This window comes from Ambystoma mexicanum, chromosome 11 (genome assembly GCF_040938575.1).
Source record: "Ambystoma mexicanum isolate Mex_15411 chromosome 11, UKY_AmexF1_1, whole genome shotgun sequence".
Taxonomy (NCBI): Eukaryota; Metazoa; Chordata; class Amphibia; order Caudata; family Ambystomatidae; genus Ambystoma; species Ambystoma mexicanum.
In genome coordinates this window covers 171956497-172100675 of record NC_090934.1, presented here as the reverse complement: position 1 = coordinate 172100675, position 144179 = coordinate 171956497, and the positions used below count along the sequence as shown (strand labels likewise).

The window sequence follows — 144179 nt, the reverse complement described above, 5'->3', positions numbered from 1 at the left end:
GGGCATTCAGAAGATCTAGTACATTCTGTCTCAACTGTGTAACAATATATCGCCCAGGTAATTTTGCAGATCAGTAGATAAGGACACTTTCATGGCATAAACATTCTCTTCATAGGCAAGAAAAGTGTCAACTATGCCCCCGATCCAAAACCAGAGTCCCCTCTACATTCCTTATAACTAACACTAGGCAGACCACCCTCAGGATGCATTTGAGCAGGATGCCAGCCCAGTCTTTCCTCCATGCCATATTTACGTGCTCCTCTCGGGCCAATAGAAACAATCGCCCTATCCACCACAATGTGGAACTGATCCAATTTAGTCTGTATGGTCGACAGTAGTCCAGTCTCCTCCATCCACCGCGTCCTAAGCTTGAGAGATCTGAGCTCCGACTCAAGTCTAGAAAACTTGGAACAAATTGCTTTTAGAGCACAGTTTTTAATTCCTATACAATGGCCCTGAAGGTAAACCTTAAGTGTCTCCCAGACTGTGGATATTGTGGGGACTGAGCCGACATTACCCTCAAAGAAAGTGACAATAACCTCTCTAATGTCACTTTTTGAACATGATTTCTAAAAGGGCAAGAGATTTAAGTCTCCATGGAGGGCGTATCAAGACCAAATCTCCATAGAATTGGCAAGTGATCATAGAAGGCCCGGGGCAGCATTTTGTATTCCTTTGTTCTGTGTAGTTGTCCGGGCCCCTTTAGGTTATCGTCTATGCACAAGTGCTTGTCATCGACAGAAGAGTAATATGAATACTCTCAGTTAGTGGAGTGAAACTTTCTCCACAAATCCAGGAGACCGAGATTGTCTATACCAGTATTGAATTCTCATGCCAGCAAATAGAGAGAGAAGGCGCGTCACCGGATCAATCTAGATCTGTGAGTAACATAGTACTGAAATCTCTTGCCCATACAACGGGAGTGTGTAGATATTGAATGCATTTAGTGATCAAAGACCTGTGGAAAGTGGGTTCATCGACATTGGGGGTATAGGTGTGGACAATCCCAGCATGTGAAACTTAAGAGATTTATGAATTAAAGTCAGGACTCACCGCGAGTTGGTAGAAAATTAGGTGTCAACCCAAGAGGATCCTCAGATCTTGGGGAAGGTGTCGTTGGCCACTCCAGATAAATGAGTGTCCTGAAGGAGGATCATTTTAGCCCCATGCCTCTTACAGTAAGCCAATAAGCCATATATAGATAACCGTAAGTGTAGACGTGTATGTAGCGCATCGTACTGGGTGGAGCCATAAGAGTGTCTGGTAAAATAAGTACCGATACCAAGGGTAATAAGAGTCAAGCCCCCAAATGTGTGATGTGCACCTATTTTAAAGTGTAAAACAAAACCACTGAAGAGCACCATACCCACCCACTTCCTCCCTCACCACCTTGCACCAGCATGCAGTGCAGATCCTCACCCCAACCAATCTCACCTCATAAACCATGGGCAATAGCCTGGGGGCATCACTGAGACACCCATCATACCAGCCAAACTTAAGAAAAGGAGAGCAGGCACTTCAGACCAAACAAACAAACAAAAACAAAAAAGAAAATCTAACAACGGACTGAGGTGTTACATTCTTAAATGTATATGCAGAAACAATCACTTAAGCACAACATAGTTTAGAGAACAGCAAGTGTAACCACAACAGCACACACTCATTGAGGGGGAGCATTTTGTCAATTCTCTGTTGCATTCGGTCAACTTTATAGACCAGGCTATCCAGCTTGCTATTCACCGACTCAAACCCAGATTTAATTTGTGCCAGGATGATAGACAGCTGGAATAGTATCCCTCACCCTTTAGCCACATCTCCGCCCGGTCCCCGATTCGGACCCCCTCCACCCACCGAAGACATTCTTGAGGTCGAGGTCTTCTTCCCAGAGATAGTCTGAGTGTCTTTATCAGAGGAGGGCAGCTGGGATTGACTTTTATCGAGTGTATACACCTGCTCAAGCTTATAAAGCAATGATGCACAGAAACTAAACTACATTGTATCCTACTATATACATTCATATTTGCAGTTAATATTTAACAAAGTACTGTGATAATTAGTACTTTGCTCATATTGTCAGCGAAATGTGTTACTAAAATCATGTGTAGAGTATGGGTACACAGGACAATTGTTATATATGAATTGTAGCAAATAGATGGTTCTTGATCGTAGAAGCAATTGATTGTTGAAGCAATAAAGCGTACAAACTCTGAACATATAAATATTATGCTACTGCATATATTTTGATTTGTGGTTAATATTTAGTGTGATACAACATTATTAGATAAGCAACTGAAAGTTGTACGTTTTTATTGTTTAGAAATGTTCACATCTAAATAGTTGTTCCGTTGACTGGTAAATGTTGATTTTCTAATAACTATTTTACTATCTTTACTCCATTGAAGCCTCTGAAGTAGAGATTGACATTTTGAAATGTGCTAAAATAAACTAAACAGTCAATTTTTTTCAAATACCAAATTATGCAAGTTCAACATTAAGAATACTAGTGGTGGGTTTTATTTAAATTTGTGAAAAGGGTACTTACTTTGCATGTGCACTGGTCACAGCCTTCCATCGAAGTGTTTAATATGGGTAGTAATAAGGGTGGTTGGAAAGAATGTGGCCGAATGTTTCGGGTGATTACTACAGCATACTAGAAGTAACATTACACATGCACTGTTAGTAATTGTTGGCACGTGCCTATGAGAATTCAAAACTGCTAGGTTATCTTTTTTTTTTTAAAGCAGTTGATGTTGCAGGTTCTGTAAAATGGAACAGGTAAGTAAGTGTACAAGCAAATGTGGTGTGAATAGTTATCTGTAGTTGCATACGTTTCTTATTTCTTAATTTTTGTTATGTTGTGAAAGTTTCAGTAATTATATGCATCTGCAACATTGTATTTTACATTACACATGCACTTATGTGTTTTTTGTACGCAATATATATTTCACATGCACTTTCAATTATTGTCACGTGCTTGTATAGGTGCAGCGTGATTAGTCACGTGTGTGAGAATTGGTGCAGACTCACTAGAATATACATTCACACAATGTTAGCATAGCAAATTATGCATACTTTACATTTGGAATGCATGTACGCATAGTGTTTTGCACCCAATGTACATTATGCAACGGATTGTAAAGCAAATCGTGCAGTCATTAAGTTTTGCATGCACGGATCTATAGTGTTATGTAGTTCATTCAGATTACACATGTGCTTGTAATTGTTTTCTGTGTGTATATGGCCATTAGTAAGTGCTCACATTAAAGAGGTTGCTGTTGCACTCTATATATAAAATGGAACATTTAAGTAGTCTAAAAGAGGTATGTATACATTTATGTACTTGTATGTGAAATACATTAAAGTTATTATATATGTGTTTTTTGCTTCACATTTATGGAAACTGTTGATAAGCGTAGATTCCTGGATTTGCTGACTTAACATTAAGTAACAAGAGTGCTGACTCTTCAACCCTTACAGAATTGGAATGTTAAATGGCATGGTTATTGTGGTGACAAATGGGAACAGATAGTGCAGAAACGTGTTCACTATCATGACAGTGGCAATATACCAGATGAAATTTAGTTACATGCTGGAGGAAGCAATGTAGGACACAGCAGAGGAACAGGGTTATGTCAGCAACTGAAATAAGACTTATTACGTCTAATTGGATTGTTTTCAAGAACCAAAAGTGTGCTTGTCTGCATGCAAAACGGATGTGTGGAACTGCTAAACATCAACAAATAAAATAATTGTGCTAGAATAACTGTAAATAAATGTATATATACACATTGTTTAAATATGGACTATATTGTATATTTCACCACAACATAATAATTCAAAACACAACAAGGTTTAGAGTTGAGTATATCTAACCAATGAGATGAATAGTTTATTTTTAGGCAATATTATTGAAGGCTTATGTAATATATTGCAGTGATGGGCTGGTTTACTTTTGTCTGCAGCATTGTAAACAGTACTTTTAACAATGTATTTTTTTTTTAAAACAAAATGTATTTCCTTGCTTTAGTGTATGTTGTAATGTGTATGCCACGGGGTTGTAGGTTACTGGTGTTCATGAAAAATGTGGCTGCATTTTTTGCCTTACTGTCTTGCAAGTTTCATAGATAGAACCATTACAACATACGCTGCATGCTATGTGATTTTAGCGAAAACAATTTCAAAGAAGGATTTTTTAATGAAAAAAATCAAATACATACTGAATTATTTTCTTTTTCTATTTGGGGGGTCCCTGCCCAAACCCTCCCATTTCCCTACGAGTGTAAGCCTGCCTCATCCCCTCCCCACCGTTTTATCCACTTAACCCATATATATTTATTTTATAAAGGAAAAATAGGTGTTTTTTGGGCTGTTTCGTTAAAAAAAAAAAATCGCTCTGAATTTGTTTTCAGTGAATTCACTGCATACCTGCTGTAATGTGTACGCAGTGGCAAAATGTGTGCATATGTTGTGTGTTTTTAATTTCTGCATTTTGTTGCTTTATTGTCTGTTGTACTGCAAAGCAGTTGCGGTGTGAGCCTGTGGTGGTTACGGGGCATTTTTTTATATGGCATGTGATCTTGTACTTTGTACGCAGTCAGGCTGTATGCTTATGTTGGCTGTTTTGTTGCTTCCATGTGTGTTGTGCCGGGCAGTTTGTTATATAGCATGTGTTGTTCTCATACTATGTGTTTGGTAAGATGTTCATATTTATGATAAATCTTCCTGACCCATGTCAACCCCAGAACCTTTTGCTTGGACTTGGGGATTATGGGCACGCTGATGCCCGCGGGCCTGCAGCGCCTTTCAAATAGATTAAAATTATTTCTCCTTGTCCCTTGGTGAGTGAGAAGCTTTTTCCCCTCTCACCTAGTAGATTACTCTTTTTATGGGTGACCTTTGTATGTCTCTCCATAGTGTATGGTTGGAGTTATAGTTTCCTATAACCTTTGGGCTTAGGCTGGGTTCCCCCTCTGGGCGTCCCTGTTAAATTTTCTTTAATGTACTTGGGTGAACTACTGCTTCCAAGGGGTAAATAGGCATTGTCATCCCCTTTACATTTTATATAGTGAGCCAGCACACCCCACCTTATATAGAGTGCTGCTGGGGATACAATGTATCCCCTTTCTTACCTGGTAAACATTGTTACATTTGCAAGTTTACTTGAATGGCTGGTGGCAGTGGTTTTACCTTAGTGACTTTTTAGTCTTATTAAATCAGCCTCAGTAATGCACAGAAGGGCCACCATTCTGCTAGAATTGAGTTTTCGTTTTTTCACCATTTCTTGTATGCATGTTATTTCTGAGGTCTTCCCCTGCCATTGTAGGTGGGAACGCCCTGAGTGGAAGTTTTGTCTTTGGTGGGAATTCTTTGTATTCCCCACCCAGGATCCAGAGAGCCTGAGAAGGCAGGAAGCGAGGGCGGAGTCCAAAACTCTGCAGCCCTTTGTCTTTCACCTTGCCTGAAAGAAACCCAGTCTCAATGGGGGAATGGCTGTCCTGAATGGACAGCCATACCACCCCTTTCTGTAAACTGCAGGGAGAGATGCAGAAGTTCTGCTGTAGTTCCTGATAAATACTCCAGACCTGGAACCAGCTGACAAGTCGACCACTGGAGCTTAAACCAAAGAGGAAGGTGAAGAAAGCATGTCTGTAGCAATTTCCAGCGAACACAGATCCTGCTGTGTAACCAAAGCCTGATGTAACCCTTCCTTCCAATCGACCTGGGGGTCCCAAACGCAGAAACTCCTAGCCAGAGATGGTGAGATCCACTATTCAAGAAAACCTGCATTTTGGCCATCCCATGACATGCTGCGACTTTGCTGAGCTGCAATACCCTGGGACCTCGAGCTGGAGTGCAGTGTATAATCTTCCGGAGTCCAACTACGTCCAAACCTTTGGTGGACCACTGCTGTATATCCAGGGACACGATTTAAATCTTTGAAGTCCCCTCGCCAAAGTGCAGGACCAGGTTAGTGAAGAGAATTAGACCAGCGATATCCGTTCTTTATCTGGCTGCTGTAATAAGGCGCCAAATCCACAGAATCGAGAAAATCCAGGAGGAAACCTTAGCTGGAAGCCTCCTCTGATGACTGCTGCTGCATGTTACTATCCAGTCTATAGTTATTTTGTCTGCAGACCAAGAATCCAGTGATCAGATCCTGTGCTGCTGCATCCTGAAAACATCCACTCTGAAGCGCTTCTTTTCTCCTAAGGTACTGTGAGGGCTTGGGTAGTACTTATCTCAAGCCTGGTGTGCATCCTGTGAGGCTGGGTGGGTGAAATGTGTGGTTAAGAGTTTGCCCATACCACTTACCCAGGCCTAATGCTGGAACACAGATAGGGAGCCTTCTGTGAAGTCCCTGAACACTAACTCTGAAAGTGAATACTTACTGATTTAAGATGATCTTGTATGGAACGTTCACTTTCCTGAAACTGAACCTATCTCAAGCTGCCTACAGCTGGCATCTAGACCACTAGGGTCCCTCTCTGCCTCTGAGAAAACTCATGCAATAGACTAGGCAAGGACTGAGAAGAAAAGGATTCTGCCTTGAAAGTATAACAGGTTTTAAAGTACGTACTTGCTAAAAGATGTTAGTGTGGTAACTGTATCTCTGTGAAAGAAGTTACAAAGTGTCATTAAGTTTATGCTTACCTTTGAGTTGCATTCTGCCCCTCTAAAAACTGTACACGTTGCTTTACTAACTTTGAATGGCGTTTCCCCCTTCTAAAAAGTAGTAAGTGTTGGTACTGTTTTATCAATGCTTAACTGAATGAGTGTAAAAGCTTACAATTGTGTTTACCTGCTTTGAATAACATTGTGTCATTCTTAAAGTATAACATTGGGTGTTGCTTTCCCTGGTCTGCTTTATACAAATCTGAAACAGTCTTAGGGTTTATACCTACCTTTAAGTAGCTGGAGGCTACTTTGATAAGTATATAGGTCTTACCTTGATTAGCTGCTGCTCATCTAAACCTGTAACCCTGGGTTGTGCTTCCCTGAATTGCTTTGATGCTATTCTAAAATAGTCTAATAAAGTTCTTACCTTAGAAACGGTATTATACACCAGTATACTGGGTATATCTAGCTATTCGATAAAAGATAGTTATGTGCCAATAGGTCAATTACTTACCTTGAAAAACATTGTCTTTCTTAAAGTGTAATAGGGTTTTGCTTTCCCCAGATTAGCTTAGTGCATTCATAAATAGTTGAGTGTTCATACATATCATTGAGTAGCTTGAGGCCCCTCCAGAAAGTATACTAGTTGATTTACTTGCTCTAAACTGAGTTCTAAAAAGTAATGTTGCAAGGTGTATTCCTGTAACAGGGTTGGATTGTTATGCGATTTCATAACAGTGTCACTGCATGACTGAGAGAGTCTACTAGCCTCGAAATACTGATTGTATTTGTATTCTAAAAAGGTATATCTAACCTGGCCTCATTACCCAAGAATAATAGAGACAGATAATGGCTTCATCAGGAAGCGTTAAAATGCTTGATTTTGGATTCCAAACTGATGTGATGGTTGGGTGAGTTTATCTCTGCTGCTAAAACCACTGTACAAGCTAATACAACCTCTTCCTGCCTCGAGGAAGCACAATACAAAGTTGACACATTCCCCTCTCCTTTGTCCTGACCATTGCAATAAAAAGTATCCCAGTGGGGTTGGAGGACTACAAATTGGGTTTGATATGATATGATAGGTTATTTATAACGTGCTTAATTGTCATGCCGCGAGGTGGGTGGAGCCTGTGGAGCCGCTGGTGGCGCAGATACTAGCCCGTTGCATGCTCCGCTCACCCGTCACGTTCTCCTTCAGCACCGTTCTAGTGTTTGCACGCTGACGCGACTCGGAAGCTCAAAGCCTGCCGCTTCCGGATCGCGGACCGTTGCAACGCTTCCGGTTTTGTTATCCGAGAGTGCTGTCCTCTCTGTGCTTTACGCAGCCTCCACACTCGTATATTTTCCCTGTCGGCCCCAGATCCCTATCGGGTCCTGTTCCTCCTATCTTGCTTGCTTGCTCCTCATTGCTCTGAGTTTCTTCCCCCCTGTATTTCCGTACCTCTTATCCCCCTTGCTCTCCTTCCAGTCTTCTAGCCCACCCCCGTCCCATCTTTCCTTCACTCTGTGCTCCTTACCTTTTCTCTGTTCTGTCTTCTTGTCCCCGTCTCCTCCTCTGCTTCCTGCGGTCTTCCTGCTGGATTTCCTGTGTACCGGACCCCGGCCTGTTATTTTTGGATTGTCTACTCTACCGCTTGGACACCTTCTTCTTTTGCTTCCCTGTGTACCGGATCCTGGCCTGCGATTGGACTGCCGACTTCTCCTGGTGGCCTTTCCTTGAACTGGGTTTCACCCAGTGATAACCCTTTACCACATGGACTGCCTTCCTCCGGAGCTCCTCCAGAATACCACCGCTGACCATCTCTTCTGCCCGGCCCCGTCTCAAGACTACCCATTACTCATATCCCGAGTAGCTCAGGGGTTTTTTGTGCCTTTGGGCTTTTCCCCCTTTTTGGCGCTCCCGGAGGGGGGCCCCGGGTACCCTTTTTGGGTGGCACGGTGGCTTCCTTCCATGGCCGTCCTTATCTACACAAAAAAAAGGAGCGACCAAGAAGAAAAGGAGAGAAGGGTACGGAAAGGAAAGAAGAAGGTGAGGAGCTAGGGGAGGGTGGAGAATCGGAATCAACGTTCTCTGACGAGGATATCTCTGATCCCAGTGACAGTTTGCAACGCCAAAAGTGTGAGATCACGATGGCTACGCCGCAGCAAGTACAAGAACTTGTAGCAGCAGTCCAGAGTCTAAACATGCAGAATCTAAGGGCCGCTAATGCCGCCCTACAGCAACGGATGACTGAGAGAGAACGACCCTCTACTGACTTACCACCACTTCGCCTTGTGTCGGGCAAGTTTGATGGCTCTCCAAAAAGGGTCAAAGAGTTCTTGGATGCCTGCAATTTACACTTTTCATTTCGGCCCCAAACCTTTGCCTCGGACCACGCCAAGGTGGGGTTTATGATCACTCATATGACAGGTAACGCCCTTGCATGGGCCACCCCGCTTGTGAACCAGCCCGACCCAGTCCTGCAGGACTATGACGTGTTCAAAGCTTTAATACAGCGGACCTTTCTGCATACAGAAAGCACTTTCTTGGCATCAGAAGATCTTCTTGATATCCGTCAAGGAAATTCAGATCTGCGGACTTACATTACCGTCTTTAAACAGGTGGCAGCCGAAGCCGGTTGGCAGGAGCAGGCTCAGTATGCCATTTTCCGGCGAGGTCTGAGAGAAGACTTAAAGGATGAGCTAGCCAGGATTGAAAGACCCGTATCCTTTGCTGAACTCCTGACGGCTACCCTCCGAATTGACTTCCGCATGACGGAACGACGCCTGGAAAAGAAAAGAACCAAGATAAATGTACCCCCTCTTTCAGAAACCCACCCGGCTACGTCCGTAACCTTCCCACGAACCACCAAGGAAGAGCCAATGCAAATTGGAACAACTCGAGCCCCGCTCACACCAGAGGAATGCAAACGGCGCAGGGATGGCGGCCTGTGCATGTATTGCGGGGCATCCACACATGTTACGGGACTGCCCGGATGTTCCACCCAGGAGGTCGGGAAATGCTCGCCCTCGGTAAGTGTTGGGGCTCACTACCGAGGGGCTGGTCCAAGTCCTTATGCTCCTCTGTGTCCTCGTCGGAAGTCTCAGAGGACTCCCGTTTGATGGTTCTCACAGTTACTCTCAAATTAGAGTCAACTGAAGCGACTACCTTAGCTCTACTGGATTGTGGGGCAGCCGGCAATTTCATAGATACCCACTGGGCTAAACAAAAGGGTGTCAAAAGAATTGCCAAACAAGAAGTCCAGAAGGTAGAAGGGGTGGACGGTGAACCATTGAGCTCTGCCTTGATCACCCACACCACAGAAGTACTCTCCTTGTCGATACAACAACACTCAGAAAGGATTGTTTTTGACATCATCAGAGCCGCGCACTTTCCCATCATCCTGGGAATATGCTGGCTACGCAAGCACAACCCCAATATTGACTGGTCAAGAAACATACTGAATTTTCAGTCCACCTATTGCAAATCTGAGTGTTTACCTGAGCCAAAATTTTAAACTGTCAAGACTACTAACAGCTGTGAGACCAAGACCGTCCATTGCTTCCCCCATTACCTAAAGGAGTTTACGGAGGTAGTTTCAGAGAGGAAACCCACAGTCCTGAGGATTGTAGCATTGAATTAACTCCGGGAGCTCTGGTACCATTCTGCAGAATGTTTCCATTGTCATTAGAGGAGAAACAATATCTCAGAGAATATCTGGACAACAACATGGCCAATGGGCTCATAAGGCCTTCAAAGTCTCCCGCAGGGGCCTCCATGTTTTTTATTTCCAAGAAGGAATCCAAGGTCACTGTGAAGGATCGATATCCTATGCCTTTGATAACAGAAATCTTACAAGCTGTCCACGGAGCCAAGATGTTTACCAAACTTGATTTGAGAAACGCCTACCACCTTCTCCGCATTCAGAAAGGAGACGAATGGAAGACTGCCTTCCGGACTCAGTTCGGACTCTGAGTATCAAGTGATGCCGTTCGGGTTGGTGAATGCACCTTCAGTTTTTCAACGTTTTATGGACAGACTATTTGACAATTTGTTATGTCAAACCACTCTAGTATATCTCGACGATATCCTAGTATACTCCAACAGTCCTGAAGAACACGAAGGCCATGTCAAGGAGGTTTTCCGAAGACTTAGAGATAACCATTTATCGGTCAAACTCGCTAAATGCGTGTTTTCGGCTTCGTCTATCCCCTATCTGGGGTTTATCCTGTCTAACCAGGGTATTTCAATGGATCCCAACAAAATGTCTTCTATACTAGAATGGCCTTCACCCTCTTCGGTAAAAGAAATCCAAAAGGTTCTTGGGTTTGGCTAACTTTTATCAGAAGTTCATTTCTATTTTTTCTCAGAAGATCTTACCCATCACTTCACTTCTCAAGAAGTCCTCGAACTCATTTGGATGGTCTGCTGAGGCCGAAGACAGCTTTAGAGACCTTAAGAATGCATTTTGTACAGCACCCATCTTACTACAGCCTGATCAAGACCTGCCCTTCGTCCTTGAAACCGACGCCTCATCAGCAGCCATAGGAGCTGTCCTACTCCAAGAACTTCAGGGAGTAGAGTATCCAGTCGCATACTTCTCGAAGACTCTTAACACCAGTCAAAGAAACTACTCTGTAATCGAACGTGAATTATTAGCCATGAAATCTGCTTGTGTGGAATGGCCTCATCTCCTTGAGAGATGTAGACATCCATATACCATCTGGACCGACCATAAGAACCTGTAGGTCCTGAAGCAATTCGAGTGTTATAACACCCGACGGGCCCGATGGGCTCATTTCTTCGCCCAATTTGATTTCCACATCACTTACATCCCTGGGAGATTGAATGTGCTGGCAAATTCTCTTTCACGTCGTCGTGATTATTCACCGGATTCAGACTCTCCTCCTGAACGTATGCTCCCTCAACCCAAGTGTATCGGAGTGGTTTCCACGTTTCTCAGACAGATAAAAGAAGATTCGGGAGGGCGTTTTGAGGTTGAGAGACATCCTAAAGATCTGGTGTATGAAATAAGAGATGGTCTCTACTTGGTAAAGAGCAGACTCTACTTACCCACGCCCGCCTTTCGCAAGATGGCCTTGAGCTGGTGTCATGACTCTAAACTTGCAGGTCATCGAGGCCGAACAGGCACCTTTGAGTATCTTCAATGACTCTTTACTGGCCAAGAATGAAGGAGGACGTGGATGGTTATGTCCAGTCTTGCATCGTCTGTCTTCGAAGCAAGTCTTCTCGCCAACGACCGATCGGATTACTTGAACCATGTGCAGTACCTGAAGGCCCTTGGAGCTCTGTTTCAACCGATTTCATAGTGGATCTGCCCATTTCTCAGGGATGCACGTGTATTATGGTGGTAGTAGATTCAAAATTCCAAGATGGCTCACTTTTCCCCTTTGCCCGGAGTCCCTACAGCCGCCAGAATGGCTGAAGTGTTCCTCCAAGATATCTTCAGATTGCACGGAATGCCCTCTAAAATAATCTCTGACAGGGGCAGTTAATACACATCCCACTTTTGGAAAGCCCTCTGTGAGCGGCTGGGTATTGAAAGAGCCCTCACTTTGGGTTTTCACCCCAGTCCAATTGACAAACTGAGAGGCTAAATGGAACTCTTGAACAATACCTGAGGTGCTTTGCCAACTCTCAGCAGGACAATTGGTGCTCGTTATTGGCTTTGGCTGAATTCTCCTACAATAATTCTCTACATTCTGCCCTAGGGTTCAGTCCATTTTTCTGTACCTATGGCTACCATCCTCGGTCTATTCTTCCTATCTCCTGTCTCTCTACCAACGTGCCATCTGTAGATTCCTCCCTCACTCTCCTTAGAGAAATACATAAGAAGGCAGGGGAAAGCCTTAGGGCAGCTCAAGAGCTTTACAGGTCTCAAGCCAATAAACACCGCCAACCTGTCCCTGGCTGGGAAGTGGGATCTCGAGTCATGCTTTCCACAAGATACCTCCCTCGATGGGCCCATCCATCCAAGCTTTCTCCTAAGTTCTTAGGGCCCTTCAAGATAATACAAAAGATCAACCCTGTGGCCTGTCGTCTCAAACTTCCAACCAGCCTTAACCGGGTCCCATCCGGTCTTCCATACATCACAGCTAAAACACTTTCATGTCGACACCTGGACTCGTCAAGCTGAGAGAGTCACTATGCCTTTGGCTTCCACTCAGGAGGAATATGAGGTAGCTCAGATTTGCGACTCCAGGTACCGCAGAGGCAAGTTGGAATATTTGGTACAGTGGAAAGGCTTCCCATCCTCTGAGAACTCCTGGGAACCCATCTCCCATATTACAGCCCCTTCCCTCCTGCGCAAATTTCATTTCTTTCATCCAGGTAAACCAGGGGGAGGGGCCATTAGGAGGGGGCATACTGTCATGCCGCGAGGCGGGTGGAGCCTGTGGAGCTGCTGGCGGCGCAGATACTAGCCCGTCGCACGCTCCGCTCACCCGTCATGTTCTCCTTCAGCACCGTTCTAGTGTTTGCACGCTGACGCGACTCGGAAGCTCAAAGCCTGCCGCTTCCGGATCGCGGACACGTTGCAACGCTTCCGGTTTCGTTATCCGAGAGTGCTGTCCTCTGTGCTTTACGCAGCCTTCACACTCGTATATTTTCCCTGTCGGTCCCCGATCCCTATCGGGTCCCGTTCTTCCTCTCTTGCTTGCTCCTCATTGCTCTGAGTTTCTTGCCCCTTGTATTTCCGTACCGCTTATCCCCCTTGCTCTCCTTCCAGTCTTCTAGCCCACCCCCGTCCCATCTTTCCTTCACTCTGTGCTCCTTACCTTTTCTCTGTTCTGTCTTCTTGTCCCCGTCTCCTCCTCTGCTTCCTGCGGTCTTCCTGCTGGATTCCGTGTGTACCGGACCCCGGCCTGTTATTTTCGGATTGTCTACTCTACTGCTTGGACACCTTCTGTTGCTTCCCTGTGTATCGGATCCTGGTTTCTATTGGACTGCCGACTTCTCCTGGTGCCCTTTCCTTGAACTGGGTTTCACCCAGTGATAACCCTTTACCGCATGGACTGCCTTCCTCCGGAGCTCCTCCAGAATACCAACGCTGACCATCTCTTCTGCCCGGCCCTGTCTCAAGACTACCCATTACTCATATCCTGAGTATCTCAGGGGTCGCTCAGGGGTTTTTGTGCCTTTGGGCTTTTTCCCCCCTTTTTGGTGCTCCCGGAGGGGGCCCCGGGTACCCTTTTCAGGTGGCACAGTGGCTTCCTTCCGTGGCCGTCCTTATCTACACAAAAAAAGGAGCGACCAAGAAGAAAAGGAGAGAAGGGTACGGAAAGGAAAGAAGAAGGTGAGGAGCTAGGGGAGGGTGGAGAATCGGAATCAACGTTTTCTGACGAGGTACCTCTGATCCCGGTGACATTAATACCCAGAGGTTTCTAAGCGCAGACCCGGGGACCAAACCTGTGGTGCTCCGTGTCATCTTGCTTCCAAGGCGAGCACGTTGCCCCCGAGCTATCCTCCCAAGACAATTGCAAAAGTTTAATTGCAGGGGACATATTAGATCACTTAACCATCTAGTCCTACGTGATCAAGCAAATTGCAACAGTCTGGGTAATTCTCAGGTTATTTAATTAACTCTGCACAAAACTTGGATACTCCCACTCAATTCTTGACTAAGTAAAGCAGTGAAAGATGTCCCGAAAATGCCCTTTGCAATATGTGGGAGTAAGGTACAGAACCTGGTATAATTAAAGGCAAAATTGGGCTCCATTTATGATATCAGTTACACATCTCTGTGGGAAGTTATTCCAGAATCTGCAAAGATGGCTTATTCTTTGGACTCCAGTTGAATACCCTAACAATCTACCTATTGATTGATTGAGATTATATTTCTATCGCGCTCGTACATAAGTGTTTCAGAGCCCGACAAGGCAAGGGAGAGGAACAGGGGAGAACAAAATAGCGATCTTACTAGGCCAGTGACATTGAGAACGCGCAAGTGCATGGGAGAGGGGGAGGGGGAAAGTGCGTGGAAGGGGGGAGAGGTGGAAAGTGCGAAGCAGAGGAGAAACAGATAAATAACAATAAATAAATAATAAAGGCAACAAACAGTGGTAATGCAGCCAGCAATTTGCAAGTGCTAGGTTTAAGGCAGCAGACAGGGTAGGTCTGATAAGTGCAGGAAGAAAAAGGGGGGGCTGTATGGGTACAGATACAGACCCCAGTGCAAGGGTTGGCCCGGAGGCAGTGCGGGAGGGTGGCAGGATGAGCAGGTACCTGGGCCCAAAAGACAGAGGGTGGCCAGGTGCACGGTGCCAAGAGAGAACAGATCAGCAGGGGAGAGGGGGAGCGAAGGCAGAAGAAAAGAGGAAGGTCTTGGAATGCTTCTGGAACCAGAGATGTTCTCCTCAAGTTTTAGAGTGGCAGGGAGGCTGTTCCAGAGGGAGGCCCCAGCCGAAGACAGATCTACCCCCAGCCCGTTTCTTAGAAAAACGACTGACCCTGAGTGAGTTGGAGGTAGAGGAGCGAAGAGCTCGAGAGGGGAGGTATTTGCGGAGGGATAGCTGAAGGTATTTTGGACCCAGGCCCCAGAAAGCCTTGTGGACAATGCAGAGGGTTTTGAATTTAATCCTTGCATCCACTGGGAGCCAGTGGAGAGATTTCAGAGCTGGAGAGATACGATCCCAGGGCTTGAGGCCAAGGAAAAGTCTTGCAGTCCTGTTCTGGATTAGTTGCAGAGGGCGGAGAGTAGAGGCAGGTAGTTTAGAAAGAGGCTGTTACAATAGTCCAAGCTAGAGAGAACCAGAGCTTGAGATACCATGAGGTTCTGGGGGAAGGAGAGGAAAGGCAGAGTACCTCTGAGGAGGTGCAGTCGGAAATTTGACTTTTTAGAGACCTCAGAGATGTGGGCGGAGAAGGAAAGGCTGGAGTCAAAGATGACCCCGAGGTTCTTAGCCTCGCAGGTGGGGGTAGGAGGAGAGTCAAGGGAGGCCGGCCAGAGAGTGAGGGGAAAGGATGGTGAAGGTGTGCCAATGAGGAGGATCTCCGTCTTGCTGGCATTCAGACAAAGATCATTGGCAGCACACCAATCTTGAATGGCAGTTAGGCGATGAGAGAGGGAGAGGTGTCAGAGGGCAGCTTGAAAATGAGTTGAGTGTCGTCAGCGTAGCACTGGAAATTTGAGCAGAAAATGGCAATGCAGTGGGCGAGAGTTGCCAGGTATTGGTTGAAAAGCCAGGGCATGCGGTTAGACCCCTGGGGAACACCACAGGTAGAGAGGAGGATAGATGAAAGCAAGGACCCAAGTTGGACCTGGGAGGGTCGATCTGAGAGGAAAGAGGTCAGCCAGGCCAGAGCCTGATCAGTGATACCCAGGTTTTCACAGAGACGGTTGAGCAGGATGGTATGGTTGACCGTGTCGAAGGCAGAAGAGAGATCGAGGAGGATGAGGACAGATTACAAAGCTGCCAGTACAGGTACCAAGCAGTTTTTTGCAAGATTACAAATCGAATTTTTAAAGATTCGTATTCAATGATAAACACCCCAGAATCCTCACTGAGCTCTTGTTCTCTTCCCTTCTGAGAAAGAGGCCAGGTTTATAGAGCTGGGAGCATATTGCTTTGCGGAGCAGCCTAGGATAATTTTGGATCATATGAGACAAAGGGTCCTGAGACAGTAGATTACTACACAAAATACAGCATTGAAACCAGTTGTTATGGGTAAATGGCTTTGAGTGCCAACACCAGCTGTCCTCCATTTCATTTAGGCTTTATACGAATTTGGCGGTCTGGAGAGACAATAGAAATGCAGCACACTCTCCCCTTACGTCTTAGCTGTCTCCAATGAGGTCTGTGGGTTCCCCATTGTTTCTCAGATCTTGATAATGCAATTCAACTCCAGCAATGGTTCGAGGCAGGACTGGCGTGGGTAGGCCAACTATGTAGGGGAGGTAGGTACATAGACATACTTTCATTTGAGCAAGAGGTACAAACTGGCAGGTTTAAATATTTACAATTAAAAGGTACAGTTTCCCAACAGAAAGGTAGATGAGTTGTGAAGAGAGCCGAGCAAATTTGAAAAAGTATTAGACCAACATCAGAGAAACAGGGGGCTCATTTCAGCAGTATATAGAATAAGGTTACATTGAAATGTACTGAACACCACCATATTGAAGATTACATGTGAACATGATATGGGTATCTCTATGAGCTCTGTGTTAAGATGGTTTAAAAGGCATAGACATCAACGTTATAACCTAGTAAGTTTGTGATATTGATCAACCCCATATGTCACTCCAAAGGCTTCTTTACTAAATAAAAATAAAAGAACCTCCTAAACATTGCATTTATACTCATTTATTCCTGGAGCGAGTTTATGGAAGAGCAAAATTGGAGGCTGTTGGAGGTCTACTGTTGACTTTAATGGTCTCTTCCCTTGGTTAGATGCTTAGTATGCAATGAGTTATTGTAAGCCAGCAAATAACTAAGGTTTGTAAATTAATCAAACACATATGGTGTGTGAAGCAAAAAGGAAGCTATTCTTATATTTGTTGTACATGGTATTGCTTTTGTTACTTTTTGAATAGTGTTCATATTCTGAAGTGTATTCTCCTTGTGTAAAAACTCAAATACTGAAATTTGGGAAAAGATTATATTTGACAACTGCGGAAAAAGCACAGAATGAATTTCTCGGGTCAAACACTTGCCGGAGTTGTGCAAAAGTGATAACTCGCTTTATATGGTCTTGTCAGTGGACGGAACCAAGCCATTTTGGGAAATTGCATCTCAAAGAATTATAAGGATGAGGATCACAATCACTCTTGGACCACTTCGCAGTAATCTTGGGTGCTACATGTATGCATACACTGTTAGCAGTTCATGCAGCACTCCGGCGAAGGAAGACTAGAAGGTGCAGGAACTCAGGTCTTGAGAAAATGATTGCACGTTTATGCTTCACTAGTGGAGCCATGGCAGGAAAATCTCAGTAGACTGGCCAAAATGGAGAAACTCATTTACGATAGAAAAAACACAGAACGATAATTTTTGGCCAGATTTTTCGGAATGGTAGGATGCAGTAATAATCTGGTTATATATTGCAATATATGGTCTGGTCTCCCAGAGATGTGTCTCCCCTCAGCCCTTACACTACCTCTAGCAAACCTAAACTCCCTCTCCTTCACCCAAAATAGGAAAAGGAGTCCAGATGTAGGACTAGATACAAATATTACCCAACCTCACATTTGGCTTTTTGTATTACATGGAATCCGATTAATTGCACTCATCTTACCGACCTATGTGCACCTTTTATCTCTACTTTTACGTAAAAATTAATAAACATTGTTTAATAAAAAAATAAAATTTATACCAAATTTGTATTGTTTCTGGAGGGCCAAAATTACCAAGAGTTGTGAAGAAAATGGCTGGACAGATGGATAGCAATATCGAACCAGTTCAGTTGAATAAGCTGGCCACACACAAGCAAAGTGTTGGGTCTCAGGTATGTTGTGCATGTGGAAGTAACCTTAAGGCAGCTTTTGCGTGTGGCAGGTCTGAGTTGATCAACCAGACGACTTGCGGTCTGGAATTCTCCCAAGCACTCCGTCAGAATGCCAATTTAAAATAGATCATTGCAAAGAAATACTGAAATAGGTTCATGCTTTCATTTCTCAGCTATCTTTGTATGTATACTTAATTGTTTTAAGATTATAGAACTCATTTTATTATTCTTGGTCTAACAGGATAATACACTAAAGCAGTCTTTAGCAGCAATGTTGCATCTAAACACTCAGCAAACAAAATGGACGCAGATCACATGAAGACAGTCAGCAACGAAGGGGCTTGCAGGGCAAATAAGTGCCCTTGAAATTGTCAGCTTCCTGTAGCAGTTATCCACAGCAGTATCATTGCCATTATGTAGGAGAGGCCCAATGGGCACCAAGGAAAGGTGCAATTAAAAAACACTGTCATAGTATCTACCTAATGGAGACTCCACCAATGCCATCACACCACTGTCAAACCCCTGTGCTCTACCCCAATCCAAAGCCATGCACCTTTGGCTTTCAACCCAAACTGCTTCATTTGCTACTTGTTGGCACTTGATAAAAAGGGGAACTGAAACATGGGCTTGCCGCAGATAAGGACACAGTACCTCTAGTCAGCACATAGGACTGCCTTCTGCAGAAATGAATGCCAGACTGGAACACCATTTTCCCAAACGATACACCACCTCACCACTCAAATTAAAGAAAGAACAAAATGCTCATATGTTCATGGAATTCCTGCACCAGCGCAGATCTTCTCTTGAGATTCAATCAAACCCCCATGGCCCGCCCATGAAATCTGTACCCCGTCCCCAATTGTCCAATTTTCCTCCAAGCCACCACTTTTGTAACCAACCAGAGTACAACCACAGGACTCTGCTGATTTATGAAGTAAGGTTTCTTCTTTACAAATACCTTGAATAAAATTAAGTGAAATTAACAAGTTATGATCTCCTGATATTACCTTCATCTTCAAGCCATTAGAATAGGCTTAGAATGGCAAGGGATTTGGGGCTTTGCAAGCCAGGCCAGTACAATCTGGATTAGTTTTTTGTCCCGATGATTTCAATGAGCAAACTGGCCAGACAAGAACAAGCGGAAGGCTTACAGACCCATTTTTATGTAGTCTTTTTTTAAAGTAACTTTGTATTTATTTTAAGGCCAAAAAAGAACAGCGTTGACAGGTTCAGGGTCATGATCATGATCATGTCGGAGGGGAGGCCAAAACTCCTCCCATCAAGGGCTGGAGGCTTACTAGAATGAAAGCCAGAGGCCGCCCTCTCCCAGATACAAAGATTGGGGTTGGTGGTGGCCCAGTCCCTAAACCTCAAGTGCCTTGAATGCCAATGTGGGTGCCACAGTCGTATGATGCTTGCGAGTATGTTTTCTGGCCAAAGTTCTCTTTTAGCACAGCAACTCCCAGAATGTACCTGGGCGCACCTACAAAACACCAGAACCCAGGGTAATGGCATCAAGAACAGTAGGGAGTGACTTCAGGACCCGAAGAAGATTCACCAGGTGAATCGCGTCCTTTGTTGGTGCTGCAGAAAAGGCACCAAAACCGCAGAGTGACCAGAAAAGTTGATGAAAGCCATGCCAGAGGTCCTCTCTCGAGACTGCTGCTGAGAGATCCCATACATTGTCCTGCCTTTCCTCATCAGACCAAGGAATCCGGAGGTCGGGTCCAAAGCTGCAACATCGTGGAGCATCCACCACAAATGTTTTCTTCAAACCTAAGGTACTGTGGGGAAAAAGGTGTGGCTTACCTTAATTCAGAAAGTCGATGCAGAGCGTTGGCATGCACCTAGAGGTGTCTAAGGCAACACCCTCTTACCTCAGACTTAAGCCGCTGCTTGTATCCCTTTAACATGTTCTCCAACTTTCGTTAAAACCTCTTGTATCTTCTTTCCTAGAGACTAGAAAGTATCCACAGGAACTTTTTTGACTTCCACTGCTTTTCAAGACTTTAAGCCTCTCCGAACTGCCTTTTAACGAGGGTTGTGTTTTGGCCATTAAAAGACTTGCTTTGCTGGGAAAACGCCTATAAAACCTGAAGATCTGCTAGGATAACACTAGCCTACTGTTTTCCTTCCCAAGACTAAATGCAATTACTGTACTACTTTGTGAGTGCGTGTTATTACCGATAATACGGTAGACCTGTCAAACCCCTGTAACAATCGTGCGCGTTCAGCAACTACCAACTAAGAAGTGGCCTTTTGAATGTATTGTAAAATATACCTAAGTGTGTTGGTTTATTGTGCTAAGCATTTAACAGTGACTTGTGTAAATATAATATATATTTTAATATAAATGTATTTGTTTATTTGATGTGCATTATGAACTGCGTTCAGTGTACCTACCTACAAGCTCACATCTTCCTCTTAGGATAAGCTTGACCGCTCTGCCACTCTAATAAGGTCCATGAGTAGTATAGACTGAGTTGGGGAGCTACATTCCATTGGGATAGCTTACTAAAGTATTACCTCCAAATGGTACTTTAGGAAAACTCCTCTAGCAAGGAGGGAGGTGGGAGGGCGGGGGTACGGAGGAGGGGTGTCAACCATAGAAACCGCATTATATTGGAAATGTAGTTAATCCGGATTCCTATATGTGTGGAATAAGACTCCATTTTAGAAGTCAAAAAGCCATTTTGAAAATGAGGCCTAGTGCCATAGCTATGCCAGTACGCTTAATCCCGTCCTGAGGGTTAAAAGGGTGGCGTGCTTTTTTTTTTCTTTTTCTTTTGCTCACAGCCTCGGAAGCCCTGTAGAAGGTTAACTCACTAGAGATACATAGTTCTCCATTGTGTCTTAGCATTAGTGCAAATTACCCAGAAGGAGTATGCCCTGCAATGCCAAGAGAGGGCTTGAGTTGATCTTTGAAGAGTATCACACGAGAAGGGGGTGGGGGCTTTAGACCTTCACCAGTCCAGATCTTTAGGTTATAGCGACCCCTGTGGCCAGGACACACGCATTTGAGTGTACTGACCAACCCAAGACCCCTGGCCATAAAACTGTACATTGCCCTATTGATCATGAAGATTCGAGAGCAGTGACAGGATGTCCCCACCATTGGTTCATGTGATTTATGCTGCGAGTTGCAAGGGGAGAAAGGAACACATTTAGGACTACAGGTGGGAAAGTTGTGGCAGCGCCAGCGTGTCTGGGAAAGGAGCAAGAGTTCACGTAGTTCTGAGAAGTTATCACAACCTCAAAGTATCCGCCTTGCTCATGTCCTTGGTTCCAGGTGCACTGTAGAGCTATGAAATAATGAACAGTGTAAATAAAATGCCAATTACAATCTTTGTACCCGATGATGAAATAAGAAGATCCCCACATGGAAGGGGATGGACAGAAGATGCTGGGACCAATCGCCTGGCATCCCGTATGGGGGAGCTAAATGTGTATAGGGCCACAACAACCAGCTACCTGGATGTGTAACCTATGTGATGTATGTCACTTGTGATGCTGTGTACCTTCATAACCCATTGCTTTTATTTTTGAAAGATTTTATTATAATTCTCATAATATAACAATTACAACACACTGAGCAACAAGCTCAACTTAACTGCACATTCTCTCCCACACGTTTCCTAGCACCCATTCCCCCCAACCTACCCCCCCTGCACCGATATCCGTGATCGCAATTATGTCTAACTCTTCTCCGTCCAATTCGTTCTTATTCTCTGTCTTGGTTGTAAACAGCATGATGTCATTGTTATCCACCTCTGTAAGGCTAACCCAGGCTCCTCCATTTGCGTTCTAATTGCTTTCTCCCACACCCTTGTCTCCGCTGTGCACCATTTCTCCAGATCCCTCCACCATCTGGCCACGCATGGCACTCTCGTGTCTTTCCATCCCATGGCTATACTGCGCTTGCTTGTAATATATATCAAGTCCTTCAGTTTACTCAATGGTTTGTCCTCCGCATTCATTTTGAACTGCCCCAATATGCAGCCCTCCGGTGATTTAACATTAATGTTGACACCCCCCTGAGCTACTTTCAGTACCACCTCCCCCCAAAAACCCTGAACCACCGGTAATCCCCAGAACATATGCGTGAGCCCCGCCTCCTTGCATTTGGGACATACCTGTTTCTCTGCTCCTTTAAATGTGAATATTACAGCAGGCATAAGATATGCTCTTTGCACTATATATAGTTGTATCAACTGTAACCTGCCATTTCTGGAGACTTCCTTATGGTAATCGCTTGATTCCCCCCCAATACCCCTTCTCAAATTCCCTACCCACCTCCTTCTCCCAATTGCTCTTACATTGCAGTTCGGACCTAGCAGCACAGCCCAACAGTACATCCTGTATCCTGGAAACCTTGTGTCCCCCTTCTGCCGCTGTGAGAATCAACTCTATATCTGCATTTTCTATGGCCTCCTCTCGGACTCCGGGCCACCTCTTATTGAGCAATCCCAGGACTGTAATATGTAGCAAGAACTGACCTGCCTGTATTCCAGACTCCTCTTGTAATTCCTCGAAGGTCTTCCACCTCCCCTCTCTCCTCAGATCCCCTACTGTAGCCACTCCACAAGTCTCCCAACTTGCTTCTATAATTCTCCTTTCTCCTGCTCGGTTTCCCACCACCGCTGCTATCGGTATCTGCAGGGAGAGAAGGTCCTTTACCCCGACCACTTTACAGGCTCTGCGCCAGATCTGAATTCCCAGTTTCACCAGGTATCCACCTCCCCGCTGCACTCCCCAGGGAGCCCAGAGGAGATCTCTCAGGTGTCGTCCCCTTAGCGCGGGCTGGAGCAGTGATGCCTCAATCGTAGCTTCATCTGCCATCCATTTCATCACATGCCACAGCTGGCACGTCAGGAAATACAGCTCAAAATTAGGGACCCGCAGTCCTCCCTGGTCATATGGTCTCTGCAATATGTGGAGAGCCACTATGTCTTCCTTCCCGCCACAGGAACCCCCTGCATAATTTTTCCAGTTCCCTGAAAAAAACACCCCGGAATATCGTATGGGACATTCCCAAAGCAGTGCATGAGATGCAGCAGAGCCACCATTTTCAGCAGTGCTACTCTCCCCATCTCAGACAAGGGCAGTTTGCTGGAGTACCCCATGGAAGCCACTAGACCCGCCTTAGCTCCAACCATGTTGTGCTCATGCTCCTGGGCAGGGTCCCAGGGGATGTTAATGCCCAAATACCTGAACGTGGTCCCGCTCCAAGGCAGGGGCAGTATCGGCAATTGATGAGCTTCCAGGGAAGCTGTGACCACCAAGGGGAACAGGCATGATTTCGTCTGGTTCACTTTAATCCCTGTGAACTTGCTAGAGTTATCCAGCACTTCCAACATATATGACAAGTTTGCTTCAGGGTCTTGTACATCGTCTGCATACATTGATATCACATGTCTTACCACATCCACCTCTATTCCTACATCTCCATATGCTTTCCTTAGATATGCCACCATGGATTCCGCTGCTAGTATATACAACATCTGGGACAGCTGGCATCCCTGCCTGGTGCCCCCGTACAGTTGCCAGGCTTCAGAGTACCACTTCCCTGTCTTAACCCTAGCCATTCGTATTGTATATATCAAGTGCACCCACCTAAGGTACTTTGGTCCAATCCCCATTTTCTCCATCATTGCATACAGCCAGTCCCAATGTACCAAGTCAAATGCCTTGACAGCATCAAGTGAAGCTACCGCTCCCTGTGTGGGAGTATCCGCAGTGCTATGTATCACATGGTGAAGCCGCCTCAGGTTGAGATCCCACTTCCAGGCATATGTCCAGTCTGATCCGGATGGATCAGCTTGTGGATCACTCCATGTAGCCTGCCTGCAAGGACTGCGGTCAGGATTTTGCTATCCTGGTTCAGTAGGGACAACGGTCTGTGGTTTCAGCAAGGGCACTATAAGGGCCTCTCTCATACTTGCGGGTAACAATCCAATCTCCAATGACTCATTATATACCTTCGTCAACAGTGGTGCCAAAATATCTAAATACGCCTCATAGAACTCTCCCGGAAGGCCATCAGTGCCCGGTGCTTTCCCCGTGGTCAGAGATCTAAATTACAGCCTCCACCTCCTTTGCCTTGACTGGAGCCTCCAGTAGCTCAGCCTGGGAGCCCTCCAATCTGGGCAGGTCTGTCTGTTCCAGTACGTCCTGTATCTTCTCCCCCATGCTGTCCTGTGGCGCTTCATATAATGCCTTGTAGTACTCCGAAAACACCCCATTTATCTCTTCTTGCGTCCCAACTTCCTCCATGTCCTGGTTTCTAACCATACAAATAGGGGGCCTAAGGGTCTCCCGCCTACACAGCCACACCAACATCTTGCCTTGTTTGTCCTCCTAACGCATGCTCCTCTCTACATATTTAGCATAATTAAACTTCCCCTGCCTATCGCATCCCACTGAGCGAGGCCAGTGTGCCTCAGTACTATCATCTCCTCCAGCTGCTGCTGACCCATTATGGCCTCCCCCTCTCGGTCGGTCAGTTCCTTCTCCGTCTTCTCCAATTCTCTCACCAGTACCTTTTGCACTCCACCTGATTCAGCGATCATCACCGCTCGGATGACAACTTTATATGCCTGCCAGAAAGTGCTCATTTCGCTTAAACTCCCCTCGTTAAATTCTATGTATTCTACAGTTTTCTCCCTGACCTGTTTGGCAAATGCAATATATTGCAGCGCTTCACTCCGCAGCCTCCATGTGGGGATCAGTGGTCTAGGGGCTGCCATCCTCCATCTCACAAGCAGCGGGGAGTGATCCGAGAACATTCTATCCAGGTATTCCGACTCTGCGAATTCAGGGCCACTTTCTTCCCCTGTAAACATATAATCTATCCTGGTGTACACCTTATGCAGCGCTGAGTAATGGGAATACCCTCTTATTTCACTGTGCTCTGCCCTCCATAAATCGTGCAATTTAAAATGTTCTACTAGTGAGTTCAGCACCTTTGCTGGAGGGGAGGGAACGGCCTCTAATGCTTGTAGTCAGACCTATCTAAGACCGGGTCTCTTGTACAATAGCAGTCCCCTCCCCATATCAAAGTGCCACTTCTGTGTAATTCCAACCTTGCGTGCAATGATCTAAAAAAAAAAAAGAACGGTGCCGGCATGGTTCGGTGCATACGTGTTCAGCACGCAGACCTCTTGGTTCTCCATATACCATCACCATCCTCTCCTCGTTATCTGTCTTTACTGCTAGCACGTTGAAAGGTATGTCTGGAGCTATCCAGATGAGAACTCCTCTTGCATATGTCGAGTATGTGGAGCCCACCAGCACCCCAAGCCTCACCCTTTCCAAGTTCTTTTGTTTCTGTCTGTCCAGGTGCGTCTCCTGCAATAACACTATACCCACCTTATGACATCGTATATACATGCTCATCCTTTTCTGTTTCACATAATTATTCATCCCCCTTACGTTCCAGGACGTAATTCTGATCGTGTCAGCCATAATTTCTTCTGCTGGTCTTCTGCTGGAGGACTCGTGTGGCCACCGCCCTTTGGCCAGCCTCTGGAGGAGATCGACATACCATATTATAAATCGCAACAGGCTTCCCCTTATCCATGCCCTTCCAAACTCCCTCCCCCCCCTTACACCCAACTACCACTACAGCAACCTCTACTATAACTGCAAACTTAATTAGTCCCGCTATGCATTGCATGCTGGGATAGTCCTGTTTCCGCTCCATTCCACCTGCCATATGACAAGTGTCCGGTGCCATACGGGCAGACCCTGCCATCACTGTCTTCAACTACTCTAAAACAAAAGGGGGGGGGTTACAGGTACGCCTCCACGTTCCTCAATCAGGCCAATTCAATTCCCATATTGCCCCTGCCCTGTTAACGCATCTTGACCACCCAACACATACTGTTAGCATATTGCCAACTACATCAAGGTCCACATTAGTGCACAGGATCCTCTCTCGTTGCAGCACCTCCACGACCTGTTGCTTGCACCGGCGATATCCGGGACCCTGGCCTGTCTCGGGCTCCTCTGGCAACTGTGTACAGTCCATCCATCCATGTGCTTTCTCCAGCGACTCGAAGAAAAGGGCTTTGTTATTATAGATCACTTTCAGCCTTGCAGGATAGACAAGCATATACTTTAGTCCTGCCTTCCGCAGTCTAGCCTTGACAACAATAAACTCCGCACTTTTCTGGACTTAAAACGTGTAGTCTGGGTAAACAGCTACTCGCTGAGTCTTTTTTGATCCTTCAACCTGCCCTGGAAAAGGCTAGAATCTTCTTGCGCTCTCAGTAGTTCAGCACCTTAGCTATCACAGGTGAATATTATTCCTCCGGGCCCGCCCCTTTGCCTCATATTCCAGCAGCTTCACTCACTGCATCAGTATGTCCACATCTTTCGTAGTCTGCGCCTGTATGACACTGTTCTCCTTCGCCTGCTCCTCTAAGAGTGTTGGAGGGGCAGGGAGTGTAGACTACTGGACAGTGAGGTTGGATGAAGATACAAATAGGGAGCTGCGGGAGGATGAGTGGGATCCAGTGGATGAATTAGAAGATGAAGAGGAGCCACCGGTAGTTACCCCACGAGTAGAGAGCTTGTGGGGCCCCAGTTGAGGAACAGATTTGGGCAGGCAGCAGTGACGAGGAGAAAGGCGAGTGACGGCAAGAAGGCTAGTGGGTACATAATTGCCATTATTGCACAAAGGCCCCAGGAGGACACAGTATGTACCTTGGGCCCAGAAAAAGTGTGCTTGTAGCAATTGTGGGTAATCAGGTAGGAGATGTTTGGGTTAAGGCTCGACACCCCGGAGTTAAGATAGATTATGTATATGATGGGGCACACTTTGACGAAATCAGAGCGCAGGTGTGTGCTGCACTTCGGCGGGCATATGATACACCTGATTTACAGTCCATAATGCAGTACATATTGGGGGATGAAGACCCCGCTCAATACATTTTGAAAGTACAGGAAATGTGTAGGGCAAAGACGGGAGAACTGGGGGACTGGTTGGTTCCACTGTTTTATTCTGTTATTAAAAGGGGATTGCCCAAGAAAGTACAGAAAGCGCTTGATAAGATTGTGGGTATAGAGGCGAAAGGCGGGGCTGAAATACAGACTATAATTATACATCACTAAGCGGATCAAAGAAAGAGAAGGAAACAGCACAAAGGTTGCAGACTGAGGAAGCTAAACTAGTACAGAAGAAATTTGCACAAATGGCAGTAAAGCAAACAGACTCAGCAGAGCAGGCAGCAGCGTGAATAGACACAGAAATAGCATCTTGAAAATGAAAACCCTTGAACAACCTTTGAGTCTGCACGATGGGTTAGTTGCCCAAACAAAATCTGGAATAGGTTTGCATGTATTATGGATGCATGGTATATTTTCTGATGGCATACTGAATATCACATTGCTCTCATCAAGTCTGAACAGGTTTATCAATTTTCTAGTCAACCACACCTTCTCTAGCCCGATTGATAAACTTCTTTAAAAGAAAGATTTCTCCTCCTTTGAAGTATAACTGAACACTGAACATCTTTAATAATGAAATGATTTTGTTGTTCCACCTTACACCTCTTCCTTCCTTGAAAGGACCATAGTTTCTCAGATATACAACTAAGGATCCTTCCATGTTCAAGACATCTTTGATTTACTCCTAATAAGGTACATTTGGGGACCTGGTCGGATGGTTGGAAAGGAACAAGCAACATGGTAAGCACCATACATTTATGGAGGGTAGGCACACATGCTTCAGAAATTACACTTATTTACATTTCAGTGGAAAAGTCCAAAAGTAAAAACAAGAGGGAAATAAAGACCAGAATCAACAGAGATGGAGGGGTGTCTTTGGGTAGCAGGACTTCAGGGCCTTTAAATACTGGATTTTCCATTGTAGGGCTTTAGAAGGGGGGCTCCAACTATTGGCAAGTCTGCTTTAGGTTCTCAAAAGGGCTAGTGTTTTGGATGGTTATTGTAGATGCGAGACCCAGTTCACAAATGTTTCCCCAGGAGCAAGCAAGGAGGTGCCCTTAGAACCTCACATTTAGAAAAGCTTGCAAATACAGTAGTCACAATATTGGTGTTGGATAAAACCTGTAGGCTCCCAGAGCATCTCAAGTAATGACATTTTCCATGTCTAGTAGCAGGGAAATCATACACCAACATATCATCCAAAATCCCCAATGACCATGTTGAAATTGACAGCAAAATATTGGATGTAAAACAGTAAAATAGATCACATTACTTTATGTTAATATTACTGATAAAAGCGCACGGTCACCCAGAGGCATCTTGGCACTAAGAGAGGGAGACTGGTAGAAACAAGGAACAGCAGTATCTAGAATCAATGCGTTTTTACGGCCTTCCTAAAAGCTAGATAGTAGTTCCATAGGATAGCAACAGCAGCAGTGGAGAAAGCCTGTCCTCCAACCCGAACCAATTTAAAGATCGGGACCACCAGGCAATTGGACGAAACGGACCGCAGACTACGACTGGGAAGATAACGGGTGAACTTAGCTTGGAGGTTTTCGGCACCTTGATCATGGAGGGCACGATGAACTATACATAGGGCTGTGAAATTGACCCGCTGGCCCACCGGGAGCCAATGAAGTGAACCAGGCCAGTACTCGTCCCAATATTCCCAGCTGGGCAAGGCGAGACAGCAGAATGGAGTGGTCGACCCATGTCAAATACCTTTGAAAGATCTAACAAAATCAGGGCACCCACTCCACCTATGTCAACCAGCCTGGCCACATCATCCTGGACGGCAACCAGTACACTATGTGCCCACAACAGGTCAAAAACCAGACTGGGCAGGGTCTAGAAGATGGGAATATTCAAGAAACGGGGAGATCAGAGACGATACCAGTGATTTAAGACGTTTAGATAGAAAGAGAAGAGAGATAGGGCGGAAATTGGAGACAACAGTAGAGTCCAAGAAGGGCTTCTTAAGAAGGGGGATGCCCCTAGCTGCTTTCAGTTCCTGCAGAACCAGCCCAGACTGACAAGTCATTAATGGCCACTGTAATCTCAAGAAGATCTGGAAAGATCTCTTTCATGACTCGAAGTGGAATGGCATCAGATGGTGAGCATGATTTCATTTTTTTTTTTTTTAATAACCACTAGATCTGAACCTTCATTAAACCTGGGAAAAGTAGACCAACTTTTCGTGGTACATGGTAGAATAAGGTGGCGTCACAGGACATGTAGAGTTGTTAACAGAGGGTGGAACTGCTGTGATGGAGATCGCAATGTTTTGTTGAATAGTATCAATCTTGTCAATTAAGTATTGTGACAGGGCATGACATAGCTCCTGGGTAGCAATAACCTTAGGGGTCAATTTCTCAGAAGAGGAAAGAGCCTTAACAGCTGAGAAAAGGACCCTGGGCTGACATAGTGCGGACTCAATTTTAGTGGTATGGTATAATATTTTAGCCACTTTGATGGCAGCTGAATAAGCTACGTAGCAGGCTTTGTAGTGTATTTTAGGAGTTGGGTCATATGCCATCAGCCATTTTCGTTCGGCTCGTCTCAGTTTGAGCCGGGCATCCTTCAAATGCTCAGTAAACCACGGCTCTAAAGGCAGCCTCTTGGGTTGAACCAGACGTAGAGGAGCTGCCAGATTGCAGCCTCTGAGAAGGCTTGAGAAAGGAGGGACAATGAGGCCGCTGTAGCGGTGCTGCACTTGGCAAGGATTTAGGTGACCATGCTTTGTGCATCAGCGATGCGCCATGAGCGTTGCCAGGTTTTACATATTGAATTCAAGGGTGGTCTGCCCACAGCATCAAAGGTGCAGGAAACCAAGAAATGATCAGACCATAGTACGGGTTCAAATGACTGAATAATCAAGAGGGATTCTTTAGCGAAGATAAAGTCTAACATGTTGCCTAATATATGTTGCGAATTTAGGAGTAGGACTTTTCCCATGCTGGTAGAGGTCAAGGTCTGAAAGACTGTCTGCAAATAAATTTGACAGCTGGGGTCTGGGAAGGTTAAATTTAACATTGAAATCACCCAGAACCACAAGATGAGTATATTGAAGTTGCAAATTGGCCAATATCTCAGGGAAGCGGTCAAAAAAAATACTTTGGGAGCCAGGAGGGCGATATACGAGTAACAAGTGGCAGGTAATAGTAGATGAGATAACATCTAAAAAGAAGAGCCTCCATAGGAATTTCAGGGGACAGTTCAGTTGAGTTATAGTGAATTTGGCCCTGAAAATAACTGCAATACCGCCACCACGGTGGGGTGCCTGGCGGTCAGCATGCATAATACAGTAGTCAGAAGGAATGGCCTGTACAAGGGAAGGGGCGGAGCTAGCCTGCAACCAAGTCTCAGTCAGGCATTGTAAGGCCGGATGGCAAACTTCCAGCAGGATTCGTATTTGGTCAGCATGAGCAGGGAGTGATGAAGTGTTCAGAAGCAATAATGTGAAATCATTAGAATTAGGCGGCTCACCCAATGGAGATTGAGATGGAGCTGTTTAGGCTCCGAGAGGCTACTAATCCTCCCTGGTGGAAATAAAGTAATTGGCGGGGCAAGAGCAGTTAAATCTGTCTTAGAGTAACAGATTCCTCGAGCTTCCACGGCCGCGACTCAAACATTGTATCCATAACAAATCATGTTCAGATCTGCTACTTCTAGTGAAGATAGTTAAAAAGGCAATGTAATCTATCAGAGTCCATGTTAACACTGTGGGAGGGGTGGGGGCTTATCTTGTTTGGGACAACTTTCAAGAGGGAAGCTATTTGGATTTTTAGGCTTGCAAGTAAGAGAGGTGAACGGATATACATATACCCAAATATGACACCAGATTACACAACTGGGAATAAAGGAAAATGGTGGCCAGGAAGATAACACCTTTTAAGAAATACAAGACTGCACGATTCAAATTCATGGGTATAGGAAGGCACTGAATCGAATCTCCACTGACAGATTACCCTCCATCTCTAAATGGGAAGAGGAACTGGGGTACATAATCCACAGACAGCATTGGCTCGAATTTGTGAGAAAGCCAATCCATCATCTTACTGCATTCAATTAAGGCAAAACACTACAAGATTTTTCGTTAGTGGGACAGAGTGCCCACACTCATGCTGGAGTGACTGCGGCACCCTTTGAATCAGGGATATGCCCATTTTGGAAAAAGATCTCTAGTGTGGAAGGTTTTATAAGTACCGCAACCCTGGGATCCTGCAGTGGTCCCATTGCGGGGGGTAGTTGATGAGGAATGGTACTCTCTTTGAACATCAATCAGATTCTGCTGGCATCCAGGGTTTCAATGGCATATAGGGGGACAATTCTGAACCCCCCTCCCCCTAACACTTTTTCAGATGCTCTGGCATCAATTGCATCTGCACACCCTCCGCACCTGAAGGATCGCACTTACACCTCCAGCGGCCCCATTCCGTGTAGCACTCAACATTCCTGGCACTTCATTGGTGGCTCACCCATGAGCTCAGTCTTCTAAGCACTTACCCCCCCCCTCTTCCCTCTTCCTTGCTGCACTTCCACTCTCAATACTTATACAAGGCATAGTAGGTTTGTCCACTCTAAATCCCCCCCCCCCACTGCTCTAAAATATTGTGTTTTTAATGTTTTTTTCCCACCCTTGCTCCCTCCATGCCCTGTGGGCGTTTTTTTTTAACCAGTATTTTCTTATTGTATAAGCGCCTAACAAGCAAATAATAAAATAATTATGGATAAGCCAACATATTGCCTAAAAGACCAATGTAATAAACATTGTAATCTGCATGTCGCTTTTACACACACTAACGAAGATACTACTCAAACACCATAATTCTACCCTTATTGAATCTCACATGGTCAAAGCTTTACATGGGTTTACTCAGTAGCTAATGGAGTGTGGAGAAGTGAGAGCAAGATTAATTTTGCAGTAGAGACTGCCTAGAAAGATTATTGATCAGTGAGAATGTGGACCAACTAAACATCAGTTTTCGTTTCCTTTAGGTGATCATTCATGTAGTAAGAAGCCACTTTATATGCACTTGATACAAATCGGATGGGACATGTTCGCTTACTTTGGTCAAAGATTGCTCCTCTCTTTTTAAAAGGCCTGCAGTAACATACTTCTAGAGTTTATGTTCTTTTCTGGTTTTTACATTTATCTATTATGCAGGCATTTTAAAAATAAATAATTTTTTTTAAAAATGGATAGACTTTTCATTAAGAAATCTTTATTCGGGCAACCAAGATTCTAACAATAGCAAGGAGAAAATGGAACATGATCTAGGAGCAATGTTTGTGGTACACCTTCAAGCATGGTTTGAAATACAAATAAAATATTGGTCAGATGTGGGTAAATTAAAATGGAATGAAGTCATGGCATTATAAGAAACTCAAACATGTCAAATAAGTGGTTTTATACTTTTATGGCTGGGCATTTTGGAACAAAAAGCTCTAAAATGCAGTTTCAAGTGTGCTCAAATAATGCCCAGCAGTTGCAAAGCAGATGCTATTGTCAGAAGAATGACGCCAAAGAAACCTATGTAGCCATAGGCACCCCGCATTCTTTTCTGTGGATCTATAAAACAAAGGGGGAAAAACAAAATAAAAAGGTTAACTGACGCAATGTTTTTACAATATAGAAATATGAAACAATACATACGAAAGAGCACAATGCGGTTAGATCTTTAAATGAAACCTACTAATATGAAATAATTCTACATTAGCATGCATTACATTTAATATGTTCTCGAACATATTCTTTCAGGATACCTAGAACACAGACTATACTTTAAAACGTCACTGGGTCAGCAAACCAAGTCCTGTGATTAAGCCTTTGTCGATGCTAAAGAAAAGCAAAGGCAACATAATAGAGGATGCTAAATATTTGCAGCATGTTTTGAGGTCTTGCAAAGCAATGTCAAAGGCATTCCCTCTGGAGCATATAACAGGTTCTCTCTGTAGCTAGAAAAAAAGATTATATACAAATACATGTGTTTAAATATTAAGCTCTGGGGTGAAGAAACATACCTTGGATGTGTACGGCAAACTGCTTGCAACCATCACCATTGGTTCCTTCTGAAAATCCCCTACATGCAGGGGATCACCTCAGAAGGACTGCTGCATTAATCAGTGGCCACACTATTGTCAACAAGCCCTCACCATCTGGGGGCTGAATGGGATAAAAAGTGGGGCAGTGTCAGGGAAGGTCATCATATAGCCACCAGAAGGAAAGTGGCGGTAAGCGAAACATCTGGACAGCGATGGATCAATTCTTTGAATATATGCCGTGTATTTGAACACTATTGGCATTCTCATTCTTTTTACAAAGGGGTACCTGTCATGTGCTTACGTCGACACCCCAACTTGCTCTGCCTGCTGCGACAGCGCTCCCTTCAGTTGCCTGGAGCGCTGGGCTTCCGTTCGGTCCCGTGGAATGACTGGAGGTTGCAATGGCGGATTGGGGAAGCCAAAACAAAGAGGTGATGGCTGGAAGGTTTAGAATGAATCTTAACCTCTGGCATTGCTCTGGGCAACCCTCCAGACCATCGTTCTTCGCCTACCAAGCCTTTAAAGAAGTGGAAAGACCAAATGCAAATCAGGCTTGGTCCTACCCCAAAAGGGGCAGTCCAGCCCGAACTGCTAGGTCACATCCCTTCTGCACGAGACCACAAGCATCCCCAAACATGTTTCAGCCTTGTTGGGCCTCATCAGTGAGGAGTAGCTTGGGTCTCTAGGCCCAGCAGGCACGGGACCCACATCTGGGAATACTGTCCCACTCAGGGTGACAAAGCAAAAACAAAGAGGTGATGGCTGGAAGGTTTAGAATGAATCTTAACCTCTGGCACTGCTCTCGGCAACCCTCCAGATTGGGTAAGCCGCATTACGCAGGCAGGTGCGCCGACCACGACGGAGTAGCAAGGTGGTCATGTGATACTGGCAGATCACGTGATGCAGCAAACCTGGAAGCTACCTACTGTGAGCAGTATATAAGAAGCCAGCAAAGTTGCAAAAGTGCTTCTCAGCTGCTGTACGAGTGGCGTTTGTTCTTGTTTGGCTCTTTTTGGGTTTCCCCTTGAAACTCTGGCAAACTGGCTTTTCATCTGCATTTTTGGGACTTGGACTGTGACTTCCTGGAACCTCTTTTTGATTTTCCCCTTTGGTTTTGAGACATTCTGGATCACTTGACATTTTCTACTTATCAGAACTGGTGGAACCCTATAGCAACTTCTGACTTCCTTGCCTTTTCCTTTAGTTGCGCCCTTGTGCAGTTCGGGACAGATTGCCCCGTTTTCATCAGGCTGCGGATCAAAACCCATTGTAATCCACCATCTTCCGAACTATGTGCGTCTCCTATGCAGCGGGCACCATAAAGGGTACAGGTTGTATGTTGTATATAATTGATCTGTGGCTTTCTTTTCAGCTGCCAAGTGCCTGGCGTAGCCTTTTCACGTTTCACCTTTGGTCCCAATTGCTGGCTAGGGAGTGCGTTTAGTTCCACCCGACTGGTACTTTGGGGGAGCTCAGGGAAGAGGTACAAGTTCACCTGGGACTTTCAGTCACAACCCTCCCCCTCCATCTAAAGCCGCACACTGTACTTACTTCCTAAGGGGTGCTGAATACTGCCGACAGACTCAGCCGCTGATCAACAGCACTTCCCAAGACGGGCACCTACACACCAGTACAGAAAATATGTATATCTAGCATTGGCAATGCCAACAGTTTTGTTTTTTGTGTAGGCATGGGAAAGGCATTTGCCAGGCACTGCAGTAGTGGTATTAACTGGCCATTAATGGCAACAGCTGCAAAATGGTGGAGTACCTGGGCATATAACAGAAGTGCCCAGTAAATTCCTAATACTAAGCCAAAACGGTAGGCTTGTTTTTAAAAAGGATCTTAGTGCCTCTAAATTGAGTGACTGAAGACAGATCTGGCTAAGAAATGTATTATTACACCAGTAGCGTGTTTACAGCTCCAATTAAGTAACGTCCAGAAGACTGCTTTGAAAAAACAATGGCAGGCACAGCGGACAAAAGGTTGCATGGTATGGCTTGATAAAGCTAGCTCAAAGAGATACCAGGAGGATGTGTTTTGGGGGGGCGGAAAGTGGGTGGGAATTGTCATAAGGATTAGCATGGCTATGGGAATAAATGGGTGGGTAAAAAACCAAACTACACCTACAAGCTTTGTGTCCCTCATACGTCATTTCTTCCTAGTGGTACTGCAGTGCAATAATTTTGCCTTACAAGTGGCACTTTAGCACCACCGAATAGCCCAGTACTCAAAATAAACAGGGCGGTCCAGTAGGGTTCAGAGATTGATCAAAAACAAATCCACGTGTGAGGCTGCCTCTTCATCACTTCAAATAAGTTTTGAACCAAACCCTAACCTTCAAAAAGGGGTCAGCTGTGCTGTAATCCAGTCAGAGGACACTTCTAAACCATACAAATATACCCCTAGAGATATCAAGGGGAGCAGAGCAAACTTCAGCTTTTCAGAATGAACAGAGATGGTTATTTTGTTTGAGTAAGCAGACTTCCAGCCTTACCCAGATGTGTAAAAGTCACTCCTTTGTGGTGTTGGGGATCAGGACTATACAAGGCAATGGGTATATCAAGAGCTCCTTCCTGCACATTTTTGCCAGGCTACGAACATTATAATAAATAACTGGTCATAGCTACAAAAACAAAGTACCAACTCCAGAGAGGACCAACTCCAGAGTGCACAAAACTGAGGGCACAAGCCAAAGGAGGCAGCAGACAAATGTTGGGCTACAACGGCTTTCTTCTAGGACGATCCACCATAAAAGAAAAAGGTTTTTTAATCCCTCTGAAAATTCTTGCCTTCTGGGTAATAGTGAATTCACAGCTGGCAAATGATTAATTTTAAAATCACCAGAAGAAAAAATAAGCGATAGGAAGAGAAGAGGATGAGAAAGCAAGAAATACGTGCTACGATCCGAGGTCTTCAAACAGGGGTATAGAATGTCACCCCGAAAGTGATGTAAACAGGCAGAGTGAGCCCAATACCCCTAGGGAGAGGGGCAGAGGAGACCGGGGGGGGGGGGGGGGGAGTGGGGTGGATTTAGGTGATGGTAGTACTGGACTATTGTAATGCCACCTTGTTTGCACAACCCAAAACCTTTATCCACCACCTTCAGGTGGTTCAAAACACAGCCGACTGCTTAGTTATGGGGTTACCTACATTTGCCCGAATCTCTGCTGTACTTCGAAAGCTTCATTGGCTTCCGATTGACTGCTGTGTCAAATTTAAAAGTCTGTGTTTGGTGCATAAGGCATAATATAGATCGGGAGCCATCAATCTTCGTCACAAAATCACTAAACATTGCCCCTCTCGGAACCTCTGCTCATCAAATCAGCTCTTGCTACAAGTTCCCGTTTTCGTAAATCTACCGTGGACGGCAAAGCTTTCTCTACTGCTGCCCACGTTTTATGGCATTCCCTCCATATTCACCTTTGATCCATTGCTGCATATTTTAATCAGTAACTTATCTTCTTGCCTTTGATCCATTGCTGCATATTTTAATCAGTAACTTATCTTCTTGCCTCCTTATCTGACCCTAGCACCAGGATACCTTTGGGTCTCAGTAGCGCTTTATAAGTGTTGAGGAGATTAACCTATCGCCACCCCACCAGGCGCTTTACTTTAGAGTACGCAAATCCCATGAATACAGTGAGCGATGTGCCAAGGGGGCGTGCTAAGAGGTCCTACATGGACAATACTATGCAAAATGTAAAGTAACGAAGTGAGAATTGGCAGAAAAAGTCTAAATGTCCACAGCGCTTGTACAAAAGATACCAAAGGGAATGAGGCTGCGGGTGTCTGGGGGATGTGGGTGTACTACCAATACACTACCACGTTGCTGAAGAAATGAACATAAGGGTCCCAGAAACACTGCACCAAAAATGCAATTATTGAATACAGAAATGTATTTTATTTTGTATGGTTGGTCAGCCCGACACGTGTTTCGAGCCTAACTGGCTCTTCATCCGAGGCTTGAAGTTGAAGTGGGATTTTCAAGTCGAAAGGGCATAAATTGCCAGTACTTGCTCTTACGCTTCGCAGATGCGTTAGAGGCTGAAGTCTAGGACGGAAGGCAACAAAAACATGGCTCAAGCGGCTTGATACATTATAGTCCAAAGCAAAGGTAGAAGCCTTGGGTGTGGATGGTGCGATACAGAATGAAGTGAAGATTGTGGGTCAGCCTGTTCTCAAGACTCCCCCCCCCCTGTGCCGGTCCCCGAGCCTCCCAGGTGCATGGCATAGTAATAAAGCAGCATTGCCATACATAGTAACTCGACTGTTTCCCTGGAGATGAGCCCAGCAGACACCATGTGATGGGAGGACGGACAGGGCTGGAGCCAATGGCCTGGAATCGCCTATAAAGCAGGCTGACCACGTAAAAGGTCTCACCAACCAGCCATGCAGGTTTTTACTGTATTTGTTTACGTCACTGATGACTATTCTTTTCCTTATAACATTCTGCTTGTACCATTTTTCATCAGAACGTTCTTGAGCAGCAGAGTTCTTTGCTGGCATAACTATTTTTGTGCAATTAAAACGTGTTACCCTTGCAAGAATCTCTTGGCCTTTTTAACCCAGCGGGTTGTATTTTTACTGGAGTCGTGCATTTGTGGGCGTGCCTACGTTAATCATGAGAAGAGACATTTGGAAAACAATTTGGGTGACTGGTGCATCATTTCGTTTTTACAAGCTTTCTTTATTTGTTTTTCAGCAACGCATGACATGCATTTCCTTCTATTTGCTCTTTTAACCTGGTTCATAGACCAGACGCAAGTTATGTAGCATGCTACAACCTACAATTACCAACTTAAACTAAACCACCAACACCTAGGTTTCAAAGAAAGGTATCCTATACATCCTCCCCACCATCTATTATTCGTTTGAATGTTGCCCAATCACCCGCCCCTCACCATATAACAAGATTCTGCAGTAGTCCAGGTTTGTAATAGTATTGTTCTCTCTCGTTTACATGTTCCTGAAATGGGCGTCATACTTGCATGGACCTCTGGAATCCTCCATTAGCCAGAGCTGTGATCTTCTCAATTGTAAGGACCCCTTGTATTTGTATCCACCATTTTGCCATTAATGGGCCGTCCTCCAAGCTCCAAAACTGGGCCAGAGTTAGTAGAGTCACATTCAACAGATGTGTCAGTAGTGTAGCCATTTCTCCTATCATCGGATGGGACCCTTCTACAACATTACCCAGTACCAATACCAGCAGGTCCAAAGGCAGCTGGATTTCTGTTATATCTTTAACATGCACTAGGATTTCCTACATGGTGCACCACAAATAGCTGAAGTCCCCCACTTCCTGACATTCCCTCCAACATAATGGTGAAGAAGCTGCAGCGATATCAGTCTCTGGGGAGTGAGAGACCACCTATAGCACATTTTTACACATGGTCTGCCTAATGTTACTGCATTTAGACGCTCCATATGCCCTTTCCTAGATGTGACCCCAGTCCTTCTGTGTAATAGTCAATCCCAGCTCCGATTCACAGCATGACATTTATACACAAGTGTTTCAAGGCGCGATGAGGCAAGGCAGGGGGAACAGAAGGAAGACATACAACGATCTTACTAGATCGCACAAGTGCAGGGGAGGGTGGAAGGGGAAAGTGCAGTGGGAAGGGGGGGGGGGGGGAGTCAGTGCAGTAAATAGGATAAACAGTAAAATAAATAAATGGTGCAGCCAGCTGGTGGCAAGCGCTCGTAAGGGGCTGTAGGGATACAGAGACAGTCCCAGCGTGCAAGGGTTGTCAGGGGTGGGCCGGGGGGGGGGGGCAGTGCTGGTGTGCAACTGGCGGGGAGAGGACCTGGGCCCGAGATCAGAGTGTAACCAGGTAATCAGTGCAGTTTCAGTCAGGGGAGAGGAAGAGAGAAAGCAGAAGCAAAGAGGAAGGTCTTGAGGTGCTTCCGGAACCAGAGATGGTCCCCTCAAGTTTCAGAGAGGCAGGGAGGCTGTTCCACAGAGAGGCCCAAGCAGAAGAAAGATCTATCACCAACTCGTTGCTTGGAGAAGCGACTGACCCGGAGGGAGTTGGAGGATGAGCGAAGAGCTCGAGAAGGAAGATTTTTAGGAAGAGATAGTTGAAGGTATTGAGGCATCAGGCCTCAGAAGTCCGAGTGTTTTGAACTTAATCCTCGCCAACACTGGGAACCAGTGCAAAGATTTCATTCCTGGAGAGAGATGATCCCTGGGCTTGAGGCCAAGGACAAGTCGCAGTCCTGTTTTGGATGAGTTGCAGAGGGCGGAGAGTAGAGGCAGGCAGATTTAGGAAGAGGCTGTTGCAGTAGTCCAGCCTAGAGAACCAGCGCTCTGGAGACAGAGCTTCTGAGGGAAGGAGAGAAAAGGAAGAATACTCATGGAGGTAGTGCAGCTGGTAGTGTGACTTCTTAGAGACGTCAGAGATGTGAGGAGAGAAGGATAGTGTGGAGTCGAAGAGGACCCCGAGGTTTTTAGCCTCGCGTCCAACAATTTAGAGATCCGCCCCTGTTCAATTCACTCCCTTAGATATAACTAGATACCTTTCCGGATCAGACTTCCCTGTGACACGCACCACTCTGTTCACAATCTAATGTCTAATCTAGGTATATTCGTATCTCTCCTGATCCCTAATATTAAATTTACTTTGACAGTATGACAGGGGACTTCCATCTTTATAGAGATCATGCAGCTGGAGAGTCCCATGTTCTTCCTATTTCTCTAGATTCCCTTTAGACATTCCTGGAGAAATCTTTGGGATGTGGCCAACCAAAGATAATAGCCCCCAAACCAGAAGGCACTCCCCCGGCTCTTCAGGGCTCTGTACCAGTACTTAATCGAGCAGTCCTTTGTATCCAAAAGTCGACCCCAATAAATCCCCCTACCCCATCCAAGAAGGGGTGATCACTCAGCGGTACAGTTGTAGCCTTGTGCTATCTCTCCATCGCTTTGTTCCCTGCTGGCTGGACCATTGCAGCATAGGGGTAATCTGGGCCGCTAATAAGTAGATTCCTATGTCTGGGATTCCCAATCCTCCCAACAGAGAGGCCTTAGTCGAAACTGTTCTGGAGATTCTGGGACGTCTCCTGTTCAAAATGAACTCTAACTATTTTCCCCTGAAGGCGTTTAATCATTGTCGTCGGGAAAGAGATCGGAAGGGCACGGAACACGAACAGAACTCTTTGCAAAAGTATCATTTTCACTGCCGCCATCTCGGAAAACCCAAGAAAGATCCTGGCAATCCCACCTCCTCGATTAAGGAATTGGTGACTTTCAGAGATCTGAAACATTAGCGTTATACAGGTCAGTATAATTCATTTCATTCCCAAACACTCCACCTGTCCCCAACCCATCAGAGCAGGAATTTATTTTAACAACTGCTCACCTCCTCAGGGTTCGCAGTAACATGAAGGTCTTAGATTTCTCATAATTAATTGTGAAGCCCGAGACTCTACCAGAGACAGCGCCCGACCCGTATTTCCCATAAACCGGACGGCACCATTTGCATATAAAGCTACCTTATGTTGCAGTCTTATAATTGATATAACCTGGATCCCCCTCCTCCTTCCCCACGGATATTAACCCTCATTGATGGGTACTCGAAGTTCACTAGGATCATACCCCTAAACCCAGGACCCAGCCAAAACGCCTCCAGTGCAGTAAGTCTAGTCTATACTATCGAACGCCCGTCTGGTGTCCAGCATCACTGCAGGTAACTTCTATCCCAATCTCCTCCCCCCAGTCCATGAGATTGACAGCCTTCCATTTGTTATCATAAGTGGACCTCTCCAAGATAAAGCCAGTCTGAACCGGGTGTATTATTCCTGGGAGGACCATCATTAAGCACTTTGCTAGCATTTTGGAAATGGAAGGGTGGCCGTATACTAACAGAAGCTAGGGGGAATACAGTTCTATTATAGAGGGTGTCCTGCCTTGGTAAGTTCAACATGCATCAATCCTGCATGGTTACAAGTCTGATAGTTTAGAGGTATTTAAATCCCTGATAATCTTCCGAAATCAAAAATCTTTTTTTTTTTAAAGGAGTACATCACAATTGAGGTCCTGGTTATGGACATTTTCAATTGGCCTATTTCTTTTTAAATACATATGTTTAGCATCCCCTTACAAAATGCTTGGGGGGCTCTTTTTCAGATACATGATAAAGTGGGTAAACAACGTGTGCATAAACATAGAAAAATAGCATTCGTGGAAAACATTAAAGACAATTCCGAGTAACATAACCAGTGATAATTATTGTTTGTTTTGTCAATTCATTATTCATCATATCAAGAGCATATAATGACCAATCCTGGGTCAATGTCACTAGTAATTGTATGGAACGTAGTTGGATGTTAAAGGTGTTGTAGTTTTTTCTAGACTATAGACGTTTCGGCTGATGTCAGCGACTTCATCTGGGCCTTGGATTGGTTGGCTCTTAGCGGCCTTCCTGCTCCTTTGGCTAGGCTCTGTTCAGAGGAGAGGAGTGCCGGCTTTACTCCTAAGGCGTTTTCAAGTCGCCTGCTTTAAAGTATAAGTGTTGGTGTGTGGGGCTTCTGACTGGTTAGAAATGGTGGGGGACTGATGGTTTGTGGTCCTACTTTTGTCGTTTTTTAATCCGAGCACCTATCTTGATTGGTGTGACCATTTTTGTTAATATCATATGGATCCTGGAGAGCAGGGTCCGGCCGTGGTTTCTGTGTTTTGTTGGCCATAGCCTCGGCAACCCATTCTATAGTCTAGGAAATAGACAGCACCTTTAACAACAAACCATGTTCCATACAATTAATAGTGACGTTGACCCAGGATTGGTCACGATATGCTCTCAATTAGAATGAACTGACAAAATTAACAATGAATTATCACTTGTTATGTTACTCGGAATGGTCTTTAATGTTGTCCACTAATGCGGTTTTTCACTATATTTATGCACAAATGTTGAGTTACCCACTGTATCAGGCCTCAGAAAAAAAGCACCCTGAGCATTTTTCTATTTAAAAACAAATAAAATAGGCCAATAGAAAGTGGCCATATTAAGGCCCTCAATTGTTATGTACTCCTTTACAAAAAAATAGATTGTGATCTAGGAAGGTTACCAGGGATTTAAATACCTCTAAACTACCAGACTTGTAACCATGCAGGATTGATGCTTGTTGAATTTACCAAGGCAGGACACCCTCTATAATTTAACAGACAGTATTTTGGCATATATTTTTGCGTCGCAATTCAGGAGCGAGATGGGTCCTATCCTGGTTTAAGCACCAGACCAGTGGTCGATTGCACCATATCTCCTGAGCCTGAGACTTTTACTACAATGGTGTTAAATAAGAGTGTGAGTGGCACAATCAAGAACCATTTAAACTTCTTGTAACAGGCGGGACTTCATTGCTTCTCCAACCTCCCCAATATTCCCTTAACTGGAGTGTAATGTTACACGTCCATTGCATCTCTCTCCAGATCTGCATCAGCAATTTTCTTTGGGATGCCTCGTATCCATACATTATTTTGTCCCATTCGGTTTTCCGCATCCTCCTGCTGTTTAACAACAAATTCCATCTGTTGTTCGGAGCCCTTTATTCTTTACGCCATCTCTGCTTGCTCATGCGCTTTGTTACACAGCGTGGCTTCAACCTCCTCCCTCTTCTCTGCCACTCGCACGTGCTTATCGAGGTCAGCTAGAGATTTAGCTAGGCCTGACACCCTTTTATGTCCTTTAGCTACGTTAGCAATAGCCGCCAGTCCATTTTGGTAGCAGGGATATCCTCTGTGGGCAAATGCGCCAGCGGAGGGTGAACCTATACCGCTATCTGTTGGCGATTCCTTCTGGTACTTTCCTGCGCCTGCATTAGGCTTTTGATATCGCCATATTTCAGCCCCCTCGGTTTGGTAGGCGCTGTTGCCATTGCAGTGCCAACTACTGATGCCTGCAGCAGTCAGGACCTCTGGCTCTTTAGCACCCTGTCTCACGGACCTAGTCTTACAAGGCAGATGACCACCTTTTCTCCACCACTGCTCCTCCAAACTGTTACTGCCCCCCCACCCATGTTGTTTAACTCAGGAGAACTTCCTCCAACTCTCATTCTATCGGATTGCTGCTACCTCCTGGTTTGATGTACGCTTGCAGCTCAATCCTCCGGGACAGCACCCCTCACTGAGTCAAGAGCATGGTGATGAAGCGCTCCTGTATGACTCAGAGGACAGGAGAACCTAAATTGCTCAGGCCGACTCCTTGCATAGATGGTTTTTTAGGACATGCCTTCCCATTCAGGTCTCTCTGATCCGGTCTTAGCTGGAAGCTCTCTGCTCCCTGCTTCCTATTCAGGCCCCTGCCATTTTCCCCGATCCATGCTCGGCATTAGTGCGTTTCACACGATGAGCCTTGCCAGGATGGCTGCTCTTCTCTGAGCTCCATTGTTCCCAGCAATATCCTGAATAAATTCGGAGTGTCAGGAGAGCTTGTGCCCTGGTTAGTGCAGTGGAATGGCTTGGCTGCCAAGACCCTTCCTGCTGGCGTTGAGTGACTGGGCGGCGGCCTACGTGGTAACCCCTATAGTCGTCGGGCTGTGTGTCACTCATCCCATGCTCAGTGCCACAGGATCGATGGCACAATCTGTGTGCTGTAGTAATTGGATGGCCCCCGGAGCAGACATCTGCTGCGGAGTGCTGGATCCTTGGCCCACGGAGCAGCTACAGTAGTCCTCTTTTGGGCTGGTTGAGACAGGCATTGTGGTATGGAGCAACGCCTGCCCGTAGTGGAAGGGATCCTAAGGAAGCAGATAAGGGTTCACTGTGACAACTATAGTGCTGGGGCTCTGGTCCCTAGGGTGGGTGGTGAAATCAGCTGCGGAAACATGTGCAAACCTGACAAGCATTAGCAAAAACTCTTGTTCTCTGCAAGTAGTGGAGCTGCCAAGAATAAAAATGAAAATACAAAACTGCTGCAACAATGGATTTAGAGTCAGTGAGCCTGTATTGCTAATGGGTAAGATTCTGATAAAATCTTGAAATAAAACCGAATGTTGCTCCAGTTTATGGCTGGGATTAGCAGCTGCGATGCAAAAACAGACTCCCTCCACCGCAAGACAGACCACGTGAAGGCCAGAATGGATAAACATGGCGCACATCTGGACACTGAATAAGATAGAAGATCTACGGTGGAGAGTGGTATGTCTACTGTGCCTTTGGATATTAGAAACACGTAAGCACTTCTGAAAACTGCTTTAGCTATGAACGATGAACAATATCCGGATCACAGGGGTTGGAGAAACAAGCAGTCAGGGCTCTATGGAACTCTTTGTTGAACAACTACTTCCAGATACCTTCGACTAAGGCTGGTCCCAGGTGCTCACTTCGCCAATAATCACTCAGCCATTGAACCTTAGAGACCAGTACACCATCCTGAAGCTAGCAGAATGTTACAAAGAGGACACAATTCACATTTTATCCAGACCCTTCCGAGATGGTGCAGGCCTCCAGAAGATGCTGGCAAGCTGACAAGGTGGGGTGGGCACGTGGACTCAAAATGTTCATGCGGTTGCCAGCTAACCTTAGGGTGGTGTATAATGGCAACATAAAACCGTCCTCAGCACGCACACCGGAATCAAGCCCTCGGACGCTGCGGCCTGTTAGATCCCAGAAGTAGTAGAGCGACCCCTGTGAGTAAAGTCATCCAAGACTGTGCTGGGGACTGCCAGCTGGCTGAAGTGGAGCCTGGTGTTAGTACAAGAAGGTGATGCAGTGTCGGATACTGGTGATAGGATTGGCTATAGAACTAAAGATACATCTGAAACAGGTTTCAGCAGCCTTGGGAGCAATATTGGATGAGGAAGAACTGTATTTCACACTTCCACTGGAGGAACATTCTAGAAGCTCGTTATGAATTAGATAGGCTACTGGATACTGTACGAATCCAATGCAAGTAGGATGCTGGATGACAGCATTCATATATGCTTAGGTTTTTGTAAAACATTCTATTTGCTGGGCACATGTGTTTGGGGAAAGTATTTCATTGTGGGTTATTACCACGGGGGTGGAGGGAGTTTACAATGTCTGCCTTATTCAACTAGTGTAGTGGATTCAAATGTACAAGTTGACACGTTTTCTTATTCTGTAGCAGAATATAAAGGAGTAGCAAAGGATAAACATGAGTAACAACTAGCAGAATAGGACGTCCACAACTATGCAATTTTGTTTATGGCGCATGAGGCCATGTGTGATTTCGCCATAAGCCGCAGTAACAATATGGAGAAGCACACCGTGGCTTCGTGGCAGACATTTCCAAGGTCTACAGAACAGTGAAGCAAGATAAGGAACTAGCAGGTTCCTTGGGGAAGTAGGGTACCCTTTCCTTCCCAATCATCAAAAGCCTTGAGTCCACAACGGCACCAATATACAATCATTTCACAACAGTACCTTTAATTCAGTCTTTTAAGTGACAACCTACTATTCTTAACTTGGAGTCTCCATAGAAGATAATGCAGTTCACAAATGCAATTACCGGCCCAATATTGTCAAAGTCAAAGAGTTTAAATTAAAAAGGGCATTACATGCAGGCTAACAATCCCACTTTTAATTATAAAAGAATTAGGACCCAAAAACAATTGGAATAAAACAATCATTTTAAGCCAACACGACGTCCTTGCAGGTTGAATATCAGTAACAAGAATGGTAAGACATTTGAAAGAACTGAAAATCAACAAATAATGCCTAGTTTACAAGAACGGTCCCATTTCAACAATAAAGGTTAGATTCGGATTTGTAGCGTCAAGTCTTATGCAGAACTAGAAGTATACAGAAAATAGCAAACATAAAAATCCCAAACGTCATGAATTACAGAGAGCACAGATGAGAAATACCATCGACATTTTCAGTAAGAACAAAGTGAACTGTTCTGGAAGGATTTGGGCCACAGTATGTATTCAACCCCCACAGAAAGGAATACTAGCATTGCTAAATTAATTTGTTGCATACAATAACAAATCGGTCTAGAAGTTGAGGAAGTCCATATTTATTTAGTAGCACATGCTCAGTACACAGCCTATACGAAAGTCGATTCTAAAAAAAAAAAAAGTATACCAGATAGGACCATCACAAGAAATACAATGTTCTTTTAAATATGTTACTTCTCCATTAACAAAGTTATTTTATTTTGCGTTTCTTTCTCTCTGATCAAAGTGGCCAAATCATGGTATTCTCCTACAAACTCGACCATCGTGATGTGGTGACATCTAAACAAGTATTTTAGGCCCAGAGGAAGCTCGTGAATCGACGGTGGTACAATCAGGCCTACACCCGTTTCAAATATTCACTTGCAACGGAAGTGAACAACTAACACTGCTTTGTATATTTCTTTCAAACCAATTTATAACACTAAACATATTTTTAAGTAGTCTAAACTCCTGTCTTTTTTTGCATTCTTCTTCCAATTAATAATATGGTTAAATAAGAACTGAGGTTGTTCCTAAATTACAGAGAAGATTAGACAGAACTGTAAGCGCAGTACATCACAAAACAACTACATTGAGAACATAGGCAATGCATCTTTCCATTGTTTCCCAAGCAACCTGCAGTGTTGACAGTACTCCATGGTGCACACAAGGGATTGGCAGACTCGTTTCAATGCTACACACAAAGCTAATAACGTGCTGCACGAGTCAGCTGAGCTGGTGATAGGAGCGTGGGGAAAAGGCAACTGGGGAGGGGATTGCGGAGGATGAACTGACCTACGTGTGCACGTAGACCAAACAAATTTCACGCAATGCAAGGTTCCAACATTCATTTCAAGTTTCTGCACCAGATTGATCACTCCCCAAAAAGCTCCATAAATATTACCCAGCTGTTCCCCATGCCTGTGATCACTGCCAGGCAGCTCATGAATATTGCATGCACTTGGCGAGGCAATGTGGTGACGTTGCGAAATGGGGGGAGGGGGCATCCGCATCACAGACAAGGCTAAATAAACCCTCAGGTAATGCCAGTCGCTGAAACCTACGTACAAACACTGCCAATTAGATCAAGGACATCTGATATATGGCTTCCATACTCTTATGTGCGGCGCTACTACAGCAATAAATGGATATGTGAGAGGTGTGGCTATCACTATGATGCATAGTTAGACATGAATATGTATTAAATTATTACAGAATTATTATTGACGTCAGAAAACTGGGTGTCCCTCTACAAGAAAAGTAATGTATGAAATTAATGAATATTCGCCCGATATCCATCACCCCTTTCCTGGGAAAACTCCTGGAGAAGCTGGCCATCACCCAACTAACCCGCCAACTGAATCTATTGGTTGTCTATATGACCATCAGTCTGGCTTTACAGCGTCCAAAGGCACAGAAACTGCTCTCTGAACACCCGTGAAGACCTGCTCTCAAATGACTCGAAATCTTCCGTCTGTCCTCATTATTCTTAACCTCTCTTCTGGTTTCGATACGGTAAACCAAAACATCCTGATCACCGCTTCTGTGATACCTTGCGTATACCTTGCGTATACCTTGCGTATCACAGATCAGGCCCTGGCTTGGCTCGCCTCCTTCCTCTATGACCAGCTCTCCCAGGTGGAACTTGGGTCCTTTCTCTCCTCCATCACTCTCTCTACTTGTGGTCTCCCCCAGGTATCTAACTTTTCCCCCTGGTTCTTCAGTATCTACATGGCCCACAGGATCTCTACCTTTACCTCTAACTTTCAGTGTTACACGGACGACATGCAGCTCTCCTTTAGGCTACCCTCAACTTTCTTCTCAGCCTCCTCCTCCCCCACTCGCTCATCCCCGACTGTCTAGCCACAATTCAGTAGTGGTGTGCTGCTAACGATCCCTGCCTGAACGCCAGTAAAACAAGTTGTCCTCATTGGGACCCCTGCTCCCACTTTCACACTGGCTAGCCTCCCTTGGCCCTGCACCCTCGCCTACCAATGAGGCAAAACATCTTGAGTCATCTTCGACTCCACTCTCCTTCTCTACGCAAATCTCAGACATCTCCAAAAAAGTCCCACTACCATCTGCACCTCAGAGGTGTTCTACCATTCCTCATTTTCCCTTAGAGGCTCACCACCTCGAGAGCCCTGGTTCTCTCCAGGCTGGACTATAACAACCTCTTTCTCAATCTTCCTATTTCTACTCTCCATCCCCTACAACTCATCCAGAACAGAACTGCAAGATTCATACTTAGCCTCAAGCACAGCGACTGCATCTCTCCGGCGCTTAAATCCCTCCACTGGCTCCCTGTGGCTGCAAGGTTCAAGTTCAAGACCCTCTGCATAATCCACAAGGCTTTCTGGGTCCGGGTCCCTGCACTATCTACAACGCTCGCTTCATAAATACTCTCCCTCTAGAGTCCTCTGCTCATTCTCAACTCTCTGCGGGTGAACCGCTTCCACAAACAGATTTCGGGGTAGATCTTTATCCTCTGCAGGTGCCATCCTCTGAACAGCCTCCCTGCCTCTCTGTCTTGAGCCGGAGCACCTTATGTTCTGGAAACTCCTCAAAACCATCCTCTCCTCTTCCTCCTCTCTCCTTCTAGCCTGCTAACCTCCCCTCTTTTTCTCCACCCTCCTCCTCCCTTACTCAATTTTTTTGCTGACTGGTTGCCTGGTTCACCTCCAGAACCTTACAGGTCCAGGCCTCCCGCCAGTCTTAGTGCAGTGGCATGGAGACAAGCACAATGTTTAGCATAAATAAACAATTGCAATATTCTGTTCATTATTGTTTAAAAAAAAGGTTTAAATAATACCCCACCTCACTTGTCCTAGCCAATGCATTAGGCACCCATGATCAACCATAGGGTGACATCATTGACATAATTAAACCATACACTGCACTGTGCAGCACAGACACAAGCGCTGGGGCACACTAAAGTTTACCCATGGAACCGTACATTTGACCAGCACAGTGTATAGTTTTAGAGAACCAAAAACAGACCTGGCTAAAAGATGTTGCCGCCTTAAGATGCCACCTCCCGTCATATTTTAATCAGGGGACACTGGATATTACTTTGGGCTCCTCCATCGACTGTAGATTTGGTTCACTTAAAAACCTAAACAATATTGTGTAATCCCTTGTGCGGCTCCAAAATCACTTTGAAAACCTGATCAACCAACAAGCTCACCTTTCTTCCATTTATTTCACATCTTGCTCCAGGTTGGTGCACTAGGCAAATGTCTAAACTACTAAGAACTTGCCGTAAAAGCAGCGCAGAAACCCTTCAGTGGTCAAGATAGCTGTGTAATTTATGCCAATGCAGGAATGCGTAAGGGCAGTGTACAAGGCTAAAATTTTACATTCTGAAGACCACTTCAAAATCATTTTTCTAAAGGCTTTTTGTACAGCCAGTTAAGACAAGCAATTTGTTCATGGTCAAACCTCTGGAATGGTTTCGACACGAAATGCTATTACACCCAAGAACGGAATCGCAAGAACCCTTATTTTGTCCTGTGCTTCTGATCTGGGCACGTTAAATGCGCATTGAATGGAAGACTCAAATCTGGAACATGACATTTCGCCTGCCCTATTTAAGGGGCTGGTAATGTACACAATTTAGTTTTCTACTGTGTAGGGTCGTTTATATGGAATTGGAAACATAGCAAGTAGTGGGAAGTGATCGGTTGAGTTTTCACTTCATCGTTGCACCTTTGCTCGTGGGAAAACCAATGGTTATCAAGGGCTTTCCCTGTTTGCTCACCTGGAACTTAAACTTGCAGCCCAAGTACATAATGAATTACATGGGCCACTTGACCATTTGAGAGTTCACAGAGCCTGAAGAGGGACACAACATTTTAATTCTGCTGAGTCATCTTCTTAATTATGCAAAACCTTCATCCAACTCAAATTATCACAATTACGGCAACTTCTCTATTGGTTAGAGTTCTTTTTTTTTTAATGGTTATGTGGGATCTTAAGTGTGACCGGTCCAGTCTCAATCCTCCTACTATGCAGGCCTCAAGAAGCGAGACCTGCCCTACTAAATTCGGGTCTGTTAAGAGTGGCATATTTACCCACCATCATAGCTCGGGTCAGTGCAGTTCAAAACTGGAAAAGGCTGTGCCTTCTGTAAAGCCTGGGCAGATCACGGATTGCAGAGAAATTATTGATGCTCCCCCAATAATAGCACTTTAATGTTTGGATGCTTGGAACCTGCACCTTGCGGTCTACAGTGTGGATGAGGAGAGAGAATCCCACAGGAATGACCAGAACACTCCTCTTTTCTATAAAACCTCTCACACAAAGGGGAGGATAATCCAGTACCGCAACCTTAAACACACAGGCAGCTCAGTAGACAACTGTTCATGCATTAAAAGCAGCGCCACTGTCGACACTGCTTGGTTAGTTCCTGTAATCGTGTTAAACTTCAACCCTATGCATTTATTAAAGAACACCAAACACATAGTTGTGGATAACCTCTCAGTTTCCAAATTCGCATGCATTAGATGTAATACCACATGATGCAGCTTCCAAAAGGCCAGGACACCATTGAAGCCCTTCACAGACCGCACCCACTATTATAAATCACACACCCACCAACACAAATGTACACTGACATCAAGAGCCCTGCGATTCGGACGTTGCATGCAAACCTACATTGGTACAAGGTCATAGCAATGGAACTTGGTCACTAAACCATAACATTTCAACTAGTGCATATATTTTTGAAAGCATATCGTTTTTGATTTCTGCAGTTTACTTTCACTGTTATAGTAGCCTTCCTGAAGACACAGTAAGCCAATAACTCCTGTTATTGCCCCTTACCTGACGCATGGGACGCTGTTCTGGGAGACTGGCACATAGGGCAGGGAAAAGCACTAATGTGATGGCCAAGGTCATGAAAGACAATGGTAGCTGAAAGTCCAGGGCCTTCACCCCCTTCATCACTTTGGTTCTTTCCCAGTCAGTTGCTTATCTAGACAGCTTCAGATGGACGCCTGCACTGGTAGGTAAAGACTGCTTTCTGAACAAACTGACCAGTGGCCTTACTCTCAACGTTTGGATGCAGGCGTGATGATGACACTGTGGCTGAAAAGTGTACCATTGGTTAATACCGGCTCCTGCTCATACTAGAAGCGCAGTATCGCAATTATATTTAATGTGGGCGATGGAGTCGTTACCAGCAGGGTCCACCCGCCGCCTCGGTTAATATCGCCATTAGTACCCGTGTAGTTCCCTACACAGGTGCTAATGGTGTCTTTCTCTCAATTGAAATTAAAAAGAAACTTACCTTTCCAGCGCAGCCCGGCGCCACGCAGTGCTGCTGTGCTCCACGTCCAGGTTCAATGTTGACGACAGACACCATCAGCATTAAAAACGGACTTTGAAGAGATCAGAACTGCACGGATCCAGGACGCACCGCAAAGTACATTTATTTATTTTAAATAGCCCATTAGCACTCTTGTACAAGTTGCAGGGAAGGGAAGGGGCTGCTGGCTAACCAAGGCGCTCGAGACACTCAAAATCTTGATTGGGCAGCAGCCTATTGCAGGGTGCTAATGGACGTTACACACCACAACCACATGCAGTATTTTAGAACCTGAATTACATGCAGTGCTGCAGATGTACTTGGCAAACAGTGCTACTGTGCAGTCATCTGTAGGATGTCATACCTCCAGTATAGTATCCCCACGCGTAAGAGAACCGACTTGTTACCCAAATGGCTCCAAGGACAGAGGCAGGAATCTGCAGAAGAAATAAATAAAACATGCAACAGTATTAAGATGCAACAGTAACCCAGTTCAGTTTGCCATTTTGAACAAGTGATGTACTCCTTAGGCTTACCAGATATCCGGTTATTTTCATTGCAGAAGTGCCAAGACCCCACCCTTAGGACTTACAAAACCGGTACAAAATATCTAAAATCGCAGCGTAAAAACAATGTTCTAAATTGTGGACCACAGGCATCTCCACTAACGTTTTGCTTTTGTCCTGCTGGTTTAGCATTTTATCTATGACGAGTATTGTTGGTGCCCTCAAGGCATCTCAAGTACGCACGGGTAGTGGTCACCTATGCGTATGGTTTTCGGTAGGCTAGTTGCCTTGCATCAGTGGCTTTGTGGGCTTCACTGGTTGGTGGTGTCCTTGTATCAATTCCAGACAGCTCAGAATTGGCTGTACTATAGGGTTGAGTGTACAGACCATCCCCATGTCAGACCCCGGTGCAGGGTGTCGCAGTCGGACATTGTACCCACATGCAGGGGCAACAAGCGATGTAGACATGGAAATATTTGCACATGGCTCTCCCAGCAGGCCTCTCAAGCTGCAGTGACCACGAGAAAATAACACACGTTGACTTGAAATGTCTGGATTAAAGGCGTAATCCACATTTAAGAGTTAAAAAACGTGCAATGTGCGAATGTGGCGCCATCCGATTGTGAAAGGTTTGAATGAAAGCAACCCTGCGACTAAACTACAGGCAACCACATTTCTACCATGCATGGTTCCCAGAGTTACAGGGAAATGCAGGATTTTACCCATGAATACATTACAGATCAGGGAACAAAAACAGATTTAACGAGCATGTGCTGGCAGCAGCTCGTGGGTATAGGACATAGCTCCATAATGAGGAGCTACTGCCTGGGGAGGGGGTTTGGGGGAGGGAGACAAGCGGGCACTGCGTACATAGCCATGCACCCAACTGCAACATGAGATACAAACTAGAACCTTGTTGTCCATTACACCCGACATTCTGCTTTAAAGAGCTCCCAGGGCTGCCCCAATGCCCCCCAAAACACAGAGTTAACGTTGGGCAGGTACTTCTAACGGAAACAGCTGGCGCTGCCACTCAAAAAAGGTCGCTGCGGATAGGTTTTGGTGTGAAGCTAACCAGGCTCTACGAGCTTCTACGAGAAGGCGCGAGAGAGCTCGCAGAGATGGCCATCTCCGTATAAACATTTGATGCAAGAGTTGTGCAATATCGGACTTTCACAAATACACCCACATAATCTGCAGTTTTGTTACGCAGTTCACTGAGACGCCACAATAAAGTATCGCTTAGAATCACGGGGCGAGTCACTATTCCACAGATTTCAGAATTCTAGTGAAGGAAAGAAAATACATCAACCTGCCTGCGCACTGTGATCGTGTGAAGGAGCAAAGTGCTCATTGACGGGATCACCAGGGAGTGGTTACAATAGGGTAATGAACAAAGGTAGAAGGAAAGAGAAGAAGTAGGGATAGTGGGGTGGGCGTTCCATGGAGAGATGTAGGGGAGAAAGGTAGGAGCAGGCAGTGTGTTAAATGTTAAAAGGTATTTGTACCGCGCACCGTCACCAACGGAATTGGTCCCCAGGCGCTCTGGCGGATCGGTAAACGATAAGGTGGGATGGGTTAGTAAGGTGAAGAGGGAGTAGGATAGTGAGAGGAGTGGTGTTCTGTTGGCAGCTTCAACTCGGTATACACCGGGTGCTGAGCTTTGGTGCGGGTATTGGATCGGTGTCAGTCTGCGTGTGCTGTTGCTCCGGCTTATGTGTTGTTGCAGTGCTGTGAAGTGCATGCGGCTTGTTGTGCAAGAGATGGTTGTGTGAGTTTGAGTGAGATAAGCATGCAGAGTTTGAGCTTATATTGGTTAGTAAGTTACCTGACCTTTAATATGCTAACATTCACAATTTTGTCTAAGTGTGACACTTCACAATCCTATCTAGATGCAGCGCAGGCCAATGTTTAGAATTCCATCCAGGCGTGGGCATGCCAACATTCACAATCCATCTAGATGCGGCGCAGGCTAGTGTTTAGAAATCCGTCTAGATGTGGGCATGCTAACATTCACAATTTTATCTGGGTGCTACGCAGGCTGGTGATCACAATTCTAAGTGTGGCATATGCTAGTCTTCAGGTTTCGCATAGGTGCGGGCATGCTAACACTCAAAGTCCCATCTAGATGCGACGCTGGCTAATATCCACAATTCTATCCAAGTGTGGACATGCTAACATTCACAGTCCTATCTAGATGCGATGCAGGCTAATATTCACAATTCTATCCAAGTGTGGCCATGCTAATATTCACAATTCTATCCAAGTGTGGCCATGCTAATATTCACAATTCTATCTAAGTGCGTCTTCCGGTCTGGATATGGTTCGTCTGGTACGTACGAGTGAACGAGTCACTTGAGGGCTTTCGTCTGGGTCTAAGTATGTGATCAGTCTCTGGAGCCTTCCTTTAGTGGCTTTTCCCATGATATCTTATGCTCTGTCGAGTGGTTGGCTCTTTGGGTTGAGTGTTTGTCCAATTTGAGGGTGGCCGAGGTTGGAGTTATTTTCATCGTTGTTTTAATGTTTGGGCATTCTAGTGCCTCTCTGTTGTGGTTACGCTGTGAAGAGCCATGATTTGAGGAGTTTCCTGAATGGTAGGTGGTTTGTTGCGTTCCGTATATTCTTAGGTAGGTCATTCCAGGTTTTGGGTGCCTGGTAGAGAAAGAGGATCCTCTGAGTTTCTTTCTGTTGTAGGGTTTTGGTTCCAGGCGGATGGCGGTGCTTGATCTTAGTGTTCCAGTCAGTTGATGTAGGCATAGTTTGTCGCTTAGGAATTCTGCGCCTTGTTTGTGTATTGCTCTGTGCGTGATGCACATGGACTTGAACTTTATTCGCCGTTTTAGTAGAGCCAGTAGCCAGTGTAGTATTTTTAGCACGGGTGTGATGTGTTCTCTTCTGGGTAGCTTGAGGAGGAGTCTGGCTGTTGCATTTTGTATGCGTTGCAATTTTTTTTTTAGAAGTCGTTCGGGCATGCCCAGGTATAGGCTAATGGCATAGTCTACTCTGGACATGATCAGAGAGATGATGGTAAGTGTTTTGTTGGCGAATGACATGAACGGTAGGATCCTTTTTGTTGCTCGCAGGAGGAAGAAACATTTCTTGATTACCGGGTTTACTTGTGGCTCCAGAGTGAGGTTGTTATCCATCAGGACCCCTAGGTGTTTTTTTTTAATTTATTTTTTTTACAGCTGATGATGGTTCTGGTGTGATGCCGAGCTCTCTTGGCCAGGGGATGTAGTTGATGTCTCTGTCATGATGCCTACCCCCGGGCACCCGGACCCAGCCCAGCAGCCTCGGGTGCAGGCATCCAGACATTTATTGAGACCTCAGCAGCCCCGACTGGGGGCTATCTGGGTTCAGTCCTGGCGCCTTAGGCACCAGGCTCATAAACATTACTTACCTCCTGCAGACCATGCTGCAAATGAATAAAAGCCAACGTGAGGCCTGGATGGGACTATTTTATTACAGGGACTATTTTTCACTCGGGTGTGGTTCTGGGAACTTATTACCTGGGACTACTTTGCAGGCTATTTAAACCACGCCCGAACAGCAGCCCATGCTTCGCGTTATTCTGCACTTCTGCAGCGTGACGCTCACCGTGCCTACAGCATCCAGTCTTCTGCCACGCCCGCCTCGAGCCTGGACATCATCCTAGAAGAAAGGAAGATAAGAACAAGAACTTACCTTTTAATCTTCATCTGTTCCTGAATTTGCCGCACTTCCGAACTGGGAAAAAAGACTTTAGAAATAAAAGCATTGCATCGCTAGCAGTAGCGCCACGCCATACTTCCCAGTTGGCATCTCCACGGTCCAGCACTGCTGCCATCATTTCGTCACTGCATCCGTGCCACCTGGAAGGGACAAAGAGAACAAGGTGAGCCGGGGGCCAAAGACAATCAAAACAACCATAATATACTCACCAGAGTTACCGCTCCTTGACATCTTTCATCGGCATTCCATACCTTGAACGCCGCACCTGTGGGAGGAAAGGACACTGGTTAAAGACATTTACTTGCTTTTATCGGACAACGCTGGGTAATACAGACTCTTACCTACGCGCAACCTGCAGCACTTCAGGTGAACTCTTCCCGGATCAAGCTGCAAAACAAAGGGGAAAAAAAAACAAGTGAATAACAGACAGTTGAACCCTATAGACATTATACTTACGGCTCCTTGCCATTTACCACGGAGTCCAACATGTCTGGAACTCGCCCAAAATCTTCAAACCAGTGAAGCAACTGGGATTCTACGCGCCCCTGCGCTCGGTGCAGGATGGAGAGCTCATCATTACAAACAATAAGGTGAGACAACAAAAGGGGAATATTGGAGGTGTTTAGAGGGAACAAATTAAATGAGTGTTTCCTTACATCCACTGGGTGGCTAATTCCCTCCTCCTGCTTTTAGGAAACTACTTTTACGAATCAAGCAGACGAAGCTAAGAGAGCCGGTCCAGTCAGCCGTCTCTGCACTACGAATAACGTTGGTGGAGACCTTAGCAGTCCAGTTCCGATAGACCCCCCCATGGGAACCAAGTGAGCGTAACAGTGTCCTCCCTTTTTTGAGACAATCATGATCTCTGTTTTGCCTGAGGTGAGGTTCATATGTCACAAAGGCAATTCTCTAGTTTTCTTCTCGGGTGTCTTGTATGTTGAAAATTATTTGAGTATTGTCGGCGTAGTTATAGCATGTGAGGCTGTGTTTTTAAATAAGTTTAATAAGTACATGTAGATGTTGAATAGAAGCGGGGAGAAGGATGATCCTTGTGGTACTCCGCTTGTGGAGTCTCTAGGTTTGGATTTAAAAGGTTTCATCCATACTGTTTCTGTTCTGTTTGTTAGGAAGGATTTGATCCATAGTAGGGCAGTGTCCGTTATCCCTAGACCTTCAAGTCTCTTTATGAGGATGGCGTGGTTGAGTGTCGAAAGCTGCAGACAGATCAAGGAGAATCAGGGCGGTACTGTTGTACGAGTCTGCGTTTGCTTTTAGGTCGTCCCATATTGAGAGGAGAGCTGATTCTGTTCCTCTCATAGGTCTGAAACCAACTTGTGCCTGGTCTAGTAGGCAATGCTCTTCTATGAATTCTTGGGTTATTTGGTAGACGTACGTTTCTAGCAGTTTGGCTATGTAGGGTATGTTGGAGATGGGTCTATAGTTGGATAACTCCTCTACGTTTCCTGTTGTGTCTTTGAGTAGCGGCTTGATGTAAACTGATTTGAAGGCCTGTGGTACTTTGCCTGTTGAGATTGAGAGGTTGAGGAGGTTCCTATGGTACTTGTATACGTCCGGGGGGGTGGGGGGGGGGGCAAGGGTCTTCAGGTGAGCCTGATTTGTTGCTTTGGTTTACCAGTTTGACGAAAGCCTCAACTGATATTTCTGGGAAGTTTCGTAGCTTGTTTGCGTGTTCCTCGTCGGCGTCTGTGGGGTTTGAGCTGTGATCGCTTGATCTGTTTTGTATGGTGTGTTGGATGGAGGTTATTTTGTTTTTGAAGTGGTCTCCAAGGTCTTCGCAAAGTTTAATCGATGGAATTGGCGTGTTGTTGCAGCCCGGTGGGTTTTTTATTTTGTTTATGATTTTGAGTGAACTAATTTATAGAGTGTGCTTACACCAATAGGCAACATGGCGCCAAAAAAACAAAAAGGATTACTTTTATCTGGGAGCAGCAAAGAGACCCAACTACAGGAAAGTGGCGGCGAAAAGGCAAATGACCGGTCATTTTGCGATTGTCAAGCGGGAGTTAATTCCAGAAAAGGCTTGGCCTCCGATTCTTGCTCGATAAACTCTGTGGATCGGAGCTTCAGGGTGGGGGCATTGCGAGAGAACTTTTCCTGACTCCCCCAGAGCCTCCGAATCCGTTACAGTGATAAGGAGAGGACTTATTCACCCGACCACACATACAACATAGGATCTTCTTGTTATATCCACTGCAAAGCAGGTGTGGAAGAACGGAGAAACCAAAGGGGACTGTGCTCAAAAGTAGTGCCTTTATGCGACCATGATAAACAGGTGTGTACCGAAAAAATGCTGCCTATTGGCTGTAGATCGATTATTTACCCCCGTTTCGCTTTTAATCATGGAAATGTTTATTTTGCTATTGTGACACGTATTTATATGCAAAAGGTATTTAAATAACACAATGCAGCGACGGTTAAAAAGCTTGTTCCCACAACATGAACTTTATGTTGGTAAGTGTATCCCTAGGGTCGCCTCAGCACTGGTGGAATACACAAACCAGACTGGAGCACGAACAATGTCATGCTGTGACAATGCTTTACTAACTGCGCATGCGCCCTTCACAGATGTTTCCAGGAAAGGACCAGGAGTTACCTTTAAAGAGCTCTGGTGTTCACCCTGCACTTCATGGGAAGGGCCGAGATTGGGATATGGCCAGGGACACGGCACAAACATTTATTTAATCTCTGGGAACTACATTGAACCATCATTTTGATATCTAAGGTCAAGGAAACTATTAGCAGATTTTAAAAATAAATCGCCATTTTTAGTTTGACACATTAGGACATTTGCAAAGAGACTGCTCGTATGAGAACAATATGCATGGCAGAGTTTTACAATACACCATGCATCTTATATAAATTGCTGATAAAAAAAAGGCCCTGCCGTTCATCTGTAGTGCCAATCAAATACAAGTGGTTACTGGCTAAAGATACTTCAGATTTTTAAATATTCTTAGAAAAAGGAAGAAAGAAAATTCAAAATTGTGGCAATGAAAAGGTTGCATTCATATTTTTTTTTAATCTACGTTCTGCCACAAACTTTACAACCCACCATACTTGGCTTAAGAAAACGAAGATATTGAAGGCAATTCAAATGTTAAGCGGATGTCTGATTCATGAAACGGGAAAGGCCACAAGGCGAGGTTAGGGAGATGGGTACCAAGTATACTGCACAATATGGAGTGGTCCACCTTAAGTTGCATACCGTTATATAATGCTGTTATGGCGTCATTGACCCACAAACAACTGGGGGTTGGGGGGGAGTCACATGCAGCAGGCAACAGTCAGCAAAGTAGTGCATCTAGACAAGGGTCTGCTACAACAAAAGAGCATCACGTGCCAGACCTACTATAGGGCTGAAGGCTCCAAGTACAAAGTTGGGTTGATGGTTAATAATACATGGAAAATAAAGAGAATATGGGAGTGAAGAGACAAACCAAACATGAAACGGCGCTAGCATGAGCCCTTTCGTGCTTATTATAATACCGAAGGATGAATGTTGATAAATGGTTTCCCAATCATAGCTTTATTAACTTACTGGAAAAGCTAGGCCAGATATCAGCTGAAAAATGATCCAGGATGGGAAGACCTCCAAGGTGTTCTGGTGGGCTCGTTGGATGCAGTTGAAGATTTGATCCTTGTCCGAGTACATTTTAGGGTACTGTAATTCATAAAAAGAAAACAAATTCAAATATCTGCGTTTCACAATATTAACACAATAGTTTCTCAGAATGTCTTCTCCAACCCTATGTGTTGCACTATGCTTTGCGAAAAGGGGAAAGTGACTGGTAATCCAACTTCAAAACGTATGAGGTGCATTGCATTATGCCAAATGCATTACGGTTTTAAAGAGCCTTAGTTTTGACTTGAAAAAGGGGATGTTCCAATGCCACATTAAAACACATCGCGCTCAATAACAGAAAAAAAACCTTCCAACAAAACACAAAATTGTAGTTCATGGAGTATTTCACAATTAACGAGTGACACTATGTATGATGCTTTTGACACCCATCTTACAGTGACAGACGTCTAACCAGTGTTCCATAGGTTTTTGGAGGGCGATTATTTTACGCCCCATTTTTTGAATTCTAGTGCAAGTCCATTTTCAACAGAATAAAAATGAGTTTTCTCCTTCACAAGTGGTATCAGGCATCCATACAATTTGTGCATAAAATTAATACGGTTGGAAAAATATTAGAGCCAAAATAGCAGAATGTCAAAGTTATCTGGCCTCCAACACTATATGCCACTGAAACTCGCAGATACCAGCTACTTACGCCCCTCATTCTGCTGGCATCACTTCTCTGACTCGCTCCTATTGTTGCTGCCTGGCACTACCCGCTTGACATCCCATTTATGTTATTGCTCTCCCTCTCCTTGGCTACTCAGATTCCTGTCTCTCACTTTATGATGCTCTGCCTCTCATCATCAAGTGTGCCGTCTGCTGCTCTGCTCGGTCACTCCGCCTCTCCAGTCCCGGCACCTATTATTGCCGTTTCCCGCCTATGTCTTGCTACCTCAGTTGCTCCAACGTCTTGTTTCTCATTTCAGTACTGTGTTCTCATTTTCTCTGTAGTGGACGCTACTCCTTTGAATTAGCGTTCTTCCACTGCCTCTTATGTGCCTGCCTTTCTCCTGACTTGCCCATTCTATTTCTATCCTTCCCACTGCTGTTGATCTGTGTTTCCTTACTGTACTGCTTCTCAATTTGTCTTTTGCACCAATTCTACCGCTCACTCCTTTGCTAGTGTTGGTAAGATTTAGCCAGGTTTCCTTACTCACTTTCTTGGTTGTTCTTCCTCCTTTTGCTGCTTGGTGTCTCCATTTCTGTTCTTGTAATAGAGTGCTATCTGTTGTTGGTATCCTGTGGTTTTTCCAACGGTAATTACTTCGAAAGCACTTTGAATTATAAAAGGGATTGTGGGAAGGGGTGGTTTGGAGCCCACCCAATTGCTGCAAAATGACATGGAACCCTGTTCTGTCTGTCCGACCTTCATCCACCTTGTTTCACCCTTTTGCTTACGCTCAGAGTTGCTCTTCCAGTCCTGTTCATATGTGTTTTTAACATAACCATGGTTACAAATTTTAAGTTGCAAGCTACTAAGCAGGCATAAAAAGGCACTTGCCCCCGCTATTCTCCACATACACACACACACTTTCTTACTCGCCAAAAAAACAATCTACTGGCAGGTGTACATTTTGAGGCACGTACCAATAATATAACAAAGCTGAAAATACATTTTCATCTACATATCTAGTTCAGCTTTAAAATCGGGTGGTCATTTTTAAATATGTGCAAACCTGTTTTGGGGAGCAAAGCTGGGAATGTAAGAATTAGAGGTTTGTCTCAGCAGATGCAACACTTGCTTCAATGCAGATGTTTTACAAGCACGGTATGCCACTACAGGTTCATGAGTTCCGATGTGGTGTTGGTTCTGTAACTTTGAACTTTTAGCAGTCCTTCTGAGAAGTCAAAAGGTAAGACAGCTCTGTTACAACTCAAACCTGTTATATAAACCTTGAACACATACCTCTGATGCAGATGCATTAGCTCGCATTAGCTCACCTATCAAAAGGATTGGAACTAGCAAGTTACACAGCGATCTCTGTAGCAGGGTTATCCCACCCCCACGCTAAATTTCCTAACAGGGTGGTCACACTGAAAGGCCCATAAGGTTGGGGCAGAGACAGTTCCATGAAAGGCGTCCCTGCCACGACTGGCTCATCAACAAGCTCCAAATCCGTTTGGACGATGCTATAGTAATTTATAACAGATTACTCAACATTAATCACAAAGAATAAAAAAGAAATTCCTCCAGAACATTGCAAAGTGATGGATATAGGTCTCCAAATTACCACACAAATTTGTATTCATATGCATTTGGTTAAACACAAACCTTTGCAAAAATAAAAGACTAAAAACATTGTTTGAAACGTGGTTACATTACAATTCATATTAAATCATTGAACACACAAATCATCAGATATTACATACCAAAAGTATAAAAGAAGAATATAAAAACCTCTCATTTAGTTTCACACAATACAATTTCCAACCATTTAAAATATTGATATATCCAATGATAACTCAACTAATTCAAATCTTAGCCCCAAACCACTCTGTGTTAATCAAGTCTACATCCATCTATATGTTTTTTATACTGCGCCACAAGCCCTGGAACAAAGCGCTGAAAAATACTTGAGACGGGTTTCAATCAAAGCCAAACATTCTAACAGAAGATGGCGACTTGCTTCAATATGTAGAGAGCAGTGCCTACATACCTTGTATTGAACCCGTGACTTCCTAGTAGGAATTACGTTTAATTTGAAACGTAACATTTCACAGCGATGCTTCCGTGATCGATGTTTGGATGTAGAAAGCCATATCATTGCGTGCTCTTATTTCATATCTAAAGTTGTAAAATAAATGATACCCCAATGCTAACTCTCTATTCCTAATCCAATCAAGTTCGAAAAAAATATTCTTTTTGTTAGCATACACCGCTACCAGTTTATCAAGGTTAAGATCATATTCGGCCAATAGTTTTGTGCATGCTTGAAACAAATCTGTCAAAACTCTAGAGGAGTTACAAAATAACACTGCACAGCTCTGCGAATACACAATTAGGTTGTGGAAGTAAAAAAGATCTTAATAGTTGCAGCAGCTTCAAAATCAACCCGTGCTTTTAACGAAGCCAAACCTGCCTCATGTCTGATAAGACATCAGCGTCCCCTTTGGAAGGAGGAGTAACCTTTTCCACACCAATGACTCCACTCTGCCTCAGATACTTGGCAGTAAACCTGATTCCACACAATACAAACAGGCATGGAACTATTTTTTTATATTTGATCATGGGAATAGTTGAGAACCTGCCAAACCTATCAAATACTAAACCTTCAGGGGAGTTCAATCTAGTGTTTTTAATCCTCCGATCACAGTCATTTTGTTTCGATCTCTTTGAACTAATGTCAATCCCCTAGTATTTAAAAGTTTGGACAACTTCCAATGGTTCCTTTGTTAAAGATCACTTAAACTTATTTAGCACTATAATTATTTTTGCACTAGAAGGCTTGATTTTTTTTACCATTCAGTTGCAAATTCAGTGCTGCAAAGTATTCCGTTGGTCGCCGTTAACGCCCTTTGAAGGCCAATGGGTATCAGATCGATTAAAATTATATCGATATATGCCAGTTAATTTATTGGCAGCTTCCCTAGCCTTGGGGGAAAAATGTTTTAATTTGTTTAAAGATCTCTTCCAGATCCTAAGTATATAAACTGTATAGGAATGGAGAAAGCACACAGCCTTGACGCAGCCCAAAGCAACTATACACCCACCTTGTGTAGTTTCGTTTTTGGTCCAAGCACACCCTTACCTTGGTGTCGGTGTGCACCTCAATCGGAATGTCTACCAAAGCCATTTGGGCATTCCATCCCCCTTTTTCACAGGCGTCGCCGGTTTACCCGGTCAAATGCCGGTCAGATGTCCAAAAAACCGCAATAGAGCACCCTTTTTCCTGTTTAACTTGCATTTGCAGGAGATTGATTACAAAGCAGTTATGCATAGTGGTCAATACCGGTCAGAAACGAGATTGAAATTTATCAATAACGTTATTCCTATTTGCCACACCTGCAGTTGGTCCAAAATAACGACCCCAAAGATTTTACTGGAAGCATCAAGGTGGGAGAGAGCGATAGTTTGAGGGAATGGCCCCGTCTGCCTTCTTGTAGATTACGAGTTAAGCTTTCTTCTAGGAAGATGGGAGGGTTTTGTCTTTACAATTTCACAAAATAGGATGTACAAAAGGGCTGCCCAAAGGTTTGTGTTCGACTTAAGTGTGGCGTTTTCCAAACCATCCGGCCCCGGAGCATTTGAAGCTTTACTTTTCTTAATAGCCGCTCTCATCTCTCGCACATCAATCTTAACCTACTCAGTTGCTATTAAGAGCAGACATAACGTTCAAACCCTCGTTTACGCGATAAAGAGCATAGAGATGAGTCTCCCACACGCTCGACGGAACAGGCTGGCTTTGCAGTGAGCATTGGTGTAATGGTTCTTTAATCAATTTCCAAAAGGAAGCATTGCTTCTGCATCATTGATAAAAAGCAAAAACCGATGACCCTTTACACAATTTTTATACTCAAATCTTAATATTCTAGCTTTTTCCTCGTAATCAGAGGAAGGTTTTCTTAGCTGTCTCAGCCCTTTAAGTTCTCTTTTTCAGCAAGCAGAATATTGTACTTATGCCTTGAGCCTTGGTTCTTTTTTTGCGTTACCACCACTTCCCCCATTTAGCTGCTATAGACTACCCAGGGCCCTTTGAATTGCCCTATCGTAAGTGGCTGGGTTAGAGAAATCACCTTCATTTGAGCCCATGTAAAAGATACAATTGTTAAAACGATGCGATAGTTCTGGCTTCCAAACTAATGCGCGATTCCCTAGGTTTGCCAGTACCACCACTCAGCAATTTGTGTTTTGGGTATCAATACTTTGCTTCATGGTCAAACCAAGCTTGTGATGATCACTAGATTTTAATGGTTTCAATATCACATTTCAAAAACAGGGATTTGGATAAAAATACATAGTTTAGTTCTAGAGAGGCCGTTTACCCAAGTGAATTCAGAGGGGTTGTCTTCCCTTAGAGTTCCATTGGCTGATTAGGCCCCAGCTTTTCAATTCTGCCCTTATTTGGCTCCCTCCTTTCCTAGCCATCAAGGATGCCCCCAAGCCTGTTCTTTTCCTAGTATCATTTGGGATCCAAACATTCACTATTTAAGTCGCCAAATATAATCATCTCAGCATCCTCTTTAAAGGGATGGTCTAGTAAAAAATTTTATTTAAAAAATAGATAGGCCACATAAAAAAAAATACTAGCATCCTCCGTTTTAAAACTTCCTATGTAAAATTTTGAGCTATTCAAGCTCAAAATTCGAAAAAGCAAGCACAGGGGCGCAGCCATTTTGTGAAATGGAGGCCCTCCTGTGCTGGCTTTTGCGGCACTAATGAAGGAAAAGCCAGCCAGCTGTAGTAAACAAAGTCTACCGCTGGGTGGCTTTCCCTTCATTAGTGCCGGGACTCGGAGGACGCAGACCGGAGACCAGAGCAGGAAAGCTGCAGCTGAATCTCGGTAAGTGCTAGCTATGTTTTTTTTTCTAAGTTTTCCGGGCTGGAGGAGCCCGGAAAACTTAGAAATAAAACCGCAGCTTTTACAACGTTATTGTGTTGGAAAACGCTGCGGTTTTTCTTTCCAAGTTTCTCAGGCTCCTCCGGCTCAGAGGAGCCTGAGAAACTTGGAAAGAAAAACCGCAGCATTTTCCAACACAACCGCGTGTGTTTCTGCCTGCTGTGGCTATCACTTTGGGTCTCCGGTGCTCCCACCGGAGACCCAAAGTGAAAGCCACAGCAGGCAGAAACACACGCGGTTATGTTTACATGCCGCGTAGTGTTTCTACCTGCAGCCGATTTCCCCTTTGGGGCTCTCGGGCTCCCCATGGGGAGCCCGAGAGCCCCAAATGGGAAATGCTAAATGCTGCGTTGTCTGCCTGAATCTGCTTTCCCATTTGGGGCTCTCCCGAGAGCCCCAAATGGGAAAGCAGATTCAGGCAGACAACGCGGTTGTTTTCCGCAATGCCACGTTGTGTCTGCCTGAATCTGCTTTTCCATTTGGGGCTCTCGGGCTCCCCGGGAGCCCGAGAGCCCCAAATGGTAAAGCAGATTCAGGCAGACAACGCGGTTGTGTTGGAAAACGCTGCGGTTTTTCTTTCCAAGTTTCTCAGGCTCCTCCGAGCCGGAGGAGCCTGAGGAACTTGGAAAGAAAAACCGCAGCGTTTTCCAACACAATAACGTTGTATTTATGTTTGCGGTCGCTTCAAAAGCGACCACAAACATAAATACGTTTTTAAAGCTGCGGTTTTATTTCTAAGTTTTCCGGGCTCCTCCAGCCCGGAAAACTTAGACGGTAGACTTTGTTTACTACAGCTGGCTGGCTTTTCCTTCATTAGTGCCGCAAAAGCAAAAGCCAGCACAGGAGGGCCTCCATTTCACAAAATAGCTGCGCCCCTGTGCTTGCTTTTTTCGAATTTTGAGCTTGAATAGCTCAAAATTTTACATAGGAAGTTTTAAAACGGAGGATGCTAGTATTTTTTTTTTTATGTGGCCTATCTATTTTTTTAAATAAACATTTTTACTAGACCATCCCTTTAAGAGACTTGCCACAAGAGCAGAGAGCGCTTTCAACATTTTTTCAATCTCCACAGATTTCGGATTAAAGTACGTTGCAGGCATAATAGCAAAAACTAGACAAAGTTCTGCAATCACCCTCCAGCCTTACTACTTGGATATCCCTCCTGTCTGTTTCAATGTTAGACCTCTTTGGTCAACACCATTTTTCACAGCGCACAGGAGACCCCCCCCACCTCACCCGCACTGGGCGACCCCGTGCTCCCTGAATAGCATCCACAGTTAAAACCACATAACCACCTATTATTGGAAGTGCCGTTAACCATGATTCCTGCAAGCATGACAGAGCATTGAGGCATAGGTTCTGGTTTTGAGCTTTAGGCCCGCTTCCAAGGTAAGAGTCTTTCTATAGACTCTTCTCTACTGCAAAACGTGTAGAATCCTGCCACAGTAATCCCACTTGCAGCACTCCATCACACAAACATTTGACATGAATCCTCTACATCTGTCCAATCCTGTAAGTCCACAGCTCCAAATGCACTCACCTTAAGGGGCAGCTGAGCTTCACAGGCCATCAGGAGATGTTTAGCTGTTTTAACACACTCCTCCCCACACAATCAGCAGTGCTGGTGATCTCTTGGTATATTAACCCAAGCCCCAGCTATTTCATTTATCCTTACAGTTTAACTGGACTTTTAGGTAGTCCCATACAGTGGAATTTCCATAAGAAAACTAGAAATATATCTCTGCGCCTTTTTTGTGTAAGTAGCATTTCATAAAAATGTGCTGCATGGTTCTGTGTAGCAAGGACCACCATTAATTGCTCATTGCACTGTGTGAGGACAATGGCCTCCATATGTTTTTTTTATATTTCTTGATGGGCCAATCCAATGCTTCACTTGGTGCCAAAATGAGCCATCTGCTTGCTACGAGCCAGATTTTAGTTAAGCAGCGACTGGTCATAAAATTATATTTTAGATTTCAAAGCGGCATACAAAATGGCCAGCATTGAATCCGCCGGAGCATTATGTGCCTTCCGGATCAGGAGCAAACTCCTCAATTTTAACTTCACATGTGTCATATTGAACTCCAAGTAAGGCATTTTAATGGACGTCCGAGTGGGCAGTCTTAGCAGTCTCTTAATTATCATGGATTCTAAATTGGTGATTTCTTTAACCTGTGCCAAAGCACATGTTTCTGCCCCATAAGAAAAAAAACAGGCGATCTTCGCCCGGTAAAGGTGTAGGATTGCGCTTATTTAGTAGCCACCACCGCTTCAGACGAAGGCACTTATAGCATCGGCAACTGTCACAGACTTCAGTTTGATATTATCAAGGTGCTTGGACCCACTCAGTCCTTCCTCCAAGTGGAAAGGGAGGTATTTAAAAACTGTAACAGCTTTGACTGAAGCCCCATCCAGCATCCATTTAAAGCCGCTCGCCTTTCCACCCTTTGGACGAAAGACCATCATTTTTATTACCAAAGAGTTGAAGTTAGCAAAATCGGCTAGTTTATTCAAGGATGCCTGAAAGCCACCAGGAGTAGAATCCAAAAGAACCAAGTCATCAGTGTGACCCAACCAAGACACAGCTCTATCGCCCAGTCTTGATGGGTTCTCTTACTGGCCAAGAAGTGAACCGCCCAAATCTGATAAAGATTAAATAAAATGGGTGCCAATGTGCACCCCTGTTTGAGGCCTTTTGTGGTTGCGATCCAACCAGTTGTCCTACCAGCTTGGTCCATACAGACCTTTACTCGAGTGTAGCCATGTAGACAAATTATTTTTAAAAGACCCATCGGTATTCCGCCTACGAGAAGTTTGTTCCAAAGTTTCGCCCTGTCAACAGTGTCAAACGCTGCGTACACCGTTGACTTGGGAATAAGCCATGCCTGTTGGATGATGGTATTCAAAGTTAAACAGTTAAAGGTGTTATTGGAGCCTTTACAAAAGCCAGTCTTGTAAAAGGAATGATTTGTACTTAGTGGACCATTCTCCAAGTTCCTGCAGTAATATGCGGGAAATAAAGTCTTAGATGGAATATCTAGCATCGCCAAAAGGCAATAATTTCTTGGGCCTAGATCATTTCCTTTCTTTAGTACTGGCACAATTATCCCTTCGTGCCATGAGCCCGGGGTGGTTTGCGTCTTGCTGATCCGACCAAGAAGAGCCTCAGCCGAAAGGGCCGGATCCTTCTTGATGAGGGAACTACATATGTCAGCCGGGCCGGGAGCTCGAACATTTGCCTGTGGTTATGATTCTATTTATGTATATCACTGATATTTTTCCCATAAACTCATCTATGTTGGTTTAATGACGCAAGAGTATCACACAGATCTCAACTCCCTCCCCTCCCCCCCGCCCCAGAGATGTTGTGACACATACAATTCGCAATATGACCCGGAAGATCAGTTTATATCCCTAGCTCTTCCTGAATGGCCATAAATGATCTTCCAGGATCTTCCAGGACAGAGCTGAATTGTACGTTTGAGAGGAATATACAAAGAGGCGCCACGTTGACCATTGCCTGGCAAGTTTGCGTTTCCTAACCCATTTTGAATAAGCCCTTTTTAAAGGCCTTTGCCTGTAAGAAATGTGAAAATGGCTCCCGGGATAGTGCACCCACAATGCTCGACATAGGACACTTTTTCTCTCCTTAATTTCCTTGTCAAACCTATGTGCATGTTTTTTGTGTTGTAGGATACCCAACCTGTTCGTTTTACACTTTACCACAGAGCAGGACCTACTACTTTCTATACATGAATTAAAGGGGCTTATGGCTATGAACCCATACGAGCCCCCAAGAAAGGCCAGAATGGTGCCCCAGAAGCCCAAATATCGATTTAGAGTATCACCGGCAACAACAGATGCCCTCTCCAAGATCCCCTCGTGCCAGGAGATCCGGATCAGTGCACAATGACCATGTACTTGCCTGGGATGTCTAGGGTCAGGGGTTACATCCAGCAGGTTTAAGGTGACCACTAAAGGAAAGTGTTCACTTCGTCCCTATGTAATACATACATGTCTTTGACCAGATCACATCGGTTAGACACAAAGACAGTCCATTATGCTGCTTGTTACATTTCCAATGCGTGTGTAGCTTGGTGGTGTATCAGATGGGTAGGATCCATTAACCATGGTGAAATTATGGGAATACAGAAAATCAGCCCAACTTGACAAGTTCACCATACTACACAGGGGAAGAAGTAGCAGCCAGTTCTCCCATAGGTGGCCAGACAGCTTTTGGTATTCTTTTGTTGAAATCCCTGCAAATAAGAGCTGTGGTGCAGGTTACCAAGAGACCTATTCACTGCCTTTAATGTCACTGTCTTAGAAGGGGGATCATATAAAACGACAACAGGACTTTCTTAGGTGAGGAATCCGTAACCTGAGTAAAGTAAACTCGACCAACAAGCACATTCTCATATTCAACAAAAAAGCTTCCAAAATCACCGGCTTCTTAACGCCCAATACCAACCCACCTTTCCGGCGACCTTACGGGCACTGGGTGTCTGGACAGGAAAGTGTTCCAACTGTCAATCACTATATGAGACACGAGCCAGGTTTCCTGTAAGGCTACGATAGTGAAGTTATCAATAAAATCCAATAAACCACCCTCTTCAAAAATCTGTAAATTTCCTCGTGTGTTTAAAAGCAAAGAATGACAGTTACGGTCTGAGCTAGGGCCGTGCCCTTCCGTGCTGGTCAACCATATTAGCCAACCATGCCCAATGAGATTGTTCAACCGGATTAACAGCAACTAGCTTTACTCTGGTGATTTGCCAAAGAAACAGTTATTGACTTGTGTTGGTGATTGGCGCAGGTTAATGGGACCCAAGCAGTCCCCATTGCTACCATACTTCGACACCAGCCTCCAGTCTACAGCCGGATCTACATCAATTAAAGTACAGTCGTAGCCCAGCTTATATAGGGTGGGTCGATGGTCCAGAAATATGTCATTGTGGACTCTGCATGAAAGAAAATGTTAGACATTGCCCTCTTGTCACTCTGGTGATCTTCAGAAACGTACACAATGCCAATATCGTTGCTGGTGATGAATCAAAGTGGGAGCACAGAATGAAAAAGCTCTAGCACGCAGGATCTATTGATACAAGTTCTTTTGGGGGTGCCAAAAATGCCCTGGATTTGTACGGCCTTAGTTTTGGTAGATTGTGGAAATGTACCCATAATGGTCATCGATAAAATGTCCCGATTAGACTTGGTTTGAGTGGTAGCTGTGTTAGTGCTCCAACCAATCACTACCATACGACTCCGAGATGGAGCCAAAAATAGGCCTAACTCAGTGGGCCTTATTACAAGTCTGGCGGTAGCCTTGGTGGTAAAACCGGCAAGCTGCCGCCATACGATTTTATCCGGCACTCGCAAATTGGCAATTACCGGGTCATTACAGCCCCACCGGACCCAGTAATTGCACAATCGCAGGTGCTGGAAGAAAATGCTCCACATTCCCATTTGAGCCCCATAGGGCTCGAATGGGGAGGTCGGATGCACCGGCACCATTCAGAATGGTGCCAGTGCATCCGACATGCACTGCTCGCAGGTGCCAGTACGCCCGCCAGGCCAGTCCGTGCGGGAAGGCACCCGCGAGCAGAAGGAGTTTGCCGGACCGGTAACAACGGTACCGGCAAGCTTACTGGTACCATTGTTACCGGACCGGCAAACTTATGAGGCCCAGTGTTAGTAAAGGCTTATATTTTATCCTTCTGTTGGCAGGCAGTGTTCCGGCCTAGAGTTGTTGGTCTTTCTCCAAGCCTGATCCCCTTGCTGTTTTGTTTTGAGTTAGCACCCTTTGTTGATATTTCGTGGAAGTTTTAAATGGGCAATGTCAGCACTGGGGTTATCCACAGGTAAACATTAAATTGCTGTTGCGATTTTCATGGCACAGTTAGTCAGACATGGGCGGGCCACTAGAGCCTCTGAAACCCCTTTTTCTTTGTTGCAAGATCTTCGTACATTATAGCCTGTTTAGGAACGTTGTTCTTTCTGCGTTGATACCTCCCCCCCTCCAAGTAGGTGTTGCGGCCCTACAAGGGGATGGTTACACAATGATTCTTTGTCTTTGTCAGTTTGTGTCTGTCGTAGCATTTGTAATAGCTGTAGAAAGCCACTCAACCTCAGCACTAGGGTGGACGATGCCCAAAACCGGGCTTACTAGAAGAGGACCAACGTATGCCATGCACTGGCGAGCTAGCTACTGCTACTACAATTGTTACTACAATAGAGGCATTATTGTCGTGATCAACGTTAGGAGTAATTAATGCAGTCACAACCGTTTTAGACTCCAAACAGGGTACGATGTTCATTAGTAAACATTTTCAGTATTGGGAACTTTGGTTACCCCTCTGTCCACAGCTGTATTTATAGGAATGGCAGAGCATGATGCTCGATAATCAATAGCAGGATAAAAGTCTGAAATCTTTAAAAAAAAAAAAAAAAAAAACTGGTGTATTGTCGCCATGGCATTTTGAGACCACAGACGGCTGAGAACAGTAAACGTGCGAGCAGAACATTGCACGTCAACCACAATTGAGCTACTCAATCGGTGCGGGGTCTAAAACGCACTGAAATGCACCTGGACACTTGGTAATGCTTTGCGTCAGCCCAGGTGTTAGGGAGCACTTTCACAAATGTGCAAATTCCCTTCTACCTTAGAGACCCAAAGTGCTTTTTGCTGGACTTTAGCACTTTTTAATAATTATCCTGGAGCGAGCAAGACCTTTTTCCCCCCACTCCCGCATGTATTTTTCTTTAATATGAACACTTTCTTTTGGTTTTAGAGCCTGACAGACTCCATAGGCATCATCTTTTTACATTGTTGCTTTATGCTCATCTTTTGTTGCTTTTCTTATTTATTCTGTTCTCATTTTGCACCGCACTTTCCACTTCTCCCCATTCCTTGCACTTTCCCCCACCCCCCTATCCCACGCACTTGAGGGTTCTCAATGTCACTGGGCCTAGTAAGATCGTTGTTTTGTACTCCCCGTTAGTATTGTACAGTCACTTGACCAAGTCTATCAATAATAACACTGTTGGAACCAGAAGATCCCCTACCTGGTGCCAGACTGGTTGCAGGTTTGGTGCGGATTTAAGTAGATTATAGAAATCCCCCTGTAAACCCCTCCGTGGCCCTGCGCGTTGGTGTGGCCAAGGAGAGGAAGGAGAGGCCCGCAGGGAAACCCTCAAGGGGGAGAAAACCCTGTGGAGCGCTGCTTGTGTGCGTTGGCTCCGGAGTCTTCTGAGTGAATGGTGCAGCGCTGGGTGCTGTGCTGACAGATGTCAATGCCACAGGGACCTGTCACTCTGAAATCACGGGGAGAGATGTTAGGAACCTGGAGTTACCCCCCCGTAGTGATGGAGAGTTTTTAATCTCCCAATAAGGATTGGAATTGGGGGGGAAACTAACTCGCCAATATATTCTTAGATGTAGCTTAAGTCCGTGGAGTCACCTATAGAGGGAAGAGACTAGTATGTGGGGCTATCAAGGAAATGACAACAAAGAGTGAACAGGTATCCAGCATCAGAAAAGAGTCGCACTCGTAAATGAAATATCCGCATATCCGTACCAGCAGGAACTGCAGCTGAGAGGTTGCAGGGAAGCGAGGACGTCTGGGAGATGTAGTTCCCCGGGAACAGATCAGCTGAACTTCAGGTGGCCTGCGAGTCACCAGCAGATCAAAGAGGGGTACGTTAGCATAGATTAACCCCCCTCCCCGAAGACCGTGTCCCCCCAATCCCGATCTGAACGGACCTACTGGAGGTGTAAAAGCAGGAAAAGAGCCGCGGCCGTGGAGAAGCACAGAGAATTGAGGTAGGCGCGTCCCGATCCCGATGATGGCAGAATCAGAGGAGCTCTTGAAGAAAAGGTAAGATAAGATTAAGAATAGCAAGAACAGCAGGGGCTCTCTAAACACAAACTAGGGAAATGAAAAAGAAGATAAAGCGCAGGACCAACTTACGGAGCATATGGGTGCTCGATAGAGAGTAGCAATGCGAGGAGCTGTAGGTACGCAGCGAGTATAAGCCTTTGCAGGGATTGTGGGTGTGGCCAATCCCAGAAGAAACCGTGAGCCAGAAACTAGTCCATTACTATGATCATGACGGGCAGCCATGCTGGCAGAGGAACCCCTTCAGTAACTGCCAGGGGCTGTGCATGCAGACAAGGCGGCGAGTGACAGAAGCTTTCATCACACTCCCCTGTTCCCTCCCTTACCTTGCTGCGCTCTAAAACACTCGTGTACGAGCGTGATCGTAAAATATCAATTCAATTGTGACACACAGCACCTTCAGTGCAGTGGCACAGAGAAGTCTTCAAATTTCCCAAAGGTTTAAATACCTTCTCTTTGTTAAACTACTGTTTCCAAGAGCAGTAAAGTGAAATTGACTTTACTTAGAAAAACCACTGCACGACCAACCAGAACAGCCAACTCTTTCTGCCTCCAAACCCCTAGATTCTGACAAAAAAAGAAATTGACTTTACTTAGAAAAACCACTGCACGACCAACCAGAACAGCCAACTCTTTCTGCCTCCAAACCCCTAGATTCCGACAAAAAAAAAAAAAACAGGAGGTAATAGCTTCCCTGTGCAAGCAGCCCAGTACTGGAACCCCCTACCAGTTGAACTAAGAAGGGACCAGCCCTACAACAGCTTCAGGCACCATACCCGCACCTGGCTTCGACGCAATGACCTCTGAAACCGGTGACCCTGAGCATTGTGACCTGATGACACACATACCCCTCCATTCTTACATGTAAAATGTACATAATGTATTTACTGTATATACTTTGTTACCTTTCCACCCTTACATGTAAAGAATGTACATAATGTAATTACTGTATACAATTTATGTTACCAACAAACTGTAATATGCAACCTGTAACCAAGTTCTAAGCATTCTTGTTATTCTGTGCGCCCAGCTACCCAAGGGTTTTCGGGCGCCCTACAAACAAACTTACCTTTTTGTAACTTTGTAGACCCAGCACACACCATCTTACATAGCGTGCTGGAGGCGTTACTTAGTATCCCCTTTTGTCTACTTTCTCATGTAACATTTTTATGTTACCTTTTCTACAAGTAATGGCTGGTGGTAGCGGTTTACTTTTTACTACCATTGTGTGTTTCTAGCGCGGGATGCAATTACAGCTGCAGTAAAGCACCCATGGGTGCCCATTTTCAGCCATTTCTTGTTGGAAAGGTCTTTCTTCAGAATTACTCTGTGCAACAAACCACGTTTGGTCCCTTTGTTTGTTTTGTCTTTGGTGGGGTTCACTGCTGAAGCCCGCTTCTGGCTCCAGCGTGTCTGGCCGGGCAGGAAGCAATGGAGGTGCCCAAAACCTCCTGTGCTTAGTCTACTTGGCTACAGGAATACACCCAAAGGCGATTGGCTGTCTGGCTTTGGTGGATAGCCACCCTGCTGTGTGAGTGACAGCTAGGATGCGAATGAATGGGAGAAACCCGCATAAAAGGCGAGGTCTTTTAGACAGAAGGCAGAGTCAACCACTGGACGAAGGAATCCAAAGAAGAACATGGAAGAGACGCTTGCTGCAACTTCTGGACCGTTTGTTTGCCCGAAGAAGCCCGGCTGCAGTGCTGAAGCTCCGAATTCACCACGACTAGAGAAGCCCTGCAAAGGACGACGTCCTCCTTTGGGTTGGTGGGACCAAATCGACCCCAAGACAAACTCATCTGGAAATCCTTTCGAGCTGGCTGTACTTCCCATTGCTGCTGCAGGAACCGATTGCCAGGGAGAGGAACACCACAATCGAGTGCACCGTTTTTAAGTCGGACCCGAGCTCTAGGAAGATCCTACGGACTCCCTCGAAGCAGGACTAACCAAGCCTGAGCCGCCTCAGAGTGCTGGACCCCACATGCGAGGAAAGCCCATAAGGTATCCAAGAACCATGGTGGCGCTATTCGTGAGAAGCTGAAACCACAAAGTGCCGCTGATTTGACATTTGGCCATTGCTGCCGACGACCTTCGAATCGTAGTGCAGGAGTGCCCAGACGTCCTTCCTCTTGTCCCCACGACTGAGGCTCAGGAACAACAGGATCCGCCATACTACAACAGGAACAGAAGCCAGCTGGAACCAATTTCTTCAGACCAAAAGGTACTGTAAACTAAGTTGTGTAGCATGGCTAGCTCTCAGTTGAGGCTGGTCTTTGTTACCTTTTGCAGAGTTGCTTGCAGCTTTGCCCATCACAAGCCTCCCAACAGTGATTTCATTTTCCACACAAATCTCTATAACATTGTGCAAGACTTTTTACTTACCTTCAAGAAGAACTCCAGCGCCCCTAGACTTTGCTGGCTCGTTGAAGACTCTAACCTCCGACTTTGTGTTTTGAGCTGTCCCTCCAAAAAGTCACAAATTCTATAACTTGTGTAGCTGGGAAAGGGTTAATCTAAATTGCATGGGGGGCAGGGGGTTAAAAGTGCATACCTGTTTGAGAAACTTGTTAACCATAGTTTTCTCCCTTAACCTTTTCCTTTTGACACCAAACACAGTATTGCTCTAAATGCACCAGTGTCCTAGTTATTTAAGTCACCTCAGGGTGTAGGAAGTGTCTGTGTACCATCCCGAATGGGCATCTACCGATTTATTGAAACTGAGTCTCTATTGTTTTGAAGTATATTTAAGTGTTAAATATTTGTTCCCTTCTAAAGAAGGCTTTTTCAAACTGTTAATCTTTTTTTTTTAAATCAAGAAACCTTGATTACAATTGGATACTTGTCACTGTGAAACTATGTTGCAACCCTACAGCTCACATTGACCCATCTTGAGAAAAACCTTGCTGCTCAGTCTCTCTACCAACTTGTGTAGTACATGCTTATACCAAAGGTTGGGTTAACTATTGCCAAGAGGACAAGGCTGGTGCAGTCTCCCACAGGGTACTGAATACAATCTTGCCTAACACCAGGATTTTTTAATCAAAATCCTTAAAGTGGTATGAACCTGATTTTTCCAACTGCTGGAGAAAGAGTAGATGCTGCTCGTAGCTCATCCAGTGCCAAAGTGGAACACGCTGAAACACTTCGGCCTCAGAGTGGTTTTCGTGAGTGAGGTTTCCCCACAGGTTCTGGGGGGAGGGGGGAGGGGGAATTGACCCTGGGGGCAGAGGGAGGAGGATGCTTAGAAGTGGTGGAGGCAGCGTAATGCCATTACATTAGAGGCGCTGAATGCCCAGAGGAGTTTATCCTGGGGGATTCCAGATACCAGAGCAGAGAAGGGGTGCAATGGCGTCCAGGCCTAGGAGAGCCCTGAGGTGCGGGCAGTGATCAGAGGCGAGAGGGTCCCATACCCATAAGAGTTGGCACAGCACGTGGCCCCGGAGCAGGTCAGAAGGTGGAAACTACTGTGGTTCTAGGATTGTGGTTGGGTGCTGCAAACTGATCTGTGGAGGTAGGGTCCCCAATACTCGTTCGGATCTGGCCCTTCTCACACGGGGTGTGTATCCTTGATTATTCCAGTGGGCAGGACCCTTCAGATAGGGGCTACAAGATCCTTCAGGCAGCGGGGCACCCACCATCCTTACCATGACATGGGACAAACCACAGAAACAGCCTCAAGAGCAAGATGAAGGCTTACATGTCCTCGCAGGGGCCAACACATTGGGAGGTAGGGCCTGACGGGACCCAGGATTCTTATGGGACTCCTTCCATGCAAGATATCATGAAGGCCATAGGAGAATTCAGATAGTCGATCGAGGGTAAGATGGATTCATTGGGAATCCGACAGGACCTCCATAAAAGATCAGGTGAAATGGGTGAAATGGAAACAAACGTCTCGGACACGAAAGATGGCCGGACTTCTGTCTGCAATCAGTTGGTGGATTTTGTGCAGCACATCAAAAGTCTGGAAGACAAATCAATGATGCAGAGGGGAGGTCTCGGAGGAGCAAAGTTTGTGTAGTAGGCCATCCAGAGAGGAGAGAAGGTCCCTCAGCTGAATTCTTCTTGGAGGCCTGGTTCAAGTCCCTAGTGGGACCCAGCTGCCTATTCAATTTTTTCTCCATTGTACAGGCGCACAGAGTGCCGGCTAAGCCCCCGCCACCAAGGACCGGGATGCGATCCTACCTTCAGAAGGAAGCGCAGCTTGGAAAGACAGGGCACCAGGGTCGCAATCAGATTTTACCTGTGCAGCGCAAAAGCATAGACAATCTTTTGATCCTATGGTGAACTTGAAGGTGTACCATGAGGGCAAAGCATTATTTTTTACTGACCCTGGTCAGGCAGGTGAGTGGCTGGAATTGCAACAGGAACGTGGACCGGATCTCCATTGTTTTATTTTTTTCTTTACAAAACTATAAAATTACATACATTACAATACACTCCATAAGACATTTAAAGTACTTGAAACCATCAAAACAATTTTTTTTTAAAACAACTAATTACATTGAAGCATATAACCACACATAGCCCCCAGCCTAATTCACCACATCCCCAGTCACATCACCCCAGCCCCTATTTACATAAGTACAACACCAAGCCTAGTATAGCTGAAGAAATGTACCCCAAATTTTCTCAAATAAAACCAATTTCCCTTCCCTTCCCTTCTGTAAAGTGTCCTCTCCATTGTTGAACTGGTGGCCGAAGCTCAAATATCCTTGCTTGCTGGCAGGAAGGGGTGCGGGGGGGGGGGGGGGGACTTGGTTTATATGGTGACAAACCCACTGATCGTGGGTGCCTGGTGTTGCTAAGAGGTGGATATGCCGAGCAGTCATGATTGGGATTGTTGGGATGTTTAGGGTTGTAAGCTACTGTCAGCACATGCAGAAATGTCATTGTCGGACACAGTGATCCCTATGACACAAATAAGAGCAGAACGACCCGATGAGTGTGGGTAATGATCGTACGTTTGCTGCATGTTCTGAGATGTTAATGGGCTCTATGACAAAGTTAAGCAGGGTACCGTACTTCAACACATCAATAGGCACATACCTGCGTTTGTTTTCATAAAGGAAACCCATCTGACTGGGAAACGTGAGAACTCATGGTGACAGCAGTAAAGACAGACAAGTGATCACAGTTCAAGGGCGTTATTAAACTATATGCAGGTTGGAAAAACATGGAACCTAAATCTAAGATGGGAGAAAGCGTCGACCATCAAATGAAAAATAAGGCAGTCCTAGTGATGTTGTGTCAAAAGGGCCTACACTAAGAAACCCATTGCCAAACCTTACACTAATACAAGAAGGGTGTAGGATAGCTTTCAAGAAAAAAAAGAAGTGTTCTGAAATTATAAGTCAGGATGTGATTGTGATGAGTCTCCCTTCCCCACGTTTTCAGCACGGGACAAGGTGGGTCTCCTGAGCACTGTGCACACTGGAGCTTTCCCCAGCATGAGCCAACAGTTCTGCTCCAGCTATCAGGTTCTCTGGTGTGTAAAAAGTCTCTTTCCACTAAAAAGTTGCTTGCCCTCAAGGGCCCGATAGTTACAAACGAGCACTTAGTTCTGTTCGACAAATGTTTTTGGTGATGGCTTCACCCCCTTTGGTCCCCCTCTTCTGGGCACTGACCCCCAAATAACAATCGGGATTCACTCCCCTTGCTTCGTTACTGTGCCGGATTCACTCCCCTTGTGGGTCCCCCATCTTCTGGGCGCTGACCCCTCTTTACTTTCACAATGTTCTTATATACAGTTCAATACTTTATATTCCCTTGCTTTGCAACAATTTTTTAGATCAAAGACTTTCGATTGTACAGGAATTCAGCTGGACCTCCAGTATGACCAATCTTGGCTGTTCTCCAACAGGCTTCTGGTTTCTGCAGTTTTGCCCAAATGGGGACGGACCATAGTCTCGAGTTAGCACCCACGTGGTGCCTTTTACCCTCTGCAGCTGGTGGCTCCCGACACTATTTACAGTTCTTTAACAGTTCATTGAAACTTGGTTCAAACTTGCCATTTTGCGATTCTCATTCAACACATCCTACCAGCAAACACACACAGCCCCCATTATCTCGCCAAAAGCTTCTGCTTTCTGGGGCACTGAAGTCTCGGAGGCCAGGAAGAAAGCTAAAGAACAAGATGGCAAAAGAACAGGCGAAAAATCTTGTGGCACACCGATGTTTGACCAGTAGACACAGTTAGTAGTCAAACGTGGTGAAAGCGCTAAAGCTAAATGAAATTTCCCAAAAAGTGGGGAAACGTCATTGCTGCCACCAGCCTATCCTTTTAGCACACCTAAAGTACCAAAAAGCCTCAGAGTGTTAGTCTAGGGCAAAAGAAAAATGCACCCCATTTTAGTGAAGTGTAAGCTGCATTGCACAATGATAAAAGGTACCACAAGTGATACAAAAGTAACCAAAGTAGTATCATAGTAACTCGACTAAGGGAAACAAGGTTTCCCAGTACCGATAGCCTGAAGGACAGTTCAGTTTCCCCATAACATATGAGCAAAGGCTAGTGCAGTGAAGCTTAAGGGTTCACTGTACTGCAAAAAGTACACATCAGAAATAAAACTAAAAGCAACAAGTTTTGGGGTTCCATAAAGATCGAAGGAAAGGTGCAGCAAAGAGAAATCTTTCCTTACATTGAGTACTCTTGTGAACCTGGATCTGGTTGGATTGGAGCAATACTTCATATCGAACCACTCCCTGGTGACACAGAGCTACTGTTACAAGCAAGAGACAAGTACCATAACTGTGCGACAGAGAAGTTGAGACGGGGGTTCCTGGCGTCTAGGGTCATGGTGTATGAGACTGGGGACAAAGCTGGGAAATTGCTAGCATGGCTAGAAAAGATAAGCCTCGACGGAACATGTAGGTAGAATTGCCTAGGTTGTAGGCGAGGTGGTGGAGGAAGATACAGAAATATGCAAAGCCTTTGCAGACTTTTATTCTCTGTACGGGGTACACCTGAATCGCATTGATCAAATACATACTGATCTATTGGACAGGCTCCCGTCTCACATGATTATGGAGGAGCAGCGGGACGTCTTTGAATCAAGAGATTATCGAAGGTTAAGTGTCAGCAACTATTGCGTCTCTTCAGTCGGGTAAATCCCCGGAACCTAATGGATTCTCAGTGTAATCGTAAAAACAAAATATTCACGCATCTGCCATCTATGCTCCTGGGATGTCAGGAAAGGGGTGCACTGCCCTCGGACTTACGCCAGGCTCATATTGTGGTCCTCCCCAAGTTGGCTAAGCCACCGGAGGACTGTGCCTCCAATAGACATGTTTCTCTTATCAACATAAAAACAGAAGATATTGGCCAAACTCCCAGCACTGAAGATTTTGCCAGCATTGATGCATCGAGAACATCTCTTTTTTTTTTAATTTTTAAACCAGATCTGGCTACCTGAATGAATATAAGAAGACTACATATTGCCATTGACCAAGAAGAACATACCCCGGATCCCCTTTGCAGTGGTGCCAATTGATTTTGAAAAGACGTTGGACTCTCTTCACTGAATGTTTCTCTGGGCCATGCTGATGAAAGTAGGCATAGGACCTGTGTTTTTACAATGGATGAAATGTATGCACGCGCGATGGCGGCAATCCGGGTTAACAGGCAGACTTCCCATTATGTCCTGTTGGGGAGAGGCACAACAGGACAAGGAGGCCCTCTCTCCCCATTACTTATTACTCTGGCCATGGAATCATTGCCAATCTGGCTGTTGGGGGGGGTGGGGGGGGGGGAGAATCCCATGTGGAAAGGGTTGGAGTGGCCGCCCAGAAGGGAGGCCTGGGTGTCACTATATGCAGACAACTTGCTTGTGTATTTAGCAGAGCTGCATAGGTCGTGGCCAAGGGTTTTGGAGATATTAAATATTTTTTTGGTGTTAGAGGTCTCTGGGTCAAGTTGGATGACATTGTTCCAATCCAAGGAGGCCTGGAGGCAATCCCGGGGGATGGTATATTCCTCGTGGCCTCTGTACCTGGGTATTATGATGAATCAAGGGTATTCGTCCCTTCTCCCCAAAGGGGTATCCTCCCCTTTTGAGGCTAGGGAGGTGAGGTCACTCCATAAGACCCTGCCTAGTGGTCTCAGCAAGTAGGACCTCACTGGGAGAAACTCCTAGCTAGGGCAAAGAATAAACTCACCCTATTGATGTTGTATAAAAAAAAACATTTTTAATAAAGTATCAGATATCATCTTCAAACAAGTCACTTCAACTTCAAATTTGTTGGGCAACATCTACATATTTTCTCCCAAGTTACCTCCTGCTAACTGGGCAAAGCCTGACACCCAGAAGCTTTCAGCTCCTACTCATCAAACTTTAATTGGATCCCAGTTAGTTTACATGCAGTATGAAAAGAGATCACACATTAACATAGTTTATCTGTAGGGGAAATCAAGGGGGCACTCAAACCATGACAATTTCAATTCTATGACAAGACAGGAGGCTCACATTATGCTTTTCTTTCTTTAATACTGCCATAATAGCATTTCAAAAAACATGACTTTTTAAACTTTAGCATTTGTGCTTTTCTGTCACAACAAAGAAATAGCCAAACTGAGGTTTTAAAAGTCCAACTATAGTGTCCATTTCTTCAAGATGACCATAAAACTAAAACTCCCATGAAACCTATGGGGTGTTGTAGTCCTGACCCTAACTCCTGCTCCAATCAGCTCTTCGGTCAGTCTATAAGAACCTTGCTCCCCAGGTCCTTTCCTCTTTCTTTTTTGCTGCCAAAGATAAGTACCTCATGTTATCTCTCTTTAGAATAATTGTGTGCGTATGTTCATAATCCCCAGCGCAGCGTATATAAAACGTTTATATATACAAATGTGTCCTTCATTGACATTAAAGTGTATATGTAATATTTATAATTGAAGAAAAATATAGAGGTAATCCGCGTCGCTCTGACGTACCGAATATTATTCTACTCGTCGTCGCTCTGCGGCGTTGCATTGTTTTTATGTTCCGAGGAGGCGGGGCCGGCGCTGCGAGCGAACGCGCTCGCCTCAGGCACCCGACCCCGCTCCTCGAGTGACGAAGCCGCGCCGGCGAATAAGTTGGGCAGTAGGACCCAGGGGAAGCGGGAGGTAGAACAGTCTCCCGGCATTCCCTGGGGCTTTCCTCGCTCGCACGCAATTGATTTCATTGCATTCGCAGCGAGCAGTGAGGAAACAACGACCCAATACCGGCTATAAGCATAAAAAAAAATAATAAACTCTTATTTCACCGGAGCGCTATTTAGGGGACAGCTATAGCAAGAAGTTCCGATACTTCTGTTTATGCTTTGCTGAAGCAGCTCTGCACAAACCCCGCAATACACATTTCTGTGGAACAAGGGCCTAGCTGCATTTGTTCCCTGCTGACAGCCCAGAAGTTGGTATTACCAACATTAGAGATGGCACAATCCAACAGCCCCGGTGCTACACCTTCCACCTCTCCAGAGTGGTCTGAGGAAGAGTGGGGAGAGAGCCCGTACCAACAGGACGCTGATCTCTCAGAGTTTTAAGATGGTATTGGGGGATTCATTATCAAAAGCGGTATTGCAAGGTGTGCAGCCTATTGCGCAGAGGCTTGAAGTACTAGAAGCCATGATTCAAGAACAGCAAGCTCAGCTTGCCAATAAGAGGAAAGCAGAAGAATCAGTTGATCAGCTGTCAGCTAGACATCCCTCTGAAGGGATTGAACATAAGGGGCGGAAAGCAGCTCGGAAAACTAAACATATTTTGACCCCCCCGAGCAATTTGATATGGAGGATGCTGCTCCCCAGCTCCCCAAACACCAGACGACCCTGTCGCTAGGCTGAAAAGAGCCTTCCTGGAAAAGAAAAAGCAAAGCCAGGACAGACCCCCTACCCCAGGGGTGAACAATCCAGGGGACAATGATGAAGGCTATATGCCAGATGACGAAGGCGGAGACGACGTGGACTCCACGCAACATGCAGAGGAGGATATTGATCCACAAGAGATGGACAGTACCACCGATATGTTTGACCCAGAAGCGATCAGACAACCAAAATCTTCAGATTGGGTCCTGTCACCCAGAGTAGCAGCCTATATGGCGCAGCATATTAGGAAACCTCTGGACAGGGAGGTACAGTCCAGGATGCGGTCAGAATGCCCTAGACCAGAGTTGCCATTCAAACTGGCGGAGACACCAGAGCTTGACTCCAAAATGGTCACTTTCGTGACGAAAACAGCGTGAGATATCCGAAAAGGAATCGACCGGGCCTGGCGAGGATGCCAAGATAAGCTTCTTGACATTGCAGGTCCCTTTAGCGAAAATAATGGACCTGGCGGAAAAAGCCAAGGACACGGGAACACCAGTAGACGCTTCGGCTCTGGCTAACTGGGCGCAAAGGGCTGTCTGTCTCTTGGGCAACGCTAACTGCGCTATGTCCTCGGAACGTAGGAGAGGCGTTCTTCTGAAAATTGTTAATAAACTAAGTGACTTGGCCTCGTATGAGGCTGGTGAAGGAGCCAGAGGTCTATTGCTTGGCGAAGCCTTTGCAAAGGAAATGTCGCAATTTGTAGGCACGTATTCAGCGCTGGAAAGGGCGCAAAGCGCAATCAAGAAGATCTTCCCTGGACAAGTTTTTTCCGGGACCGGACGTTACAGGGGTCGTACATCCGGTCGCTTCAATTATTCGCGTAGACCCCAAGGGCCGCGCGCCCAATACTGGGAAGGGAAGCAACAAGACACCTTCTTCCCGTCCAGAGCCAGGTTCCCCAGAGGTCGTAGAGGAAGAGGCTCCTAAGGACAACCCAATGCCTCAGGAGGTGAGTGTAATAAGCGTGAAAGTAGGAGGGAGAACCCTTCAATTTCTGAACGCATGGCAGGCATTATCGCGCGATGCATGGGTATTACAGGCAGTAGCAGGATTACAGCTAGAATTCATACAGAATCCCATACAGAGCTCAGAACCCCGTCCCATCCAGGTGTCCCGGGGAGAAGAAGCGTTGTTACACAGAGAATTGCTCAGCCTAGTAGACAAGAATGCGATAGAAAAAGATACGCAGGGAGGACCAGGATTCCTCAGCAATATGTTTCTTGTTCACCGAGGGGACAAAATACGTCCGGTGATAAATTTAAAAAGTTTGAACGAATGGGTTGTTTACAATCATTTCAAGATGGAGGGCATCCATTTACTTCGAGACCTCCTCCGAACAGGAGACTGGTTAGCGAGATTAGATCTCAAAGACGCTTACCTCACGATTCCGATAGCCCAGAAGTATCAGAGATATCTACGGTTCCGCTGGTGCGGGGAAATCTGGCGTTTCACATGTCTCCCGTTCGGCCTAGCATCAGCGCCTTGGGCCTTCACCAAAATCATGAGGCCCGTAGCAGCGGCTATTCGGGAAAGAGGAATTCGCATTATCGTCTACCTGGACGACATTCTAGTCCTAGGTACAGACAAAACCACGCTATCCAAGAACGTGCAATGGATATTCGCGCTCTTGTCATCTCTGGGCTTCTTAGTAAACTTGGACAAATCCCAGCTGGTACCTGTACAAAATATAGAGTTCCTAGGGTTCAATATAGACACAATCAAAGCTACACTCGAGCTTCCGCACCACAGAGTAAGAGCGATAAAGAAAGAGATAAGAGTACTGATAGCAAAGGAGATGATCTCTCTTCGAGCTCTAGCGAGAGTAGTAGGCCTCCTAGCAGCCTCGATTCAAGCAATTTTTCTGGCCCCACTACATTATTGAGCGTTACAGAGGCTCAAAATAAAGCATCTACAGGGAGGACTCGGTTATCACCAGCTGATAACCCTGAATCAAGAAGCGCTTTCGGAGCTTCAGTGGTGGCTTCTCAACATGGAAGCCTGGAATGGCAGAGCAATTTTTGGAGACATTCCAGACATCATTATAGAATAAGACGCAAGCAGATCCGGATGGGGGGCGAGATGCGAAAATGTAGAGACAGGAGGAAAATGGTCAGAACAAGAGTTACAACTACACATAAACTGTCTCGAACTACTAGCGGGATCGTTCGCAGTACGTGCCTTTACGAAAGACAAAGTACAATGCTGCGTGCTGCTGAAGATGGACAACATCTCAGCAGTGCGTTACATAAACAAACTGGGAGGCACGAGATCCCGGATGCTAGCAGAGTTAGCAAAAGATTTCTGCCATTATTGCCTGCAGAATCAGATAACAGTTACAGCAGAATACCTACCAGGGAATCTGAATGAAGTAGCGGACTGGAACTCACGATATCTGGTGGATTCCAGCGATTGGAGACTGCATCCCAGGGTGTTCAGAACGTTAACAGACCTTTGGGGTCCAGTACACATAGATCTGTTTGCGTCCAGACTGAACGCTCAGACACAGACATATTTCAGTTGGAGGATAGACCCGGGTGCAGCTGGCACAGACGCGTTTCTCCAATCATGGAAAGGAGCGCTTCATTATGCCTTCCCTCCGTTTCTTATGATCATGAGGACTCTAGCGAAGGTTCGCAGAGAGCAACCAGACCTAATAGTGGTGCTCCCCATCTGGAAATCTCAGCCGTGGTTTCCAGTAGTGATGGAACTTTCTACGGATTTTCCGAGGATAGTTCCGCAGCAGCCGGACCTTCTACTCGACCCGACCGGGAGAGTGCATCCGCTGATCTTAGCGGGCACTCTACGACTGATGGCCTGCAGGGTTTCAGGAGAAAATGGGAGTTGCCTGGCATTTCGCAACTCGCTGCAGACTGCATCAGAGATTCATGGGCGCCTTCCACCATTAAGAGCTATAACGCCGCATGGAATGGTTGGGTGCACTGGTGTGCAGAACAGAGTGTGGATCCCGTTTCTGCCCCTGTAGTGCAATTGCTGAACTTGTTTGCAATGAGATTTCAGGAAGGCAACGCCTTTAGAACAATAGGAGTATTACGGTCCGCGATATCAGCAGGGCATGATCAGGTAGAGGGTAACACCATTGGCGAACACCCCACGGTGCTGCGACGCCTGAGAGGTATGAAGTTGAAAGCCTCCAGAACCGAAATACACAACCCTGTGGGATGTTAAAGAGGTCTTCCGACTTTTCCTGGAATGGCCAGAGAACGGTAGTCTATCCCGATCCCAGCTGTCATGCAAGCTTGCAATGTTATTGTGTCTTACAGCATGCCGAAGAGTATCGGACGTTAAGGCATTAGAAATAGATAGGAAAATATTCTATCCCAAAGGAGTAGCCTTTACAATAACTAAGCGAACAAAATCAGATTCACGCGATCTCATAACCCCATTTTACTGGAAACAAAAAGTTGTGTGGCGCAGTGTATCAAAGATTACGAGACCGCCACAGCGCAGTACAGACCGCTAGGTGTTACACAGCTGCTAATAGCGCGTAGGAAGCCTTATCATGCAGTTGCGACAGCGACAATAGCTAGATGGGTGCGCAAGGTCATGCAGTGGGCAGGAATTGACTTATGCCAGTTTGGTGCACATTCTGCGAGGGGCGCGATGGCTTCTAGAGCTTTCTCCGCCGGAGTGCCACTACAAGATATAATGAAAGCAGCAGATTGGTCATCTGAATCGACCTTTAAGACATTTTATTTTAAACCTGTATCTGATATACCTAATAGAGTGGTGGCGTGCTTCGAATAAGCATAATGCAAGCCTCCTGTCTTGTCATAGAATAAAGATTGCCCACGCTAACAGCTCAGGAAGTGTTCATTCTATTAAAGACAAGGAGGCGAGCATTATATCCCACCCGAAGTGTAGACAACTGTTGAACTGATGTGAGATTTATTTAAGATGTTCAACTTGTCGTGATACCCACCCTCATGATTGGTTCTCCGTTTTCCCCTAGGAGATGACCAGAAAGCAGCCTGATCACGAGCACTGAGTCATCAGAGCGGAGTCAAGTTATATTCGCCCAAGAATTCCAAGCAGTTACAGTTCATGGACACTGGGCAGTTAGATTGAAGATCCTGAGTTGATAGTTCATAAGACTATTGGGTTCGTTACCGGAGAGTTGGATCGCAAAAGAAAGAGGAAAGGACCTGGGGAGCAAGGTTCTTATAGACTGACCTAAGAGCTGATTGGAGCAGGAGTTAGGGTCAGGACTACAACACCCCATAGGTTTCATGGGAGTTTTAGTTTTATGGTCATCTTGAAGAAATGGACACTATAGTTGGACTTTTAAAACCTCAGTTTGGCCATTTCTTTGTTGTGACAGAAAAGCACAAATGCTAAAGTTTAAAAAGTCATGTTTTTTTAAATGCTATTATGGCAGTATTAAAGAAAGAAAAGCATAATGCTCGCCTCCTTGTCTTTAATAGAATGAAGACTTCCTGAGCTGTTAGCGTGGGCAATCTTTATTGTTATCCCCCACAAATTCTGTTGAATTTATCACCAATTGGTCTCGGTTCTGCTAGTCTCCGAAGAGCGGCTTGGTTGCTCTTTCTGATCCATGAATTCACCTCCACCGAGGGCTCATTTAAAAAGTATTGTTTATGTATACAGTTCATAAGAACTTTTACATACAATATCTCAGATGAGTTACCTTAAAAATCATTTCACCATGTTAAACATATCATCTAATAAGATAAATATTCAAATATCACATATATTCAAATTTTGCAAAGTCAATAGATAAAATAAAATATACTAGAATTGCCCAAAAACTGATATTTCACAAGGATACCCGTATATCCAATTTCCCTGTAGCCCTTAAACCCATCAAAAGCTGATGAAGTGCGATGTGCAGTTTTTTGTCTGTATTTAGACAGTAGTGCCACAAAATTCACTTTTTATGCCAATAGAAGGATCTAAAAATCTGCGGTAAAGGGGGCCATGCACTCTCATTCAGTGAGAACGTGACATGCTAATTCCATCATCCCCACAATACCACATAAGCGACAGATCCCATGTCCCTTGGGGATCTTCAATTAGGACCAATAGATGCCAAGACTGGTAATTTATTCACCCTAATAAGAGTAATAAATTGACGCAATGTGGCCGATGGGCATATTCTCTGGTAGTTTTGTGGGCTTTCGTATTTATGTACAAGATTCACCATGATGGAACTAGAACTACCCAGTGTTGCCAAGTGACTGTAGTTTGTTATCCAATCCCATCTCTCCATTACTAAAAAAAAAAAAAAAAAAAAAAAAAAAAAAAAAAAAAAAACACACAACATTCTGTGAAGTAATCTTCATTCCAATCAGGCCACCAATCTATTTCCTCAAAAATATGGTTTACTATGGTAGAACATTTACTGCAAATGTTTGTACCAGTTTATATTGCCAACAAGTTTAGTAATGGGCAAAGTGAGGCAGTTCTAGATTTAATGTACAACAAACACTGCCTTTTCAAGACCATAGCAGTTAATGAAGCTAGACCCATTTCCAGCCTAATTATTTCAATCGCACACAGGGTCCCAATTCGAGCATTCCCCGCCAGAATTTCCCCTCAATTATTTCTAACCAGGTTAGGTCATGTATACACAATAGCAACGATTACGGCCAACTAGTTGCCTCTGGTTGTTCAATTCATAGCCCAAATACAAAAGTGGTCAACATTACTCGAAATGGCCATCTCCATCCTAGGGCTGGGGCTAGGTTTGTTAACAAAATGCATTAATTTGGTCTGGTCAAAGTTTATTTTCAGCCCATAAGCCTTTGCATAGTTCTGCAATGTGTTCAATGATATTTTTAGTCCAGAGACGGTATGGTCACTTAATCGGCATAAATCGTCAGCAATGCTCGGATGGCAAGGATTAACATCTCTCAGGCAAGTAAATATTAAAAAGTAGGGGAGCCAGGCCACAGCCCTGTCACACCTCTCCCAAGTACCTATTGGACAGGTGATAGCTCCCCTGTGGTCCATCCTGACCTGGACAGTTGTTCTCTCATATAATCACTGAACAACAGCCAATAGATCTTTAGGGCAGCCAAAACGTTCCATCTTAGTCCACAATTTCTGTCGATGGTATCAAAATGCAGCCCGAAAATCTATCATGTCTATGTAGAACGGTGGCTTATCGTTTTTGCCCATCTTAATAAGAGTGTCCATTAACCACATACAGTGAACCGTACCCAAACCCTTCCTAAATCCCCATCTGAAATGTACCAAGCAAGTCTGTTGAACATACCCACATTTCCAATGCATCCAAAATTAGAGAAGCAAAGATTTTGCCCGAGCCTGAAGTTCTTGGGAAAATATCTCTTGCCCTTCTTGCAGATGGAAACTAACAGGGGATAACCCCCTTTACAGATGGTATAAAGCAAGTACAACAATTCTGGCCAAAAATCAGGGGCACCTTTCAGGTCAGCATTTGAGAGACCATTCAGGTCCGGGGGATCTAGATTCCTTGAAACTATCCTGGTCAAAAACTATACTGTATCTCATTTTAGGATATTTTCCTTCAACCTCCAGATCCTTCAGGCTTTAAATGGTCCACCAATGTAGTTTACCCACACAGATTCCCCTATTCCACATATTACTTGCTTAGCTTTAGGGGAATTGAATGTCCTCAGTAGGGTCCACATTTTCCTGAGGTCTCTAGTTTTGGCCACCAAAAGCAAATACTGCCACTGTGCATTTTTGTGTGAGAGCAGAGAAGAACCAGCCATTCACCCATCTCCTATACCCGTTTTTCACTAGCATTGTTGCCTGCCACACATCTTGCGATGTGTGTGCCGTCTTCTTGATGCTGCAAAGTTCACCTCTCAGATCTCTTTTCTTATCATGTATTGTTTTATCATAGGGATGTTTGGCACTCGGTTTGGATGAGAGAGCATAATAGCCCTGAATAGTCCGTTTGGACATATTTTCCCTTATCCAAACCTCTATTCCATCCGCATTTAAACAAGCAATTTAATCTGAAATCAGAACCAACTATCTTCTCTAGATTTATTTCCGTCCTAGCAATTCCGTTCCCACTGGGGTTGACTGCAATCTAATGCATCCCTTGGGAGTCAGCCAGTCAACATAAGGGCGACAATAGCATGGTCACTAAATACATTTTCGATCATCTCTAGTTTCCTCACAAAAGGTGCCAGTGGTGTATTACAAAAAAGGTAAATCAAGTCTAGCAGCTTTGGCCCTGCTTTTCCAAGTGTTTCTGCCAGGCCTGTCACCAAGCACACGACCATTAAGCATAAAACAATTCCAATCTGACAAAGATTCAGCCCATAAATTGCCCTTCTGTGTGGCAGTATTAGTGTCCAGTTTTGGAATACTATTTACAAAATCAGTATTTCAGGTTTACAACAACAACGTCCGTTTAGATCTCCACCCACTATAAGTAATTTGAGTGTCGCAAATAATTTCCACTACAGATTCTAAGAGGTTTGAACCTGAGAGGCCTGGTAGATCATAAATATTCACGATAGTTATATTCAAGTTACTATTCGGGAGGCATACTCACAGCCAACATAGATCTCTCTTCGAGGTGTAATTCCGATGGCTTTTATAGTTTAACGCAATGCTAAGCCCACCATGAGGGAGCCTTCTACGCCCCTTTTCAGCAATACCTTGGAATATTCGATAGACATCTATGCTGAGCTCCGAGAGTAGCCAACAGTGCTGTAAAAGAAATAGGTCGTTCTGAAGCAGCTCGTGTGTAATTTGCGGTTTCAATTGACGAGCCGTGGACTCTACTCTGGGAGTTTGTCTTGATGAAAATCAAAAGCCTTCGTATCCAGGATTCTTAGAGGCAGAATTTTGCATGTCAAATTTTAAAAGTCTGATCTGTTGATGTGGGGCTTTGTTCTAGATACACCTTGTGTGATACGTTCAATTGTAAATGCAGGATCATTACAACTTGCCCTTCCATCACCAAAACAGATCTGGGCATTTGACAGTGTAGGCTCTAGTTTGCAACAGCCCTCCACTTATGGTTCCATCAAAGGCACCTGTTCAGCGCCGACCGATAAAACAGGGTCAGGGAGATTACTTTTGGCAACTGGATGATTGTCTGCGGTCATATTTAGGCTTCGATCACTGACCAGCCAGCTCGTTAGGATACCTTTGGATCTTGCATCCTTTTTCTTCCTTTCATTTAACTCATGGTTATTTTTCTTGCATGGGCCAGATTCCACTACATTTACTTTCTTCTGTGCAACCAATGTTTCAGCCTCGGGTGCAACAATGTATGTCTGACCGTTCAGGCTTTTCTTTAGTTTACGTCGTTTCCTGGTTAGGAATATAGTAGATGTTTTGCTAGCTACATCATCTTGTTCAATTTGTACCAAGCTTGCTGAGCTAACCTCATTTTTTGCAGTTGATGTTAAAAAATGTCCCCGTTGTTGCACTGGGCTATGTGCTTGCAATCCTGTAGCAGCAATGAGCTCGTCAAAATCCTTGTCTCCATCAGAATTTAAATTCGTTTTAATTTTAGCTACCTGCAAAACCTCTTGCAGTATTCTCCCACTCAAGCGCAGCAATACTTTGATTGCGAATTGGACCACAGAAAGCTGAGCTTGAACTTCACCATGTGTTCGTTCCACAGTAGGCACCAAAGTACGCGTACTACTATCCTCATCCGCTGGGCACAGATTAGGCTTTGCAGATAATCTTTGTGTACTGCTAATATTCATGTGGGGAACGAGTGCAGCATATAGAATTCCTTTGCGCTTTGCGCAATGGTTATTACTTCCTCGTGCACGTTATTACCCGGTTACTTTCCTGTTGCGAGGTTATCGTGCAGGGTATAGCATAAGGCCCGTAATGAGTTCTTGTTGTCGACGGCCGCAAGTGAGGGAATCAGAAATATTAACTATTATTCTCACCACCTTCTTTCTGTAGTAAGCCCGTGCAACGATCTTGGGAAACTGCTATATGCTGGGTTATAGGTTCTGCAGCAAAATAAGCAATTATGGTGCCTATGCCCCCATCTGCAACTTTACGCAGGGAGCTGGTGACCTGGGCATTTCAATTACGACCCTTTGAGCCAGCGTGGGTGACGGAAAATGTTTGGTCTTTTTTGTATGGAGTGTTTTTTCGCAGGTAATTGTTCGCTTTAGTGCATAATTTACCAGGCATAGTTAAAAGGAAAGACTTTATGTTGCATGCAAATATGTGGAATCGTGTCTGCTGGTCCTGATAATTCTTAAATTGCACACACACACAAAAAAAAAAAAAAATTTACAAAAAATCGCCAAGTAGTAGTCACTCCCAACAACAAATTCTCAACAGTCAATAGCCAGCGTTAATAGCTCCTACAGCCCAACCACATTCATGCGCAGAAGGGATCCACCGCAAAACAAATGGCATCAGTGATGGTATCAGATCGGAGCTGCAGAAACCTTGGTCATTCAGCAAGGAGGGATGCCAATTAATCAATGTCGGAGTTGGGAAACGCAGAGGGGGTGGGGGTGGGTGTGTGTTCTATATCCTATGAAAGGGCTGTTCTGTGAAGCAGAGGGAGCCAACGCCCCATAATCTCAGCTTGCCTGGATATTTCAGCTCTTGGTCATCCATTCTCTTGCAAAGATGGTAGAAACCCCATATACCCTTAAACTACTACATCATCACAGCCATGCTCAAAACGTCACTAAGGCAGACGATTTCAAACAACTGTAGGCCCATTACTAGTTACCCTAGATCCTTGGGAAAACTTTGCAACACAAAATGTGGGCAGTGTAGCTACTATGCATGCAGCAATTAGTCATCACTTAGGGTGAACATTTGAACAAAGTAAGTGATGCATGGTTCTTCATCCTCATTCAGCCGAGCTCCTGTTTATACAATGCAGCTCACCACAATGAAGTCTGAGACATTTAAAAGATTTTTTTTTTTCATATTCACTTTTCTTTAATGAGTGAATAGCTGGGTACATAGCATCCTCTGTGCTCCTGCCACCAAGGCACGGTTATAACCTGATAAGCAAGTTTACAAAGTTTACAATGAAGGACTAACGAAAAGAGTGCTAGCTCTTAATATATAGTTTAACAAGCAAGGATTTCTTAAACAAATAAAAGACAGCTTCTTAGAGATGTCTATTTATTGGCTAGCCCAGTGCAAGTCTCCATTTTACTAAGGGGTGTGTCAGCATTATAGGGGAAGTCTCCATTTTATGAAGGATGTCTGCAATGCAAACCAGAACACAGGCTGCTGATTTTCAGATTTTCGCTTCACCTCTTTTGCACACCAATTCTTACGTTTACCAATTTGCTCAACTGATTTTAGGATTACATTCCTCTAATAAGTCAATTTTTGCGTTTTGAATTTAAAAACCGCAGAAAGTGGCATGTAGGAACTTGCTTCGACGCGCAGGACAAGTATACGCAAGCGAGGATGTTTCCATCTGTCGCAATGTTGCAAGCATGCTCTTATTACCGGTTAAGCAGGTCGGCTGGAAACTGCACAGTCATTGTTACTTGGGAACAAACCAGCTAGGCGATGCGACCTTCACCCTACAAGACTTTAAGCCACGATAAAAAACGAAGATAAATAAACGGGACCAGTTAGGCAATCTATGGTTTTAAAAATGCACCACTCCCAAATGTTCCACTGTAACAAACTAACGATCCGCAGATGAAAATGATCAGATGCAGCGCCTGTATCTTACAGTGTTCTAGGATTTGTGATCTTACATAGCGCTTCATGACGGATTCCTCCTGTAGCTAAGCGCTGTAAGGTTATTGTTACCCATTTTAATAGTACTCTATTAATCGACCTCACAGGGATGAAGGGCTGCGTCAGCCCTGCAACAGGAGTCGAATGTTCAAAGTGCAGGGTGCCCCATATCAGAAGCTCCCTTTTAACATATAACCTGGCCAACCCAGGAGATAATATTGGGTGGGGGTAGGGGCAGAGGTCAAAATGGGCGGGAGCGGTGCTCCTATACTTCTTATTTTTAAGTTTCACTGTTCCTATACTTGTATTTTAAAAAGAAACCGTTCTGGAATGGTTTTGTTTTAAAATGAAAGTGTAGGAAGAAGTTGAAGCTTGCACTTCAGTGCACTGCACTGAACGTTCCCTTAAATAGCAGGTGTGTTTGAGGGTTTGGACTGCCTGTGGTGATGGGGTTTCTGGGGAGCAGGGGGCAGGCCGAGAGGGAGCATAGTTCCACTACTTCTTACTGTACACTTCGACCACTGGGTAGGGATCAGAAGGCGGGGAGGTGAGAGTTCATCGTGCTTGCTCGAAAATAAATTACCTCACGTCCCTCTTCCTTGTCCCAGTACTCACCTATGGGGCTCTGCCTCCCATAGAGAAACTTGTTTTCTTATTCTTGGAGGTATAAACCTACTTACCCACAATCCACAGGTCTTTTTCTCCTGCCTTCGACAGGTACTGGATCTCACGGGACCGGGACTCTGGCGAGCAACGTTGCAGTCTTCCGGATGGCGTCTCCAGCAGGGCAGCAGTGTGCTCCTGGTAAGATGGTGGCTCCCGAGCTCCCTGTAGGGCTTGCGGTCGAGTTGAACGTGGAGGCATGCTCCGGATACCCACGCCGGCAGGCTTGTGAGTCTTCCTGCTTTGCTGCCCAGATGGGGAAACGATCAGGATAAAACGGAAGAATGTGGACTCTCCTGGGGACTGTGCCAGTCCTGACCTGGAATTTTCTTTGTCCAAGAGGGAAATTAAAGATCTCATGAAGAAGGCCATTTGAGGAGCAAGAAGGTGCCAGGCGGAAACACAGAACTTGGTGGTGGTGGTGGTCCTCCTCCGACTCAGAATCCAACGAGGAGGCTGAAGGGAAGTACCTGTCCAGAAATGAAGAGGATGCCGTCATTTCCCAGGTTTGGGACGCCATGGGCTTTTTTCGATCCTTGTGGAGGGGGTTTGCTCTTCTGAAATTAAAATCCGGCAGTACAAGCACACCCCGATACTGGGCCTTCCCCCGATCTATCCAGGCAAAGGTTCTGCAGGAGTGGAAGGACCCAGAGTGCATCTCCATGCCTTGTTTGAAGGGGGTGGGAGCGGAGAACTTCCTTCCTGAGGCAGTGACTGTGGACGATATCTTGGCCAGTTCTGTGGGGCGTTCGTTCGTGGATCCAGAGGATGCGGCTCTTCGGGACCCAGTGGACCGTAGGGCGAATGCCGCACTGAAGGCGGCTCATGTAGGATCCCATCTGGCACTGCAGGCTAATGTCTATGGCTATTATAGGGCAGAGGTGGTTTCAAGCTTCTCCGTAAGGCAATGGAACATGGCGCTGATTGTGCCCCAGTGCTTGCAGACATGCAGCGTCAGGTTCAGCTCGTTCCTGAACTTTCCTTTGATGGCGTCAGAGGCACTGCCGTGGCCATGGGGGATTGCATTTCTGCTCAATGTCATCTTCATTTACGGGACTGGAAATCAGACGGCTCCCAGAAGGCTGCCTCTCAAACTTCCTTTTGTGGGAAGCAAACTTTTCCGAGACTCACTGGAAGAAAGGACTGCGTCCCATGGTAGACGGTCTTCAGGGGCTGTGCCTTGCAGCCAGGCTCTGGTAGCTGGTCAGGTCGCTCCTGGGGGTTTCGTCCCTGTACTAAGCATTCAAAGACGACAGTCACCCATCAGAAGCCCTGACAATTGAGGGTGGTGGGGACGGATCGACTTCAGCAGTTTTTGCCAATGTGTGAAAAGTGGTCCTCAAATGCTTGGGCTCTGCAGACTTCCGGGACCGATCGATTTTCTGGTCCCTCCTCCTCAGTCCTCTTTGACCAGGACTGCTCTGCCCAGAGACCCATTCAAGAAGGCTGCCATGTCATCTCCCATAGCCGAGCTCCTGCTGAAAGGGGCCATAGTGCGCATGCCCAGAGCCCAGTGGGGCCTGGGGGTCCTACTCAGGGGTCTTCTTGGTTCCAAAGCCCCAGGGAAAGTTCTTCCGGATTTTGGACTTGAAGGACTGCAATACGTTTGTCAGGGGGGCGGGGGGTTTGGTTCTGGGTGGAGACGCTGCAAAAGTTAATTTCCCAGGTCCAGCGGGGGGACTGGCTGGTCTCTTTCAATCTCCAGGACGCCCATTATGTTCCCGTTCACCAGTCCCATCTCCAGAGTTCCTTCGGTTCTCTGTAGAGGGTGGTGGGGGGCTGGGTCCATGATCAGTTCTTAGTCCTTCCCTTTGGATTGAAATCTGCACGGAGTTTTTACAAAGCTGGCGGTGCCATTGAGGGCTCATTTGAATCTGCTGGGGATGCAGCTTTTCCCCTGCCTGATCAAGTCGGAACTCTGCTGTACTGTTCAAGCTCATCTTTTCCGGGTCTGTCAGTCGCTCCAGGAGTGGGACTTCCTGATCAACTGGGGGAAATCTCATCTAATCCAGGATCTGGTGTTTATAGGGGCGCAGTTCTGCACCAGGATTGGGAGATTCCTTCTCCCCTAGGCCAGGGCGTTTCATCTCCAGGCGGTGCTTTCCAAGGCCCTTCGAAGTCCCTCGGTGGTGCAGGGGCACATTGCTTCTTCTGTTTTTCCGGTTGCCTGCACCCCCTGGTGCTACATCTCCTGAGGCACTGGTCCCCCTCTTCCCAGTCCCTTGAGTACCGGGTCCCGATTTCACGTTATTTGCGGGAGACTCTCGGTTGGTGGTTGCCCAGGTCCTCCGTTCGGAGGAGGGTGAAGTTGAATCGTCCCCCCCAGGTCATTCTTACCACTGATGCCAGTTGCACAGGTTGGGGGGGGCCTCTGTCAGGCAGGGGGCGGTGGGACCTGGAGGGGCTCCATCGGTCATCGAATTGGAGGCAGGTGGTGGCCATTCATCGGGCTCTCCTGTGCTTTGCTTCAGTCCTGCAGGGGTAGTGGCGTTGGGCCAGGTCAACAATCAGGGGCGTGGGGGGTTTGTGGGTCGAGGGCCATGAATTCTCTGGCGGGGTGTATCGGGACCTGGGCAAAGCAGCACTTGCTGTCCCTAGAGGTGGTTCACATTCAGGACAACGTGGTGGTGGATCCTCTTCGCAAGGCGTTTCCTGATTCCCAGGAGTTGGCGTTATCCGATTAGGTATCTCCAGGGATTTGTCGCTGGTTCGGTACTCACAGTGCTGGATCTATTTGCGCCGCCTTCCTCAGCAAAGGTACGCCAGTTTTGCTCTCGGTTTCCATCGGTGTGGGGGGCGGGGAGGGGTGGATGGCTCAAAATGTCAAGTTGTTTCGGGGTTCCCTCCTATCGCACCCATTCCCAGGGTGGTTAAGAAGATGCACCAGAGCTCTTCCCTGGTGATCTTGGTGGTTCCTTTTTAGCCTCGCAGGGGGTAGTTCCCATCGCTACTGGGTCTCCGGTACAGGAGGCTTGGAAGATTCCCAGTTGGCCTTGCTCTCTTTGGGCGGGTCTGGGGTTGGGTTTTCCTGTGATCCAGTGGTCTGATTGGCTCCCGAGAGGCAAAGGTTGTTGGCCTTGGGCTTCTCGGCACCAGTGGTGGAGACCATTCTACTTTCCAGGCGGTCTAGTAGCCGGAGGGCCTATGATAAGCGCTGGGCCCATTTTCTCTGCTGGTGTGAGGCTACCGGGCTCCCCCCTCTGGGTTGTGGTGTTCTGGATGTTTTACAGTTTTTGCAGGATGGGCTTGATAAAGGGCTGGCGGTTACCACTTTGAGCCCAGTGAGTGATATTGAAGGCTCTATTGGAGGGTTCCGGGGTTCTTCTGCTAGATTTGGGCCCGGTAAGCCTGTTCCTTAAGAGCCTGGCTTATTCTCTGCCTGCTTTGTGTTCGTTATCCACCCCACCCCCCTTGGGATCTACCCCTGGTCTTGCGGTTTCTTCAGTCAGACCCCTTTGAGCCAATTGACCTCATTGATGTTAAGCACCTTACAGTCAAGACGGCATTCCTGATTGCAATCACCTCTGTGCGACGGTTGGGAGTGATCGAAGCTCATCTTTGTCATCCCACCTTTCTTCACATCCTGCCCGATTTGTCACAGGTGGTCCTTTTTTCCAGACCCCCTGTCCCCGGAAGAAGTGGCTTGGCATGCTCTAGATGTCAAGACAGTCTATCCTGGCCGATCTTGCCAGGAGGGAATTGTTGCAGCGGTTGGACAGTCGTGGGGAGAATGCGCAGTTTGTTTCCATCGCTGGATTAGGACAGTTAACTCCATGGCATACGTGGCCTGTGGGCTTTTGGTCCCTTTGGGGGGTGCAGGGTCGTTCCACAAGGAGTATGGCTGTTTTCTGGGCGGACGCTCAGGGTGTTCCTTTACATGAAATTTGCAGGGCCGCTACTTGGACCCCAATACCTTTATTACACTCTACAAGCTAAATGTGGGCAACCCTAGGGATGGTTCCTTTAGTGTAGGGGTGCTGTCCACGGCCAAACCTTAGTGCTCTGTGGTTCTGTTGTTCCATAGCACAATTTGGGCGTTTCTGCATTGGTTCCTTGGTTGCCTTCTTTCAAAAAATAAACAATACATATAAAAACAGTCATACATTCACAATCCATTCTTGAAGCTAAAATATAAAATCAATTTACAGTAATCATCATACATCAATTCTAAACAGATCAGATAAAATCAGATTAAAATGAAAGATCTTTAGCATCTTAACTAGAGGAGAGGTAGCTTGCAGCCTCTCAAAGTCACGTACAAAGAAAAAACAAGCATTGGCAAAGACCAACAGTTTGGGCTTTTGTGGGCATCTAATAACCGTGCCTGCGAAATACCAAATACTTTATACACATGGTCAATCAATGGGTTGGCAAATAACCAAATACCTACAAGTGTTGTGTCGTCTCCAACATATGGTACTCAAACAATCCGAAGAGATGCAACAAAATGCACCAAATCAGAAGCGCCCGCAACTTCAAGTAATCAGTTCTGGGCTCTGCTTTGCTGCAAGATAAGCTAGCAACCAAAAGAGCGTTTGCTACTGCGCATGCAAGAAAATACATATGCTTCACCTCTGCGCTACTAAAAACAAACAAAATATCCCAAAACATGATTGACCAAAATTCAGACAATCACAGATAGATGAAATCCTGATTCCACCAAAATGGGATTAAAACATAGGACGTATAGATTGCATTCTGTGCTCAGTCACCAGCATTCGCTCAACCCAGCCATCTATCCTAGGTAGCAAAGCTAACTTCCCCCTCAACCCCCCGTCCCCTCGCCTCTAACTCGCCTCTGTCCCTCAGTTCCTCAGCCTCCCCTCTAGCACTTCATCCTTCATGGTCACATCCTAAGCGCAGCTGGCCGTACTGCCGACCTACACTTACAAAAGTCCAAGGTTGGTTTTTCTTAATCTATGCGTGTCCAATTAGTGGGGTTCAGCCTTGGAGCCGCAGCAAAGGCACAGAGATAGCATGGGGCATTGCTGTCCTGGTGTTTAGTGGGTTAGACAGGAGCCTAAAATGCTGGCAAGCCTCCAGATTGGCCAGCGATGCCTGCAGATTGGAAAAAAAAGCAGCCCCCGAGATCCTGAGTTTTCTCCTGCCAAGGAGAAAACAAGATGCTTGTAGAGCCTGCTCTAAGAGTGTCCCTTGCAGGAAAGCGCTACACCAGAGACCACTGCTGCACAAGCAAGCCAATAAGATTGGAAGTGCAGGGTTCCGTGTCTTCAGGTGAAGACACAACAAGAGTTCAACCTCATGTCTTCGTCGGGTCACAGTCAACTGGTGGGTGAGGGAAGACACCTTGCTCACGCAGTGGCGAGGGGAAGATGGAACATTTAAGCTCTATGTTTCAATCGAGGAGATGGCTAATCAATGATACAAAAAATCAAGTGTAACTTTCAAACTTGTCCCAGGGCTTTCCTGCCCTAACTGCAATACTCACCAGCCGCACCTTGCATCTCTGTTATGCGGTCTTTGCACTTCAGAACACATGAAAACCCCGCCCTAGCTTGCTGAGAAAAGGGGGCCTCTGAGCCAGGTCAAAATTGCCCTAAACCAACATAAATGCTTGCTTACTATTCCTCAAGCAGGTGGAATGTTTAAATGACAGTTCCCAAGCGGTAAGAAGGCACTTCTACAAGCAGTTAATTTATTCTGGAAGCATGGACATTGATTTTAGCATTGTCACACAGTTTTGTTTTTGTGTGTCTTTATGACTTGTTTGTGTGGCGAAGAGTGTTTTGTGTGGATTACCAGAGAGTCTGCCCTTCTTTCCTTCCTCAAAAAGCCATAACCGGACATGGAGTGTGGCGAGGAATGTTCATTCGTGCTCCCGTGTGTGGGATCTTTATTAGCAGTATCGCTGATTTGGTGGGCCACTGTAGCAGCTCTGTGACTGCCCTCGGAGCATCAGTACAGGATAACGAAATAAGGCAATATGTTTTCCATTCTTTCCTGCTGTGGTGGGGGAATAGTCTTCTCTTTCTTAGAAATGCTGGTAAAAGTTCCTTTCAAAACCAAAAACTATAACCTCCAAAAAGCAAAGCCGTATGGTAAAACAAACTGTTACCGTACAGCCGGGAATCGTGAGATGCGGGAGCCGAGCCAGTGTGAAAGTGGCATGTGGAGAGTGAAACTCCTAGTTTGTCAACGCAGGTGAACTGGATTGTGGCTGTCAAATAACCGAATACTTCAAACCTGCCAAAACCATTTCAGGAAAGGCAACCAAGGCGTTCAGCCCGATGGGACGCCTGTGGCTGACCCAACTACTGGCTTAAATCGATCATTTGAAGACATCAATGCTAAATCCCTGTTGAAATTAAGTCTGTCATTATGCAATGCAGCCCACCCTCAAAATGAAAAACGATCCCGGTGAATTTATCCCAAAGCCCTTGCCTGTGAAGGAGGAAACGGAGGGCTTGGCGACCACAATTACTAGTATACCATCTGAGAAGACATCCACCCAAAGCCCGTCAGTGTCTCCCAAGATATTTTCTTCTTTGCCATCGCCTCAATTGGGAGATGAATGGGATAATTTTGAGTATTCTTCTGAAGGTGGCAGTGAGGAGTTGGCAAGCAAATCCAACTTGAGCAACAGGGATCAGTACGGCCACTTGGTTTACTAAAGTGGTGTGGCCGCGTCCACGAAGATGTAAAGAAGCAGGGAATTCATATGTATGAACTTGAATCCCATTTCAGGGGCAGTCGAGTGCCTCTGGGTCCGATGGGGGTAATACTAGTGGCCAACCATTGCAGCCATGTTATATTACACCAATGGTCATCTTGGACCACGATAATGAGGAGCAGAATGGTCAAGATGAGGAAACAGCCCAATCACCCCTAAATTACCTGACCCACAAGCAAAGAATGCTAGCCTAAAGAAATGTTTGGCTACCAAATGTCTACTTGTACCAGTATCTAGCAACGCTTCATTCTCCCACTAAATTCTACGATTTTTACTGCTAAAAACCAAAAACAGAAGAGCCGAAAAGAAAAAGGAAGTCTGAAAGTAAAAAGACAGCAATAATCCGTGGGGATGCTGACCAGTTGGCTTCTGAAGGACAATGATGCTTGCGAGTCAGATTTGGACACCTTCGAAGTCAGTAAAAATGTATTTGTTAATGTTGTCACACATGACTGTAGGAGGACTAAGAAGCAAATAGGGGACCCGAGGGTACCTATGGGGTCGAGTGGAATTGACTGCTTGGCTCCCTCTACAACAAAACACGAGGGCACCCCTGGTTCAGGGTATTTGTATAGTAACAATTTGAAACACGTGTTCCTCACGCCCTAAAGGGCATGTTAACAGATCTGAACATTTGAGAACCTTTGCCAAAATTCCCTCATTGCGCATTCTAAATTCCTGTGATTTCGAGGTCATAGAACCCGTGAAGTTTGCATCAGGTGATATGACAGGAGTACATTGTTATCTACCTATGACTGCTTCGCTTATTACAGCCGAAACTGTACCGCTGGAATTTTTGGGGTACGAATTGGATAGGGTGCCTGATAAGGTCGAAGTGGGGCCTTTTTGTGCCCACTGCAGACATTCCTAGACAACTCCTTTACATGGTACATCTAAATAGGTAGCCGCCCCAACTGCACTTGATAATGTGGCTGGATGGCGGTGGTTGAAGAGCATGCTGCCTGTCTCTGAGGGTGTGAGAAAGTGAAAATGCACTATGGCCTCTTGGAATACTAGAGACCATTCTCACTTCCCAGAGAAAGGCCCTTGTTTAAACTTCCTACTCAACTACACCGGGTTCATGTTACAGGAAACAGGGTCGACTGCACTCTTTTTGGTGGATGGTTTTGTTAAACATCAGTCTTTGGCCAAGAAGGGGATCAAAGTATACCCTTTCGGTGGGCTAATCATTGGGGTGAAACAGGAATTTAATTCTTCGCTTATCACCCCAATAGGCTCAGAAGGGCATATTAAGTGTAACCACTTATTGGTAATGAATGTATATGACCCTTCCAGCGGATATGCATCTGAGGACATTTTTGTATACATTGATTCTTTGATTGGGTGAAGGACCCTTTCTATAATCTTATCATATTGGGCGGCAACTTAAATGCCAGATGCAGGGACTACTGTTCAGCCAATATATATAAGACCATAGCGGTGGACAGTTCAATGGAACTAAAGGAAGTAAACATGAGGGGGTGGGTCATAGGTGGTTGGGTTTCTTGAGGGAATGGAAATTCTGAATGGGAGAACGACTGGCGAAATTCTGGGCCGGCACACCTGGTCGCTGGGACAAAAATCGAGGTACTCTTGACCATCTTTGTGGTAATATGTCCTTGTTAGAAAGAGTGGTCTGTCTAAACGTCTGTAAAAGGGGCTTACAGTGATCACGCAGCGCTCAGCTTTGTATGGAATGTAGAAAACCCAAATTGTAGGAGGAGAGGCCCGGGTGGATTCAAAAGGAACCATGGCAGATACAGACTGGCGTGGTCTGATCATAACATACAAAAAGACTGCACTGTGTTGCAATTGCAGTCCCAGCAGGGGGTCCATTCTATTTTGATTGATTCCACACCCGGCGAATTTGAGACATGGTTGGCCCGATTTGCTAATAGTACCGGTAGGGTAGACCAAATGGGCTATCTGCAGCCGTGCTGATCGGGTTTACTGTGTAGTCTGTTCCGTAATGTATGTGTGGACTGTAAGATCGCTGGTTCTTGGAAGATGTCGATACTAGTCCCAGTATTGCATTTACAATCATGGGTCACTGAAAACAACATACTACATCCCTTTCAAACAGGTTTCCGCACGGGGTCAAGTACAGTGCATAACATCCGACTTCTGGACACTAATCACACAGGTGAATGCACCCTCTGTTTATAGAACGTTTGTTGACCTCAGGTCGGCTTTCGACCAAGTTATCGTAAAATTCGATGGAATAAATCGAGAAGGTGGGGATTGCCCTAGTTGGGTACAGGAGATAGTGGTGAGACAACAGCCCAGATTCACCTGGACTACAGCCGGGCACTGTATAGACCACTGCGAATCAATAAGGGTGCATGCTTGCACCCTTGCTCTTTAACATGTATATCTTTGATTTGTTAGCCCGCTTGGCAAAAAGTGCTAAATGTCAGCCGAAAATAACACTGTACTGTCTGCAATGCTTTACGCAGACGATTTGGTGGTATTTGACCATTTGCTGAGTGCCATCAAATCTGTAATGAATGAACTGTGCTGTCACTTTCTTGAGCAAGGACTGTCTGTAAATCCAAGTAAAACAAAAACTATGCTGGTGTCACGAAAGAAGGTGAACAGACAAATACTAAACACGGGTCTGGGGAACATCGAATACACGGATACCTATAAATATCTAGGCCTGGAAATGTCGGTAGTGGTAAATACAATGCTATAATTGAATCCAAGAACAGAAGAGCCAAGCAAATACTCACCTGATTGTAAACACCAGAGTAAACATACAGGATTTTCTGTGAGGGGCACGGTTTTATATAAACCGTGGTTTTGTCCCTCGATTTTGTCTAGGCTAAAGACCTTAACCCTTACGGATGTGAAGTGAAATGGATATAGTTAAAGGGTATTTTTGGCAATGTGTTCTGGGCTTAGCCCAGACCACTTCTATCGAGTATATTCGCCTGGAGTTCGGTTTGGTCCAATTAAAATCTCTGCTCTTAAAATGCAGGAGTGAATTATTTCTGAGGACAAGAATTTCTCCCTGAAGCCCCTCATTGGCGAAAATTGCTAACTGGTATGCCGTAGTGAAGGTCCCAACCAGGATTAACCCATTTGTGGGGTTATTTGAGGATCTGTGTTCCATGATAAATTGGTATCCGGATTTTGAGAGACGTGCCACTTTTACGTATTAAAAAGGCGCTTTGGGACACAAAGTGATGAAATGGTAATGGCTTAATTACAAGCATTTATCACAACTTCGTTTTGTATCCAGTGGTGGCTCAGGTAATTCATAAGTATCTGAAACCTCAGCGGTACCTATTACTTTGTCCGGGCCCCGCTGTTCGTAGTTTTTCGCCTGCAGATGCGCATCAACCAGCTTCCAGTCTGAGCTACACATGGGGCTAGGTGGAAGATGCCACATGAAGCAAGATTCTGCAGAATTTGTATTCAGACAAATCAGGAAATCGCTTAAACATCTGTTGACTGAATGCCCGTGTTTAGGGACGTTATACATGACCACACTGAGAAAATGTGTATAGAAGCAAGGCCATTAAATCTACTGAGTTCTGGGCCTATTGCCTGAACACTGAATCGTGGCAATGCCCTTAGCACTTTATAGGGTCTGGAAGGAAGTGCAGAAACGCTTCCAGACCTGTTAAATTTCATTGATCGAACACAGGTACCACATGAAATTAAATGAATTGATGACATATTTTATACTTGTATAAGAATGAATGTTTTATGTTTAAATGTACTGTATGTCTATGAATATTTAATATACCAATTGCTTTTAAATGCTATATTAATCAAGTGAATTTGTAGGATTATAAAGTTCTTGATAAATCTAAATACAATAAATACAGATGTCATTTCATTTGACAAAACACACATAGGACAGTGCTCAAAATCTGTGAGTACTGTCCTTAAGTACTGTCCTCTGCGTGTTCGCAGGACTTTGCTTTTCGAGCTACCCGCTGATGGAATGCTGGCAGCGGCGAGCTAGAAATCCGAAGTGCAAGCAAAGTCCTGCGAACACACAGGACATCGACTGTCCTCTGTGCATTCGAAGGACGCAGGATTTTGCTTGCAATTCTGATTTTGAGCTCCCCGCTGTCAACAACACGGCATGGAGCTACAATCCTAAATACAAGTGAATCCTGCAAACACACAGAAGGAGAGCGCTCAAGACGGGGAGGATTACAGGGCTAAAGGCCCAAGATCCTCTCCGATGTGAGCATTGTGGAGTTTCAGGTCTTACTGCAGGTTTCTTATTTGAACACTTTATAGTTGGCTAAAAAGCAGAGGTGAAGGAAAACAATGGAAAAGGAATGCATTGACGGACAAAAAATAGAGGTGGAGCGACAATTTATGTGTTAAATCGAGCACAACCCGTCAGATTGCAGGGCAAGCATCTGCATGACCCTCCTCAGCTAGCAGAGGCATTCATTGAGCCAATAAGAGTGTGAACACTTCATGACATGTATCACAACACTGCTGATTTTGTATTTTAAGACATGGATACATATCAAAACTGATTTAATAAGGACGAGGAACAGTAAATTAAAGTAAGTTACTTTAGCTATTTTAAAAATAGATTATACTCACATGATCTTTATTTGGAAGATGCATGGTATCTTTCCTATTCAAAGATGGCCACTATTTTCGGCTCATTTCCAGAGAGCTTCCTTAGAGACTGTCATCCAAGATGGCTGCCTCCATGGAAGAGATCAAGAGGTTTTGAGATAGGCAGGAATGGGTGACATTAGCCGTGGGGATTAGCATGACTAGGGGAAGGGAATGGCAGGGAATCAATACCCTAACAACTGTGTATCCCTCTTCCAATGTCAGCTCCATTGGAAAAGCATTACAGACCCTCATTCAAAGGCCACATTTGAAGCACCTATGTTAATAGCAATAGTTTCAACTTAAAGATAGTGCTTTCAGCGCCACCTAATAGCCCAAACTAAAAAGCAGTCTATTCAACATACTTTTCTTTCTTTCTTTCTTTGGGCACTTCCCAATGAGGCATACCCAAGCCAGAAAAAAGTGGGAGTACTGGGATGAGGAAGAGGGGAAATGTTCATTAAACCTAGTCCTACTCTTCCTAGTCACAGTGCTGCTGACCCTCCGCACCCTCCTGTGGTGTGGACGGGCCCATGCCCGGTCTGCTCTTGCTATGAACTGAGGATTGTGGAGAAGTAGGAAAAAGGTTTCTGTATGGGAGGCAGAGCCTCATTAGGGGAGTACTGAGACAAGGAGTAATGAAGATTACCAATAAGTAATCCGAGCAGTACCAATGAGATAGCTCAAAGCTCTGTGCTCACCCCAGATAGCTGTGAGAAACTTGCAGTCACAGTTGCAAATCTTGCTAGACCCAATTCAGCCTTTCCTCATTCAGAGATGAAACATGCTTGAAAAAGAATCATGAGCAACCGGACAAGAAGCCCTTTATAAAATTGTGTCATTACTAATAGAAATTTGACAATAAAAGAGTACTTGCGCCAAAATGAGTGTCAGTGAAATAAAGGACTACAATACCAATATTCTAGTGTGCAGCTTCCATTTTGCATAGTGGTAATGGGCATAGTATTAAAGAACACCAAAAACAGATTGCCGTTAGATGCTAAAATGGGACGGGTTAGTTTGAGTAGTACCTTTCTCCCCATCTAGTTGCCATGCTCCCCTCATCATTATAGGTTTCGTTCAGGGGTAGGTTGCCAAAATGTTTGAAGGAGAAAGCAAAGATTGCAAAAATCAGCCACCATCTTCCAACAAAGTACCTCTGTACCCAGATTTTACATCCCAAAAAAATATACCAGCGTTATAGTGGTTGCTTACATGGCGCCTTTCCGGTTCTAAATATGTGTCCTGGAGAAGGGCAATAGATCCTAAAAGGTTATCAAGAAAACAATTGTTCCACAGGTATGTATCCACCTCAGCTCGTCTCGGATATTCTCCATGCAATCACCATCTAGATTGGGATCCCAGCATTAACAAAATGGAGAAGGTTGGTACAGCTATCCTTAACCAAATCTATTTTGAACCACAATCCAACATCAGAAGCAACCCCAGCATTGATTAATTGGCTAAATCATATCAAACAGTGCTTTTGTAATATTAATGTGCCTTCTTATTTCTTTGAGCCAAAATATTATTAGTTGTAATCCCAATGGGAGGATGAAACATGCCTTAAAAACTAGCAGGAAACGCATGACAATCGTAACCGGTAAAATTCCTGGGTACCTACTTTGGTCACACCAAACTGTGGAGCCGTTACCTAATCCCTGTAACGAAAACCATTACGTTTTAATAAATGCAAACCTGCCATTGACTATTGATTACGGGCGGACACCCCTACAATTGTGAGGTCATTGTGTAACATTACTAAAACACGCGTTAAAAAACAGAAGCAATTTGTAGAAATAATCCTACTTTCAATGGTTTATCTGCTGTTAAGGAATGGTTGGCACACTAAGTATTGATCACTTTCAATGTATAGTTTTATAATGTCTTATTTGTAACTTAACAAGTTTGTTTCTTTTCTTTTCTTTTGCGGTTTGGTTCTCTGTTTTATGTAATACTTCTGCACTTCCACTGAGGTATTCTTTTCTCAATTTCCCCCAGAAGCTCACCGTCTCCAGAGGCCTGGTTCGCTCTAGGCTGGACTACTGCAACAGCCTCTTTCTAAATCTGCCTGCCTCTACTCATTACCCTCTGCAACTAATCCAGAAAAGGACTGCAAGACTCGTCCTTGGCCTCAAGTCAAGGGATGCATCTCTCCAGTCCTCAAATCTCTCCATTGGCTCCCGATGGCTGCAAGGATCAAGTTCAAGACCCTCTGCATTGTCCACAAGACTTTCTGGGGCCTGGGACCACACTACATTGAACTTTCTCTTCCTAAACACTTTCCTTCTCAAGCCCTCCGTTCAACCACCTCCAACACTCAGGGTCAGAGGCTTCTCCAGGCTGAGAGTGGGGGGGTGAGGGGGGCAGTTCCAACTCTCTCCTCGGCTGGTGCCTCCCTGCCTCTCTCTCAAACTTTATCAGGACCACCTCGGGTTCCGGAAGCAATCTCGCAATCTCGCAATCTCGCAATCTCGCAATCTCGCAATCTCGCAATCTCGCAATCTCGCAATCTCGCAATCTCGCAATCTCTCTCTCTCTCTCTCTCTCTCTCTCTCTCTCTCTCTCTCTCTCTCTCTCTCTCTCTCTCTCTCTCTCTCTTCTCTCTCTCTCTCTCTCTCTCTCTCTCTCTCTCTCTCTCTCTCTCTCTCTCTCTCTCTCTCTCTCTCTCTCTCTCTCTCTCTCTCTCTCTCTCTCTCTCTCTCTCTCTCTCTCTCTCTCTCTCTTCTCTCTCTCTCTCTCTCTCTCTCTCTCTCTCTCTCTCTCTCTCTCTCTCTCTCTCTCTCTCTCTCTCTCTCTCTCTCTCTCTCTCTCTCTCTCTCTCTCTCTCTCTCTCTCTCTCTCTCTCTCTCTCTCTCTCTCTCTCTCTCTCTCTCTCTCTCTCTCTCTCTCTCTCTCTCTCTCTCTCTCTCTCTCTCTCTCTCTCTCTCTCTCTCTCTCTCTCTCTCTCTCTCTCTCTCTCTCTCTCTCCTCTGCTGATATTCTTGTCTGCTGCACTAAACTGGTTACCTGGCCTTCCTCTGAACCTTATGGGGACCAGGCTCCTTCACGACCAGTAGCCCCTACCACTGCCTCTGGGCCTACTGTGCACAAGGGACTATAACTGCAACCCTACAGTACCCTGCCTCCTAGCACTTACTTAGAACCAGCCACTTACTTGATCTTTGCTTCTCCTCACCCTTCCCCTTGCACAATCTGAACAACACAAGGCCTAGTAAGATCGTGGTTTTGTTTCCAATTGTCTTCCCCCTTTCTTGTCTTGTCGCGCCTAGAAAAACTTGTGTACAGGCACTTTATAAATGACTATCAAAGTAACTTTTCCGAAATAAAATGTAATTGGCTACAATACTAATATTCTAGTGTGCATCTTATATATTCCAAATATAATTTCTTAGGGACGAGAACCAAGATTGCCGTTACCAGTTCCAGGAGAGTAAGCTACCCCTTTTGTCCCCACCCAGTAACCATAGACCCCTCCTCATTATTGGTATTTTCGTTGAACTCGGCGCAATAGTAGGGTCCCAAAACCTTAATATAAATAGATCAAAAAGGCAAAAGATTCACAGAGTATCACTGCACCCAGATTTTACACCAAAAGGAGCAGATTGTACGTTAGTTATAGTGGTCGCTTGCATGACGGGTTTCCTGTCCTAAAAAATGCTTCAAAATTCTGGAGAGGGGACAATCGACCTGAAAACCAAGGAGGCGCGGGTTTCAATCATGAGAGTACTGAGAAAGCAGAACTGTTCCACTGGGATGTAGCCAGTCACCCCCGTGAGTTAGAGATATTCTCCAAGAAATCACCCTCATGAAAGGAATGCCGCGCAATACCAAAAAGGAGGAAGTTTGTGAACCCAAACTATTCACTGGGAAATGAGGTTCTGCAATTTAGCAAGGGACAAACGGGGCTTCATTGCGAGAGGAACCGTGTCAAGAAAATAGTCTATGAAGAAAGCGTGTAGAGAGAGCGGTGCTGGTCAGCACATTGCATATCTCTATAATGGGCACATAATCCAATGATGGAACTTTAAATGCTTTGCAATTATAGAAATAAGCTCAAATATGTTGGAATGTGCAAAGCTACAACTTCTAACCTTCAAGCTGGCCAGATGGTGCACAACTCTGGTCCAATAACCTAGTCCGGCATTCTGCAGAAGCACCGAATATTCAAATGATTACCCATTGCATGCAAATTTACCTCATGAATATTCTAGTTGGATATCCTGAAATGTGACGTATTTCCAGCCCTCAGCGGCCAGAGTTGTGCACCACTGCCCTATAATAATGGTAGAAGTGCCCAAGTCTAGCCACTGCAGCCGGGAAATCCGAAACATTGACTGCACCCTTACTGTGATCCTGGTATCTAAAGATGCAAAGCCATCCAAGTGGATCGACCCGAGGGAATTCAATTTGCATAGGAGGGTCAAGAAAATAGTTAAAGACGATAGAATCTTGCTTCCATTACCAACTTCCAGCAAAGGCCATCTCTGTTCTCCGGATCCCGGTGCAGGCCAGTAACAAACATGAATTAAAGGGGAGTTCTGGTAATGCAAAAAAGCGCATGCACTAATCTCAGATGTGACATATGTTCTACCACACACTGCTGCCATTTTCATGGTCTCTGGCAGATCAGGAACCCCTCTTCTTTTTCAGATCGAGAGGGAGAGCGCTAGAGAGCTTTGATGTGCTATTGGTAATTTCAGGTTGGAAAAACCGGTCTCTCTGTGCTGGGTTTGTTTTTTGGTTGGGGAATTTTAGGTACGACGCTATATGGGGTGGTTTCAGAGGTCAAAGTGGACGGGAATTAAAAAAGGTATGGCAGACCCTTTTTCAGGGCCAACCATCATGGTACCCTTACTTTGTGTGTCCCGGAGTGCCGTTCCAGGGTGCATCTTCTGTTCTTGGTGGGTTTTAAACTCCTGCCCTAGTCGGGATTCGAAGCCGAGCCATGCTGATAACATGCTAGTATAAAAAATCACTGTTCCATCTTGCAGGTGCTGGATGTGTGTTTATTTCTATAGGCTGCTTGGGACATGAAACCGGTGCAAATGGTGCGTGATTGGAAGGGGAGGCTGCATAAAGCTGCATGCTGTGGGGACAATGACACACTAATGTGGGCACTAATGTAGGCATTTCAGAATTCCAGTAATTTGACCGAAGGGGAAATTATCGAGGCTGAAATATCCAAAAACGAAATGTTCGAATTACCAAAAGTTCGAACACTTTGTTTTGGACATTTCAGCCCCGATAATTTGCCAACACACACATTCTCACACAACACACACACACACACAACACACCCATAACACCCCCCACCCACACCCTCAGCACACACAAACCCCACTTAACTTCACCTTCATGCTGGTTCCTGCAGCGCCAGTTCCCTTTCACTTCTGTGATTGGGAACTTCTTCTTCTTCTTAATTACTGAAAGCGTGGGCGGACCCACGCAGGCGATTCCCCATCCAAAAGGATGATGTGCACCAACCCACCAATCAACACATAGCCCACATAAACTCACAACGCCTCCCACCGCCCCGTCTGCCTCACAAAATCCAACAACACACTCCTCTTCCTGCATCTCACCCCGTCACCTCCAAGCAAAGCCTTCCCACTCATCTCAGTCACACCCAGCGCAGACAAGCGAATCCTCATCAATTCTCTCTCTACAACATGTCTCTCGCACCCAAGCAAAAAATGCCCCACAGTCTCAGGCACCCCACACACTGCACAGTCCCTCGACTCACGCTTCCCCACTCGATACAGACAGTCATTCAGCCCCACATGTCCTATTCTCAACCGATTCAGCATCACCTCCTCCATTCGAGACTCCCCGCATCCACCTTCACTGACACTTTCCCACAGACATCAAACATCCACCTGCCCTTCACCCCACTCACCCACCTCTCCTGCCACTCATTCATGACCCGTCTCACCACCACAGCCTTCACCTCATCCACACTCAAAGGCAACCTCACATCAACCGCTCCCTTCCTCATACCCTCACCCGCGCCAGATCCACCAACTCATTACCCAGAATGCCACTGACTGGGGACCCACGCCAACTCCAAATCCATTCCCCCACGCACACACCGATCAATCTTCCTCCTGATGGCCAAAATCACATCCTTCCGATCACCATTCCCTGCCACAATCGCCTGCAACCCACTCAATGAATCTGAGAACACCACCACTTTCACATACCCCAACTCGCACACCCTATCAATCGCCAATGCAATCGCCACCAACTCAGCTGTACAAATAGACACTTCATTCGTCAGTCACCCCACTTTATACTCCCCAGTGCTTTCCACATATGTTATACCCAGTCTCCCAGACACAGGATCTTTCTAACCATCCATGAACACCTTACATCCTTCCTTCCCTGCCACATACGCCTGACCCAAAGCCTTGTACTCACCCCGCTTCTTCGACACCACACTCGCCAATCCAAACACACCTTTGGAGACCCCATCATCCACATCGGCCATCTCATCAAATCCGTGCCCGTCACATCCAACAACTCGCCCACACCCCACTGCACCCCCTTCTCCCACATGTGAAACCCCAAAGTGCCCCCCTTCCTCCTCCACCGGTCCCTATAGTAGTCAAACCTCCAATTATAATTCAAACATTCACGCACCGGATGAGCCACACTCTTCGCACTGCAGTTCACCCACCACCTCATATTCAACGCATCCCTCCTCAACCCCAACGGCATCTCCCCCACAAGCACCTGCACTGCATTCACTAGAGAGGACCTCATCACACCCGAACACACCCTCAATGCCCTCGCCTGCACCCTATCCAACCGCAACTTCTGACTCGCTGTGAAACCCACTGCCACCTGACATCCAAAATCCAGCACACTCAAAATCAACCCCATATACAACATTCGTAAACACTTCTGCTGCGCACCCCATTCTTTCCCAGACACCGCCCGCAACAAATTCAACCTACGTTTACAATTATCCACCACACCATCCACCTGCAAATTCCAGTTCAACTTCCTATCCAAAATCACCCCCAAGTACCGAAACTCTTCTACGCTCTTCACCCTCACACCTTTCAAAACCAATTCCAACTCCTGCTGCACCCTTTTCCTCGAGAAAACCATACTCGCACGTTTATCCACAGACACCGAAAAGCCCCATTTCCCACATCACTCCTCCATACGCACTATCGCAGCTTGCAGCCGACTCTGCACCAACAACAAACTCCGCCCTCTTACCCATACCACACTATCATCTGCGAAGAAATCCACCTGACATCCGATTCCTGCCAAAGCCCGAATCAACCCATCCACCATCACATTAAACAGCATTGCACTAATCATACTCCCCTGCGGCATCCCATTCTCCATCTTCCAAACCTCAGACAGCACCCCCCTCACTCTCACCTGAAAGGTCCCATCAGCCAAAAACGCCCTAATCCACCGGAACATCCTCCCTTTCACACCCATCTCCAACAGTCTCACCAACAACCCATTCTTCCACACCATATCATACGCCTTCTCCAAATTCAAAAAGAACGCTCCCACCAACTCCCCATCACACAACGCCTGCTCCACACCAGTCACCAACCTCACTAACGGGTCAGCCACCGACCGATTCCTCCTGAACCCACTCTGAAAATCAAAACACCCATTCGACTCCAAATAAAACCCCAATCGCTCAACCACCATCCGTTCCATAACCTTACACAGCACAACAGTCAACGCAATCGGCCTATACGACTTAGGAACCTTGCCACCCTTCAAAATCGCCACCACAATCGCTCTCTTCCACAACTTCGGCAAAACTCCACTCTTCCAGATCGCATTAAATAGTGCCAATACCTCCAACTTACATTCTACTGGCAACTTCTCCAAAAATACATACATGACCACATCCACCCCTGGGCTAGACCACTTCCCCTTACGAATTGCCCCATCCAACTCTACCATAGAAAACGGAACCTCATACCGCTCCTCCCAAGGCCCAACATCCGCCAACAATTCCTGCATCTCCTCCTCAAACACACCCATACCTAGCCTCACCGCTTCTGGGAAGTTCCCTGAACTGTGCACTCCCGCAAAATATTCCCCCAACAAATTCACCTTCTCCCCATCCTCACTGACCACCTCTTCCCCTTTCAACAACACTGACATACCACCCTGCTGCCTCATCAATCCGGACATCCGCTTGAACTGTTTCCAAACCTCACCCACACCAGAATCACTCCGCTGGGATCCAAAGTAGCCCCTCCAATACCCACGCTTCCTTTCCCTAATCACCCTCTGCACCACCGCCTTAGCCTTCTTATATGCCACCAAATCCACCAACATTCACGATCTCACCGCCCTGGCCCTAGCCTTCTTACGCGCCACCACAGCCCTCGAACATTCCACCGACCACCAAGGATCCTCGACCTTCCCACCCTTCCCCTTCTCAATCTCCGGAACTGCCGCCACAGACGCTGCTCTCATTCCCTGCACCAGATGCTCATTCCATTCATCCACCCCCCTCCATCCCTACCCCGAGGAACAATCAATTCCCGACACACTCCCCTATACACCTCCCAATCAGCCTTCCTAAAATTCAACCGACTCCCAGACATCCGTGGCCTGATCCCTACCTCTCCCCTCACAGTCACCAAAATACCAGAGTGGTTGCTCCCCATATCCCCATCCTCACGCACCTCCCAATCACATTCACCCGCAATCGCAGCAGACACCCAGGTTAAATCCAAACACGACAACTTCCCAGTCCTCACATCCAACCGTGTACCTGAACCATCATTCAGCAAAAACAGAATCAATTTATCCGCCATGTCCTCCAACAGTTCTCCATTCGCATCTGTCCGGTCACTACCCCACAACGTATTAGCACTATTAAAATCGCCACGCAAAACACAAGGTCCCACATGTCCCCTAATCACTCCAGACAACACGCCCCCCTCCACCACCTCACACGGATTATAATAATTCAATACCAATACTTCCGACCCTCCTACCCGAATCCCCGCCCCGATTGCTTCTACTTCTCCATCCACCACAATCTCCCTCGCAATCAACCCCTTCCGAACTGCCAAAGCCACACACCCCCTATCCCCACCAGCCTATCCTTCCGAAACAACTCAAAACCCGGAATCACAAACCTCAGATCATCCCTCAGCCATGTCTCCTGAAAACAAACCACATCAACACTCAATTCTCCACACAACACCGCTTTCAACTCCTGCCCATTCCTCAACAAACTCCTCACGTTCCACTGCAAAATCCTCAAGCCGACATCCCACTCTGCTTCCGCATTTTAGCAACCATCTTGAACACATCCTCTTCCTTCACATCCACAACATTCAAAAACCTTCTCCCTGCTTCCACCACTCCTTTTGTAAGATCTGACATATTGACAGAAAAATTCCCCTGAACCATCTCCAGCACACTCACCATAAAACACAAACTCAGTTTTCGGGACAACCACCATTTCCATGCCTTTCACTGCCCCCATCACACTTTTCTTTTCCACCGCCTCACCCACCACCGGATCACTCCTACACACCTCACTCACCAACCCGCACTGATTTCACCTTTGCCACAGCTTCTGCACAAGACAATCCTTCCGCCGCTCTCACCTGCACCACCTCTCTTGCCACCCTGTGACTCTCACACCCCCTAAATGCAGCAGGATGCCCCTCTCCACAATTCACACACTTCTCCGGGGTCTCTACCTTGCATTCTTTGATGTCATGATCCCCACCACACCTCCCACAGTGCCTCTCATTCCTGCACACTCTCGCCACATGCCCAAACTGTTGACACTTATAACATCTCAAAGGCAACGCCACATAAACTTTCACACGAAACCTCTGATAACCCATCACCACCACCTCCGGACACTCTGCCCTTGCAAACTGCACCGCCACAGTTGTAGACACCTTCCCATGTTCGTCCCCTCCTCCCCAACCTCCATGCCTCCACCACCCCCAAGTTCGCCTAGACAATGCACCTCCAGAATCTTAGCCTTACTGCCAGCATCCGTTCCCTCCACCAACAACCCCGGCCCCCAGCCACCACTTGCACCCGAGTGACATCCCCCACAGCCGCCTTCACCCACCCAGCAATCACCAACAGATTCTCCCCCTGAAACGTCTTTTCATGACTAACCGATTTCAACACCACCTTCCACACACTGTCACACTGCATCTTCTCCTCCCCAGGCACACTGCTCCCTGAGGCCTCCAGCCCCTTCAAAGCGCACTTTTCCTGGACCCCTGACCCAGATTTGCCCCGATCCAGCCCCCCTTCATCATCCCTCTGTGGAGACCTGCTGCGATGCTGCCCCTCACTTCCCTCCTCCCCCCCTCCACAGATACAGATTTCACAATCAGCGTCCTCTCCCTCTTCGCCCCCTCCTCCTCCACCCCCTCTTCGTTCCAACCTTCCTTTTCCCCTTACCCATCCTTACCACCTCCTCCAAACACACTCAGCCCTTGCACCCGCCTCGAGAGTCCACTCCGCCTCCTCGAGTCCAGCACCCTCCACCCAGAGACCGCTCCACCCTGCCTGAGTCCGCCTCACCAACAACATTCCCTGTGCGCCACCCAAACAGGATGAACGAGTGCACCGGCAACTCCTCCCAGCCAGCACTAGTTCCTGTGATTGGGAACTGACCTGCAGGGTCCTTTTTATTTTTTTATTTTTAAAAACGGACGGCTGCGGAGGTGTCCCCCGCAGCCCCCGCTCTATATACCATAAAGTATAGTGAGCGGGGCAATGCGGGGGACACCCCCGCAGCCCCCTTTTTTTTTTTCTTCCACGGACGGCTGCAGGGGTGTCCCCCGCAGCCCCCGCTCACTATACCATAAAGTACTGGAACTGCTGGTGACCCGCTGGAAGGTTGGGCACCCTGGGCCCCGCTGTTGTCCCGCTTGACCCCTCTGCATCTGATCTCACCAGGTGGTGTGCAAAGGCGCTTCGACCCATTTGAATAGTTGGCCCAACTATTCATGGCACCTTCATCTTAACGTGCTCCTGGGGCAACCAGTGAAACACCTTGCGCAGGACATTTGCTCTGAAACTGCCGCCATTTCGAGTGGACACTTGAAACTTGGTAGATCGTAAGCTCTGTGTTCATGGCACTCTCAACAAATTTTCCTACACTTGGCATTCCCAGGTCTGGAATAAATAGAGAGCGCCCAAACCCCAAGTGAACACGGTCACGGTGTCGCCCAGCCAGGGTGACAAACTTTGCAGGTGCCTTGCTGCTGTGCCCCTCTTTGCTCTGAATCCTGATGCAGTGAAACTGGCCCGATTCCTTCACCAGGAGCGGCAAAATACCCACCGTCGTGCCACAGAATGATCGCTGCATCTCAGCCACTGAAAGCTGCAGAGCCACACAATTGCCACATTTGAACCTGCAACCGAAGTCAACTCGACTGCCAAAGTTTGGTCCGGAGTGCGCCAGGGGTCAGTGAGTACTTGCAACACTTACCGGTGGCCCCTAGCGCATCCATCCATTTTTCTTTCCTGCACAAGTGTCCCCTGAGGGCCACTCACCGTTCCACAGGTAGCCTGAGCTACCGCCCTATTCCCAACTCCTTGAACCTGTTCTGGCCTTTTGGGGAGAGCCTCCTGGAATAGTGGGAACCTATTCATCATCGCCTCTCCCACCTTCCCGAGCTGCTACAGCCCCTGCAAGAGACCCCGTTTTCGCTCCTCTGCACCATCACGTGCATTAGCACCTGAAATTACTTTTGGGCATTAGGCTCCACTCTTCGTAGGGACTGACTGCCTCTTAGTTAAGGATTGATGAATAACTGCCTAAAGACTATTTGCACTGCTTGCTCCCTTTCCTCCTCGGTTGTGGACCCATTCTGTGCACTAGCTCTTTGGGCCACTTGGTATTGTATATACATATGTACAGTAGTGTTGTATTGGTCTGAAGTATTACTGTTGATAATAGCTTTGTGTTGGATTTCAAAGGCCTTGAATAAATGTTTATGTATTTTTAATATATACACGCCTGACTGGGAGCGATTTTTAGTGTCCTTTACTGTGTGTGCTAATTGTGGTCTTTCAGTCACCCTCGCCCCTGCCGAGACCTAGTCTTGACTTCCGCAAATGCTACCTTGATTGGTCTGGCTTGTCTAGACGGTTACCCTGTTCCAGGAAACCGGCTGGCCTTCTGAACCTCTGCCCACCAGGTCAGAGTTCAGAAATCCATCTCAACACCCCCTACCCCTTATATGCACTTTCCCACAACCCCCCTATATTATTTGCTCTTCCTGGAGCAGCACCAGCCACACACGTTCTCCCCGTTTTCCAGGGGTTGTTGGCATGCTGCCAGCCTTAGGGGGCGCACAAGCACTTGTGTGAGCAGCAACCCTCATTCCTGTTCCCACCACCGCCGCATCTGGGCACTGGTTGCAGAGTGTTATCACAGAGAACGTCCACCGGACAGAGAGAGTACTACTACATCCCACCAATCTTTCTTTTCTCCCATCTTCACCAGATGTTTGAGTGGAAGTGGAGGACAATGGGAGTCAAAAGGCATCGGCGGTCGCAAACCATTGCGTAGTTTCTGCATAGTTTCCAGGGACAGAGTGCTCCTCCTTGATGTATGACGGAACTTGAGGATGTGCGCACTCCTCTTCAGAGCAGCATGTTTGAATGCTCATGTGCAGTGGCACAGCCGGATCAATTCCTCTTGGCTGGGTCTCCTGCTCTTGTCCCTGTCCCCGGAATTGGAGTAATATTTACCCTTGTGGACACAGAATGGCAGGCAACGTATGCTCTCCGTTCAGGCGGTACATGGGGCATTGCATGCATACAGAAGATGTAGGGACTACTAGGATCGGTAGCCTGCCGTTTCCCTTTGTGTCCTGCCCTTTGTGTCCTGCCCTTTTTCCTTGGTAGTACAAAGCTTGCTTCGCTGTTGCGGCCAGGGCAAAGAGGGTAGAAGGCTATATGCATCGTTTTTAATTGTCCGACCTGAAGCGCTATTGCTATTCACCACCCAGTGTCACTTAGACTTCTGCTCAGGGCTCAGCACCCTGTGGTTGTCCTGTGTTCTGGTGTGAAATGTGTCTCCCTGCTGCTCTGAAGTGGCCGCCACTTTCTGTTTGGGATCTGTACTTACAGATACATGGAGGTCACAGTTTGCCCCAAAGAATTTTCATTCACCATTTTCACGATGGAGATCTCTTTTCTTCTATGTTAACAGCTCCCATGCTGAGGACAATCAACAGTTCCTGAGTGCCAGGTTCCCTGGTCAGCTGGAGAACACCGTTTTATTTTATTTTTTTTACTCACTCAGCACCTGGAGACAATGAACTAGACAATAGTGGGGATGCTGTAGCGCAGCTCTCCTTCAGTCAGGGGCTTCAGGCTAGGCAGCTTGACAGCAGCATGAACTGTCCTTCGTGCTCAGAGGTTTTCCGTTTGTCGCACGCACACAAAGCATAGGTAGCTACGCAACTTCTCTTCCCTTCCCTTCCTGCTTTTGTTCAAGCCACCTCACCACTGATGGGCCCGTGTTCCATCAGAGCCATTTACATTTTATTTTCCTTTAGTGCGCCAGCATGGAGCACATCATTTCTGTCACCGTTGGTTGGCCCAGGCTCTTCAGGGGGCCATGGAAAATTCTATCTTCACAACGCTATCATGGAGCGATTCAACTATTCACACCAGCGGGTCCAGGATTGATGTTTGAAGAGCAGGACCTCTCCTCCCTGAGCTTCAACACCAGAAAGTACTTTACTTCTACTTGCTCCAACTGCAACTCAATATTCGCATTCTCTTCCACGGCAGACACCGCCACTCTTCTGCACTCGACTGACAGCCCCTAACAATAACGTCTCCTCGTCGCTATTGTTATGGGGCCCCACTATTGGCATCAGGCCGGACCCTTAGGTGCTATGGACAGGAGCACCTTGGTTGGAGGCCCACTTGGTTGGAGGCCCAGTGCCTCAGGCGGCTGCCAACATGTCGGGGAACATCCGGCCTTAGGTAGGGGCAGGGCAGACCGTACCATCTCGCGCGGACCCTGGCTACCGTACTGGCAAGAGGGCACCATGGCCTGCAGGCCCATGCTTACAAGGTGTGGGCCTGCAGGCCTAAATGAGACACAGACTCGGTCATTCCCTTATGGAGTCTGCAGCAGGTGCCTGCAGTTGCTCCTTCGTGGCCCATCTTAAAAGGGCAATGCACTTGGGAGGGCCACACACCATAGTGAATGGATTCCCTACTATTTTTCCAAGAGAGGATACTTCCTCTATAGGTTAAACATGGGAGAGGACTCGCCCATAAAAGAAATACAGTTGCAGCTGGGGTATTCATAAATTGCTTACTTTTAAACAACCATCAATGAACCATTAAAGTTTCCTTTCTGACAGGGACAGTGAGAAAATGGCAGCGAGCACGAGATTGCGCTGCGGTCACATTTCACAAGCTGAACGGAGCGGTAGAACGTGAGGAGAAGTTCGAGGGGCGGAGGCGTCGAAGGAACGCGACACCTCGAGTATGCAATGCTTTCACCATATAGAATAGGAACTGCATCCAGCCAGGACAAGTTGGGCCGGAGGGCAGCAAGGGTGGAGGCAGAGGGTTGAAGAAAGGGAGGAGCGGGGCAAAAACCTGCTGGTAAGCATAGGCGCGTGTCCCTCACAAAAGGATTTTATTTCAGAAGGGTATTAAAAAAGGTAAAGGTTTATAAACAGAAGCCAAAAGGGCCCCGTTTTGACGGCTAAATTTTTTCCCCCACATTAAAAGCGGATCTCATTGAGCTACCAAAGGCAAACATTCAGTAATGTTATCAGAACACATTTCTGCATGATGAAATTCAGATGAGTATGTGCATGTTTGTTGTGAAACCGGACTGATTTTTGGTATTCAGTGGGTTGACAAACTGGTACTAAAGTCCAGAGATTGCCACGGGCAGACGACAAAAGGCAGCCACGGGAGGTTGAAGAAAAAACAAATAGAAGGTACAGATTTTATAACAGCAAGAAATTCCAACAACTGGTGCAAGAAGCAAAAGGACAGAGAAATGAAAATCAAATAGACCCATAAAGATAAGGGATGGAATGGCCCAAGTCCTAGGCCTCAGTGCAAAGGTCTCTGCCTTGCGGAAAAAGATTGTCTGAAGGGGCTAGGGTTGAGGGTGAAAGCAACACACTAGGCTTGCCGTCCACAGAAGCTTGCACGCCATACACTGCAACCCCGCACTGAATATAGCGAGATGCAGCAAGAGGGTTGGTTTACTCATGGGGGGATGGGCACTGTGTCCCATCATGGCCGTTCCTACTTGACTCTTTCTCCTGGTAGGTCCAGCACCCTTTAATGTGTACCATCTCTCTGCCAGTTCCTGGCCTACTCATGAGCACATGCAGCCCACTCCCGGTCAAAAGTGACAAGTCAAAGCAGCAACTCATTAATACAGGCAGCATATTTTAATGAGCTAGGATAAAGCACCTAGTACTGCGAGAGCTGATGAAAAATAAAGAAATGCACTTTACTTTCATTTAAAGTAAAGATATAACTTCTTTAAATACCACTGGGGGTGACACTAATGAATGCACCAACAATATACAATCCTTGGCCCAATTCGGGCCCGCATAAATTGTTTGGAGGGGTGGGGGGTTACATCCAAGAAACACTGATAGGAACATTTAAAAAGAGTGTCAAATACAAAGTGTATTCATACTACATGTGTAGCGTTTATTGTGCCATTATATATACTTACCTTTATTCTCACAGCATTTATTCTGACAGCAGACTGTCACGCAAACAGGGAACTTTTAGAATGTTGGTACAAGGCAGGGTTGGAAATTGAAGGGAGCTGGGAGCTATTGATCTCTGGCTTGTAGCCAAGAAGAACCTGGTTAGTTTATAGCTACTTTTGTGTCCCCTGGCCAACTGATGTCGAACAAATACACCTATGCAATTTTAAGTCTGTGCATTGGGAGCAATCCATAAACAAACATTAGGACATCTATACAACATTGAATGCATAAGATATCATATATAATGGACACAATGATAAGTCTGCCTCTTACACAGAAGTTAAGATGTGCGGACCTCTATGTACTGGCTCCTCGTTCCTCAGTGGTAGCTCCTAGTCCCGATTAATGCTGGATACCGAGGAGCTGCTTTTAGCTTCATCTTAATTTCAATCCATTAGGGGCAAACAGACTGGTCACCAGTGACCAGGGACAGTGGAGTGGCCGCATGTCAGAAGCAGCAGGGACAGAGAAGAAAACTATTAAGGCAGTTGAAGAAATACAGAACTAAGTAAGGAGAAAGCAGTATGCGCTATCCTAGGTTGCTGTGGCCTCATAAGCCACCCCAGGACTAGGTAGGCTGCCGGAGCAGAGCATGTGCAGAAGAAGCCTCAAGGTCCAGACCGTAACGTCAGGGCTGCCCAGTGAGATCCGAAAAGTCCAGGCTGCGTGGGCTAAGGAAACTGGATGTAGATAAGTAGAAGGGGGTGGGATGGCAAGAGCGGACGAGCGGTGCCTAGAGCCAGTGCAAAGAAGTGCACCCACCCATGAGAAATCAGGACACGCGCAGTAGCCCACCCACCCCCCGGCGGTGTGGATGTAGCAAAGATAGGGCTTAGGGAAGAAGCCACCGAGCATCAAGATAAGGGAACAAGTGCTTTGCGCTGCCCAAATAGGCAAGTGGCTGGGCAATTGTGGCAGGGTATCAGCGAGCACACCCAAAGACGAGAAGCTGTGGAGCAGCCGACACGGAGAAACATTGCCATGCGGTCTGGTGGGCGCAGGTGTTGCACAGCTGGAAGGAAGGAATCAACCAGCCATGGGGCCAGACAGGGCAGGTTTGGAGCATTGGCATGCCCCACTCAAGAGAGGCAACATCCACACAGAGTTCTCCTATCGCAGGCCAGCCCAATGACAGTGCCATTCGGACACATTGTGTCGAGCTGAGGCAGGTCCACCACTCTGAGCGCCCACCTCATTATGAATCAGAGCCACAGAGGAAACTGGGTAGACTACGACAGAGGATATTGGCCTTCAGGCAGCACCCCCAAGCACTAACGATTTGTGTTTAGGAAGACCGTAAAAGCCACCCACATCAGAGCGGGGCAAGAGAGCCATTACTGAGACAAACAATGACAGTGGTAAGAATTGGAAGGGCAGAGACTTCTGCATCTCAGGGGCACATGAATGCTTATTGTTGACTTACAATCTAAGTTTTGTTTGGCTGTCACTCGGGGGCCCAAGGTATAATGGCCCATTTCAACTGATAAGATTGGCATTACCACATTTCTATTGATTCAGTGTAGTATTTTCCTTTAATACTGAATAATAGAGTCTTTGCACTGCGTGATATTATGTACCATCAAGTAACTTTTTTTGTACCGTAGAAGACATTTTCCGAGAAGCTAAACCAGACACACCCATAAACAGAGGTACTGAGTGACTTGCAAATTTGAAACATTGGCATCACCAACTACTGCTCCTATACATAACAGCAGGGTTTGAAATTGCTGGGAGCTATTTGGATCCTGATAAGGAGAGCCTAGTTAGCTTAAATACCGACGGTTACCAAGAGCTACTTTTGACTCCATAGGCAAACTAGTGCCTTACAAACATGAATTTGTGACATTAACATTGAGCATTTTAGAACGTTAAAAAAATAATCATAGCCACGTGTAATCTGTTGATGTTGTTATCAGCCATCTGGTCACTCTAGTTATGCGCCTTTGCACCCCACCCCCACCCAGCTTTTTCTATAAACAGAGTTCCTTTGTGCATGTTTTCTGATGGAGATGCTCACTAAATTAATCCATGGTTTGAAATAAAGATTCAATTAGTAAAAGCTAAAACCAGCTCCTGGGTGTCAACCATCACCCAGCAGGCAAAAATGACTGCTGGGGAGCCAGGAGCGAGTACACTGCAAATATAACTTCAACATGAGATGCACACTTTAACTTTTTGCACATTCTGCATGATCATATGTGTCCTAATTATTGCCCAAACATCAAAGATTTCTAAATCTATAATTCACTAGAATGGCGTCATACCAGTGACCTATGGAAAAGAGTAAACAGGCTTAGATCCATGAATTATGGATTTTCCACCAATGAGAAGTGAAAGATGATATATATATATATATTTTTTTTTTTAAATCAGAGTACATATATTTGTATGGTCCTAAAATACAACCCTAAAAAGTTCTAGCAACATTTTCATTTAGGGCCGGGGGATAGGCAAGCGGCAACATTCTTGTTTTGGAAGCAAAACAACACAGAGAAGCATGGGCTCCAAACCTGGTCACATGGACTCCAGCATGAAGCACCAAATAATGGTTAACATGTTTTTTAGCATAATTCACTGGTTAGCATCACATCACGAGAACCTACATAAGGGGAAACATAACAAATCTAGCCGCACTTCTAAGTAAATCCACAGTAGACGTAATACGCCACATACATCTTCAAAAACGCCCTATGCCCGAGTGAAGACTTGCAACTAAATGTCACAACATTATTTACTAATTAGTTTTGGTACTTCTTATCCTTCCGTACACATAGTACTAACAAAAAATTGAATTATTGTGCATTTGTAAAAAAAAAAAAAAAGGGGGGGAATAAAGCACACCTAGAACAGCGATCCACATTTTTGAAAAAACCGCCTATTGTCATAGAGCCTCATCCAGTGCCACCACGTTGTAAAGATCCCTTAAGCAAAGTGTCTGTTTTAGCTTTGCAATGCATACAGAAATACAAAGGGTGATAATAGGAATGGTAAAACATTGTAAACAAATTAAATAACACTAACATGATACTGGGACTAAAACAAACGTGGTAAAGAAAAAAATGTGCCCTAAAAAAAAAAGCGTGGGATTTAACAAATCTATGACAAAAATACTGTACCTTGACATCATATTTCTTTCTCCCCTGCCCGACCTTATACGTCAGGTAGAACACCATAAACTGGCTATAACAAAACGTAAAGATAACATAAGCAAAATTATCGGGCACTATGTCTCGGATTGACATCTTGTCGACACAGCTTCTCCAGCTCTGCAGGTACCTGCAACTGAGTTCAAGCAAGCACACACTGACACACCCCTTCTTCGCGCAGGAGAGGAGAGGGCGTACCACTGAAACAGACGTGGGACTACATAAACCGGGTCGGGCGGTTAAGATTGGCCTTCTGCCATCTTTTGCTGGAATGTTTCCTACCAGAGAGTACAATGCATGTAAACCTGTGTGGAAAAAAAGGTAGACATTTTAAATATAATTTAAACTAGAGAATCATACATATACACTTGAAAGTGTTCATAAGGTGTATATGAAAATGGTTCCTAAAGAGTACCCAAGTAAATACTTTTCAATCACAAGGACTGTTTTTAATATGGTACAGATAATTGAATAGAAATGTGTTGCTAGTGTATATTATTTAGTGACAAAGCACCTTATTCTCTTTTTCGCTGCTATCTGGTTAACTGCAAATGCTGCGTTCCAAGATGGCGGCGAACTTAATCTACACAAAGGCAATGACTTATGAAACGCTTCTCTTTAGGTTTGTAAAATGATAGGGGAGCGACAGAGTAGTTGCACAACCCTCCAGGGAGCATGGATGGAATCGGATAGTAAGCAAAACACGCAGCTGTAAAGCAAATAGGTCTGGTTTAGTAATTGTTTGTGTTGTGTAATGTAAACACGTTTATTTCTTGTGGCCACAAACAGTGCCAAATAAATGTAGTTGTAGAGCCATCATTGTGTGTACTCTTTATTGTAACATCAGCAATGAGCCACAGGGCTCGTGCTGAGTCACATGTTTGGGGTCATGCGTGAGCATGTGACACACACTAATGAAGGTGAATTCTGGTCGGCAGTTGGAGCAGCAACCTGTATCTGCGTGTCCATTGCCACCAAGCGTTGTGTATTAACTAGGTGTCTACCAGGCTGCCCTGCCCGACAAAGCATCCTCACACGGTGGGGCGGAGACACAGGGCATCTAACATCTGGTGACGATGTGGGTTCGCTGCGCACTGCTGCCGGCCTCCTGGCTCCCGCCTCGGGAAGCCCGGTCCCGCACGGGCAGCCTCAGCAGGACATTAATAAAAATGCTCCATCCTGGGGGAACGCAGCGGTGCGTAGAGGACGCTGCCTCGTGGCTGCACATCTTCCGCCTGGGGGAGAAGAGCGGCGTGGCCTTCGCCGCCGCAGAGTAAGATTAGTCTCTTGCCTGGGGTAGAGACGGGCAGGTTTTTCAGCATCATGGAAAATATCTCCCGGCTTGGGGAGAGACATCGGCCCGTACACCGCCATTATATTGAAAATATCTTCCTCCTGCTGAGCCAGGCAGAGCCCAAGCCGGTCCAGGAACGCCCATGGATGGCTGAACCAGACGCGTGGAGGCACCGGCAGTGGACGGAAGCGAGGCGCAGCAGACAGGGAAGCATAAATGCCAACCCTCCCGATTTAGGCGGGAGACTCCCGATTTTGAGGTGAAAAATATTGCTATTTTTCACAGTCTCCCGCCTAAAATAACTGTAGCTCCAATGCATTCCTATGGGGAAATATGTGTTTCCTGATTTCCCTGTGGAAATCTCCCTCCCAGGTGTGTCTGAATGTTGGCATGTATGGGGAAGGCCAAAGACTGGACAGAGGAAGTCCCCGCTCCAGAGGCAGAGGAAAAGGGAAGAAAAAGCCTAGAGGGAAGAAGGGCAATTAAAAGAAGGAAGTGGAGAGGAGCATGAGCAGTGACAGACTAGGACGCAACACCCCAGCCATGCCACCAAAGGAAGAGAACGGGACGCAGAACAGAGGGCGGCTCTCCCGGGCTACAAGGAAAAGGCCCATGCAGGGGAAGGAGGAGTTCTGCTCTAACAAGAAGGTGATGTGCAAGGAACAGGAAGACGCTGAGGTGGCAGTCATCGAGGATGAGGAAGGCGATGAGGACACAGCAGTCCAGGAGGAGTTGGCGAGACTTCACCAAGAGCTAACCCTCTTCGACCAGGCACAGATACCCAGAGGTGGACCCATCGTAGAGTGGCAGATGGAGGAGGTTGACCAGACCACGGAAGAGCAAGCAGAAGCCAGCGGCACCGATGATGACGAGATGGGAGCACCTGAAGGGTGGAAGCTGTCCTGAAAAGGGGTATTTCTTCCCAGGGACCAGCCCTTACTAGCATAAATTACCCAATTCAGCCCAAATTACAGGTCCTATCGTGCCAAGCAATGAACTCATGCTAGTGAAATGACACCTTCAGTATAAATGTAGCATTTATTAGACATATAGCATAATATCACAGAACAGTAAATTTAGCAGCAATGTGGAGTTCAAGTTAGAGAAGATTACAAAGCCGATTAGAGAGATCACAAAACTTAGAGAGACACAGTCTTATGCCTCTTTGATGGTATAATTAATCAACGCTGGAGACCCTGGTCATCTCAAGCTAACTGCTGCCAGCCCCGCTCAGATAATAGCACTACAAGGTGCCGCAAAGAGCCTGTTCCGGGCACACACTCGGTCTGTGGATGAATCTCCCGCCCAGTTCTAGGGGCCCGCACCTTTTGTGCTCTCGTGCCGTCAATCAACATGACGCACAGTTCCAGAACCTTTGTTGTGCAAAAAATAGGTTTGCCCATTGAAAAACCCATCTCAGTAAATTTCCAATGTGCTCCCTTCTCTGTCCCCTCACTACTTGGAGCCCATCTGCAAAAGCACAGGAATGTCTTATCAGTGTGTGTGCAAGGCCGTACCAGGCCTTCTCAGAGAAAGAGGATTTGTTTACGAAGCCATGCAGAGCTACAGTTGCAAAGACAGAATATTCTAAGAGAAGCTGAAATCAATTTAACCCCTAGTGAGCAAGCGTTACCAGGCCTGCACTCTACTAGCTGTGTCTATAGTGCTTCAAAGATTGGCTATCTAAGCGCTATATAGGTGCTATAATGCTCCAAACACTCCAATACAAGTCTCTATTAGCTACTAAACTGGGGCCTCCGCCCTGCCTGTCTATGCACAAGGCATAATGTAACCTTCCACCCCTACTAGACCTGCATATTCCTTGTAGCTCACTAATGCGTAATGGAGGCGCTACCACCTTACTTTCAGCATTTAGCACATACTTTGAATAAGCTACTGGTTTTAGCACTTAATGCAGCCATATAAGGCCCTAATATGGAAATATGGCACGTTGTATCTCATGACAGAAGCCTGGGTAACGTATTAACTGGGACCCAGAGTAAAACCCCACTTGATCCACAGATCATAGCAGAAACATTGCAAGCATGGCGATATCACTGTTCACCTTGAATGTCAAAAGCCTGAAAGACAGGAACAGACAGGCCAGCACAATGAGCTTTCTGACAGCCCAGAACTGCGATGTGTGCGTCGCTCAGGAGTGCGGAATATCGTATGACCGGTCGTACAAACAACTCGATGCAGAGTGGAGTCACGAGCCATCTTTTTGTTCTGGGGGGAATGACTGCAAGTCCTCGGGTGTGGCCATTCTTGTGAAAGGAAGGCAGCTCATGGTTGAATCAGTGCTCAAGCAGGTGAACGGCAGCGTGCTGACCGTCGATGGCTCATAGGCAGGCAAACCGATCAGACTGATCAACGTGTATGCCCCTGAGCAAGAATGAACGGTTGGAAGTTCTTGTGAACCTGAGGCTGCTGCTCGCCACCTCCAGGACCATCCTGATGGGGGGTGACTTTAACTGCACCTTAGTGGAGGATGTACGTACAGGCCCCATCTCTGCAAGAATGGATGCAATGTCCAGGCTGCTCGGGGAGATGGTTGGGGAGTCTTCCCTGAGAGATGTCAATGGGGGTATAGGGGTGGACCCCAGAAACTCCTCCTGGAGCCACCCTGATGGCTCTGTGCGCTCCAGGATTGACTTCATCTTCACCTCGCCGACGATAAGCCCAGTTCAGAGCTCCATTGTTGTTGTCCACTTCACAGACCACAGAGCAATCAGCTTCAAGCGGGAGCTTTCAGGAATGTTCCCAGCTGCTCTAGGTTCCCGGAAACTGAATTGCACGCTGTTGGAAAGTGAGGAGATGAAGGCAAAGCTCAGAGGGGCATACGCAGGGCAGAGGAGCATGAGGGACTGCTTTCAATCCACGGGGGTTTGGTGGGACTGGGTCAAGACCCAGATCCGGAGCTTCTTCCAGGATGTAAGCAGAGCTGCTGCATGGGAAAAGAAGAGGACATTCATGGAACTGCAAAGCAGATCGCAGGGACTGTTTGAACTCGAGCTCCGAGGCTGGGACTTGAAGGACGACCTGGAGAAAACCAGGAAAGGGTTGGCAGAACACTTTCAGACAGAATCCAGGAAAGTTATGTTACGTTCTAGGGTCGAGCGACTTGAAAGGGATGAGAAGTGCAACTCGTTCTTCTTCAAGAAGCTACACTCCACTGCCACACCCTTAGGGGAACTCCGCGACCCCGAGGGAAACCTCCAAGGTGGGAAAGAGGAAGTCATGAAGGTCGACACTGACTTCTACGGCAGTCTCTACTCGCCTAAGGTGTCGGAGAGAGACCAGGAAGATGCGTTCCTCGCTGGGATCTCAAAGACTCTGAGCCCGGAGTTGAGAGTGTGCCTCAACGCTCCCTTCACCTGAGCGGAGCTGCACCAGGCGGCCATGTCCTTCAAGCAGGGCAAGACCCGGGGCTGTGATGGGCTCCCAATGGAACTGTATGTCGAACTGTGGGACCTGATCGAACCGGACCTGCTCATGCTGTACGAAGAGATGGCTGAAAGGGGAAGCATGCAGCAGTCCCTGATAGAGGGCACTATCGCACTCTTGTACAAGCAGAAAGGAGACCGGGAGGACCTGAAGAACTGGAGGCCCATCTCGCTCCTGAACGCGGACTACAAGATCCTGGTGAAGTGATGGTGAACTGGCTGAAGAAGGTGATCGGGAAGAGAGTCCACCCGGACCAGTCCTGCAGGATACCCGGTCACCAGATCGCAGACAGCCTGGTCCTGATCAGGGACACGATTGAATACGTCAAGGACCGGAGGGTCTGAGCGGCTCTGGCCAGCCTGGATCGGGACAAGGCGTTTGACCGGGTCTCCAATAGGTTCATGGACTGAGTCTTTGCGGCACTGGGACTGGGGGACATCTTCTCTGACAAGGTAATGTACAGAGACATCTTCAGCAGCGCCATGGTCAACGGTTGGAAGACCACCTCCTTCCCAGTGGAGTCAGGGGTCCGACAAGGTTGCCCACTATCACCCCTTCTGTTTGTTTGAGTCATAGAACTCCTGGTGGAACACATCAGTTGGAATGAGGACATCAGAGGGGCCTAGGTGCCAGGAAATGACGGCAAGGGAGAGGTGAAGTGCTCCCTCTACATGGACGACATCTCTGTCTTCTGCACTGATGGAGGCTCTGTGAAGGACCTGGTGAGGATGTGTGAGGACTTCGACACGGCTTTAGGAGCCAAGATCAACTGCACAAAGTCAGAGGCCATGCTCTTCAGAGACTGGAACCCTGCACACGACCAGCTGCCCTTCCCCATCAGACCGGTCCACATGAAGATCCTGGGAGTGTGGCTAGGCTACGAAGGTGCTCCAGCGAAGACTAGGGACGAGCGTGTGACGAAGGCCAAGCAGAATCTGGGACTCTGGAGCCTGTGAAAGCTAACCATCGAGGGGAAGAGGCTGGCCTTGAGGAACAACATGCTACCGGTGCTGCAATATGTGGCGCAAGTGTGACCCATGCAGAAGAGGATGGCAAGGACCATCACCTGGATGGTGTTCTACTTCATCTGGAACTCCAAGATGGACAGATGGTAATGCTTACCTGATCTCTGCATGAGCGCTCCAAACTTCTACCCTCTGTAATCCCGAAATGATCTCTTCCCACTGCAGCAGATGAGGGTACTGTAGAAAATGGAGACTCCGATTAGTTTGTGATTAGTCTTCAATTCCTTATTCCGCCCCCTTAACCTTCTACACAACAGTACTAGAGCCTTGTGCATGAAGTTTTCTGTGCTCACCTGTGGCTTATATTAAATGAGCTCTCCATCCTGCAGATTGGCAGGGATGCATGTCCTGAAGAGTGCTCCTGTGCTGTTGCAAAATTGAATGTCCTAGACAGGTCCTTAGGAAGCATGTAAAAACTGGTCCAAAGGGAAAAGGAAAAACCCCACTATGATGCGTCTCAAGAGGGTATTTTAGGAAACCCCAGGAGGGATTAACTGGTGAAGAAGGCTGGCAGTTGCACTAAGGTTGGGATATTTGTTGCGTGGACTTTAACCTGGTCTTTACTGTCTCTCTTTGTGGTTTTTTGCAGGTGAAGATACGTGGAACGTTTGTGGCTAATGCAGGAGTTTGTGAGGAGCCACATACTTCAAGGTAAGTTAAATGTTAATGCAGAAAATGGGAAGAAAACAATGTGTGCGGATGCGAGGAGAGTGTCCACAACAGTGATTAGCTCAGGGATGATTTACGGCTCGTAGAAGCAGTGAGTTCCCCTGGAATGGTAATCATGTGTAACAATGATGCTGCCACACGTGAAACATGAATGCGTAGCAGTTTTAAAAGTCTTTGTAAAACTTCTACGACCCTTCAACTAAATGAAGCAAACAGTAAGTAACCCAGTGCCACGTAACATCATTCAATGAAAGTTTTTACGAAACAGAGTTGCGGCACGTAACAAACAATTCTCCTTTGTATGCTTATTCGTACGAACTTGGTAAACAATGAATCTTCGTACCTTCTTCTTCTTGCTTCTCAGGATTGAAGGAAAAATGGAGATCTGCAGCGGAGATCAGGTCAATAGAACGTGGAAGAGCAATGGAATTCAAATCGGGAACAGAGACTCAGCTGCGCAGTGAAAAGGCAGCATGGGAAGCAGGTAAGAACCTCTGAAAGACTGTTCTTCTGTTAATTGAAAAAATACTGTTCATCAGAACGAGCAGAGGGAAACAGAGCTCTGACTTGTGCTTGGGGTATAAACACGGTATAAGGAATATTTCCGATGGACAAAAAATAAGATTCTGGAACGTAAAGCCGCAGTAAGCGTTGCACTGCATTGAGCAGAAAACAACGCAAAGCGCAGGCTTTCCATTGGGCGTGGTTTATAAGGGCAGCCACGCTCAATGCCTAGCAAGACACCATCAGAAAGTCAGCAGCCAGCTGCACGGCCATCTTAAGGTACCAAGAAGCCATAGCAAACCATTAGGGCGATACTGTGGAATGTCTTAACCTCTGTGCCCACCAGGAATGCCAGGCTAGTGACCAAGCAGCACCTAAACTGGGAACTTTAATTCCCCTGATACAACGGTGAGAGGCATTATTAGGCTTTCTTGTCGTTGTGATCATGACACAGATTTAAGAGGGACACGATGTACAAGGAGCATGTGAAAGGAGGTATGGGAGGTATGGGAGTGCCGGACATCCCCACAATCCTGAGAGGCTTCTTCACCTGCAACTGCGTGAGGATCACGCTGAAGAGCAGCGACGAGAGTCACGTGGGATTCCTGATGACCCGCTTCTTCCTCTTCCTGGTGTGACGAAGACTGGGGTGGGCACAGTGGAACACCAGGATCCCATACAACTGGACGGCACCTTGGTACTTACCAGAAGCAGAGAGGTTTGTGAGGGACTTCCAGCTGGAGGCGGAAGTGCCAGACCAGTGGAAGACAGGGGCCATCTACGCACGCCCCCATCCATGAGAGAGACGTATGCAAGCAGATCGGTGCCCTACCCGCAGCGACTGCAGAGCGTGTGTGAGAGCACATCCCATCGAAGATGCTGACAAACAAGCACAAAGACATCGCCTGCATGGCCTTTTGGGGTGTCTGCCAGTGCAAGCCTTCATGTACGCCAGAGAACTGAACCTCTTCAGAAACTGCCTAAAGTGATGCACAGCAGACAAGCCAGAGTACCACCTCTTCTGGGACTGCGCCAGAGACCTGATGAGGGACCTGTCCACAGAGCTGGGTGACCTGACCCCTACAACAAACTTTGCTGCTGAGTCAGTGTTGTACAGTTTGTTCCCAGGGACCCACGCACAGCGAGTTATCCAGGCCTGCTGGAGAATCCTGTGCTGCCTTAAAGATGTGCTCCTCTTTTCTAGGAACCGCTTGGTGGTGGGGAAGAAGGAAAGTTCGACTGAATCCTGCCAATGGATGACCCACAGCCTCCTGAAGGAGTACGAGATCATCGACGGGCCGGACGACGACAGCGACGACTGCGACGACGACGAGTGAGAAATGTGCACTTACATTACATGTTTTTATGCTTTTTCTTCCAGAAACTACACTGGCGTCAGCAAAGGAGGAAAGCCTGACCGGAGCCTGCCAGCAGATGTTCCACAACATCCCGAAGGGCCCAGCAGTGGAGCCGAAGGTGACAGGGTCACGGAGGGGTGAGTAATGTACACTTTCACAACGGTCTGTGTGCCTTCTCTTCAAGACCCCACCGAAAGGTAGCGAAGAAAGAAACATTGACCGCAATTGCGGCAGTAAAATGAGGATGCGTAAGTAATGTACACCTAACCTAACATGACCTTTTTCCTTTTCAGAGGCAAAAGATTAACGGAGTAATGCTTGTACACATGTTGTCAAGACTATTCTTGAAGACTGATGAATAAAGTGGGCAATTCTGAAAGTGACGATTTACCATATCTGAACGGAATGATGACCGCAGGCAAAAAAATTATTAACAATGGGTCTACCAGGCCACCCTCCCGACAAGGCATCTTCACATGGTGGGGGCCGGAGACCCAGGCCCCTTGACATCTGGCGACAAGGTGGGATCGCCACGCACTCCTGCTGGGGGAGCCCGGTCCCACGTGACAATGTTCCCGCCTGGAGGAACGCAGCGGTGTGGAGAGGCCTGCTGCCTCATGGCTGCACATCTCCCTCCTGGGGGAGAAGAGCAGTGTTACCTTCGCCGCCGCAGAGTAAGATTAGTCTCCCGCCTGGGGGAGAGACACAGGCACGTTCTCCACCAGAATATAGAAAATATCTCCTGCCTGGGGGGAGAGACATCGGCAAGTATGCCACCCTCATATGGAAAACATCTCCTGCTAGTGTGTGGGGGGGTGAAAGCATTGCATTCATCGAAATCGAAAAAAATAACTTACCACAATCCGAGCTCCCTCAGAAGGAGCAAAGAAGCAGCCCGCGCCGCTCTACGAAATGTAGCACGTGCCACAGCAAATGAAAATAGCTCTCCCGGGTGGGGTGTCTTGAAAAGGGGTGTTTCTTCCCAGGGACCAGCCCTTGAGAGCATAAATTACCCAATTCAGCCCAAATTACAGGTCCTATCGTGCCAAGCAGTGAACTCATGCTAGTGAAATGACACAGTCAGTATAAATGTAGCATTTATTAGACAAAAAGCATAATACCACAGAACAGTAAATTTAGCAGCAATGTGGTAGAAGAGTACAAAACTCATTAGAGGAATCACAAAACTCAGAGAAACACAAAACTTAGAGAAACACAGTTTTACGCCCCTTGAGATGGTATCATTAATCAGCGCTGGAGACCCTGGTCATCTTAAGCTAACTGCTGCCAGCCCCGCTCAGATGACAACGCTGCAAGGTGCCGCAGAGCCTGTTCCGGACACTCGCTCTTGCTTGAGTCCACGGATCGATCTCCCGCCCAGTTCTGGGTGCGCCCACCTTTTGTGCTCTTGTGCAGTCAATCAACATGACGCACAGTTCCAGAACCTTCATCGTGCAAAAAATAGGTTTGCCCATGGAAAAACCCAACTCTCTGAGATGCTCCCTGCTCCTAGCCCTTCCTACTTGGAGCCCATCTGCGAAAGCACAGGACTTTCTTATCAGTGTGTGTGCAAGGCCGTACCAGGCCTTCTCAGGGAAAGAGGATTTGTTTATGAAGCCATGCAGAGCTACAGTTGCAAAGGCAGAATATTCTAAGAGAAGCTGAAATCAATTAACCCCTAGTGAACAAGCTCTACCAGGCCTGCACTCATAGCTTAGTGTCCATAGCGCTTCAAAGATTGGCTATCTAAGCGCTAAATAGGTGCCATAATGCTCCAAACACTCCAATACAAGTTTCTATTAGCTACTACACTGGGGCCTCCGCCCTGCCTGTCTATGCACAATGCATAATGTGATCTACCACCCCTACTAGGCCTGCATATTCCTTGTAGCTCACTAATGCGTAATGGAGGCTCTACCACACATCACTTTCAGCATTTAGCACATACTTTGAATAAAGTATTGGGTTCAGCTGCTAATGCAGTCATCTAAAGCCCTAATTGGCAAATTTGGCACTTTGTATTTCATGACATTCCACCCCTTTTCAAAGTGTGGGTGACAATGCTGGCCAATATCCATCAACTTTGTATGTAGTGCAGTGATAAATGAGGTAGTTAAAAACCTTGGGGTTTTGCAAGAGGTTTAAGCAAACTATCTTCTAGCAGTTAATAAAAACCCTACCTAAACAAAAATGTATACAAAGTAAACAGGGATGTTTACCCTAGCCAAAACCTGCCTACACAAAAATACCTAATAAATTACCCTATAACTGATCATCAGTAAATAAGCAGCATGTGGTTAAAATATCAAAGCAATCTGGTGTAGTCTAATTTATAATGCACTATTATGTATGGTTACCAACTCTAAACCTGGCATCCTTCCACTCTAAGGGTCTACCCACCCCCCTGATCCCAGGGCATACAAACGTGACTATGGGCTGTGTGATTAGACGCTTCCCCCATGTTAGTGGAACCCAACCAAAAAGCATCTAATTTCATGAGCAAGATGAACACATGGCCACCAGGTCTTCCAAATAAAAACAACTCTACTGATTTGCATCAAAACTCAATATTGCACTAGCAATCAGAAGAACAACTTTAATGAATTACTCTAAATATCTACAATCAAATGTAACTCTTTGCATCAGTGTGCTGGAGACAGCCATCCCCACAGAAACATGAAACTTGTTGGTTTGCAAAAACCGTGTCAGAAAGTGTGTCATAAGTCAGTCATTGTATAATTTACCCACCTTAAGGCTGTAAAAGTAATCTCGTGTTTCAAATGTTATCATCTCAAATTAGAGCTCATATACTTGGCAGCATTTCTTCGAATCAAGAACCTTAACATACGCACAGCTAACTTTGATGTGCGCACTCATTTTATCTCAAAATATAGTACTCTCCTGCTCGCATAACCCTGCTTCCCCCACAATTCATAAACACTCTCTCAGCTACGTACAACGTAGTAATTTTCTAAAAAAAAAACTCTGCTTTAGCATTTCAGTTGGAAGAGCAAAACATTTTGTTTTTCACAGATTCATCTTAAAATGCATTTAAAAACCATTTTTCCCCCCACCATATTGGTATTCAAGTGCTGTTTCCCACAGCGGTTTATGGTGCATGATGTCACAGTCCAAAACCCATTATGGTTGCTTTGTCCACAGTCCTTTATACAAGAAAGGTAAAACATATCAACCAGGTTAAAACCATCAACTGAATCATTTGAATGTGCAGCATCAAGTGTCTGATAAAATGCCAAGTCTGCACTGTGACAGTTCTGTAAAAGTTATTACTCTGTTGAGCACTTCTCGCAGGTTGTAGTACACACGTCAGTTGCATTGAGTGCGGTGCAGGAAGTGTTCAGTGTTTACCAGGCACCCTGCAGTGACCCGTTTTCTCTGAGAATGCGTCTGCTTGACTGATCAGTAGTACCCGAAAATTGCACACATCTACCCCACTCATGGCACGCTACTGTCTTGGTTTTATTGCCTAGGCAAAATACAAACAGAAATGTTAAGATTTCATCAAAAGTACAATATCAGTGTTATCCACCCCTTCCCTTAACACTTCCCCCGCCTTCAGAAGTCTCATCAGGTAACTACACACTTTATCACTTGTCACCCTTCTGCGTGTTACTGGGGGCTTATTTGCTTTCAAACATGCGGGGTGTAACTGCCTAATCACAAACTCATTTGTGCAATGCGAACATAGTTGGTTAATGGTACCTCAGACTGATCTGTGATTTTACAAAAGCAATATAATAAGTACCCAGATCGCACTTCTCAATAGATCAGTGCTTTTCTCTGTCACCAAAGCGATCACGAATGCCAGGCGCCAACCGCCAACTTGCTGCCAGTGTTTTATGATCTTGATTTAGGTTGCCCTGCTGGCATCACTCCATTTTCAGAGGTAAAGTCTTTTAGTCCAATACCGCCTGCAGTTGCACAGGCAGTTTTGTTTATTTATTTCCAGTACTCCATACAGCCAGTGTCTTTAAAGCCTCTGGTTTTCCACTTGTCAGTTTCCCAAAGGGTGTCTGCTAATTTCTTGGGCCACCCCTTGAGAGCGATAGTCTGAGTCATTTTCTTTATTTGCTTCAACACATCATTCATTCATGCACTAAGCCGTGAGGCTTCTGGATCATGGCTAATGTGCAGTGTTCATGTTACACTCCAGAGCACCATTCTGCATGTTGTCTCTTGCAAAATGGCTACCTTTGTCAGTTTTGCTTCCACCTGGAACGCCATAATGTCTTTGTCAGTTTCTCCAGCCCTGGCAATGTAGCTTGCATTTTGCTGGCTGTGTTTTTTTTTCTTCACTTTTCACTTCTCAAAGCGCCTAGAGGTTTCTTCTCCAGTGCACAGCGCTTTACTTCACTTCACATGGGGCACTGGGATGCAGCTTGCATGGCAATGTCTCTTGAAATGGGCATCTGTCTTTTCTTAGCCCATTCACAGGTTCACAGTTTCCCCAAATGTTCAGATGCGCGATGCGCCCAGCCTGCCAATTACATGCAGCATTTTCTTTTTTTCTCCAGTGTCACTGGGCGAATCCTTTGCCATCCGATCAGCTCTGTTAATGCATGCCAGTGTCAGAAAGCATGAGTGCATCGGCCTGCGCCAGGTAAATTGTGTTCTTTTTGACCTTCTCACTCACGGCAATTACTGCTCACCGTTCAGTTTCAGCATTCTGGCTTGCACCCCCACCTCTTTCTTTGCTCATTGACAGTGTCTCTCACAGGGGATGGAATGCAGGAATGCAACTGCCAGCCATTAAATTATCTTTCCTCGTGCATGGCAGCGCCGTGCGCAAATCAAGCCTGTTTCTTCGCTCTGGTGCGACTTTAAATGGAGGCCCTCGTTTCAGACAGTTCATCCAAATTTACTGCCAGCTTCTGTGCGCTGTTGAAAACACCACTTTACTGGACAGGAGCGGAATATTGTGCTTTTCCGCCTTCCTCACACAGTCATTTCACGCAGCCAGCCCATGACAGGAATGTCTGTGCAAGTTATCTTCAAGCCGCAAGCTCTGCACAGCAAGCCGACACGAACTCTCATTTTCAAAAGAGCCACTTTTTTTTGTCATCAGATTCAACTCAATGTAATTCTGCCAAGTGTTTTCAGCCTGACAAGACGCGACCAGAGTAGTGGGTTGCCACGCCCCGACCGCCGGGAGGAGAAGAAACATAAGCCTCCCGGTTGCAGCCCTGTTGCAAACCACTAGACCGCTGAAGCGGTACAAAAGGACGCTGTGATGGAACATTCAATGGCAGCGAAAGCGACATTGATTCCAAAGGCACCAGCAAGGTCGGCGCTTTACACCAGGATGGTGAGGAGGTCCCGTGGGATTAGACGCAGTATTTGTCCTTCAAAAGGGAGAACCTTTTAAAGTTGCCAGAGCAGGTAATGGCTTATTGTCATATAAAATCATATAAGATCTCTGGCTCTGGGCACAAACGCCATAAAACCTGAACAAGCCTAACAACTGAAAGACCATTCAAGGTATTTCAGGATAAAAGTCCTACATAATCCCATAGGTATAATGGAATGAAATGTAGAAATATTGCCTTAAGTACACTGTCTTCTTCTGTAACCACCAATTCTAAGGGTTCATCCTTAATTGACTCTAAGGGAAATCAATCTACCCTTAAAACTAAGTACTTACTAAAAAGAACAAACTTTGTTGTTGGGGACTACAAGACCCATAATCCCATAGGTACTGGGACGAGGAAGAGAGCTGAAGAGTCATGCCGTAGTAGCAGTTAGGCAATTAAGTCTAATGGCCACACCATAATCCAAAAGTTGTCCGCCTCGCATTGCTGACCCATCACACCTGGATGTACCCATTGCCTGGTGGCAGCAGTGTTGCTAGCCGCAGTGTCTCTGACCACAGGAGTTGTGTGTCCATTGATATACACATGTTCTAAGAACAGTTGAGTATTGTTGGCAAGTGGAACCTCTTCTGGAGATCTGGTACCGTTCCCACTCAATGTAACCAGTCCACATTCAGCCACACCTTGGCCTAGTGGGAAATCCTCCTCTAGGAGGCCCATACTAATGATGGCCTCTTCCATGAGTTCAACATTCACTATGGCTTACTTGGGTAAGCCCTTGCATGCAGGATCCCCTTTCCTATAGCCCAGCTCCTTACACATGAAACAACCTTTTGGTTGTGAGAACGCAGGTGTCCCACTGTTTAGAGGTGCCTGCGCGCTGCTTTTCTGAGTGCACTGCTGAACTAGAGTTGTGGGATTTCCCTTAGTGCTTTTGGGGACCGGACTTAGAAGAGGAGTGGGTGCGACCTTTGTCCTTCCAATTCTTGTTACTTATCGTTTCTAAGGATTTCTCATCTGGTGTGGGTGTGATCGCCTGAGTCTTTTTCTGAACTCGGGTACTTACAAACCTGTCGGCAGCCTTTGCAAGCACTTTGGAGTCTGTAATAGTCTTGGTCACAAGATGCTGGTTTAGGTCGGCCTCACAATTCTTCAAGACATGCGCACACACAATCAGATTGTACATCGCTTTAAATGTATAAACTTTGTTGCCAGACACCCACCCACTCAGATATTTCAACAAGTGTGTGAACGCTTCAAATGTCTGGCCACCTTTCTTTACGAGCTCTCTGAAGCTCTTGAGATACTGTTCTGGGGTCTTACAGAACTTCCTGAAGAGGGCCGCCTTCATGCTCTCATAAACAGGCCTTTCTTCAGGCGTTAACTGAAGAATTGCATCAGTCCGCTATGACAGTAAGAGACTCATTAGGGCTGCACCGAACAGTACCTCATACACTTCCTGTTGCTGAAAAGCAAGCTTGAGTGCTTCAAACCGATCAAAAATATCCTTCCCCACTTCATGAGCCTGTACTAAATCTTGGGTGATATGGCTTATCCCGGGTACCTTGGTTTGAGCAACTACTGCTGCTTTTGCCAGAGGTGGATCTGGTGGCCTCCTTCTTCTCTACGAGGACCACCTTGCACAGCTCTATGGTGACCTTGTTCCACTCATTTTGTTCCTCCAGCGCTAGTGTTCTCTCCTCCAACAGAAGTTTTCTAGCCACTACATTGTTTACCACTGGAACAATTACTGGGGCACTTAGAGGCTGTGCCGAGCTATGGTACCTACGGGATGCCTCACTAGCCCCTGGCCTACCTCACACTCTGGAATGTTGGGAAACCACACTTGCCCCCCTGAGGGATGGTTGATGCAAAATCACTACTCGTGCTGTCTTCCTCGCTATCTTCAACCACTCCTTCTGGAAGGCCTTCTTCAGTCGGGTACACAGGGCCTAGCCTGTCCCCTGGGGTCTCTTCCCCAGCCGCTGTTGCTTCTACCCAAGCCTCGGGGCTGGTCAGCAACTCAGGTTTATTAATCCTGGTGCTGTGGGGAAGTCCCCTCTATTGACATAGGATGCAGGACATCCCTGTTCATGCCTTTCACAGTCTCTATGCCAAGATCCATGATTACTAACAACTACCAAGCAGCGTTCTAAATGTGAACTGTGTCCACACTTTTATCATTGGGTAACTAAGCTGTGTGCAAGACTCTATATCCGACTGTCTGCCACCAATGTGACGGATCAACTTCCAGTGGTCCAGTGGTGAATATCGATTTCTAAACCATCAATTTGCCCCACAACTCTAATACACCAGAAGGGATCCAAACAGATCGAAATAACAAGAACATTATAATAACCCTCCTTGTCCAACTTTGGTAACATAGACAGAATGGCAGGCTTATCTCTGAAAGGTTGTGGATCATTGGTTAGTTTCAACACAGCAAAAATACAATTATTACCCAATGATGAAAGGAGTGTCCAGTCAAGTTTGTATTAAAAATATCTACTTTATTAATCACAACAGACAGTCTAACAACATAACAAAATACAACCCAACCTGTAAAGGAATGCCGAGGACAGACTATTTCAAATGAGGAAAAAGGGTGCACTCTGGATACTGACAGGATAGTAGTTGGTATGGTTCATAACCACAACAGTTTAAGGTTTTTTGGCTTCACCACAAAAGGAGCAATGGGTCTAAACATGTCTCTAGGGGTCTTCTAGTAAGGACCAGGGGGACAGAACCACAATGTACCTTGTGCTGTAGGTGTTCTTGGTGCTCAACAGGGTCGAGTCAGCTTCAGGGCACTTTGCATGCTTCTGTGACAGAGTTCGAGATGGGAGTCAGCTGCAGCTATCAGGTAGCAAGACGGTTCAGCAATCGAAGCTGGACGAATGGCTGCAAGCTGGCCTACATGGCCACTCTTGGCCAGGAATCGTTATCTCAGTGCTGACTGGTGGTTCTGAAGAACTGGAACTGGTCGAGACGTCTCAGAGGTCTTTAAGCGACTGCGGCTTGACAACATTCAGCATTGCCATCGGTTGCGGATCGAGGAACTCGACTGACTTGAAAGTATCCTTTTAGGCAGACGTCAGTAGATGCTCGTCGAGGCACTTCTCCCAGCTTTTTCAATGGGCTTGTGTCGTCCTTAAGGTGAACAACCCAAACCTGGGGAGTGTGTTGCAGGCAGATGCCTTGTCCCTGGTTGTAAGTTCAGAGACCTTCTGGCACTTCCTCTCCAGGAAGCCTGCTGCAGAGCCTAGCAGGGCATGCTGTGTGCTGGCTGGGTGCTTGTTCTGGAGCGGCTGAAGGGTCCTCTGAGTTCTGTATCCACCTTGGTTCCCTGGGAGATGTTTAAGGGAGGGATCTTACTTCCTTCTTTGGATTACCTGGACTTCCTTCACTAGAGGAAATGTAAGGTAGACTGTACCTTCATCCAGGGTCCAAGTTTGAGTCCTTCTTTGTTACTTCTGCTGAAGTTGTCAGATGATCTGCCAAGTGGGCCACAGTGATTGGTGTAGGCTAAGCCTACCTTAGTGAACCAATCCGGGGGTTCGCTATCAATAATCTCCTGTAGGCGTAAGGTCATAACCAGTGTGCTTTGCAACATGACAGGTAAGGGGGTTAAAACAAGGAACAAGGTGTGCCCCAGACCTAAAATAGTGGAACCCTTCTCTCAACAGAAAGATCTCGGGGCTCCCTCCCTTGTGCTTCTAAGTCCGACCCATCTTCATGTCTGTTGTGTTCCAAGGGTCTCTCTGGTTAATGGTCCTCCCTGTGTGGTCACTGTTATCGTGGCAGGTCTCCCTTGATGCTGCAGTGAGACCAGACTCTCTAGCTCCTGCAAACCTCATACTCGTTCCTTATAAATGGGGTCCCATAGCAGAATTGCCTAATTTAAACATTATACCCAAACATGACAGTTCACTTGTCATTGATACTCCGGGTGGGGGATGACTTCGAGTTGACACAGTTACATATGGAAGGTTGCTGGGTTTCCTTTCTCCTTTGTTGTCCTAAGCATACAGGCCCCAAGGGGCCTGTTTGAAGTACCCTCTTATGGTATGTTAATCGCTGCTGCCAGCTGCAGGGCCTAACAAAATAGCAGGGTGGTTCCATGGAGCCTTTGTCAGTTAATCAGGCTGACCATGGCAGGTGGAAGTTTACTCCACCCCCTTCCTGGAGATGACATTGTGCACTTCTTGGCTGTCACATTCCAACTAAATATGACGGGGTAGACAGTGCCTGTAGGCTTTGTACAGCCTGCAGTACACGTGTCTATGCTTTTGCTGTGGTGTGAGTATAGGAAAATGTGTGTGGATTAGCCCCACACATGTTCCTGAGGTTGGTCTACCATCATTCCATTTAAATAAAAAAAATGTTAAAAGTCCAGGCGAGCACACGCCCACCGTGCCAAAGACAGAGGTCCAAATATGGGCCTCATGACCCCCACACGACTCTCAGCCCGAAGACTGAGACACGACAGATGCACCTAACTCTTAGGCCCTTCACCACCATCGTCAATGTATCGCAGATGTGAGAAGCGTTACTCTCTCAGACAGCCATTCAGGCCATATCCAGTTGATGATCCAGAGGAGATGGAGATGCCATCAATCGAACTAGGCGACTGACAGCAAATCAAGAAACCAATGACGTCATCACTGACATCACAATGTAGCTGCACTTAGACATGAAGTACATAGCCATCTATTAATGAAGTTACACAAACATGCATTAGCTTATTGCAGATAGACACGAAACACATGCTTATGACTCACGCAGATAGATGGCAGACACACATACATATCTCTATATATAGTCACATTTTTCACCAAAGCTGAACCGCAAGACGCCAAAGTATATGTATACGTAGCTTGCATATGCTTGACTGCCACTAACATGGAAAAGCCATGAGGACAAATATGAAAGCTATAGGCCCACTGAAATGAATGAGGAAGGGGAGACAGGTTTCAAGTGCATGGAAAGGCTGGCATGATCGCTGCAACCAGAGGCAAGCAGAACGATGCACCTTGCCAGGGACGAATGGAGACAGAAGGTTTGTGGTTACAAAGACGATAAGGCACCTGCGAGAAATTCAGACTAAAAACCTCCTAATTACAGGCAAGAGAGCTCCATTTCATGGTCTCAACACACGTGACCCAGCAGAGCAAGACAATGCCCATTCAATCAAGGTAGACAGAGAGTAGCTCTTCCCACCAAATTAGGGGTGGAAAAATACAAGTGTTGCTCACAAACTACCTACTGAATGCACTCTCCCATGCTTAGGTTATCAGAGATGGCAACATTAGGGAACACACTGTAGTAATAAGCAGTACCCGCACCTCCCTGGGATCCAGCCCTTTGTGCAAAGTAAATCACTCCTAATTACCTTCCTACACAAATAAGGTTTAAGACGCACGATGAACTCAGTCTGGAAAAAAGCCAATCACACAGAATATATGATGCTTGCATTTATTATCTACAGTGGCTAATGAAAACTAAGCAGCAATTTATAATAATGTGGAAATAGAAAGTGCAAGCTATATAATGGCAATTATCAATCACAGATGAATATGCAATTATTTGGTCTTACGCTCCTAATGAAATGTAGATGAAGGTACGATCTGATCACACCCAGGACCCTCGCCGCTACAGGTGCCCGGCACTCCTCAGAAGAGAAGGGGAGGACTGGCCAAGCCCCCACAGTCCTACACCAGAGCGGGGATGAGATGTTAGGAGTCTCGGGCCTGATAGTGCACAGCTGGTCGTCCAGGCACTGTTCTTCTTGATAAGCGCGTCTTTCCAACAGCCCAGGATGAGTCCCCCCTTCCCTGGTCCAAGTATAGTTCTCTTATTAGGAGCTGCACGTCAATCATCATGACATGTCAGCTCTTCGAGAAGCTTCTAGGCTCTCCCTTCCCGGCAGTAAACATGTTTTTTGCTTGGAAAGTTACAAGACTGGAAACAGCCAGTCTTGGCTCCCAGGCTTCGGGCACTGTGTTTTGAAAAGATCAGACATTCTTGCCTTATCAGTGCACCTGACTCGCAGAGCGAAGACGAGCAAAGCTGTGCCTGGCTCCCAAGGGCTGCATAGAGCCTCTTGCAAATGCTAGATGTTTTATGTCTTCAGAAAAGGCCTTCGCAATTAACCCCTTGCATGCATGCAGGCTCACCCAGTTCGAGAGTCCTGGTTGATGTCAGCATTTTCCTCCACGCTTCGAATAGGCTCTAATACACACAAGATAGCTCAGTGGGTTAGTGCAAATGCAGGTTACTGCAAGCGCCTAGCAGCTTATCACGACACACACCGCCCCACCAATGTCCATTCTCATTACCTTGAGAAGGTACACTCATCCTGGTAACCGTCCAAGGTCCCAGGGCTGGGAGGGTTAATTCTGCCCAATCCAGTCTCCTTTCACGTGGAGATATAATATGTTGCAGGAGCCAATGGTCTGTTACGCTCACCTGATATCCCCTGGGGCATCTGGAAGGCTCTGAGATATGGAACCCTGGATGCGTAGTTGCCCGGTGCTGAATAATGAATCTTAGTTATTTGTAGAGTGAGCTATCCGTCC

General features: G+C 46.1%; 1 protein-coding gene across 1 annotated transcript; it reads right to left on the bottom strand.

Moving 5' to 3' along the window:
• Nucleotides 1–32215: 32215 nt before the first annotated feature.
• On the bottom strand, nt 32216–124163 carry LOC138503179 (glutathione S-transferase 3, mitochondrial-like). Its single transcript, XM_069622726.1, has 4 exons — nt 123945–124163; nt 59043–59165; nt 51631–51703; nt 32216–32582 (listed from the first exon to the last, which is right to left on the bottom strand). Exons 1-4 carry the CDS (start codon nt 124068–124070, stop codon nt 32482–32484), a joined length of 423 nt encoding a protein of 140 aa, XP_069478827.1. The 5' UTR covers nt 124071–124163; the 3' UTR covers nt 32216–32481.
• Between the last annotated feature and the right edge of the window lie 20016 nt (nt 124164–144179).

Bases quoted from the DNA above. Each gene is read 5' to 3' on its own strand.
- LOC138503179 (XM_069622726.1), bottom strand. From the start codon at position 124,070: ATGTCAATCCGAGACATAGTGCCCGATAATTTTGCTTATGTTATCTTT. The intron at 51,704-59,042 runs GTAAGTTAATAA...TTTCTTCTGCAG, and splicing joins TATCTGGCCTAGCTTTTCCA to ATTCCTGCCTCTGTCCTTGG. The intron at 32,583-51,630 runs GTATGACATCCT...TTTGTTTTATAG, and splicing joins GTGGGGATACTATACTGGAG to ATCCACAGAAAAGAATGCGG.